The sequence below is a fragment of the Chionomys nivalis genome, chromosome 8 (assembly GCF_950005125.1).
Source record: "Chionomys nivalis chromosome 8, mChiNiv1.1, whole genome shotgun sequence".
NCBI lineage: Eukaryota > Metazoa > Chordata > Mammalia > Rodentia > Cricetidae > Chionomys > Chionomys nivalis.
The window spans coordinates 92379312-92523490 of NC_080093.1; the positions used below are offsets into that span (position 1 = coordinate 92379312).

The window sequence follows — 144179 nt, forward strand, 5'->3', positions numbered from 1 at the left end:
AAACTTTGAGATTTACATGCCTCTGTCTTGAGTGCTGGAATTAAAGGTTTATGCCAGCGCCACATGGCCTGCTGTCAAGTTTCTTATAATATTGCCTCATATATCACAAAATGATACTTCTCTTTTGCAAGAAATTAGTAATATCACTCAAAAGACAAAGGGAAAAATCAGGTACACATCTTGAAGCAATAACAAGTAATATCGCAGATAAGTGTTTGGGACACAAAATATTATTTTATCCATTCTTGGAAAATAAAACTAAATGAATTCATCTTCCAGTTGTAATTATACAAATATTCCCCTAAAAACATTTCCATTATGGTAGTAGTTAAGACCCATATTACATAAAAGTTGAGAGTAAAATAGTTCCAGAGACTGGAGAAGGGAAAGGGGGGATGGGAGAAGAGTTGGAAAAGGCTACATTACCATTGGATAAGAATCGGTGTAGACAGGTGGTGGTGGCACTTGCCTTTAATCCCAACAATCAGCAGACAGAGGCAGGTGGATCTCTATGAGTTCAAGGACAGCCTGGTCTACAGAATGAGTTCCTGTGCAGCCAAGGCTACACAGAGAAGTCTTACCTCAATAAATAAATAAAAATAAATAAATAAATAGAAGAGGAAGAGGTTTGAAGTTCTGTGGTTTATTGGGGTAGGGACAGTTAGCAATAATGAATCAAAACATTATACTTCTGTCTTCTTGATATGAAATGTCTGTTGCACATGTGAATTCACATAACTTGTAAAAGATAAAACCAGCTGAAACTTCCAGTTGGATGGATTGGGGACTATCGAGACCCTGCCCCTGATGATGGCTGCTAAGGGCAAGAGTCAGTTTTCTGTGAAGGAGTAGCCTCTGGGAGATTGCTATGCTCCAGTGGATGAACTCACACCCACGCCACATGGACAGCATTCATTTGGTTCAATAGATTAAACAAATAAAAATATAACAATACTTACCTAATACATAGTCAAATATGTCATTCTAATGATAAATGACCTATAAGTATATCTAAAAATATTTTTGAGCCCTCCCTCTGCTGTAGGGACCATTATGGGCTCAAAACTTTCTGTTCATTGAATAATGCCTATCTATGCTCCTTTAAGTAGTCACTTGGATAATGTTATGTTCATAAGCAATTCTAGAAACTCCCGTCTCGCTGGGTGTTTTAGGGTTGTCTCCACTTAAGAAATACTTTCTACATTGGGTAAAGAGTTATAATGTTACAAGGAAATGTCTCTTAAGAATCCTGGAAGTTTCTTTTCCAGATGAAAAGATGTATTAGATACATTCTTAGTAGCTCCCTGTTTTTTAACAAACAATATCCCCACAACCTTTGATAAAGATGATACTATCCCCTGCAGCCATGTAGAGTCTGTCATCATTTAAAACTGCTGGAAGGGAAGAAGTTTTATTTGAACCTAACCAACCATGACACCTTTGTACTTACTCTGCTGAAAACTAAACAATTTCATTTTTATCTTATCTCCTAATTTTATCACATGTGGTAAAATAATTCAGTACAATAATATGCTTTAGACAAGTGTATCAATGAATTGAGTACATATCTGTCTGCCATATCACTACTATAGCTATCTAGAGTCTCAGTTGAACTTATGTCCCAAGCTGAGTTACTAATGCAGATGGCAGCTGTTACTGGCTGACAATTAGAATCAAAATTGGGATTACTCACTAGAATGTTTAGAACTGGTTTCTCTTGTTCCTTGGGACGCATATGTCATTGTGGCTAGGGTCCAAAGGGGATCTAGTAAAACCAAGCTCATTAAGAGATCCAGATGGAAGCCTGCCCCTTTCTGAGCAAATACAGAGGAAGAGTGGATAGGGGGTGCAGATAGAGGTGGGGAGGGAGTAGGAAGAGAGGAAGGAGAGGAAACTGTGGCCGGGATGTAAAAATAAATAAATTAATTAATAAAAAAGAGAGACCTAGATGGAGCCAAGTGGTGATGGCACACATTTTAATCCTAGCACTCGGAGGCAGAGATAGGTGGTCTCTGTGAGTTCGAGGCCAGTCTGGTCTACAGAGTGAGTTTCCATACAGCCAAGACTAGGACTACACAGGAAAATTCTGTCTCAGAAAACAAAAAAACAAACAAACAAAAAAACCTCAAGCAAACAAACAGAGAGACCCAGATGAAAACTGAAAAGGTTTTTTTCATAATTTCATAATCCTTCAAAGGTCACTTTTACTAAAGTTCAGTCCACATTCAAGGTTTAAATATTGCCATGTAAATGACAAGAAATTCATGTAGTCAGTACAGACATTGTAAGATACTTTTGTGACTGTCTTCAGAAAATAAAATCTGCCACATTTAGTAATTAAAGAATCACCTATATAGATACTAAAATCTCCAGTAATCATGATAGTAGTATTTTTTTGCAGTTGTTCTTGTTTTGCTTTATTTTCTAAGAAATAGTACTGTACAATAGTAAAACATCTTCAAAGCAAAAGGTTCAAGCTTAGGAGAAAGCTACAATAAGTAGAGGTAATTAATAATATATTTAAATATGAGAGTTAAGGGTCAACAGTTTTAGGGCAAATGGTTAATGTTAGTCAAGTAGCACTTATTTGGAGCATAAAGAGCAATGATACCTTTACCCAGAAAAATCACAAGGACTAACTCTATGGAATTTATCAAAAAAAAAAAAAAAAAAGGCAGGAACTTTTTTGATCTAGAAGTGGCAAAAATTTGTTGGGTATCAGAATCACCTAAGGAATCATTACAGATTTCAGAGGTTCACTAGAATAAGAGTGAACCTGCAATTTAAATTTTATCAGGTCCTGATGTCCACTATAATTGTTATGGTTTAAAATAAAAATGGCATTATTCCCTGAGTGGCTGCAGTGGACAGCGAGTCCCGAGACCACAACGGGCCATGTGGCAGGTGAGAGACCAAGATGGAAAGGCACGTCATGCAGAGTGGGGTTGGATATTTATTTAGTAGGTTATAGAAGAGAAGGGAAGGGGGAGAAGGGGGTAAGCAGAAGCTGCCTCCGAGAGAGGGAGGGGGGAGAAGGAAGGAAGGAAGGAAGGAAGGAAGGAAGGAAGGAAGGAAGGAAGAAGGGGAAAGTGAAGAAGAAGAAGAAGAAGAAGAAGAAGAAGAAGAAGAAGAAGAAGAAGAAGAAGAAGAAGAAGAAGAAGAAGAAGAAGAAGAAGAAGAAGTAGGAAGGAGCTCACAGACTAGAAGCAGAAGGAAGATTCAGGAAGATCCACCTGCCTCAGTGGGGGGTAATGGGTGGGGTTTGTCTCTTAAAGGGATAGGATAGACCATTACAATAATTCAGAAGACCACTGCCTTGGAGAACTCATTTTCACAGAACATTGTTTTGAAAGAGTAATCATTTGCTGGTTCCAGCTCTTATCTGGAAAGTACCCTACAGAGATACATCATGTTGTGATGTTTTTATTAATCAGTTTTACATTGTTTATAGTTATAACCTATCTAGATTCTCCATATTCAGCATTCTGCTCCAAACATCTTGGAGTCCTATTTGATACTACACTTGATCTCAGCCCAAAGGTTAAAAAAATGATTAGAAATCTTATGTACAGATGAGAACTAAATCTACTCTTCTCTGTCTGGTCATACAAAGGTATCTTGTTCAATTCTTACTTGGCTTCTCTAATCATGGCTTCATCTCTTACTTTTTCTATTACCCAGTATAGACTTTCTACAACTTTATATAAATTTAAGCCAGGATTGTGGGCTTCCCAACTTTAAGAAACAAGAAGGACTCCCAGACCAATATCATTGCCTATTTTCTTTCCCAAGCACTCAGTGCCATGGCAATGGTTTGCTTTGGGGAAGAACAAAAGTTTGGCCTTTACCCCATAGACGATTGGGTTGATGGCAGGAGGGATGGCTACATAGAGGCTGGCAAGCTGTGTACGGAAAGAGTGGGGGATATTATGACCAAAATGATAAGCAAGTGCAGAGAACATGGCTGGTGTGTGGAATAAAAGAATGACTCAAACGTGGGAACCACATGTGCTAAGGGCTTTCTGGTGGGCATCCCGGGAGGGAAGGTTAAAGGCAGCATGAAGAATAACAGTGTAGGAAAGGTCAATCAGGACCACATCCAACATGACAGTCATTATAAGTACTGCAAAGTCATAGCAGATATTGATGGAGAAGTCACCACAGGCCAGATGAGCAATGCCTATGTGCTCCCAGTATGTGTGGGGAGAGATGAGCGCTCGGCAGAAAGGCAACCGCTTTAACTGATGGGAAGATAATACAAAACTCCTGCTCACAATTGCCACTACAATTTTAGTAATAATCTGATGAGTGATGATGGTGGTGTATCTTGGGGGGAAGCAGATAGCAACATAGTGATCAAATGCCATGACCAACAGGATAGCAGAATCCATAGAAAGACTGAAGTGGGGGGAAAACATCTGGGAAGACATCCAAAAAACGTGATCTGCTGAGGACCCAGACAAAAGATGCTGAAGGTTTGGGACCACATGTATTACATATATCTGTAGTGGCCAACATGGAGAGAAAAAAGAACATGGGCTCTTGCAGACTGTGCTCCAGAAAAATGAGGTAGAGAAGGATGCTGTTGCCTGCAAAGGCCACAAGGTAGATAATAAAGAAGGGAATCTCAATCCATATGAAAAACTGTTTTAGCCCTGGGATTCCCAGGAGGATAAAAAAAAGTCTGGGTTGAAGCTGCTGAGGTTGAATGTGGTCATTATGGGCACAGGTTAAATGAGTGTCATAAACTGAAAACAAAAATGGCCTTATAGTTACAATGATCCACACAAACTTCCCCAATACATTTACCTTTCAGAAATGCTCAATCTCTCACTCTTTTCTCTTTATTCATTAACCTTTGCCAAACTTTCAATCATCTAACATGCATCATTAAAATGTTTTCCCAGAAACTTAAGTTGTATGACTGAATCCAATACTGACTGCTGATAGGAACCCAAGAAAGTTTCCTTGGGAAATTTGTTCATGAAATAACACCACACAATGAATGAATGAATGGTGCAGGAGAATTGCCTGTATTTTGTCAATCATGTTTTAAATAAATGCTGATTGGCCAGGCAGGAATAATAGGCAGGTCAACCAGACAGGAAGTAGAGGCAGGGTGATGAGAAAAGGAGAATGCTAGGAAGGAGGAAACCTATTCCTCCTAGTCCTGTCCAGACCACCGAAGAAACAGCATGTAATCTGCCTGGCTGAAAAACGTACTGAGCCACATGGCTAACATAGATAAGAATAATGGGTTAATGTAAGCTGCAAGAGTTAACAGGAATCCCGAACTAATGGGACAATCAGTTTTATAACTTATGGAGATCTCTTTGTGATTTTCTTTGGGGCTTGCTGGCTGTGGGGTATCGGAGGGATAGGAACCCCAACAAGCAGGCCCCTCATTGTTACAAATGAGGTAGGCTGCTCAGTGGTAGAGCCCTTGCCTAGCATGTATGAGGTCCTATGTCTAATCACCACAAGTATAAAAAATTATAAAAGAAGGTTAAATGTTAGTCAGAGGTCTGTTTAATTATTCAGTTGCTAGTCGGGCTTCATGAAGACAGGCTCAAGGTCTGAAAGTTAAGCAGACCATACAGTCCCTGTTCTTCCCTGCTTCTCCACACTCAACTGTACCATATCCTCTGAGTCTGCCCTGTTCTCTTCACTGCTGTAGAGAATTCAGACCAAAAGCAGAGGCAGGCTGCAGGTTTCAGTGGTTTCTTCTGCCCTTCGGATATTCCTAGACTGGAGTCTATTCAAAAGAAGACAGTATGACAAGTGACTATGCCAGGTCTGTCTCAGGAAAGAAGACGGAGGCCACCCCTTAACCACAACCAAAGCAAATTCCAGCAAGAGACACTCAGGCTCCTGGCAACACAAGACAATGGCACTCTTGACCCTATCTAACCTTTTTAATGTCTCGTCCTCATGTGACTTCATTGAAACCGCAAGTTTTCCTTTTAAAACTGTTACATTTGTGATCCGATACACAACCCTTTTGCTCCCATCTCAGTACCATTCCTTTTTAATTATTTCTATTTTTTTCTCCTTTAGTATTAGAATTCTACAGTACTCTATCCTTAACTATTCTTTGTGCAAACTACACCAAAGTGATCTCTACTAAAGATGTGACATTAACTGGGCCCCTACTGTGAACATTCTGAAGTTTCTGATTTTAAATATAGCTGTCCCTCCTTGGTTTGGGGATTAGGTATTCCCTGCCTGCCCTCTTCATCCAAACTACCTTATTGGTCTTTCTATTGACGCAACCCATTCCTATGGTGATATTTTCCAAGTCAAAGACTGTTGAACATAATTAGATTTTCCATCCCTACACATTATCTTAATTATATCTCCCTCACACACACGAACCCTCCTCATCTCTAAATGGTTCTAACATTGCAAGTGCTCACTCCGAGCATCTACTTAATGGTACACCAATGGCTACATCCCACATACTATTCACTCTTGCCAAGACCTGTTTCCTAATATAAACACATCTAGGTTTTTTTTTTGAGGGGTGCAATGAACTTTATTGATGGTATTCAAGAGAGTAGGGCTCCCTAAGCCCCTCCTGCTATTCTGGAGGTCTGGGATGAAAACTGTGAGGGAGATGCTCAGTGTCAAGGGTTGAGTTAGGACAGGGACTGCTCAGCAGCCAAGGGCCTCTCTCTTGCTGTGTCCTTGCTGGGATGGGTGGTCCAGGGTGGGCTTCTTACTCCTTGGAGGCCATGTAGGCCATGAGGTCCACCACTCTGTTGTTGTAGCCAAATTCATTGTCGTACCAGGAAATGAGCTTTACAAAGTTGTCATTGAGAGCAATGCCAGCCCCAGCATCAAAGGTGAAAGAGTGGGAGTCACTGTTAAAGTCACAGGAGACAACCTGGTCCTCAGTGTAGCCCAGGATGCCCTTTAGTGGGCCCTCGGATGCCTGCTTCACCACCTTCTTGATGTCGTCATACTTGGCAGCTTTCTCCAGGCGGCATGTCAGATCGACGACGGACACATTGGGGGTAGGAACATGGAAGGCCATGCCCATGAGCTTCCCGTTCAGCTCTGGGATGACTTTGCCCACAGCCTTGGCAGCGCCAGTGGACGCAGGGATGATGTTCTGGGCAGCGCCACGGCCGTCTTGCCACAGCTTCCCAGAGGGGCCATCCACAGTCTTCTGGGTGGCCGTGATGGCATGGACTGTGGTCATGAGTCCTTCCACGATGCCAAAGTTGTCATGGATGACCTTGGCCAAGGGGGCTAAGCAGTTGGTGGTGCAGGAAGCGTTGCTGACAATCTTGAGGGAATTGTCATAATTGTCATGGTTCACACCCATCACAAACATGGGGGGAACCGGCAGAAGGGGCGGAGATGATGACCCTTTTGGCCCCACCCTTCAAGTGGGCCCCAGCCTTCTCCATGGTGGGGAAGACACCAGTCGACTCCACAACATACTCAGCGCCAGCATCCCACCATTTGATGTTGGCGGGATCTTGTTCCTGGAAGATAGTGATGGCCTTCCCGTTGATGACAAGCTTCCCATTCTCAGCCTTAACTGTGCCTTTGAACCTGCCATGGGTGGAGTCATACTGGAACATGTAGACCATGTAGTTGAGGTCGATGAATGGGTCATTGATGGCAACAACCTCCACTTTGCCAGAAGTGAAGGCAGCCCTGCTAACCAGGCGTCCAATACGGCCAAATCCGTTCACTTCGACCTTCACCATCGTGTCTCTGGAATGAGGCTGGCACTGCATGAAAAGAAGCGGCTGTCTCTAGAACAGGGAGGAGCAGAAAGCACATCTAGTTTTTTTAATTAAAATTTTGGAAAAGATGTAGAAATTACTTTCAGAAAATGCAAAACATATTTTAAAAATATCTCCCAGTTTACTCCCTCTAGTTTACCTGTCATCAAGGCTGACTGTGGAAGCAGGAGCTTACTGTTTCGGGAGAAAAGGTGTGATCTAGGGTTTATCTTTCCCAACCACCGCATAAAGAAGGTGGGAAGCCAATCACTTCCAAAAAGGACGATACAAGAGGTTGGTGTCAACAGTGGTTTTCACTTATGCTGAACTCTGGGCAACATCTCCATTATCAGAAGATCCAGATGCAGGAGATTCTGATCTACAAAGGTGTTTCAAAGGGTTCAGATGAAGGTGCGAGGATTCCTGTTGGATATGCCAATGCTGTGCATAAACTGCACTATCCGCGTGTCTCACATCTATCAAATGTACACCTACATAGTGTCTAGGAAAAGAGTAGAAAACTTGAAAAGCCTAGATGTGGTAGTACAGTCCTGTAATCCCAGCCCTTGGAAGACTGAGGCAAGAGGATCCCCAATTCAAAGACAGCCTGGCTACATGGAGAAAAAGGAAAAGAAATGGGATGGTTCAGCTGCTGTAAGGAAAATGAGACAACAGATTTCATGTCAAAAGTACAACAACCAATGCTGACTTCAAATGGAAGACATAAAACTCTACAGATATTCAAAATATTCTTAAAGACTATAAAAGTAAGGCCCATTGATCCAAAGGAAACTTAGATATAATGGATATGAATATGATAATGGGTAAAAGAAGAAAATTCGATCTCTTTATTAAACGTGTTCTCTAACAGATGAACAACACCAATTGTCAGTTTAACAAAGACCCTCAAAGGCTGATTGATACCCAGTTCTAGGAAGTGTCGGGTGTTATAAGGAGCTGTTATAGCCATTTTTTAAAGAATTTACCATAAATCATTCCTGAAGATTAATTTAGGGGTATGAATTCAAAAAATACACATTCCCCCAGTGACTTCAAATATAGAAATGTTCCTGAAGATGTGGTTATACATATCCAAAAATAAAAAATAAAAGACAAGGCTATACTGTGACAGTAATTACAATGTAAAATTCAAGTAAAATTATAATGTAGAAAACAAGCATTGCTCAGATGATACACATTTACACCTCAACTGAAAACCTATAGAAAGTAATTTTAATAGTTATTAAAAACATGTTCACTTCTTTGTTATCTGTCAAGGACAACAAGGTCACGCTAACTTAAGGCCACATTTCCTGAGTGTATGAATTCTACTCACACTCTTAGCTCTCTTGTGCATATCCCCTCTGCAGTACACAGTGAAAATTTTCTGTAAATCTCTTAGTCTCTCCTACCTTGCCGGATCCTAGGTGTGACTGATCTCATTGTAGATATGTGGTTCCTAGATAGCACTCTGAAGACTGCCAATAATAATTCCCTTTGCCAGATTAAGGGCTGCAACAGTCTAGGTGAGACTCTCAGTGAGAAAAGTTCATATGGCCCTTGTCCACACCACAAGTGAGATCATAGTTTACTATGTCCCTCTGTCTCTGTTTGATTTGCTCAAATGCCACTCTTTTGATGAAAACTTGTATTTATCCACTGTCCCAAACATTTTTCTCACCATATGAAAGCTAGAAAATATTTACAGGCATTTATGATTATCAAATCAGAGTGTTGATTACACCATCTTATTTTATTTCCTGAGGCTTTCTCATTTAAAAAGCTATAAATCTTAAAAAGGAAGAAATCATGGGTATTCTTAATTATATCCTTAGGCCAGTGTTTAATGATGCAGTCTCACTAAGTGTGTATAGTATAAAAGCATAAAGGGGGGCTCTTGACACACCACAGCAACTAATTTGACCAGACAATAACAATCAATTATGTTATGAGTAAGGTTATTCTTGTTCCCAACGATGAGAGTCACCCATCTTTCCACATCAATCTTGGATCACAGCATCTCATCATAATAAACAAGATGGGCATTTTACCTCTAGGAATTGCAAGATCTAGAAGGACATAAACATTACCTCCCCACATTTAAATACTCCTGGACGGGAGGAAGAGTACTACCAAGGAACCCACCAGAGCCACTACGCCTCACTAAAGGATAAGTTACAAAGTGACTCACCTCGATATGGGAAAGTATCACCTTCTCCAATCACCTTCAAAATCCTAAGGTACTAAGGCCTGTACCAGAAATCAACTGTCATTAAGTATGCATGCCACTCTATAATGTCCAGGGAAGACAGGTATCTTGGTGCTTGCCTCTATCACCACCAATTCAAATGCTGGGTTATTTTTGCTACACAGCAACATGAGGGAACAGAATACATGCCAGCATTTTCTCCTTTAACATCTATGCTTTTGGTAGTGCCATTTATAAAGGAAAACAGAGGAGACGCACATTTTATAAAGGCAAGGTCTGGAGCTCTGGTGGCTTAAAAAGGAGTACTTACATAGAGTCCAGTTCTCAATTTTGAAGAAATTAATTTTGAGGAATTAATAACCTGTGCGTGTGAAGTCACAAGATTATTTTATATATTGTTCAGAGTTCAGAATTACAGAAACCCCCTTTATGCATACTGTCTATTAATATATACTATAACCTATATAACACTTTATTCTCATCTGTATACTAAACTAACTGCCATTACTCTTTCAAATTATTTTAATTGAATATACTACTACTAAAAAACACAATAGGCCATAAAAATTGATTTTTCTTCAAACATGCAATTAATAAAATTTGTTGTAAGGAGCTGTCGGCCGTTTCCCACAGCCCTCTCATGGCTAGCTTTACCCGAAATAATTACACAGAAACTGTATTCTTTTAAACACTGCTTGGTGCATTAGCTCTAGCCTCTTACTGGCTAGCTTTCACATCTAGATTAACCCATTTCTAATAATCTGTGTACCACCACAAGGTGGTAGCTTACCAGTAAGATCTTAACCTGCATCCATCTTGGAGAGCAGAGCTATGGCCACTGCCTGACTCGGCTTCTTTCAACCAGTGTTCTGTTCTGTCTACTCCACCTACCTAATTTTCTGTCCTATCAAAGGCCAAGCAGTTTCTTTATTCATTAACCAATAAAAGCAACAGATAGATAAAGACCCACCTCCATCAAAAATTAGGAATAAAAGAGAAACAATTCAATTTAATTCAACAAGGGCAGAGAAAAAAAAATAAAAGTGAGATGTCTATCATTTTTATTCATTTTTTAAATAAGTAAAGGAAACATAAAGAACGATGCAAGCAAAAAATATAATATTTATAACAGAAAGGATTGGAATTGCTAAGTACTTGAAAAGGAAATGCACAGCATACTGCCCTCATGCAGAAGCTGTGGAACTCAAGGGTGATAGGAAATGCAAGTCCTTAAAATATCTATCAGTAAGAAATGCAAACGTCCGTTGTGGTGTTGCTCAATTAACTCATATTATCAACTTCATCCACCAAAGTGTATGAGATAAAGCAAAAGAGGCCTTAATTTTTCCACAGGGTTGGTAGGTCTCTTTCCTCTCCTCTTCACCTGTTCTTTGTACATTGATAGAATGATCAATCACATTTCAAATAAATAGGAGATAAAAGTTTCACCAGACCAATGTCGCCAACTTTAGTTTACAGAGCTCACTCATTGTGTCTTTCCCAAAGAGAAGAGAAGAAGGAATTTGTCCTTGATCTTCTTGGTCTTCACTCCATAAACAACTGGATTTAGAGCAGGAGGGATGGCCACATAGAGGTTGGCGAATAAGATGAGAACGTTACGAGGGACACTGTGCCCAAAACGGTGAGCAAGGATGGAGAAGAAGGCAGGTGTGTAGAACATGAGGATCACACAGACATGGGACCCACATGTGCTCAGGGCCTTTTGGCGGGCACCCTGGGAGGAGAGCAGGAAAACTGCCTTGAGGATGAAGATGTAGGATACAGCAATCAGGATGACATCGGAAATAACAATCATGAGGGGAACTGAAAACCCGTACCAGATGTTGATAGAGATGTCTGCAGAGGAAAGCCTGGCAACACCTATATGCTCACAATATGTGTGAGGGATAACACGTGTCTTGCAATATGGCAACCGCTTCAGCAGGAAAACAACTGGCAGAATGACCAAGAAGCTCCTCACAATGATGCTCACCATACTCTTGAGAATGACCTGTGGGGTCAGGATGGTGTTGTACCTCAAGGGCAAGCAGATAGCCACATAGCGATCAAATGCCATGGCTAACAGGATAGCAGAGTCTACTACAAAGCTGAAGTGTAGAAAAAACATCTGAGAGAGACAACCAGAGAAGGTAATCTCTTGGGAGCCAAACCAGAGGTTCCCCAGCAGTTTGGGTACTGTGGTAGTGGACAAGATGAGGTCTGTGCTGGCCAGCATGGACAGGAGTATAAACATGGGCTCATGGAGGCTCTGCTCCATGGCAATCAGGTAGAGGAGGATGCAGTTGCCTACAATGGCCACAACATAGATAACACAGAAGGGAATCCCGATCCAGATGTGGAACTTTTCCAACCCAGGTATCCCAACAAGGATGAAGGAGGTTGGGTTGTAACAGCTTAGGTTGTTCATGGCCTCTGTGGGACCTGCTGCCTGAAGAGAGAGATTCTTTCAGAATCATTTATGAAAGGGAACAGTCCAACTCCAGTGCCGAATGCTGGTGACAGATCAGCATTCCTCAGGGAAGCACTTCTTATTATCAAGATGAAGATGGAAATAGAAAATACGATCCTTAGTGAGGTAACCCAGACCCAAAAAGAAGAACATGGGATGTACTCACTCATAATTGGTTCCTAGCCATGGATAGGGGCCACTGAGTCTATAATTTGTGATCCTAAAGAAGCTAAACAAGAGGGTAAACCCAAGGGAAAACATATAGATATCCTCCCAGCTATGGGAAATAGTCATGACTGATGGGCAAAAAATTGGAATCTTGGGGGTGGGGTGGGATGGGGATGAGGGGTGATGGGGAGAGAAAAGTGTGAAGGAGAGGATGAGGGGAACTGGGGGAATCGGGGTGAATGGGGATAAAGAAAGGTTGGATAGGGGAGCAGGGAAACTCATACCTTAGGTAAGGGAGCCACCTAAGGGGTGACAAGAGACTTGAACTTGGAATGACTACCAGATGCCCAGGGCAATGTCCCCAGTTAGTTCATTGGGGCACCTGAGGATAGGGAACCTGAAATGAACCTATCCTATAATCTTACTGATGAATATCTTGCATATCGCCATAGAACCTTCATCTAGCGATGGATGGAGATAGAGCCAGAGACCCACACTGGAGCACCGGACTGAGCTCCCAAGGTTATAATGAGGAGCAGAAGGAGAGAGAACATGAACAAGGAAGTCAGGACCATGAGGGGTGCACCCAACCACTGAGACAGTGGGGCCGATCTATTGGGAGCTCACCAAGGTCAGCTGGACTGCTACTGAAAAAAACATGGGATAAAACCGGACTCTCGGAATGTGGCGGACAATGAGAGCTGACGAGAGGCCAAGGAGAATGGCACAGGAACTTTCATCTGGCGATGGATCGAGAGAGAGACAGAGACCCAATTTGGATCAACCGTCTGAGCTCTTAAGGTCCAAATGAAGAGCAGAAGGAGGGAGAACATGAGCAAGGAAATCAGGACCACGAGGCGTGCACCCACCCACAGTGACAGTGGAACTGATCTATTGGGAGCTCTCCAAGGCCAGCTGGACTGGGACTGAATAAGCATGGGTTGAAACTGGACTCTCTGAACATGGCGGACAATGAAGGCTGATGAGAAGCCAAGGACAATGGCACTAGGTTTCGATCCTAATACATGAACTGGCTTTGTGGGAGCTTAGCCTGTTTTGATGCTCACCTTCCTGGGCCTGGATGGAAGTGGGAGGACCTTGGTCTTCCTGTAGGGCAGGGAATTTGGACTGCTCTTCAGTAGCGAGAGGGAGGGGGAATGGACTGGGGGGAGGAGAAGAGGAGTGGGGATAGGGGAGGGGAGAGGGGGGAGGGGGCAATGTGTGGGAGGAGGGGAGGGAAATGGGAAACGGGGAGCAGTTGGAAATTTTAATTAAAAAAGAATAAAAAAAATATATAAAAAAATAAAAAAAAAAAAAGATGAAGAAATGCCTGTAGACTAAGTACTCATTGCCCATTCTATTTGCCAATAGCTTCACTTCATTCATTGTATTCATATCAATTAGTAAACATTATAAAAGGGTCACTATATGAGTCAGAAATTGCATGTGATTAAATTAAACTCTTTAAAATGGGCCTATTTAAAAGGGGGAATTGCACATCTAATGGGGAAAATGGAATGGAGTGAGGAAAGATGGGAAAAAAATAAAAATACATACATTAAAATGTGATACTGGGAATGGCGAAATGGCTCAGAGGTGACAATACAGTACCGCTTTCCAGAGTAGCACTGAGAATTCTGTGCTCACTCCCTCATAGCACAGAGCACAATCACCTGTAACTCCAGCTCCAGGCATCTGACTTCTGGCCTCCACAAGCACCTGCACTCATGTCTACATAACTCTTTCACACACACACATACACACACACACAGAGAGAGAGAGAGACAGACAGACAGACAGACAGACAGACAGACAGACAGAGGCAGAGAGAGAGAGAGAGAGAGAGAGAGAGAGAGTTAGTTTAAAATAAATCTTAAGTTTCTGTTTTAATGCTGTACTGGATGGAGATGATCTGTGAAGAAAGAAGACAACTTCCTTCTCCAGGGTAGATCCTGTGCTTCAGACAAGACATTTGTAAAATACACTGATGGGTTTGCGTGCTCAAAGAGGAAATTCATGAAAGAAGAATGAATGAATGTGCCTGAAGGAAGCAGATGCAAAGAAACATAGCAGAGCATTGGGCTGAGCTCCCAAAGTCTAGTCGAAGAGAGGGAGGAGTGAGAATACAAGCAAAGAGACCGAGACCATGGTAGGGACACCCACTGAAACTGTTTGCCTGGCCTGAGAGCGAGAGAACCAGCATAGGACCAAACTAGGTCCTCTGAGTCCAGATGACAGTTGTATGGCTGGCGCAAACTGTGGGGTCACTGGCGCTGAGAGGAGAATTTATTCCTACTGCTTGTTCTGGCTTGTTGGAACCCATTCTCTCTGGAGGAATACCTTGTTCGGCCTAGATATAGGGGAGAGACCCTTGGTCCTGCCTCAAAGTGATGTGCTAGAATTTGTTGACTCCCCATGGGGAGCCTTTCCCTCTCTCTGAGGAGTGGATGAGGTATAGGATGGGAGCTGATGGTGGAAGGTGGAGGGAGCAGGAGGAGGAAAGGGAGTGGGAAATGGATTTGTCATGTAAAATGAGAAAAGATAGTTTTTATTGATTTTTATTGAACTCTACATTTTCCTCTGCTCCCCTCCCTGCCTCTCTCCTCCCCGCTTCAACCCTCTCCCAGGTTTCCCATGCTCCCAATATACTCAAGAGATCTTGTCTTTTTCTACTTTCCATGTGGATTATATCTATGTAAGTCTCTCTTAGTGTTCTCATTGTTGTCTAAGTTCTCTGGGATTGTGGTTTGTAGGCTGGTTTTCTTTGGTTTGTGTTTAAAAACCACCTATGAGTGAGAACATGGGATAATTATCTTTCTGTGTTGGGATTACCTCACTCAAAATAATGTTTTGAATTTTGCAGGAAAATGGATGGAGCTTGAAAAGATAATTTTTAAATAAAATTTAAAAGGGAATGAATGAAAGAGCAGGTTTTCATGCTGGGTGCTGTGGGAGCTTCCACTTCAGTGACTGAAATGTGGATGGATTTAGTTTATGTGTTTTGAGGATGCAAATACAAAAGTGTACATCATTGAAGACACACAGGAAGAGGAAAGCACTATTAACCCACCTTTAGGAGAAAGTAATGAACCCAAAGTATGCTTTTGGGAAAGTCTTAAAATTTAGACACCAAGAACCTATTGCGAAGTATTAAGTGATCTCACCTCTCCATGTTTGCCAGTGTCGAGGAAACCTCCATAACCAAAAATCCGACAGAGGAGTTTGTCCAGGCAAAGTGTCTGCTGAGCTTCATCTCCTAGGGCAAAAGTAAAGAATCATAGAGAAGTTCTGCCTCACAGTTTTCCCTTCTTTCTTGTCTGCTGGTATCTACCCGTGAGAACTAGCTTGCACTAAACAGAGCCCACACTTAGGAAAATGCAGTTTCTGCCATCTGTTTCAGACAGTTTCTCTTTCAGGTAGAAGTGAATGATAATTGGGCCATCAATACCAGGAAGTCCCCTACTGTCGAGCATCTACAGCTTCTGAGTCATACAAAGGCAAGTGTCAGAGAGAGCTGGCACTTATCCAAGACCTAAGCAATTAGCTAGAGTAAAGTTTCAAAGCCATTCCAAGGGCAGGGAAGTGACTTGGCAGAAATTCATAACAGTTCTACACTAAGACCTGGTGAGGATCTGTAGTCTTCTGCCCAGGAAAAGGAAACCTGGGGTTTCCTAGGCTTTGTGACGTGTCTTCTAGGTCCCCAGTCAGTGCTTTCCGTAGTGAGCTACTCTTTCACAGTTTGTCATTGGCACTTGCCTTGAACAGCCAAGGTGTTCACATTGAGACCTCCTGAAGAAATGCAGGTGGCCATTGACAAACACAGGCCCTGTGAACGGGTTTTCTAAGTCCAGTTCATGGCCTAGTGCAGAATAAACTGCCAAGGTCACAGAACTTTTTTGAACAATGTGCAACAGCAGACACTCCAGAATGTTCTCCCTTAAATGATGGCCACGTGATCTCCTTTGACTGATAAACAAGTAAACTCTGGAAGTCCCACAAAGTCAAAACATCTCAGTAATTTAGGAAGTTTAAGTTCAGCCTATCAGAGCATAGATTTGCTGTTCCTTCCACCCCAGTCTCAAGGAAGAGGCATGGGGAATACATCAAAGAGGGAGAGAAACAACAACTCATCACTGAAACTGTGAAGGGTCAAAGCATCAGTACCAAGGGATCTTGGTTTAGTCACAACACACTGTAAACTCAATTCTCTTGCCAAAAGACCTCTACTGAGATATTGGGAGTTTTTCTGAGTACACTAGCTGTTCTAACTTGAAATCAGTAGCTTCCTATTAAGTGCCCACTGCCTTATCATAGAGTAAATTGGTGTGGGGCCAGGAAGACGGCTCAGCACGTAACGGCACTTGATGCCAAGCCTTTTGATCTGTGTTGGATCCCTAGAACCCACACAATGAAGGAAGAGACTTACTCTCACAAGTTGCCCTTTGACTTCCAAATATACACCATGGCACAAATCATGTATATGCATGTGTGTCTGTGTATGCCTGTGTGCACCTTTGCATGTGTGCTAACACATGCATACATACATGTATGCGTACATACACCACAAATAAGTAAATATGACTTTAAAATTTTTTAGAGAGAATCACTGGTTTCAGAGAGGTCCCTTCTCCTACAGACAGGTCTTCAGAGGGCAGTCTCCTCAGACACTGAGAGAACTAGAAGCCATGTGATATAGGATCCTTCCTCTCTAACCCACTGCAGTTGTCAACTCACCAGAGTGGAGTCTCTTTTCGGTTCACAGGAGTGATGGAAAGAACTCAGAAGAAAGTGAGCACACTTTCAGAAGGGAAAGACGCGAGGAAGAGGAAAACGAAAACATTTGTGCTCTCAAATTCCCAGGAGGTCACTGGCGTGGAGTAAACCCTCCATTCCCATTTTCACACAAGGGGCAGGGCTTGTGCCATTTCCCTTGGGGAGGAGCGTATCTTGTGTGTTTTAATAGCCTTTAGACATTGTGTCCCTGGGAGCTTCATCTAGAGTCAAATTATGCAGTCAGTTGAGGCAGAAATCTTTGATGTCTCAGAGTGTTCTTATAGCTTTAGTGTCCTTTGGTCAGTTTATATAAACTTGCACCAAGTCCATGTAAATAACATTAGCATGTTCTAGATTCTTGATATTGAAGAATAAACTCTACAATTCAGTCTCCAAATTTTCTTTGCCCTTTCTATCACGTTTCACTGACAGTTTCTTGATTTCCAAATACATACAAGTATGTATATTGATCACATAGAATCAATACACTAATATGGAAATATTTGGTTACTTTATGGTACATATTTTTTTATTATTAATATTAAAAATGTATTTCTTCATCAGTAGGATTCATTCATTTTTCCAATAATCAATTATAATCACCATACTTACTTAAAAATAAAAACACCCTTTACTATATAAAGATTATATGAATATTCTATAGCCACTACTTTTTAAAAAAATAAAAAGACCTCACTGTCCTCGATCAGTGACTCAGTGGTTAAGAGCATTGGATGCTCTTTCAGAGGACCTGAGTTCAATTCCCAGCACCCACATGGGCACTCACAAGCACCTAAACCCAGTTCAGGGGGTTCCGATGTCTTGTTTTGGTCTCTGTCAGCATTGAACATATGTGGTGCACACACATACTTTCAGGCTAAACATTTATATATAAAATAAAAATAAGTAAGTAAATTAGCCTATAATTAAAAATAATTATGTAAATAAGCCATACTATACTCCATGGTATAAAACAACAAATGCACTATATGCCTTTGCTATTCTAAAGTACAGACCTGCAGTACAAAGGGTAAAATGTCATAAAAGCTGGTCTTCTTTTGGGAAACTGTAAAACAAAATTCTCTTGTTTTTTCTTGTTTTTTCAAAGTCAGAAACATTACTTCTCTCCCTTCTTGACAGGATATTTTTAAATTTTGATCATAACTTCACAGGCATAATGACGTCTATATCACTCTTGTCCTTCCCTCTCCCCTTCGACTCCTCACATGTTCCCTCTCACTTCTAAGATCATGCTCTCTTCATTATTGTTGCATGTCCCTATCCACGTGGGTGTATCACCTGGTGTTGTCATTACACCAGTCTTGTTCTGAAAACAGTATTGTTAAAATTTCATGGATGTATTTTCTCTGTCATGTCTAAGGAACAGTATTTAGCGAATGCATACTGGAACTGGGGCTCTTTATAAGTTGCTTCTGACTTTATATCATGGTCAAATTGTCCTTTGGCTTTCTTCTTCTGCCTTGTGTTCCTTTAACAAATCTTGTGATTGCAAGAAATTTGGAAAAAATAAGAGAGTTGCCCTATTTGACATATATTTCATTCATTTTATATGAACTTTATTTTAAGTTCAGACCATTAAAAGTGATAGATGAAGGAAAAATAGAAATTTTTCTTTATATATGTGTATGATTAAGGATGTATATGCAAAATCTATAGTCTCATTTCAATAATATAAATTAACTAAAACATCCTACTGAAAAATGAGAAACATTTTGAACAACATTTCATGAAATAAATATATAGTCAGTTTATACATGTCAAAAGTCTTTATTATTACAAATTCAATCAGACATGAAAAAGCCACAATTAAAAATCCATACACCCCTCTAAGATGCAATACTGCAATGACTTAAAATTCTAGTCTTGCCGAGAATGTGATGACAGGAAACACGACAATGGGAAGTGGAAAGTATGTCAGACTGGAGGAAGAGGTGGATTGTGGAGCAATGTTGTCTTCAGAGCAACGACACTCATAAACTCTTTGTTCTGCTCTGTTCTGTTTTATGTTCCAGCCTTCATGAATTTTTAGCACACTGGGTGACTACCTACACCAGACCTGAGCCTGTCAACATTCAGCCACAGAGGTGGGAGGAGTTCCCAAGGCCCCACCCATCCTGAGGACTTATGGACAGTGACCTGTTGGTTGCTGGGGAAGTGAGAGCTTTCTCCAGTGCTGAAGCTCCTGGTGAGGCTCCTGTTGGAAGTCTAATAACCCCTAAACTGTGAGAATGGAAGCAGAATAGGTGGGAAGAGGAAGTGTTGGGTCCCTAGAGGACAGGCCTTCGCACCCCCACTTGATCTGTTTTGCACTCTTGAGGTTGGTTGAAAACAGGAACAAAAACAGGAACAATCTGTTGTTTTCAGTAATGTTTCTAAGGATGTTTATCCCTAAGCCATTGAGTTATGGTGATGAGCTTCCTGCTATTGCTGGTTTGGCCTCCCCTGCTGAGGGCTATATATACTTGTGAGAAAGTGGAATAAAAGGCTTGTCTGCAGAACCTGAAGTTGTGTTGCGTGTTAATCCTGGCGTCCCTCGCTCAGAAGAATGACAGTTGCCATGCTGGTGCAGCAAAGTGGAGGTTCCACCGAGATCTGAGAAAGAAGGGGTAGCAGACAGGGTCATCCTAGGCTGGTAAGGACGGATTGGGGTAAAATGGGATCCACAAGCAGTAAGAGAGACCTGATATGTCAGATAGCTAAATTGTTAGAGAAATGAGGATCCGCGGTCAAAGAGAGAACTATAGAAGATTTTCTTAAGAATATAGCTACAGCAAGCGCATGGTTTTTGACAGGTGGAGGTTTGAACATCTCCGATTGGAAACAGGTAAAAACAGATTTGCAGAAATGGCTGCAAAAGGAGGGTGCCGATAGAGTCCCTATATCTACCTTTTCTCTATGGCGCCTGGTTCGCAATGCCATACTTACTGATAAAGTGAAAGTGAGACCAGAGGTCATCGTGGCTAAAGAGATACTTGTAGAAATACAGGAGGAAAAGACTTGCCAGTCCATAGCATCGGCAGAGTCACATACGGAGCAAAAGGAAATGTCAGAGGTACCAGGGAGAACTTTGGAATCTGGTGCAGTACTAAGGCTAGCACCAAAGTCTCCCCGCTTTCGGGCGCAAACCAGATAGCAATAACCTCTGAGTCAGAAAATGGGGAAGGCAGCCTCAGCTCTAGTGAAGAGAATAGTTTATCTGATGAGGATGCACAGCTAATGCAGGAAATTAAGGTACTTCGGAAAAGGCTGAAGCGCTGTAAGTCAAAGAATTCCTTAAATGTGCTGTCAGCCCCACCTGCTTTTAATGAGGATTGGAGAAGGAGAGAGTCCTTTTGGGAACTGACAGATGACAAGGAGGCCGAAGAGGGCTCAGGAAGAAGAAGAGGTGTCTGTTTTTGGTCCAGGCACACAGTTGCTCCGGGTATAGAGGTACCTGATCCTAAAAATCCAGGACAGGTGCTGAGAAAACATGTGGCCTTGAGCTTTAAGAAGATGAAGCAATTGAAAGAGGCTGTGGCGGTATACAGCTCTCAGGCCCCGTTTACTCTTACCATGGTAGAGTCTTTTGTGGCATTGAATCTTACACCTAGCAATTGGCAGCAACTATGCCATGCAGTATTACCGGGAGGATATTACTTACTGTCGAGGGGAGAGTATCAAGAAAATTGCTTACAAATGGCTAGGTTAAATGCACAAGCGGGACAGGCACAGAGAATCAAGACATGCTAACTAGAGCAGGAGCTTATGCTGACTTGGTCAATCAAATTGTGCTCGATCCTGCCGTATATCTCCAGATGGCAACTGCAGCTACCAAAGCTTGGAAGGCCCTGCCAAAGAAGGCCGCAGGGGATCAGCTGTCAAAAGTTTCACAAGGGCCTTCAGAACCATTTCAGGACTATGTGGATAGGATATTGCAGTTGGCAGGAAGATTGTTTGGTGATGTGACCCATAGTTAAGCAGCTGGCATTTGAAAATTCCAATAAATATTGTAAGGAAGCCTTGCGGCCACATAAGGCCAAAAGCTTAAACAAATACATCCAGATCTGCTGGTATATTGACGGACACTTCATTCAGGGTCATGTGATTGCCACTGCCATTAGGCCTGGGCAAGGATCCCAAACAACTGGGGATAAAACCTGCTTTAACTGTGGTGTCCTTGGACATTTTAAAAAGGAATGTCCACAACTCACTCGGGGAACTACTGCCAGACCAGGAAAGTGCCCACGACGTAAAAGGGGAGCCCATTGGGCAAATGATTGCAGATCTAAGACAGATATAGATGGAAAGCTTCTGCCCGTCCAAACCCAACAGCAGGGAAACTGGTGGAGGGCCCCGCTCCAGGGCCCCAGAACCTCAGTGTATGGAGCAATGACACCAGGAGTCAGGGGGTCCCACCCCAGCAGTGGCCGTATCCAGTTTGTTCCACAGGGCAATCCTTGTGCGTTGCAGACCTTGCCCACGCCACCCCAGGAAGTGCGGGACTGGACCTCAGTACCTCTGCCCAAGCAGTCTTGACAGCCAAAAAAGGGCTCAAGCGTTACCAACTAATGTTTTTGGGCCACTCCCTAGAGGGACCTTGGGGCTTATCTTGGGAAGAAGCAGTACCATCTTGAGGGGAATTCAAATTCATCCTGGGGTTGTTGATGAAGATTATCAAGGAGAAATAAAAATTATGACATCAGTTTCTCAAGGAGTTACAGTAATTCCTCAAGGGGATCATATTGCCCAATTGGTCTTGGTACCCTTAGTTAACACCTCCAACCCCGCGGCCAGATACAGTCAGGGTGCTAAGGGTTTTGGATCATCTGGCACTGCAGCCTTTTGGGTAGCTCATATGAAAGAAAGGCCACGATTGGAGCTGACTATTGATGGGAAGTCATTTAATGGGATTTTAGAATCTGGAGCTTATGTCTCTGTCCTGTCCTTAGAATTCTGGCCTAAGAAGTGGCCATTAGAAAGAAGTACTGCCACCCTACAAGGAATAGGTCAAGCAAGTCCCAAGAAGAGTGCAAAAATATTAAAATGGCAGGATAATGAAAGCCATGAGGGTTACTTTCAGCCATATGTCCTCCCGGGACTACCTGTTAATCTCTGGGGAAGAGATGTCCTGAGTGAGATGGAGCTGTCTTGACCACTCAGCCCACACCACCAACACCAGCATCCCAAATTATGCAGCAACTGCGATGGAGACCAGGTCAGGGGCTGGGAAAAATCTGCAGGGCCAGTTGCAGCCAGTGACACCAGATAAACAAATTACCAGACTCCTGGGAAACCGAAGTGGTCTAGGCCATTTTAGTTAGGGTCACTGTTCCCAAGCCTGCCCCAATTCCTATAACTTGGAAATCTGATGATTCAGTTTGGGTGGAACAGTGGCCCTTGACTCAAGAGAAATTGCAGGCTGCTCATGACTTGGTCCAAGATCAGCTGCAGGCTGGACACATTGTCCCCTCTACTTCCCCTTGGAATACACCCATATTTATCATTAAAAATAAATCTGGAAAATGGAGACTATTACAGGACCTCAGGGCTGTCAATGAGGTGATGCAGCCTATGGGTCCTCTTCAGCAGGGATTGCCCTTCCCTTCAGATATACCCCGGGGCTGGCATATAGTTATGGTGGATTAAAAAGATTGCCTTTTTAACCATTCCTCTAGCCAAACAGGATTGCCCTCGTTTTGCTTTTAGCTTCCCTTCAGTTAATTTTAAGGAACCAGCTTTGCGATTCCATTGGATTATTCTCCCACAGGACATGAAAAATAGTCCTACAATATGTCAAACTTATGTTGCTGCTGCCTTAGAGCCTGTCCGCTATCAGTTTCCACAGTTATATATTGTTCATTATATGGATGATTTATTAATAGCAGGGCCTGATCAAGATCAACTGCTCAGGGCTTATACTCAAATGCAACAAGATTTAGAGAAGGTGGGGCTGATCATAGCTCCTGAGAAGATCCAAATGCAAGCCCCATATTGGCCATGGATGGAATTAAACCAAAAAAATTAACTGTTGACACCTCTCATCTTAAAACCTTACATGATTGACAGCAGTTACTGGGAGATGTACAGTGAATACACCCCTTTCTAGCAATCAAAACAGGTGACTTAAGACCATTGTATGATATGCTCTTGGGAGATCCTGACCCAACTTCTCCCCAAATATTGACGTCTGCAGCCAGGCAGGCCTTAAGGCTTCTTCTGGACAACATTAAAAGGGTCCATCTCAAGGAGATTAATTATGATCAATCATTAAATTTTGTAGTTCTTGCTTCCAATTTTGCCCCTGCAGGAGTCTTTTGGCAGGATGGACCTATTTTATGGGTACACATGCCTGCCGCTCCAGCAAGGGTAGTCACCCCATACTATGAAGCTATATTACAATTACTTTGGAAAGCTAAGAAGGTTGCTGCCCAGACATTTGGGAAGTACCCTGACAAGATTATAACACCTTATACTAAAGACCAGCTAGTACATTTACAACAGTACCATGATGAGTGGACCCTTTTTCTCACCTCCTTTTCTGGAAGTTTTGATTCTCATTATCCTCAGCATTCATTAATGGTCCTATTACAAAAATCATTCTGTTATATTCCCCTGAGTGATTAGAGGATCTCCCATACCCTCAGCTCATGCTGTCTTTACAGATGCTTCCCCTGAAGGTAATGCAGTAGTGGTTTCTGTAGGAAAAGTACGGAAACGTCCTGTAGGGGATGTATCAGCCCAAGCTGCAGAGGTAACAGCCTGCCTCATTGCACTCCAGCTCTTCCCTGGAGATCCTGTAAATTTGTATACTGATGGTGTGTATATGGCCCACATCTTTAAGTCATTGGAGACATCTGCATATATATCACCTACCTCTAAGGTCCATCACTTGCTCAGCTGTGTTCAGCATTTGATTTGGCAGCGAACTGAGCCTTTGTTTGTCGGACTTATCAGCAGTCATACCCAGCTGCCTGGGCCATTGTCAGTAGGTAATGATTTAGCTGATAAATATAAACATGTTTGCTTTACTTCTGACCTCGCCCAAGAAATACATGATAAATTTCACCTTAATGCACGTTCCCTTCGGCATCATACTCGATGCACATGAGAAGTAGCACGAGCCATTACATCATCTTGTCCTTGGTGTGCTCCTTTCCTAAGCAGCCCCAATTTAGGTGTTAACCCACGAGGATTACGACCAAATCAGTTATGGCAGATGGATGTTACACACCTGTTTGCCGCAGGGAAACTTAAGTTTGTCCATGTATCAATAGACACCTTTTCAGGAGTAATTTTCACATCCTTGCATTGAGGAGAACGAGCAAAAGATGCCATTGCACACTGACTTTCTGCTTTTGCCTATATGGGCAAACCTGAGGTCATTAAGACAGATAATGGCCCAGCATATATCAGTAAAAAATTTTCATCCTTTTGTTCATTCTATGAAATTTCCCATGAAACAGGCATCCCATATAACCCAATGGGTCAAGTAATCGTGGAAAGAGCCAATCAGACCTTCAAGCAATATTTTCAAAAATTTAAAAGGGGGGGAGTTCATATTCTCCCCAGCAGTTCAATTATCCACCATTCTCTTTATTTTAAATTTTTTTTTTTTGATTTTTCGAGACAGGGTTTCTCCGTAGTTTTTGGTTCCTGTCCTGGAACTAGCTCTTGTAGACCACACTGGCCTCGAACTCACAGAGATCCACCTGCCTCTGCCTCCCGAGTGCTGGGATTAAAGGCGTGTGCCACCACCGCCCAGTTATTTTAAATTTTTTGACTGTGGATGCTAAAGGGCGCTCACCTATGGAGCACCATACACAAGTTAGGGCTCAGAGCCTAGGATGGGTTTGTTGGAAAGATCTGCAAACAGGAATATGGATGGAACCAACCCCCTTGTTGGCAAAGGTGAGGGTGGGGCTGTATGTGTTTTTCCTCCAGGAGTTGATAAACCAATTTGGGTGCCAGAACGGTGTGTAAGGCCAGTGACCCGGATGAAGACCACGATGCTCCTTCTACTTCAGGTGATGACTCTGGTAACAACAACAGAATTATGAGTGATGGGGAGTCTGGTGAGAAACCCCCCACTTTTAATGCCAATTAGTATTGCATAATACCTATGGTCCCAAACCCGCTCCTTGATGTTGGGATGCTGATAGAAATTTTAATCTCCACTCTACAGTTATGTGGGGAGAATGTATCACTCAAGAGCCTGGTTTGTTATATTGCTGGACGCAATGACTGTTTGATCCTCTGCTTGCCTTCCTGCCCCATTTTTTCTTTGTATTGTGGAATGGCACTTGGGGGGGGGTGATATTCTTAGTTGTTCTTCCAGGATCTATAAGCTGAGTGATTGCTGGGACAATTCTGATGGAGCTTTGATCGTTTGAGTGCCTGCTGTGATTCCTCTGCCGGTGCTGGTATCTCAAGAACATCAGGAGATCATCCTTTATCGACAACGGGCAAACAGCTGCAATTGTTGCTGCTATTGCTGTAGCTGCCACTGTGGGTACTGTTGCTGGAGTTGCCATTTCACAGACAGCTGTGACTACAGAGACTGTGGAGCAGCTGTCTGGAAGGGTTAGCGAGTCCCTACAGACACGGAGTGCTCTGGACTCTCATATTGGACTTGGACTTTTAAATTTAAATCAACAAACTGTGCTTTTGCAAGAACAGGTAGTTTCCCTTTGACTCCTGCAAAAAGTGTCTTGTACGTTACACCTGCTAATGTTATAAAAGCTTCTGATGTGGTTAAAGTGTTAAATTCATGTTTGGATGGCCCCTGGAATTCCTCCTTTTTGAATTTCACTCTGTAGACAGCTTATCATATTGTTAGTATTAATAACACATGGGTCCCTGCTGTGTCTGGATCCAGTCAGTAGAATGCCATGGCCCAGCTTGGGGGCTGGGTCCAAAAATTGTCTGGAATGCTCTCACTTGTACTGATATTGCTATTGGGATTATCTGTTTTTTGGATTCTCTGCCGCTCTATGCGGCAATCCCACACAGCACACTGTCACTTGACAAGTGTTGCTCGGGTTATCTTCTGATAATCAGGAAGTGCCCCAGGTCTGGCTGCAGATGCTGCAGAAGTCATGAGGGATCCCTACGAAGGGCAATTGTCCTGGTAGAGAGAGCTCACCTAAGACAGGGATTAAGGCCTCCCATAGATGGGTAAGAGTCTCTATTTGGGGGAGTCCTAAGACAGGGGCTCTCATGCTTTTAAAATAAAAAGGGGGGAATTGTTGTGTCCCTAGAGGACAGGCCTTCGCACCCCCACTTGATCTGTTTTGCACTCTTGAGGTTGGATAAAAACAGGAACAATCTGTTGTCTTCAGCAATGTTTCTAAGGATGTTTATCCATAAGCCGTTGAGTTATAGTGATGAGCTTCCTGCTATTGTTGATTTGACCTCCCCTGCTGAGGGCTATATATACTTGTGAGAAAGTGGAATAAAAGGCTTGTCTGCTGAACCTGAAGTTGTGTTGTGTGTTAATCCTGGGGTCCTTCGCTCAGGAATGACAGCTGCCATGCTAACGCAGCAAAAGAAGAACAACTCTATTTAATCCAACAAGAATTAAACAGGGAAAAATGGAATTAAAGTGAGTAGCCTGTCTTTTTCATTCATATTTTAAATAAGTAAAGGAAACATAAAGAACAAAAATTTATTAATTATACGAAAAGGATTAGAATTGCTAAGTACTTAACAAGGAAAAGCACAGTATACTGCCATCGTTCTGAAGCTATGAAAATCAAGGGTGATAGGAAATGCAAGTCCTTAAAATATCTATCAGTAAGATATGCAAACTTCAGTTGTGGTGTTGCTCAATTAACTCATATCATCAACTTCATCCACCAAAGTGTATGAGCTAAAGCAAAAGAGGCCTTAATTTTTCCACAAGGCTGGTAGGTCTCTTTCCTCTCCTCTTCACCTGTTCTTTGTACATTATTAGAAGGATCAATCACATTTCAAATAAATAGGAGATAAAAGGTTCACAAGACCAATGTTGCCAACTTTAGTTTTCAGAACTCACTCATTGTGTCTTTCCCAAAGAGAAGAGAAGAAGGAATTTGTCCTTGATCTTCTTGGTCTTCATTCCATAAACAACTGGATTTAGAGCAGGAGGGATGGCCACATAGAGGTTGGCGAATAAGATGAGAACGTTACGAGGGACACTGTGCCCAAAACGGTGAGCAAGGATGGAGAAGAAAGCAGGTGTGTAGAACATGAGGATCACACAGACATGGGACCCGCATGTGCTCAGGGCCTTTTGGCGGGCACCCTGGGAGGAGAGCAGGAAAACTGCCTTGAGGATGAAGATGTAGGATACAGCAATCAGGATGACATCGGAGACGACAATCATGAGGAGAACTGAAAACCCGTACCAGATGTTGATAGAGATGTCTGCAGAGGAAAGCCTGGCAACACCTATATGCTCACAATACGTGTGAGAGATAACAAGTGTCTTGCAAAATGGCAACCGCTTCAGCAGGAAAACAGCTGGCAGGATGACCAAGAAGCTCCTCACAATGATGCTCACCATACTCTTGAGAATGACCTGTGGGGTCAGGATGGTGTTGTACCTCAAGGGCAAGCAGATAGCCACATAGCGATCAAATGCCATGGCTAACAGGATAGCAGAGTCTACTACAAAGCTGAAGTGTAGAAAAAACATCTGAGAGAGACAACCAGAGAAGGTAATCTCTTGGGAGCCAAACCAGAGGTTCCCCAGCAGTTTGGGTACTGTGGTAGTGGACAAGATGAGGTCTGTGCTGGCCAGCATGGACAGGAGTATAAACATGGGCTCATGGAGGCTCTGCTCCATGGCAATCAGGTAGAGGAGGATGCAGTTGCCTACAATGGCCACAACATAGATAACACAGAAGGGAATCCCGATCCAGATGTGGAACTTTTCCAACCCAGGTATCCCAACAAGGATGAAGGAGGTTGGGTTGTAACAGCTTAGGTTGTTCATGGCCTCTGTGGGACCTGCTGCCTGAAGAGAGAGATTCTTTCAGAATCATTTATGAAAGGGAACAGTCCAACTCCAGTGCCGAATGCTGGTGACAGATCAGCATTCCTCACAGAAGCACTTCCTATTATCAAGATGAAGAAATGCCTGTAGACTAAGTACTCATTGCCCCTTCTATTTGCCAATAGCTTCACTTCATTCATTGTATTCATATCAATTAGTAAACATTATAAAAGGGTCACTATATGAGTCAGAAATTGCATGTAATTAAATTAAACTCTTTAAAATGGGCCTATTTAAAAGGGGGAATTGCACATCTAATGGGGAAAATGGAATGGAGTGAGGAAAGATGGGAAAAAAATAAAAATACATACATTAAAATGTGATACTGGGAGTGGCGAAATGGCTCAGAGGTGACGATAGAGTACCGCTTTCCAGAGTAGCACTGAGAATTCAGTGATCACTCCCTCATAGCACAGAGCACAATCACACACACACAGAGAAAGAGAGAGAGAGAGAGAGAGAGAGAGAGAGAGAGAGAGAGTTTAAAATAAATCTTAAGTTTCTTTTTTAATGCTGTACTGGATGGAGATGATCTGTGAAGAAAGAAGACAACTGCCTTCTCCAGGGTAGATTCTGTGCTTCAGACAAGACATTTGTAAAATACACTGATGGGTTTGCGTGCTCAAAGAGGAAATTCATGAAAGAAGAATGGATGACTGTGACTGAAGGAAGCAGATGTAGAGAAACATAGCAGAGCATTGGGCTGAGCTCCCAAAGTCTAGTCGAAGAGAGAGAGGAGTGAGAATACAAGCAAAGAGACCGAGACCATGGTGGGGACACCCACTGACAACTGTTTGCCTGGCCTGAGAGCGAGAGAACCAGCATAGGACCAAACTAGGTCCTCTGAGTGCAGATGACAGTTGTATGGCTGGCGCAAACTGTGGGGTCACTGGCGGTGAGAGGAGAATTTATTCCTACTGCTTGTTCTGGCTTGTTGGAACCCATTCTCTCTGGAGGAATACCTTGTTCAGCCTAGATATAGGGGAGAGGCCCCTGGTCCTGCCTCAAAGTGATGTGCTAGAATTTGTTGACTCCCCATGGGGAGCCTTTCCCTCTCTCTGAGGAGTGGATGAGGTGTAGGATGGGAGCTGATGGTGGAAGGTGGAGGGAGCAGGAGGAGGAAAGGGAGTGGGAAATGGATTTGTCATGTAAAACGACAAAAGATAGTTTTTATTAATTTTTATTGAACTCTACATTTTTCTCTGCTCCCCTCCTGCCTCTCTCCTCCCCCTTCAACCCTCCTCCAAGGTCCCCGTGTTACCAATTTACTCAGGAGATCTTATCTTTTTCTACATCCCATGTAGATTATATCTATGTAAGTCTCTCTTAGTGTTCTCACTGTCATCTAAGTTCTCTAAGATTGTGGTTTGTAGGATGGTTTTCTTTGCTTTATGTTTAAAAACCACTTATGAGTGAGTACATGGGATAATTGTCTTTCTGTCTGGGTTACCTCACTCAAAATAATGTTTTGAATTTTGCAGGAAAATGGATGGAGCTAAAAAAGATAGTTTTTTTTTAAATAAATTTAAAAAAGAATAAATGAAAGAGCAGGTTATCATGCTGGGTGCTCTGGGAGCTTCCACTTCAGTGACTGAAATGTGGTTGGATTTAGTTTATGTGTTTTGAGGATGCAAATACAAGGGTGTGCACCTTTCAGAAGACACACGGGAAGAGGGGAGCACTATTAACCCATAAATAGGAGAAAGTCATGAACCCAAAGTATGCTTTTGGAAAAGTCTTAAAATTTAGGCCCTGGGGTCCTTATTGCAAAGTCTTAAGTGATCTCACCTCTTCGTGGTTAGCAGAAGAGACACTTCCACTGCCGGTGTGGAGGAAGCCTCCATAACCAGAAATCTAACAGAAGAGTTTATCCAGGCAAAGTGTCTGCTGAGCCTCATCTCCTAGGGCAAAAGTAAAGAATCATAGAGAAGTTCTGCCCCCACAGTTTTCCTTTCTGGTCTGCTGGTATCTACCTGTGAGAACTAGCTTTGCACTAAACAGAGCCCACACTTAGGAAAATGCCCTGTGAATCCTAACTCAGTTTCTGCCATCTGTTTCAGACAGTTTCTCTTTCAGGTAGAAGTGAATGATAATTGGGCCATTATACCAGGAAGTTCCCCACTGTCGAGCACCTACAGCTTCTGAGTCATACAAAGGCAAGTGTCAGAGAGAGCTGGCACTTATCCAAGACCTAAGCAATTAGTCAGAGTAAAGTTCCAAGGGCAGGGAAGTGACTTGGCAGAAATTCATAACAGTTCTACACTAAGACCTGGTGAGGATCTGTAGTCTTCTGCCCAGGAAAAGGAAACCTGGGGCTTTCTAGGCTTTGTGATGTGTCTTCTAGGTCCCCAGTCAGTGCTTTCCATAGTGAGCTACTCTTTCACAGTTTGTCATTGGCACTTGCCTTGAACAGCCAAGGTGTTCACATTGAGACCTCCTGAAGAAATGCAGGTGGCCATTGACAAACACAGGCCCTGTGAATGGGTTTTCTAAGTCCCAGTCCACGGCTTGGTGCAGAATAAACTGCCAAGAGCACTTTTTTGAACAATGTGCAACAGCAGACACTCCAGAATGTTCTCCCTTAAATGATGGCCACGTGATCTCCTTTGACTGATGAATAAGTATACTCTGGAAGCCTTAAAAAGTCAAAACAGCTCAGTGATTTAGGAAGTTTAAGTTCAGCCTATCAGAGCATAGATTTGCCTTCCAGTCTCAAGGAAGAGGCATGGGGAATACAACAAAGAGGAAGAGAAACAACAACTCATCACTGAAACTGTGTAGGGTCAAAGCATCAGTGCCAAGTGATCTTGTTTAGTCAGAACATACTGTAAACTCAATTCTCTTGCCAAAAGATCTCTGCTGAGATATTGGGAGTTTTTTTTTTTCTGAGTACACTAGCTGTTCTAACTTGAAATCAGCAGCTTCCGATTAAGTGCCCACTGCCTTATCATAGAGTAAATTGGTGTGGGGCCAGGGAGACGGCTCAGCAGGTAATGGGTCTTGCTGCCAAGTCTTTTATCTGCCTTAGATCCCTAGAACCCACACAGTGAAGGAAGAGACTTACTCTCACAAGTTGTCCTTTGACCTCCAAATGTACACCATGGCACAAATGCATGTGTGTATGTGTATGCACATGCGCACATTTGCATGTGTACAAACACAGGCATACATACTTGCATGCACACATCCATACATACACACAGAAAAATAAATGTGCCTTTAAAATTTTTTTGGAGAGAATCACTAGTCTCAGAAAGGTCCCTTCTCCCACAGACAGGTCTTCAGAGCGCAGTCCCTCAGACACTAAGAGAACTAGAAGCCACATGGTGTGGGATTCTTCCTCACTAAACCTCTGCAGTTGTCAACTCACCAGAGTGGAGTCTCTTTTCAGTTCACAGGAGTGATGGAAAGAACTCAGAAGAAAGTGAGCACACTTTCAGAAGGGAAAGACGCGAGGAAGAAGAAAATGAAAATATTTGTGCTCTCAAATTCCCAAGAGGTCACCGGCATGGAGTAAACCCTTCATTCCCATTTTCACACAAGGGGCAGGACTTGTGCCATTTCCCTTGGGGAGGAGCGCATCTTGTGTGTTTTAATAGCCTTTAGACATTGTGTCCCTGGGAGCTTCATCTAGAGTCAAATTATGCAGTCAGTTGAGGCAGAAATCTTTGATGTCTCAGAGTGTTCCTGTAGCTTTAGTGCCCTTTGGTCAGTTTATATAAACTTGCACCAAGTCCATGTAAATAACATTAGCATGTTCTAGATTCTCGATATAGAAGAATAAACTCTACAATTCAGTCTCCAAATTTTCTTTGCCCTTTCTATCATGTTTCACTGACAGTTTATTGATTTTCAAATACATACAAGTATATATATTGATCACATAGAATCAATACACTAATATGGAAATATTTGGTTACTTTATGGTACAGATTTTTTAGATTATAAATATTAAAAAGGTATTTCTTCATCAGTGTGATTCATTAATTTTCCCAATGATTGATTATAATCCCCATACTTACTGAAAAATAAAAACACCCTTTATTATATGAAGATTATATAAATATTCTATAGCCACTATTTTTTAAAAAATAAAAAGGTTTCACTGTCCTCAATTGGTGACTCAGTGGTTAAGAGCATTTGGATGTTCTTTCAGAGGACCTGAGTTCAATTCCCATCACCCACATGGGGACTCACAAGCACCAAAACTGCAGTCAGGGAGTTCCGATGTCTTGTTCTGGTCTCTGTCAGCACTGAACATATGTGGTGCACACACATACTATCAGGCTAAACATGCATATATAAAATAATAATAAATAAATAAGCCTATAAAATAAAAATAATTAAATAAATAAGCTATAGAACACTCCATGGTATAAAACAACAAATGCACTATATGCCTTTGCTATTCTAAAGTACAGACCTGCAGTACAAAGGGTAAAATGTCGTAAAAGCTGGGCTTCTTTGGGGAAACTGTAAAAGAGAACTCTCTTGCTTTTTCAAAGTCAGAAACATTACTTCTCTCTCTTCTTGACAGGATATTTTGAAATTTTGTTCATAACTTCACAGGCATAATGGCATCTATATCACTCTTGTCCCTCCCTCTCCCCTTTGACTCTTCACATGTCCCCTCTCATTCTAAGTCATGATCTCTTCACTATTGTTGCATGCCCCTATCCATGTGGGCATATCACCTGGTGTTGTCATTACCCCAATCTTGTTCTGAAAACAGTATTGTTGAAATTTCATAGGTATGTTTTCTCTGTCATGTCTAAGGAACAGTATTTAGCAAAGGCATACTGGTTCTGAAGCTCTTTATAAGTTGCTTCTGACTTTATATCACGGTCAAATTGTCCTTTGGCTGTCTTCTTCTGCCTTGTGTTCCTTTAACAAACCTTGTGATTGCAAGAAATTTGGAAAAAATAAGAGAGTTGCCCTATTTGGGGTATATTTCATTCATTTTATATGAACTTATTTGAAGTTCACATCATTAAAAGTGATAGATGAAGGAAAAACAGAAATTTTTCTTTATATATGTGTGTGATTAAGGATGTATGTGCAAAATCTATAAAGTCTCATTTCAATAATATAAATTAACTAAGACATCCTAGTGAAAAATGAGAAACATTTTGAACAACATTTCATGAAATAAATATATAGTCAGTTTATACATGTCAAAAGTTATTATTACAAATTTAATCAGACATGAAAAAGCCACAATTAAAAATCCATACACCCCTCTAAGATGCAATACTGCAATGACTTAAAATTCTAGTCTTGCCGAGAATGTGATGACAGGAAACACGACAATGGGAAGTGGAAAGTATGTCAGACTGGAGGAAGAGGTGGATTGTGGAGCAATGTTGTCTTCAGAGCAACGACACTCATAAACTCTTTGTTCTGCTCTGTTCTGTTTTATGTTCCAGCCTTCATGAATTTTTAGCACACTGGGTGACTACCTACACCAGACCTGAGCCTGTCAACATTCAGCCACAGAGGTGGGAGGAGTTCCCAAGGCCCCACCCATCCTGAGGACTTATGGATGGTGACCTGTTGGTTGCTGGGGAAGTGAGAGCTTTCTCCAGTGCTGAAGCTCCTGGTGAGGCTCCTGTAAGAAGTCTAATAACCCCTAAACTGTGAGAATGGAAGCAGACTAGGTGGGAAGAGGAAGGAAATCAACAGGAAGCTGGCAGGGATACGGAAGGGAAATGGGGAGAGTGGACACAATCAAAATACCTTATATACACATGTGGAAAGCATCATGATGTAATCTATAATTGTATACAATTAATACATCCCATAACAAAGGTGTAAATGGAGGTGGAACTTTCTGTTTTTTCTGACCTGACAATCTCCTTCCAAATTACAATACAGAGGCTTATGTTAACTATGAATGCTTTGCTGATGGCTCAGGCTTATTACTAACTAGTTCTTATGTCTAAAGTGACCCATTTCTATGAATTTATGTATCACCATGTGGCCCATGGTTTACCAAACTTTTACATTTTGCTTTTTGAACTGCTCAGAGCATTTGCCTGAACCCGTCACTTTTCTGAGTCCTCAGTTTGATTGAACTGGCTAATCTTATCTTGCCTTTCCATAGACCAAGACTGTTTTATTCTCAACAAATGAGAACAGACATTCACAGCAAACAGAAGGACTATCCCACAGCACAAAGGAATTCAACCTTCAGGCAAATTCACAAGAAAAGCAACAGTTACATCTACAGGAAGACTTGGACATCTATGTCCGTAACACATTTGATAACATCTAAAAAGCCAAGACATTAACTATCAATTGAACCATCAATAAGCTCATTGCATATTGTCATATGAAAGAATGCTACTCAGCAATTAAGGGGAACAATTGAGCAATACAGCACATATTACATAATATATGAATGAAGAACAAAAGTGCTAAGTTAGCCTTAAAAATGGAGTTTATATTATAGGACTCTTCTTTTTTATTGAAAACAGATTTTTATACAATATATTCAAATTATGATTTCCCCTCCAGGAACTCCTCTCTGTTGCTCTCCACCTCCCCTCCCATCCACCTCCTTACTGTCTCTTCTTAGAAAACAAACAAGCATCTAAGAAATAATAATAAAATCAGGTAAGATAAAGCTAAAAGAAACCATTTGGAATAGGACAAAGAAGACAAACCAAAGGAACAGTACCAAAGAAAAAGCACTAGAGGGTCCAAGGAAACACTGAAGGAAGACCACAGACTCAATTAGTGTGAGAGCGAAGAGTGCTTATTACTATTCCAGCATATGTGGTTGTTCATCTGTACGAGATGGCGATGACCCTGAGAGCATTGTGCAGGCTTCTTTTTAGAGAACTAAAACCTGAATTCAGTTCTGTGGGTGGGAGAGTTTAACCCCTTCAGAACAAGAAACACACACATACACAGAAACATACCTGTTCAAATCCATAAGAATCCTATAATGACAAAACTGAGAACCACGGTATATACACAAAGGACCTGTAAGGTTGAAAGAAATACCATGATACAACATGATAAGACAAAGAATCTCCAAATGTACCATTGAGTTCATTTTGTTGTCCATCTACTCTTGGGCAGGCACCTTACCCTTAAGAATAATTTGTTTCATCAATGAGACTCCTTTGGAGAAAAGAAATTTTTGTTTTTTAGTTTGCAAATAGTTATTAATTGAATATACCTTCTGGATTGTGGATGGGGCTGTGTCCACTTCTTTCAGTTCTTAGACCCCCATCTGGTGAGGACCTGTATTGGCCTGTACATGCTGCCACGGTCTCTGTGAGTTCATGTAGGCATCGGTCCTGCTGTATTTAGAGGGTCTTGTTTCCTAGGTGTCCTCCATCCCCTCTGACTCTCACTCTTCCTACCACCTCTTCTGCAGGGTTCGGAGAACTGCATGGAGGGATTGGAGGGAGACACCCATTTAGGGCTGAGCGTTGCAAGGTCTCTGACTCTGCCTATTGTCGACTGTGGATCTCTGCATTTGTTCTCATCTGCTGCAAGAAGAAGCTTCTCTGATGATGGCTGATAAGGTGCTGATGTAATATGTAGCGCAGTAATTTTCAATGTTCTTAATGCTGCAATCCTTTAAATTAGTTCCTCATGTTTTGGTGACATCTAACCCTAAAATAATTTTCATTGCTACTTCATGACTGTAGTTTTTGCTACTGTTATGAATTATAATGAAAATGTATGTGTTTTCTGATGGTCTTAGCTGAACCATGTGAAAGGATCACTTGTCCCCAAAAGGGTTGTGGCCCATGGTTTGAGAACCACTGATATAGCAGAATGTCTTTATTACTACATTACTTTAGTAGAACAGTAGTATTTGATTCTCGCCCAGGTCCCTAAACTATCTAGTCTGAGATTCTTTGTCACCCAAGCAGTATGAGATATGGGCTCCATTTCATGGAGTGGACCTTAAACCACATCAATCAGCCATTGCTTGGCTACGCCCACAAGCTTTGTGCCACCATAGCACTAGTGTGTCTTGCAGAAGGGACACCACTGTAGATTCAAGGCTTTGTAACTGGGTTAATATTTACCTTTGTCCTTTGGTAGCATGTAAAGTAAATTCTGAAACCAAGAACACTAACACCTAGGGGTGAAGTCTCTATGTAGGCACCAGTTCAACTGCTCCATGACTCAGGAATTGTGTAGCTATTGTCTACCGCAATGTGGCCTTGCTGTCAGTTTGTGGAGAGCAACATATAGTTTTGGCAACAGCCTGTGTACATTGGGATTTCACATGGGAATTCTTTGTTCCATAACTCAACTAGATATAACCCATTCCCTATACTGAGATCTTCGTTTGGTAATAAGAGATGTCTAAATAGGGCTCTGTCTACCCTGTTATTTGACAATTGCATTTAAATCACCTTCATATATATATTCAATACTACCACCAATGAATGACTATTCCCCTTACTCCACATCCTCATCAGCATGAGATGTCACTTGTTATATTGATCTTGGCCATTCTGATGGGTATATGATGCAATCTCAAAGCTTAGATTTGTGTTTCCTGATAATTAAGAATGTTAAACTTTTCAAGTGTTTCTCAACCATTTAACTTTCCTCCATTGAGTGCTATTGAGATCTGTAATCTAATTTTTAGTTAGGTTATTTTATTGATGTTCAGGGTTTTTTTTTAAGTTTTTATATATATATTTTGGATATTAGTCTTCTATCATATGTGTAGCTGATAAACATCTCCCATTATATAGGCTGCTGCTTTGTCCAAATGACAGTGTTGTAGAATTGTTTTCCACTGTAGGATCCAAATGTTAAAAATGTTGGTTGCGTTTCTGACACTAACCTTTCTAGAATGACTAAAACAATGTAGAAAGGGAGTGTGGAAATGAGTGGGATCAAATTTGTAAAGACGCTGGAGAACAATCAAAGAAGTTAGATCACAAAACAAATTAGGAGGGTCATGCTGTGTAGCCCTGTTGGTTTCATTCCAGAGGTACCTGGTGGGTTCAACAAACTCAAACCAACCAATTTTATGTAGTGTATGGAGGTTTATGATAGGGCTCAGCCCCACTAAGCCTCTGATGATTTGGAAGGATTGCTCTAGCAGGTGAAATCCTGACTAAGAAGGTTTGAGGATAAATGAAATAAATTAGCTCACATAGGTCTATCATCTCCCATTCATTCTTTCAATGCTGTCTTGATGGTTTCCCTTTTGATGTTCCTCTCTGTTCTGCCCATCCTACAAGGTTTCCAGGTTCTATACCCACACAGACATAGTTAACAATTTTCTGGTAAATAGCAATGATACCAAGTATGCATTTCTTAGAGCTAACAGGATAGATAAAAGATTGACATGGTAGGCCCCCTATATCTCAGAAGGGGCATAGCTGTGAAATTCCCCAGCAGGGCAGATATTGGGAGGATTAGGATAGAGCTTGCTCCCCACCCCAGAGGCTAAGTATCAGGGTGCTATATGCACTGGCACCCAAGTGAAAAGGAATTTCTTTCTCTAGAGCTGGTTTAACAACCTAAGCTTTTCCTCCCATATATTTTAGGAGTAAAGGTATAATCAGTTAATTTCCTAGACTCAGACCTTGCATCAAATGAAATGTAAACATAAGTACAGAATATTAATAGCTTGTTAGGGTGGCCCTGAATTCTCTAGCAGCAGACTCAGGGCCACCCAGACCTGTTTATGACTAAGGGCAGACCTGCTGTCTCTCTGCTCAGTGCCTCCTGCTCAGGGCTCCTTTCTTGTCAATGAGTTCTGTTAATAAGGACAATTGTGGGGTCTAACTTTGTGTAGACTTTACTATTTGAACAAAGGTTTGAGAGAGTGAATACTCTCACCCCAGGGTCCCATGGTGTCAGAGAAAGCATACAGTTCCCAGTACACAAAAAGTCAGGTTTAAAGAGTGATTTATACACTGCTGGGATATTCTGGGATGAATCCCATTATGGAAAGGAGAAATATCACGATTTCACAAGATTTCTGCAGAGAAATCCAAAAGACAAGAGAACCAAAACTATGTGAGCCTCCACTGATGTGGAAAAGGACCTTTGAAAAATTTATAACACCTTTTTTGAAGAAAATAAAGTGTTGAACAAACTAGGACAAGAAGGAACATGCCTCGGCGTCATGATGGCTGTATGATAGCAAACACTGTGTGCAATAGCCTACCATAGAAAGCACTTCCTCTACAACTAGGAAGTAGCTTCCCAGCTATTGGCGACCCCACCCAGGCACCACTGTTAGGGAGTCCCTGCGCCATCCCTGCAGAGTCTCCAGGTATCCCTGTGCGCATCAGTCTGTGTTACAGTTTATGTGATAGGAAAGAGTAGAGGTACCACAAATACTCAAAAAATTAAACCTGAAAGTATGATCCTCAGGGAAATTTTATTGTTTTATTTAGCTTACTAAAAAGAAATTGTGGGGCCGGAGAGATGGCTCAGCGGTTAAGAGCACTGGCAGCTCTTCTAGACCACACGGGTTCAATTCCCAGCCTCCACATGGCAGCTCACAACTGCCGTTAGCTCCAGTTCCAGAGATCTGACACCCCAAGATGTGACACACACAGGCCAAAAATTAAAATGAAAATAAATTTAAAGAAATTAAAACCCCACAAGAATTTTTAGTTTGGTAAATGGTGGCATTCTCATTATCCAAAATTTTGTCTTTTCTGTTTTTATGTGCACAACTGTTTTTGCCTGCATGTACAAGTAAGGTCCTTGATCATATTCATAACAGCAATGTGAAGCCCTTGTCTTGTGCTTCAGCTACACTGCTGCAATACGGTTACTGGGTTATGTGGAGATAGATTGTGTTTCTGTGATAGTGTCCAGTTATCTGGGTTTGGGATGGTTGCAATTCTAGGTGCTGATATATGGTCTTGTCTTTGTTGGGTGGGTGTTCTGTTCCTTGGTTTCTGTTGCCCTCTCATTATCTTAGGAGAATGTGGTGGGTGAGGGTTCCCTGATAGGGGGTGCTTCTTGGTCTCTCCCAGGAGTGGTGACCAGGGGTCCCGGGCACAGCTTATTTCTAGATACTTGGAGCTGGCAAGAAGGAATGGGGATAGGTTAGAGGTGGGGGTGGGGAATGAGGGTGAGGGTAAGGTGGAGGGACAGTTGGGAGGATCTACTGGAGGGAGGAAGGCTGGGTTTGCCACAAGGATCTTCTGAGTCCCCAGGGAGTGACGGCAGAGAGGGAAGACAAGCTGCATGCTTGTGATCTGCTATAAGGCAGGGATGAGACTGAGGAACAGGAAATGGGGAGCAGGAAGAAGAGGATCGTTTACCCGGTGCTCAATCTGCTTGGCCAGGCGGTTTCCAGATAGGGAGTATTTGGGTATTGGCAGCTGACACAAAGATAAAGGGGAGAAGGCTGGGCCTTGGATGGTAGTGATATTTTATTTGTATTTTAATAAGTAAAGCTTGTCTGAAGACAAAAACAGAATGCAAAACAGCCACATTGGCCAGCCATACAGGTCAGGCAGTGGCAGCACACACCTTTAATCCCAGCAGCCTCACTAGCCAGCCATAAAAGTTGGTCGGTGGTGGTGCACGCCTTTAATCCTAGCACTAGAGAGGAGTATAAGGTGGGGTGAGACAGGAACTCGCTCTCTTTCAGTCTGAAGATTTCAGAGGTAAGAGCCCTCTAGTGGCTTGGCTATTTTGCTTCTCTGATCTTCAGGTTGAACCCCAATATCTGTCTCTGGGTTTTTATTATTTATGCTATACTGGAGGGTATGGGGAGCCCTTGGGGAATGAGGACAGAGAGGAAGGACTGACCAGCAGGTGGTTAAGACTGAGGAATGGGGATTGGGGAACAGGAAGGGAAGTGAAGACGGCCTTCCTGATTCCCAGACTAGCATGTTCGGTGGTTTTCCAGGATAAGGGTGCCTCTGCTGTTGTTGGCTGAAATAAAGGGGTGGGGTGAGTGTCAGGTCCCAAGAAATTCCTGTTCTCAAAGTCTGTTATTTAGACAAAAGTCTGAAATCCCTCAGGGACTTGAAAACAGTCCCTGTGTCCTGAATTGAGTCATTCTCCTAACCTCTGACAAAGGACACGTGTCTCTTCCATTGACAGATGACTGCTGTGCCTATCAGCATGCCAAGCAAAGGTCATGCTAGCCTCTAGGCCCTCAGCAAGTACCTGCTACAGAGTCATCCTGACTGGCATTCCTCACCACACCCTCTACCACTCCAGTCCAGGGGCTTCCCTTCCCTTCTCCCAGCTCTCTTCCCTGTATAACCCTGACATTTCAGCCATGGGCTCTCTTGGCCCCTTACTCTCTCTTCTCTTCTCCCTGTCTTCTCTGCCTCTCCTGCCCTCCCAACGCCACCTCTGCTTTCTCCTCTCATGGCTCAGTTCAATGTGCTGGCCAGGCTCGGTCCACTATTTTCCCTCCCTGCTCTGGATTTTCCAGATATGGCTGTGAGTTCCCTCATAACTGCAATAAAATCCTCTCCTCAACCTTACCTTGGAGCAGTCACGTCCTGATTTTCATTCTGTGGGCACCATGTGTTGTTTTAAGAAGGAGAGTAAATAGATTAGAAAGTCACAGAATTTTTTTAACAAATTATAAGTCTAACTTTATGTTTAATAAAAAATAAGTAACTTCATAGGTCTCAAGTGTTCCTTTTGTTTAACATTTCTTCCATATTTGTTTCATGGGAAAGCCTTTCCTGTGTTGAAATAAATGTCATTGTGTATTGACACAGTTAGACTCACACACATTGTGGCACTGCTCAGTAGCGTGGCCAGTGGTGTGCTCACCTGGTCACCTTTAACCTTTTCACTGGGGTTGGAGGCTGATGGCAGTCCGGAAGGAACAAACGGGACTTGAACTTTGCAGAGAATTTCATTCTGGGCTAGATGGCTGTCCGTGTATTGTATTATTTTAAATTCCAGTCCTTCCCCAACATTTCTGAGCTACTGGGAAACTGAACATTTGATCAAATTCTCTCTCTGTCTCTGTCTGTCTCTGTCTCTCTCTGTCTCTCTGCCTCTGTCTCTGTCTCTCTCTCTCTCGGCCCTGACAGTGGAACCAGAACTTACCCCAGGTGCATGAACTGGCTTCTTGGAGCCCATTCCCTTTGGTGGGATACCTTGCTCAGCCTTGATACAGAGAGGAGTGGCTTGGTTCTATCTTAACTTGGAATATCACTTTGTTGACTCCCCAAGGGAGGCCTTGCCTCCTCTGAAGACCGAATAGGACATCGGATGGGAAAGAGTGGAAAGATGGGGAGAGGTGAGGAGAGAGGGGGAAATGGAGCTAGTATGTAAAATTAAAAAAAAAATTAGCTAAAAAAGAGTTCATGTGGTCATGGTCTCTCTTCACAGCAATAAAAACTGGTACTAAGACACAGAGCAATAAACGTAACTGAGCTGACTACATACATATGCCACCACAACTGGTGTTGTTCAGTGCTGAGAATCAACCACAGAGCTCCTAGGCATGGATGGTGCCAACTCAACCTCATTCCCACCCTATACATTTCAACTTCCAATTCAGGGGACACGGACCCAACAGCAGAGGTCTATAATAGAAATTCTAAATCAAATGATGCCTGTGGAGACATTGTGGGGAAGGATTCCTGGAAGGGATACAATGTATCAGATCAGCACTGGGAAGAGGTCCTGCTCTGGGCAGCAACAGAATACCTAATCTGCAGGACACCCCTGGGCAACTAGGGAGCCCCTGCAGCTTGCTAGTTTCACTGCTCTCCTGTGAGTGTGGGAATTGTCTTCAGCATGGGGCTCCTCCCATCCTGTTCCTGCTGGGTGGGAACCTTGATTGTGAGCAGCTGCTCTGAACTGCAGCTCCCTCCCTGTTCTCATTCTGTAAGTGCCCAAGTCCAGCCCCAGAGAACACTGCAGTTCTCTGTCCCTCATCTTGTCTTACCTGCCCTTAGGGCCACACCTGCCTTGCAAAACAAAACCCAGCCAGGAGCTCAGGTGCAGGAGGAGCCCATGGCGAAGGCTTTCTTTCCATCAGGGGCAGCTTTCCAGAGGGTCAGCATCTTTTAGAGTGATTGTGACATGAGCCTGAACAAGTGACATGACAAATTCTGTAGCACTGAGAAAATGTCCCAAGCTCCAGGGAGGCAGAGCTGACCTATGGCTACCTCTAGTTGTAGAAACTCAGATACTTACGTGGTAGCACGCCATTGGTTGATGGTTCTTTTTTTTCTCTTTCGCAGTTTCAGTCCTCAACACTTTAACTTTCATTTCTCTGCTGGCTCACCAGAGATCAGACATAGTGCCAGAATCCTCAGGTCATTTATTCTGGCCTCCATTGGCTCCTCTCCACAGATTCAGGAACTCATGATTGGTGTCTGAAGGTGTGAGACCAAATCTAGAGGGAAGAATTCGGAGGAACTTAAAAGAAAACACTCTTTGTTCTGGTGAGTACAATTTAAAACTGAGAAGGGGCTGGGAAAGTGGGACTCTTGTCTTCCTGCTGAGTGCTCAGGGGGATGAGGAACCAGATCAGGGAGTGTCCTTGTGAAAGACCGGTTTCAAGATCCAGATATCCAGTTATTTCTCCAGATGAGTTCACTCTCTTCTCTCCTAATCTTTGATTATGAGCTGCACCAAGAATCCCCTGTTGCCAGACAGACATGTTGTCCATGTGTGTTTTCCCCAACCCCAACTGTTGTAGGAAAGCCGCAGTGGCGTCCCAAAGTCTCTGTGTAATAGTGTATTTACCGATGGTTCTATGGGTTCATTTCCTTTGCTTCTGTCTCGCAATCTTTCTGTGGCCTCTTATACATTTACTTGTACTATGAAACAGCCTCGAGTCTGTAGAGAATTGCTAATGTTACTTAAAAGTCATTACATTTACCTGCCTTTCTCATGGTCCGTGTCTGGCGTGCCTAAATGAAACTCAATCCACACTAGTAATTCCAGCAACACAGAAAGCTGATTCAGTAAGGTCCAAAGTCTAAGATCTGCAGGGAACCTAATGAGTTCATGTCTGCAGAAAAAAGGGAAAACATCGAGAAGATGCAGCTTATTAGGCTGCACTTAGTGGGCTGGGCTGCAACTTTTAAGTTTGCTCTAGGCCCAGGATTCAACTCCAAGGAAGGAGACAGAGTAAGAAAGTGTGTGAGAGGGCTGGAGAGATGGCCCAGTGGTTAAGAGCACTGACTGCTCTTCCAGAGGTCCTGAGTTCGATTCCCAGCAACCACATGGTGGCTCACAGCCATCTGTAATGAGACCTGGTGCCCCCTTCTGGCTTGCGGGCACACATGGAAGGAATGCAGTACACATAATAAATAAATAAATATTTAAAAAAAAAAGAAAGTGTGTGAGAACACTGGGAGGGCACACTTTCTGGAAGTCTCAGCTTTTCTGTTTTTTTAGGACATGGTACGTTTATACAGCCCAGGCTAACCTCATGTAACTGCCCTGTGTCACCCTCCTCAGGCACTGGGGTTACAGGTGAACACTGCAGACCCAGGTTTTTTCTATCTTTCAAGGAACAGCACAAGCTCCTGACTTATTTTAATGCTATAAAGACTGAAAGATGTCTGCTGATAGGAAGCGTTTGAGAGCCGCGAAAGGACAGGGAGCAGGTAATCCCAGCTGCACCCAAGCTAATGTAGACACCAGAGGACACGGGCCAGGTCTCCTGTGTCCAGGTTGACTTGGAGGACTGTCATGAGCCCATCCTCTTTCCCTTTGCTCTCTCCTGCTCTTCATCAGCTGTGGAGCCCCTCTCTTCTGACCTTCGGCATCAACCCTCTCCACTGTCATATGCTATGAGATACGGCACTGCACTTATTTGGGTCTTCCAATTTTTAAATTTGCCGAAATCTAAGGAGTGCACATTAAGTAGTCCCAGATAATATTACTTAGTAAAGGAAGCCCTGGGACAATTATTTGCCCAGCCTATTTGAAAAAGGAGCGTTTCTCCTGTGACATCATTGTTAGGGTTTTTGTGCTGATCAGAGTGCTGCGATGCTGCAAAGCGTCACACCACCCAAGGGACCTTGTGCAAGAGATTTATTGGGTTTGGGGTGCAAATGGCTGCCTCTGAGATGGAAAAGAGGACAGCAAGCAAGGAAGGAGAGGGCTTTGTAAAGGGCATGTGACTGGTGGCAACAAGAGAAATGTGTCGCATTTGGCAACTGGCGATGGCGCTTTCACTGGCGATGGCACGTTCACTGGCGATGGCGCATTCACTGGCGATGGCACGTTCCCTGGCCCTGGTGCGTTCACTGGCGATGAGTCTCTGAAGGCTGCTGGGCAAGCACCTGGTTTATGAATGTGAGTGGTTCTTAGTTTTCTAACAATCAATACTTTGACATTTCATCTTTTTTCTTTTCTTTTTTTTTTTTTTTTTGTGAGACAGAATTTCTCTGTGTAATAGTCCTAGTTGTCCTGGCACTCGCTCTGTAAACCAGACTGGCCTCGAACTCAGAGATCCACCTGTCTCTGCCTCCCTAGTGCTGGGATTAAAGGCATGCACCACCACCATGCAGCAAAGTTTCATCATTCTTAAAGAAACAGTTTTACTCTGAACTCAAAAGAAACAAGTTCTCTCTTGTTGTTTGAATTGAACAAACCTAGCTATTATTCCTTAGTATAGCTTTTTAAAAAAGATTAAATTTGTTATGAACTGTATATTTGTGTGTCTGCTGAAGATGGAGTTACAGAGAGTTGTGAACTGCCTTACTGGTGGCAGGACCTGAACTTAGATCCTCAGTGTCTATCAGGTTTTTGTTGGGATTAAGCCCCACTAAACCTCTCAGGATTCAGAAGGATCACTATGGCAGGTGAAAACCAAAGACGGTCTAAGGGTAAATGAAATAAATTAGCTCAGATAAGTCTCTTTACCATGTCCCATTTATTCTTCCTATGCTCTCTTCAATGCTCTCTTGATGTTCCCCTTTCGATGTTCCTCACTGTTCTGCCCATCCTCCAAAGTTTCTATAGCCACAGAGACAGTTAATAATTTTATGGTAAATATCAATGATGTCAAGTATGCATTTCTTAGGACTAACAAGATGGATAAAAGACTGACGAGGTAGGTGCCCTGTGTCTCAGAAGGGGCATGACTGTGAAGCTTCCCACCAGAGCAAATATCAGGAGGATTAGGATGCAGGTTGGCCTCCTGGACTAAGCATCAGGTTGCTGTATCTGCTGGCACCCAGGTGAGAAGGAATTTCTTTCTCTGTGGCTATTTAGCAACCCAAGCTTTTTTCCTGTATTAGGAATAAAGGTACAAACAGTTAATTTCCTAGATTAAGACCTTAGTGTGAAATGAAAGGTGAACTTAAGTACATAATATTAATAACTTCTTAAAGTAAGAGCAAAGTCCAGGAGATTACACCTTCCTGAGTCTGCTGTTAAGAGTATTAAGGGCTACCCAGACCTGTTTATCAGTAAGAGCAGACATTGTCTCTCTGCTCAGTGCCTCCTGCTCAGGGCTCCTTTCTTGTAAGTCCTGTCTAGCTTTATGTAGATCTGACCATTAGAACAAAAGTTTGGCTGAGTGAATGTTTTCACCCCAGGGCCCCATAGTGTGGGAAAAGGCATACAGTTGCCAGGACACAAAAAGTCGGGTTTAAAGAGTGATTTATACTCTCCTGGGATATTCTGGGGTAAATCCCATTATGGAAGGGAGAAATGTCATGATTTCACAAGATTTCTGCAGAATCGACAGTGTCTGTCCAAAGGACAAGTATTCCCGAAGCTTTGCAAATCGGGTTCCCCATGCGTTGTACACTTGTGGGTTGTCTATGAATCTGTCAGCTGTGCATTCGCTGTATGACACGTGTGCCTCATATCATGTGTCCAGCTTTGTTTTCTGTCGTCTTGACACAAAGCATAGCCATCAGACAGGAAGGACCCTAACTGAGAAAATTCCTCCATAAAATCAGAAAGTACTCAAGTCTGTGAAGATTTTCTTAATTAGCAATTGATGGGAGAAGGCCCATCTTGTTGTAGGTGGTGGTCCTGGGTTCCATAAGAAAGCAGACTGAGCAGGCGATGAGAAGCAAATCAGTTTTCAACACCTCCCTATGGCTTCTGCATCAGCTCCAGCCTCTGGTTCATGCTCTGCTTAAGTTCCTGTCCTGAATTCCTTCCATGATGAACGATGACATGGGACACTTTCCTCCCCGAGTTGCTTTGGTCATGGTGTTTCCTCACAGTGACAGTCATACTAACTAAGACACTAAAAGCATGATAAGCACTCTTAACCACTGAGCCCTAGGAGTTGTGGGCACTTTATTAATGCATTTATTTATGTTGTTTTAATGCAGTTTTATGCTTATGGGTGACCTGGATATAGGTCTGTACACCACTTCAATGCTTGGTGCCCACAGTTACTAGAAGAGGGTGTCAGTTATGCTGGAATTGGAATTATAGACAGTGGTGAATCACCTTGCGGGTGCTGAGAACAGAAACAAAGTCTTCTGGAAGAGCAACCAGTTCTCTAAACCCATGAACCGTCTGGCTAGCCCCTAGTACTGACATTTTAATAGTATTCAAATCCATGAATACAGGTGTTCTTACATGTGTTAGGAAAAATCTTAAGACGGGCCTCTCCGCTGGTGCAAAGAACTCAAACCAGATTAGACCAAATTAAAAATGCCCACGTTTAATAAATGTAGCACTCTTGGGTGGGAGGGGAACACACACAAAACCCAAAACCACATGTTCTTTCTCTGGGCAGTTGAGGGGTCAGCACTTGTTGGGCTGGGAGTTGGAGTCCAGACCAACATAACTCCCAGGCCAGGTGCTGGGGTGATACTCCCAACTTAATATTACATTCCAGACTCTTTGGATATAGGGGTGTGACAAGGAGCTGAGGTGATATTTATGACCAATATTTTAGGCTCTCTTCAGATAAAGGGACATTGGCTCATGTCTGACTACTTCCTGTAGGCATGGGGCGAACATGAGAGAGGGGAGAGCTGAGAGTTGGCATGCTCATGCTCCATGAGAGGAGTAGCTAGAACAGCATCTGATTTGCTGTCATCCTGGAGTCCTCAGGCAGCTGCTTTTTGAGGGAGATGAGAAGGCAGGTAGCTAGGATAAAAAAAATATTGTTATTATTGGCCCTATGAAATAGGGCTAGCTATCAATGGGACACAATAGCAGTTAAAACCAGATTTTAGTTGGCAGGTGTCCTTGATCCAGAAGACATGGTACAAATGGTGAAGTCCCAGGAGCTGGTGCAGGTGTTGGCATTGTCTGGGAGCACTTTATGGGTTGGTCTTAGCGCAGGCAGCAGGAGTGACTTATAAAATATGCTTGAAACTGGTTGGGGTTTGTGTAGGCTCTGGAGACTGTTTGTTTTTCACTAGACTATAGTGAAGAGGTGAGCAGGCCTGCTTTTCATCCTGCCTGGCTCCCACATGGCTAGCATTACACCCGAAATAACAAGACACAAATTGTATTCATTTAAACACTGCCTGACCCATTAGCTCTAGCCTCTTACTGGCTAACTCTCACATCTTGATTAACCCATTTCTAATAATGTATATCGCTACTTGACTATGGCCTACCAGCATGAATCTAACCTCCATCTGTCTTGGGTAGGGGCAAAGCATGGCGTCTGCCTTTCTCTGCTTTCTTCCTCATACAATTCTGTTCTGTCTTCCCTGCCTACCTATGTTTTGACCTATCAGGCCAAGCAGTTTTCTTTATTAATTAACCAATGAAACAACAGATAGATAGAAGACCCTCCTACATCACTAGACCTGATTTTTGATACAGCAGTAGAACTTTTTCAGGAACCTGTGTATTGTCTATAATAGAACTGGAACAGATTTACATCTTGGTGTCATAGCAAAAGGCTATTGCTTTAGGTTAAAAGGTATGAACATTTTAGAAAACAAAGGAAATTGGGAACTCTGAACCTCTGAAGATACACGTGAAACCTATTAATCCTAGACTATGAAGCCTGTTAAAGAGGCATACCGGTCTGTATTTTAGCAGGAAACTTCATTAAATGTCATGGGTGAAGTAATAAGTTAACAGTACCTTAAATTATCAAATGCCATTAGACAGATCTGAGGGGGATAAATGAGCAAAAATGAGACAGCTTTTAAGCTATGCAGGTAATCCCAAATCCTCTCCTTAGTCAATGGAGAACACCTGTCTTAGAAGCAATGTTTTCCATTAGCTGCTGAGTACAAGAGGCCCAAAGATTTTTCCTGTGCTGGTTGCAGTGGGGGGGGGGGGGGATTTAGTCTACCTCTCTTGGCAGGAAGAGGAGATCAATTCCCCAGGTGAAGCATCCAGGAAGCTGAAGAGGGGAAAGGCCACTTTTTGCTGTGTGAGTGGCTTTGCCAAAGGCCAAGGGCAAGCTTGAACACAGAAGGTCCTTCTATAACCATGCATCTTCTGCATGTCTGTGTGAGAAACTCTTTTAATAAGTGCCATACTCTCAGATCTGTAAAGGAATCCAAGAACTAGGTACCTGTTATTTAAATTGGGCATATAAGCTAAATTTGGGTGTGTATTTTATCCAATTAATTACAGTTTATTAATGCTAGTAAATGTAAGAAGGTTAAAAGGAATATTTTAATAAGTCAAAGAATCTTAAAATGAGCACACATGTGCACAGAAACATCTATAAAGTTACACAGACATAATGTGGCCACATTATTTTAACACAGAGACAAATAATGTACTTTGTAAGCTGACCAACCCAAAATTTTGGCATAGGCAGGCAGCAAAAGCCAGAAAAGCACAGAGGTGATCCCATTAAGGATCAGGCTAGCAGACGCTGAAAGAGGGAACAGAAACATAAGGATGAAACATTCATACAGTTTTAAAGTGGAAGGACAGGGGAAAAAATAGATCCACTGTAGAGAGTCCCAGAGTGAAACCAACAGCAAACAGCTAGAGGGGGAGGGGCCCAGTGTGATCCCATGGTAGGCAGCAGAAGCCAGGGAGGCATAGGAAGCAGCGGATGGGGGAGCGCCATTCCAAAGGCCCATGGAAAGGGAGTCGGGTTTAGATCCCCGCGCCTCCAGGAACGGTGCCAGAGCCCCCAAGAGCTGTGGAGAGGCAGAAATGAGAGACAGGACAAGTTGCAGGCTGTGAATCAGCAGAAGAGAGGCAGAAGGGGGAGGGGCAGGAGTGAGCGTCTAGAAACCGCGGGTTATAGAGCTTTAGATAGCCTCACTTTAAAAGGGTTTTTGTAAACTGCCATCTAAGGGTGTTTTAGAAATCCATTTTAAAAGTCTATGCCTAATCGTGGAGCTCAAGTCTGTCACAGTGCATCTGCCAGGACAATCCTTGAGCTGAAAACAGGGCTGTGAAAATTGAATGGCAGACATCCCTGGCCAAGCAATATTCACCTCAGTGAAAGTCCCTGGTTTCCATCACATGGGTCAGGCTTTTGGCATGGGCCTGTGACTTCAGCAAAAGCCTGAAAAGCAAATGGGTCACCCCAGGAACCCTACTAGCCTAAGTAAAAAGGGGAACTCACAGAGTGAAGCCAGTCTTGCCTGGTGGAAGGTGGTTTTCACCGTGCGACCCTGGGCCCTGGGCCTGGAGAGCGGGGACAGACCCTGAGCCCTGGGCCTTGGGGGCAGGGACAGACCTTTCAGTGGAGGATCTCCATCTATTAGGAAAAATCTAAAGACGGGCCTCTGTGCTGACAAAGAACTCAAATCAAACCAGATTAGACCGAATTAAAAATGCCCACATTTAATAAATGTAGCACTCTCAGGTGGCTGGGAGCATGGCGGGGGACGGGGATGGTAGGCAGAGGGAGAGCACACGCAAAACCCCAAACCAAGAGTTCCTTCTCTATGCAGCTTCCTAAATACCCTGTGAGAGTGGTCCTGACTCTCCCCCCCACCCAGGGGTCAGTGCTTAGCAGGCTGGGAGTTATAGTCCAGACAATGCAACTCCTAGGCCAGGCACTGGGGTGACACTCCCAACTCAATATTACAACATGTAATTGTAACAACTTTGTTTCTTTGAATATTCTTATAATTTTCATGTGCAGATATTTTACCTTGCAATAATTAATTTTCCTAATCATTCATTCATTTTTTAATTTGATACTATCATGAATATAACTGATCTTATTCTTTCCTTTATTAAATTTATTGGCTTTTATTTTTATTTTATGGGTAAGGGTGATTGCCTGCATGTATATCTTGGCACCATAAGGATGCAGTGCCCTCAAAGGCCAGATGAGGGTGTCAAATCCAATGGAAATGGAGTTCCAGGCTCTTGTGAGCAGCCATATGGGGTGTGGGAATGGAGTCAGGGAGTGCTTTTATCCACTTAGCCCTCCTCTATCCCGTTCCTTATGTTTCAAATGTAACACTGTTTTCCTATAAAGTCACAATTACCTTGAACTTGCCATTCCCTGTCATCAGCCTCACAAAAAACTGGGTTGAGAGGCCTGTACCACCAGGCCCAGCTTCTTAATCTCCTTTTGGGCTCCTCACTATTTGTGACATTTCTATACTGGATATTACATCTTGCTTCTTTACTGATATGATTTTTACCTGTAAAGCAATTCCTTTTATATGCCTTTTATGACTTATCTGTTTGTTTGTTTGTTTCAGTCTTCTTGTATGGGTGGTACATCCCCAGCTGTGTTGAACAGATGTGGTAGCAATAAGCTTTCTTATTTTATACATGATTTTAAAGAAAAGTTGTTCCATTGCCCTAAATTTTTATGCGATTAGCAGGGAGCTTTTCATGTATGACTTTAAGAAAATTTATGTATATACACAAGCATTTTTAGGATTTTTATTCCTGAAGCAATGGTGTGTGCTAACAAATACTTTCATGCACAGGATGGGAAGAGTTCCTTATCGTTCATTTGTTGATGAAGGGTGGGTTATTTGTTGGCTTTGCCTGTTGAACTAATAATACATATTGTAGATCGAAATCTGTTGACTTGAAGTATAATTTTTATATGGTTTTAAGCTCAGTTTGCTAGCATCTTACTGAAATACATACCTGGAGTTTCCCATCAATGTCCTCACAAATTTCTGGAGTCAAAATCTCAGCATTTATAGACAGAAGATTCTTCAGAAGTGCTAGTGCTTGGAGACATAATTCCACACATCTGATTTTCTGGCTATCAATACTGTCCTGGCTATCATCACTACAGAGACCTCTGAAAGAAGACTCCAAAGGGATGGTTTTCATCCCCTTTCAGTGTACTGAAGACAAAATGAGCCTCATAACAGCAATCTGTAAACATAAAGTGCAGAGCTTAGCTTAACTATGTGTGCAAAAACACACGTCATTTATTAAATGGCAATAAGAGAAATTATTGCCTATGTGCATCAGGAGATGGACTGTGTACACTCCACGTCAGCACGAGGGTCTCTGGCAAGGGACTGGTAAGGAGAGGGTCAGAGGCTCACACTGACTGGTGCTGATGAAGGAGGAAGTACAACAGGGGAGACCTGAGTAGTTTGATGCTTCTAACACTGAAGATGTGATTTTGTCCTGGGAAAGAAAGGGAAGGACAGATGTAGGTTATACAAAGTCGTTGGAAGGAAACACGTTTTTCCTGCTCTTCAGTAAAAGGAAATAACAAACCTGCATCTGAAATTAGTCATTTGGGATGAAATATAGCAGAGGACTGGAAAGGATGACAACATGCTCCTTTGCCAAGTCTCTGAACTTCTTTCTGAATCTCTCTCCTTTGTTCTTTTCCTTTATCATCGAGGGCATTCATTGATCTCTTCACGGTTCAGTGCTGATTTTCCCTTTCTCACTTGTCCCCCTTATCATCCCAGTCACTCAGGTACCTGAGCAGAAGTGTCAGGAGTACGGAGAGACAGACTCAGCATCACATCAACAATGGCCTCATCAGTCCTGGGGATGGTCAAGGAGGAGGTGACCTGTCCTATCTGTCTGGACCTCATGGTGGAGCCTGTGAGTGCAGATTGTGGTCACAGCTTCTGCCGAGCCTGCATCACTCTGAACTATGAGTCCAGCAAAATCAAAGAAGGGGAGGGCATCTGCCCTATGTGCCAAGTTACTTACCTGTTTGGGAATCTGAGGCCTAATTGGCATGTGGCCAACATAGTGGAGAGGCTAACAGGGCTCAAGTTCAGCTCAGGGGAGAAGCAGAAGGTGAATGTCTGTGCACAACATGGAGAGAAACTCCAGCTCTTCTGTGAGAAGGACATGGTGGCCATCTGCTGGCTTTGTGAGAGATCTCAGGAGCACCGTGGGCACCAAACAGCTCTCATTGAAGAGGTGGCCAGTAAGTACAAGGTAGGAAGTGGGAGGGTGTGCGACATGGAGCAGGAGACAATAACAGATGGGAAATCTCTACTTGGTGTGACAGGTCAATTACCTGGACGTCATAGACTCTGGGGTTGTTACGTCATTCCATCCTTTCCTACCTTTAGAGTCCTAAAAGGACATGATGGTTTATTCCACTTAATCAATAAGAATCAACCTGGAGTACAAATATTAAGATGGAAAAAAAATGTTTTGGAACTTTCTCAAAAGTTGAGTTGATGATGAAAAAAAAAAAGGCCAAGAACAGAACAGCTACTAATTTATTTCATAATTATCTTCTTACATTGTTTATGTTACATTCATTCATACTACCTAAAATTGAGTCCCGTGACTACCAATCATGGGGCTAGTAAATGAATGACGTGCAGCAGTAAAGAGAATGTGTGTGTGGCAGTTGAAACATCTGGGAAAGAATTCCCTAGTGAGATGCACGGAGGCAAGTTCTGTGTTGGGACTTTGTTTTCTGCTGGTTGTTTGTGAGCACACATGTAAACTCATGGAGACTGTTGCAGCATGCACAGAGCCTGCAAGGCTCTGCATCAGATGGGATTCTAGAGCTGGAAGAAGTGGGCACATGACCCATCCCTAACCCGGAAGCAATCTCCAATTGATAGCTACTTGTAAGTGAAAACTTACTCTTCTCCAAGGGAGTCTCACTGGAGAAATAAACCAGTCACTTGTAAGGATAGGTCCTGTGTCCAGCAGTAGATAGATGACCAACACAGAATAACTGGAATCCATATTTGGAGGTTCTTTCTCTCATAATGTTAAGTCAGGGCTTTTTTTCCTACTTTACTTGCAATTTGCATTTATATTAAGACTTAGGGTTTTTATGGGATTCCCATTTGTTGGAAACCTGTGTGTCTCTGCATCTATATGCATTTCTTGTGCTGTTTATTTCACTCTTTTTCTGGTTTTTTTGTTTTGCCGCATTCCAGTGTACTTGATTTTTGACTTCTTTCATTGTATTTTCTTTTATTCTGATATTATTTCTTAGATGCCTGTTTGTTTTGTAACAAGAGACAGAAATGGTGTAGATCTGAATGGGAGGGGAAATGGAGAGGAACTGGGAGGAGTAGGGGCAGGGGAATCTGTAATCATAATATGTTGTCTGAAAAAAATCTATTTTCAGTGAGAGAAAATAATCTAAACTACAAAAATAAAAAAGAATTTAAAAAGAAAAGAAACGAAGACCCAGAGAGACGACTCAGCAATTAAGGGCACTGGCTGTATTTTCAGAGGACCTGAGTTCAATTCCCAGCATGGACATCTGTTTGTAACAGATCCAGAGGATCCTCCACCTTCACACAGATATACAGGCAAACACCAATGCACATGAAATAAAAGTCAAAAGGATGTGTATGTGGACAGTGTGGAGGGGCATGACTGGTCCCAGAACTCTGGGGGCTGAGGCAGGGGGCTCTCTGAGTTTGAGGGTATACTGGTCTACACAGGAAATCCAGACCAGCCAGGCTACATAGGAGGAACCAATTCAAAAAAAGAAATTCATGTGATGTTTGTATATGTTTCTATGAAAGATCAGGAAACTTAATACAATTATTCCAGTTCTCTAATGCCAGAAACAAAATAAAGGTTTAGACTTGGTGGGATGATTGACTAAGAGAGATATCTGTATCTCTGTATGGGACTTGTGTGTGTATAAATGCAAGAATGGAGTGAGCTGGACACTTAATTTACATACTTTATGTGCACAAATCATGGCACAAGATATTAAAACGAGAACAGTCTTAGACTTCCTGTCTTTCCAGAAGTGTTTCTTGGCCTTTGGCTAGGAGCAGCTGTCCTACTAAGCACACAGCTTGACCCTGCTACAATTCCTCTCCCACAGGGGATGCTCCAGGCTGCCCTGGAGATGCAGATGGCTAATAAGAAAAGATGCGATCAGTGGGAAGATGACCTTCAAAAGGAAAGAGTTTTTTGTGAGGCAAGTGGGGACCCTACCTCCTAAGGGAGTTAGCTTGATGCCTGGGAGGGACCTGGACAAGAAGCTCCCTGGCTCTTCATTCCCTGGAGGCTGATAGGGACAAGAGGCCTAATCCTCTCTGCCTGTTCCCTTGGAGCTAGGGCTGCACAGAGAGTGCATCACAGCTGAACCTGGCTGTGTGAGGACCTGACACCATGGCGGGGGTCTAGTGAAAATGGCACTGAGTCCTGGGACTCGATCCCGTGGTGTTTTCTGGAATTGTGACCGTTGGGAAGATGCGTGGGAACTGTTACAGTTCTATTCTTGGGGTTAGCTTCTCTCAGGGATTCTCAGGGGTAGAATGAGGAGTATTGCAAGTAGCTGTGTGAAAACTGAGACACACGCAGGTACCCACCTTGGCTCCGGTGGCCTTGGTAAAGGTGACCTAAGATCTTTGTTTTGGAATGTCATGAACAGACACTGATAGGAGACAGATGCCTTCCTAAGACTGCCTTCCCTTCCCAAGCTCAGTTCCTGTGAGAACTCCCCATCAGAACAGTGGATTTCTGTCTCTCAGTCCCATTAGGACAGTCTAAATTCATCTCCATTTTCTTATCTTTGAAGAACCAAATACAGAGGGATGTAGAAAATGTTCAGAAGGAGTTTAAAGGACTGCGGGTGTTCCTGGACTCCAAGGAGAAGAATGAGGTGGAGAAGCTGGTGCAAGAGAAGGAAGATACTATGAACAGCCTGGCAGTGTCTCAAAATGAGCTGGTGAAGCAGAGGGATTCAGTGAGAGACCTCATCTCAGATCTGGAGCAGCGGTTGGAGTGCTCAGCCATAGAGATGCTGCAGGTAAGACTGCAGGAGGTCTAGCATCTGAGAGTCAGGACACCTGGAAGCCATTTCTTTCCCTCTGTGCTGCTGTGATCTCCCTGGGGAGGACAGTAGGGCTCTCTGGACCCTCCCTGAACTCTTTCCTGAACCAGTTTCAAAGGCTGGGGAATCATTGCAAGCATGGATGACAAGAGGAAGTTGCATGTTTTAGTTTATCAAGTACAGTACAAAAGCTGAACCTTGAGGAGAAGATCTGTTGCATCATGGGTAGTTATGCCCCTGTTATAATGCTGAGCATGGGGGAAGCCTATCCAACCTTCAAGCTAGTCACTTCACCTATACTTAAATTTAGTAGGCCTTGTGACTCCCACAGATGATTGGGACTTTCACCCATATTCCCTCTGATTCCTGGGAGAGGAGGGTGGGGCTAAGTGGGGGTGGCTGTCGTTAGAACCAAAATTAACCTATAATCCCCACCTGCCCATGGACCAAGTAACCTTCTGGGATTCTGGAGTGGCAGTTCTTAGAAAATAACAACAAAGCCTTATGGGCAAGTATGGTGGCCTGTAAGTTTTGCCCTTTATAAGCTCTGCCAACAAGTGTCTCCATACACACACCTGGAAAGTCTTCCAGGTGATGGTTCTGGCCATATTTCGTCTTGGTCAGTATTTAATATTTTTAATAAAAGCTTGCTTAAATTCACCAAAATGGTGGAACTATTTTTTCTGGCGAATTTTAGGATTAACACTGTAAATTGTCCATGATCTCAGAGAGGTTTCTCTCCTCTGTCTTTGTGTTGCTGGGATAAAAGGTGTCTTCTTTATGCTTACAGGTATAAAGTTTGTAATGTATTTTATCTCCATCATATTTTTAAATAACTATGCTTACAGGTATAAAGTTTGAAATGTATTTTATCTCCCTCATATTTTTAAATAATTTAAACCAAAGCCATATTGTTTGTGATGAATATCTCTGTGGGAATTTGGTTCTTTCATCTGAATTATCAATCTTATAGACCTTGGTAGTTCTAGGAATTCTTTTTTTTTCTTTAGAATTCTTTTTTTATTTAATTAAAAATTTCCACTTTCTCCCCTCCACCCACTCTCCCTATCCCTACTTATCCAGTCCAAAGTGCAGTTAGGGTTCCCTGCCCTGTGGGAAGTCCAAGATCCACCCCCCTCCATCTAGTTCTAGGAAGGTGAGCATCCAAACAGACTAGGTTCCCACAAAGCCAGTACATGCAGTAGAATCAAAACCCAGTGCCATTGTCCTTGGCTTCTCAGTCAGCCCTCATTGTCAGCCACATTGAGAGAGTCGGGTTTGATCACATGCTCCATCAGTCCCAGGCCAGCTGGCCTCGGTGAGCTCCCATTAGATCAGCCCACCATTTCAGTGGGTGGGTGCACCCCTTGCGGTCCTGACTTTCTTGCTCATGTTCTCCCTCCTTCTGCTCCTCATTTGGACCCTGGGAGCTTAGTCCAGTGCTCCAATGTGGGTCTCTGTCTCTATCTCCATCCATCGCCAGATGAAGGTTCTATGGTGATATGCAAGATATTCATCAGTGTGGCTATAGGATAGGGCCAGTTCAGGCTCCTTCTCCTCAGCTGCCCAAGAAACAAGCTGGGGATATCTCCTTGGATACCTGGGAACCCCTATAGAGTCAAGTCTCTTGCCACCCCTAAAATGGCGCCCTTAATTAAGATATATACTTCCCTGCTCCCATATCCACTCTTCCTCCGTCCAAACCCTCCCATTCCCCCAAGCTCTCCCTGTCCTCCCCTTCTCACTTTTCTCTCTTCATCTACCCTTACCCCCATGCCACCCCAAACCCCAAGCTCCCAATTTTTGCCTGGCAATCTTGTCTACTTCCAATATCCAGGAGGATAACTGAATGTTTTTCTTTGAGTTCACCTTCTTCTTTAACTTCTCTAGGATCACAAATTAGAGGCTCAATGTCCTTTATTTATGGCTAGAATCCACTTATGAGTGAGTACATACATTTTCATCTTTTTGGGTCTGTGTTACCCCACTCAGGATGGTGTTTTCTATTTCCATCCATTTGCATGCAAAATTCAAGATGTCATTGTTTTTTACCGCTGAGTAGTACTCTAATATGTATATATTCCACACTTTCTTCATCCATTATTCCATTAAGGGGCATCTAGTTTGTTTCCAGGTTCTGACTATTACAAATAATGTTGCTATGAATATAGTTGGACAAATACTTTTGTAGTATGATAGGGAATCTCTTGGATATATTCCCAAGAGTGGTATTGCTGGATCCTGGGGTAGGTTGATCCCGAATTTCCTGAGAAACTGCCACACTGATTTCCAAACTGGTTGCACAAGTTTGCATTCCCACCAGTAATGGATGAATGTTCCCCTTACTCCACATCCTCTCCAGTAAAGGCTATCATTGGTGTTTTTGATGTTAGCCATTCTGACAGGTGTAAGATGGTATCTCAAAGTTGTTTTGATTTGCATTTCCCTGATTGCTAAGGAGGTTGAGCATGACCTTAAGTGTCTTTTGGCCATTTGAACTTCTTCTGTTGAGAATTCTCTGTTCAGTTCAGTGCCCCATTTTTTAATTGGGTTAATTAGCATTTTAAACTCTAGTTTCTTGAGTTCTTTATATATTTTGGAGATCAAACCTTTGTCTGTTGCAGGGTTGGTCAAGATCTTCTCCTAATCAGTAGGTTGCCTTTTGTCTTAATGACAGTGTCCATTGCTTTACAGAAGCTTCTCAGTTTTAGGAGGTCCCATTTATTCAATGTTGCCTTTATTGTCTGGGCTACTGGGGTTATCCGTAGGAAGTGGTCTCCTGTGCCCATGTGTTGTAGACTACTTCCAACTTTGTCTTCTATCAGGTTAGGTGTATTCAGAATGATATTGAGGTCTTTAATCCATTTGGACTTGAGTTTTGTGCATGGTGATAGATATTGATCTATTTTCATTCTTCTACAGGTTGACATTCAGTTATGCCAGCACCATTTGTTGATGATGCTTTCTTTTATCCATTGTATACTTTTAGCTCTTTGTCGAAAATCAGGTGTTCATAGGTTTGTGGGTTATAATCCAGGTCTTCTATCTGATTCCATTGGTTGACTTCTCTGTTTTTATGCCAATACCAAGCTGTTTTTATTACTGTAGCTCTGTAATAGAGTTTGAAGTCAGGGATGGTAATGCCTCCAAAAGTTCCTTTATTGTATAAGATTGTTTAGGCTATTGTTTAGGTTATTCCCTATAAAGTTGATTATTGTTCTCTTAAGGTCTGTGAAGAATTTTTTTGGGATTTTAATGGGGATTGTGTTGAATTTATAGATTGCCTTTGGTAGAATTGCCATTTTTACTATGTTGATCCTACTCATCCAAGAGCATGGGAGATCCTCCATTTTCTGGTGTCCTCTTAAATTTCTTTCCTCAATGCCTTAAAGTTCTTGTCAAATAGATCTTTCACTTCCTTGGTTAGAGTGACCCCAAGATACTTTTTGCTATTTGTGGCTGTCGTAAAAGGTGAAATTTCTCTTAATTCCCTCTCTGCTTCTCTATTTTTTGTGTATAGAAGGGCACTGATTTTTTTGAGTTGAACTTGTAACCTGCCACACCACTGAAGGTATTTATCAGCTGTAGGAGTTCTTTGGTAGAGTTTTTGCGGTCACAAATGTACACTATCATATCATCTGCAAATAACAAATGTTTGACTTTTTCCTTTCTGATACGAATTCCCTTGATCTCCTTATGTTGTCTTATTGCTATTGCTAGAACATCAAGCACTATATTGAAGAGATATGGTGAGAGTAGACAGCCTTGTCTTGTTCCTGATTTTAGTGGAATGGCTTTGAGTTTCTCTCCATTTAATTTGATATTAGCTGTTGGCTTGCTATATATTGCTTTTATTATATTTAGGTATGACCCTTGTATCCCTAACCTCTCCAAAACCTTTATCATAAAGGGGTGTTGAATTTTGTCAAATGCTTTTTCCACATCTAATGAAATGATCATATGGTTTTTTTTTCTTTCAGTTTATTCATATGATGGATTACATTGATAGATTTTCATTTGTTGAACCAGCCCTGCACCTCTGGGATAAAGCCTACTTGATCATAATGGATAATTTTTTAAATGTGTTCTTGGATTTTGTTTGCCAGAATTTTATTGAGAATTTTTGCGTCGATGTTCATGAGTGAGATTGGTCTGCAATTCTCTTTCTTGTTTGGGTCTTTGTGTGGTTTTGAAATCAGGGTGACTGTAGGTTCATAAAAAGAGTTTGGCAATGACTCTTCTGTTTCTATTATGTGAAACACATTAAGGAGTATAGGTATCAGCTCTTCTTGGAAGTTCTGATAAAATTCTGCATTAAAACCATCAGGTCTTGGGCTTTTTTTGGTTGGGAGGATTTTTATGACAGCTTTTATTTCCTCACGACTTATAGGTCTATTTAAATTATTCACCTGGTCTTGATTTAATTTTGGTAAATGGTACTTATCTGAAAACAAGTCCATTTCTTTACATTTTCCAACTTTGTGGCATATAAGCTTTTGTAGTAAGACCTAATGGTTCTCTGAATTTCCTCAGTGTCTGTTGTTATGTCCCATTTTTCATTTCTGATCTTGTTAATTTGCATGTTCTCTCTCTGCCTTTTCATTAGTTTGGATAAAGGTTTCTCAATCTTGTTTACTTTCTCAAAGAACCAGCTCTTTGTTTCATTGATTCCTTGGATTGTTTTCTGTGTTTCTATTTTGTTGATTTCAGCCCTCAGTTTGATTATTTCCAGTCTTATACTTCTCCTGGGTGAGTCTGCTTCTTTTTTTCTAGAGCTTTCAGCTGTGCTGTTAGGTCTCTTATGTTAGCTTTCTCCGTTTTTTTAATGTGTGCATGTAGAGCTATGAACTTTCCTCTTAGCACCACTTTCATAGTGTCCCATAAGTTTGGGTATGTTGTGTTTTTATTTTCATTGAATTCAAGGAAGAATTTAATTTCTTTCTTTATTTCTTCCCTGACCCAGGGATGGTTCAGTAGTTGACTGTTCAGCTTCCATGAGTTTGTAGGCTTTCTGGAGTTAGAATTATTTTTAAATTCTAACTTTATTCCGTGGTGATCTGATAAGACACAGGTGGTTACTAATATTTTTTTTGTACCTGTGGAAGTTTGCTTTGTTACCGAATATGTGGTCAGTTTTTGAGAAGGTTCCATGAGATGCTGAAGAAGGTATATTCTTTCCTATTTGGGTGGAATGTTCTATAGATGTCTGTTAAGTCCATTTGATTCATTACCTCCATTAATTCTATTTCTCTGTTAGGTTTCTATCTGATTGACCTGTCCATTGGTGAGAGAGGAATGTTGAATTCTCCTACTATCAGTGTGTGGGGTTTGATGTCTGACTTAAGTTCTAGTAATGTTTCTTTTACATAAGTGGGTGCTTTTATATTAGGGGCATAGATATTCAGGATTGAGATTTCATCCTGATGAATTGTTCCTGTTATGAGTATAAAAGACCATCTCCATCTCTTCTGATTGATTTTAGTTTGAAGTCAATTTTGTTAGAAATTAGTATAGCCACACCCGCTTGTTTCTTAGGTTTGTTTGATTGAAAAACCTTTTCCCAACCCTATACTCTGAGTAGATAGCTGTCTTTGTGGTTGAGATGTGTTTCTTGTAAGCAGCAGAATGTTGGATCGTGTTTTTGCATCCAGTCTCTTAGCCTGTGCCTTTTTATAGGTGAATTGAGTCCATTAATATTAAGTGATATTAATGACCAGCGGTTGTTAACTCCAGTTATTTTATTTTATTTTTTTTTGGTGGTAGAGTTTGTGTGTTTCCCTTCTTTGAGTTGTGCTGGTGAAGGGTTGCTAAATGTCTGCTTTATTGTGGGCATGCTGGGATTAATGGTTTGTGATTTTCCTTCTATTACTTTCTGTAAGGCTGGATTTGTGGCTATGTATTGTTTAAATTTGTTTTTATCCTGGAAAATTTTGTTTTCTCCATTTATAGTGAATGAAAGCTTGACTGGGTATAGTAGCCTGGACTTGCATCATGGTCTCTTAGTTTCTGCAGTACATCTATCCAGGACCTTCTGGCTTTCATGGTTTCCATAGAGAAGTCAGGTGTAATTCTGATAGGTTTACCTTAATACATTTCTTGACCTTTTTCCTTTGCAGCTTTTAATATTCTTTCTTTAGTATGTATGTTTTGTCTTTTGATTATTATATGGAGAGGGGATGTTTTTTTGTTTGATCCAGTCTATTCGGTGTTCTGTATGCTTCTTGACCCTTCATAGGAATATCCTTCTTTAGGTTGGGAAAGTTTCCTTCTATAATTTTGTTGAATATATTTTCTGGGCCTTTGAGCTGTAATTCTTCTCCTTCTCCTACCCCTATTATTCTTAGGTTTGGTCTTTTTATTGTATCCCAGATTTCCTGGATGTTTTGTGATGAGAATTTGTTGGATTTGCTGTTTTCTTTGATCAGTGCATTTATTTTCTCTATGGTGTCTTCAGCATCTGAGATTCTTTCTTCTATCTTTTGTATTTTGTTGGTATTCTTGTCTCTGTAGTCTCTGTTCATTTACCTAAATTTTCCATATCAAGCTGGCCCTTGGTTTTTGTTTTCTTCATTACCTCCATTTCAGTTTTCAAGTCTCAAACTGCTTCCATCATCTGTTTGATTGTTTTTTCTTGGTTTCCTAGGATATCTTTTATAGATTTATTAATTTCTTCAAACTTTTTGTTATTCTTCTCATCCATTTCTTTAAGGGAGTTTTTCACATCATGTTTAAGCACTATCATTTTCATAATATCTATTTTTTTCTACTTCTTTTGGATTAGGGTGTTCAAGTCTTCCTGTTGTATGTTTGCTGGGTTCTGGTGTTATCATGTTGTTTTTCAGATTGTTGGAGGAATTCTTGCATTGGCACCTGACCATCTCTTCCTTCAAATGTTCTCCAATGGATCTTCTGGTACAGGATCAGGGCCCCTTGCTCACCAGGGACCTCTCAGACAAAAGGACTAGTTTGCTGGCTGCAGGCTTAGTGAAACAAAGGAACTCCCGCCCGGTTGCACTCCCCACCCCATCCCAGCCCCAAAACAGGGTGAGCTGGGGGGTCTTATGACCCCTAAGAAGGGAAGGGGTGCCTGGGCAAAAGCTGGAATGGGATAGGAAGAGAGAGGCAGCAGCCGGGGAAAGAAGCCCCTGCAGAATGACCAGAAAGTTTGGGGTGTTGAGGAATGTCTGTGCTCCCTTTCCGGGGCTTCTGCCACCAGTCAGAAACATACTGACCTCTCTGATGGATCTTCTGGTACTGGATCAGGGCCCCTTGCTGGCCAGGGACCTCTCAGACTAAAGGACTGGCTTGCTACCTGCAGGCTTAGTGCTAGGAATTCTTCATACTCTTTTAATTTATTGGTCTCCATTTTATTGATTTAATTATTATTTAGAACACCTATATTAGATAGAATTATACATATTTGACTAAGCCAAGCTAGTTCACATAGGTACTAACTACAGCCACCAAACTCCCCAAGTCTGAAATTGTATCTCTTCACCAAAGAATCTACAAACCTTTCTCTGTCCCAGCCCCTGATGATCCAAATTATAATCTATACTTTGCGAAACCAAGTTTTGCACATGATACATATGAAATAATATCACTTAGTGTTGTTTTTTCTGTGCCCAGCAAATTTAGTAGAACATAAATTTTCTGAGTTCAGCCACATTACCACAAATGGCAATACTTGCTTTAAATGGTTCATAATTTAATATATATGCTTATCATATCATTTTTATCCATTAATTTGTTGATTAGTTCTCCAGTTGACTTTGTTTTGTTTACGATGCTAATGACTCAGTGGACATGAGCTTGTAGATGTGTTTATGAGAACAAGTTTGAATATAAAAATTTATCTATAATTAGCATTAGTTCTCTCCCAGAATTCTTTTTACTATGGGATCTACTTTTGTTGGTTTATGTTATATAAACTAAAGCCATGTGTAGCCAAGCATCTATTGACTGTGATCCCAGGACTTGGGAACTTCTTACACACAGAAAAAAATATGAGAAGCACACAATAATGAAAAGAAAGTATAAGCTTCCTAACCTACAGCCGTGTGTGCTGACTTACTACTTTAATCCCAGCAGGTGGAATACAGAAGCAATGAAGCTAAGTACCATCAAACACAGCCTAGTCTATATAGTGAGTTCCACACCAGCAGGGTTACATTGTGAAAGCCACAGTTGGTCAAGGTGGAGAGAGGAAGAGACTACAGAGTGTCCAGCTTTAAATGGAATATATATGCTCTACTTCTAATTTAAAGAGCTAGGGATCATTTCAGAAGAAGGGGCAGAAGGGGTATAGGAGAGCCAGAGGTGATGAAGCTCTACTGGGAAAGCAGTGTCTTCTGGACACAGCTTAGCAGCAGTACATATGAACTGGGATTGGTTGTGATACCAAGCCAAAGTCCTGTGCAAACCTAAACGACACCACATTCCACTGTGGAACGTGAACTTTCTTAGGAAGTTCAACCACACCTAAGGAGCTACTGGCAATTGTCACCTGCTGGGTTAAAGCAGATCACATTTCTCAAAGTGTGTAAATTTTGGTAAATATACCAATATCCAGTGGAACCCAAGCATGCAGCAATACTCAGATACTGTTAGGTGTCAAATCTAGAACAAATGACTGACGGGGTACATCCTTAACATAGTAAATTGGATCTGGTGGGTCAGGCTGTTATGCCCAAGTTTCTGGTTCCTAAATGAATTCAGAGCCGGGTTTCCAACGCAAATTACATGAAGGTTTTTAATAACATTCAAACTTAAGTTTGGACCAACACCTTTCTAACACCAGAGCATGGTGGGTGCAGAAAGTGTGGCAGGGAGCCCTGGAAGGGTAGAACTTTTAAAGGGGAAACATTGTAATCTGGGGAGTTCACGTCCTGTTGTCTTGGGATTGGGTAAGGAGGGCATAGGGTCAGGCTGTTTCTGAAACCATTGGTCAGTTTTTGGTTGAGAAACCCTAATAAAGAGCCATTAATAACTGACAAGGTATCTTCAAGGACAGGATGCCTCCCAAGAACATCTGGACCTTATTAAACCTTATGGCCCTGCTCCCTATCTTCTCAATTGGCCATTTTTAGGGCATCTGTTCAAATTTCTGCTATGGCAGCACATTTCTGGAACTGAGATCTCCCCGCCCCCCCCCCAGCTCATTATAGGACATAAGATGAAGCCCTTTAAAACGGAGTTTGTGAAGTCAGGTTCTCACAAGGTCTTGATATCTGACCTCAATAAACACATATAAAAGAGCCAAATTAATACTGGAAAGCAGGAAAAGAATATTTACTAATGTGGCTCCTTTTGGGAGATGGACAAGATAAAAAAAAAAAAAGACTCTGTCCATCTTCAGTTTCCCTAAGTGAGATCAAAGTTTAAATAAAGAGCCAAGGATGTGGGCATATGAGTAGCCCATGTCAAGGTGTGGTCCTGTCCAACATTCTCCCATCATTATGTAGGTTACAGTCTCATACTTTAAGGTGGCCTGATAAGTAATTAGGACTGCTGGAAGTCTTGTTAGGAGGACAGCTGTCCCTCAGGCTAGAGCTCCTTTCCCTCTCCCAGTGTGAGATTCCTGGGAAAATTCCCATTTCTTTGTTGTCATTATTACAACAGTTTGTCAGATTGAGAGATACACAGATTTAGATTACTGTCTTTTCCTTCCAAGACTGTTTCACAAAGGGAAGAAACAGAGGAGAAATGTGGCTAGTTGGTTTTACTACTCAATCTAAACATCTGGTTCTTGTGACTTCTCTGTTACCAGTATATTGAATTGTGGCTAGGTGACTCAAATAATTTAGGAATCAGCTTCTCATATTGTTAGTTGTAAACAAGGTGATGAAGAGCTGACATGGAGCACGGATAGAGTCACGTGTTTATGTGTTTGCTTCTATGCACGGCAAATCCTATGTAAGCTTTCAAACAACTCCTTATTCATCTTTGTTCTCCAAAACCTTGTAGTATGGGAAAGAAAATAGTCTCTTAGTTTACATGTATGTCAAATAATGAATCATGCATCATAATTACATTTTGTCATGGAGAATGGTGGGAGAAGGATTTGATTCTCTTTGACTTTGTCTCTGCACCCAGTGAGAGTGTGACCAGGATTTGCAAGAACACGCAGAACATGTTAGTGACTGTGTTTTCTCCCTTCTCTCTAGGGTGTGAATCATGTCCTAACAAGGTATGTGTGAACTGACATAGAAAAATAGCCCTGTTGTGTGATGAGAATGATTTAGTATCTGACTAGAATAAATCTCTCATGGGTTTGGGAAAATTTAGACTGTTACTCTGAAGTTCCAATAAGAAGGAGGAAGAGGTGGGGAAAGGCAGCTCTGACTGTTTTGTAACTATTGGGGACAGATTTGATTCTCTTCGACGGGTTTGGGTAAGGGGAGTCACAGAGTTAGGCTCAGCAGTGGAAAGACGCAAATGAAGCCACAGGAGCTTTCAGACTCCTTGTGGTTCCATCATTCTGTCCGTGCTCTGTGCTTGTGTCTGGCTCTGTTTGCAGCTCACAGGTACTTGATTCACAGATTCATCCTAAATAGGATATGTCTTCCTTGTCTGCAGTGTTCACAGAATTGTATACTGGGAAAAATTCCTGTGCATCTGTGTATTTCTCATGGAAATAGAAGAGTTCCTGAGTTCTTTTGTGGTTGAACTTAGATTTTTCAAAAACAGACTTGAGTCACTGGGCACAATATTTGGCCAGGGTAAAACACCTGTTCCATGTGACCCACATACTTTAGAAGAACTTGAAAAGCTGTACCCTTGTATGTAAAATAACACAAGGCTGTCATCATCAGGTCATTCTGAACATGTGGGACTCATCTTATTAATTTGGTGTTCCTATCACCTTTGCCAAATTTTGTCATTGTACCAAAAGAACTTGAATAATCAGAAGAATCAGATGCTGGCCAATAGGGTCCATATTGATAACAGGGTTTGAATTCTTGGCTTTTCCCACATTCTGTACCCAGGAGCAACTTCTGCACTCCAGACTTGAAAACCAACATCTCCTTTTTTTATTTTTTATTTTGAGTCAGGATTACTCTGTGTAACCCTGACTGTCTTGGAACGCATTCTGTAGACCAGGCTAGCCTCAAACTCAGAGATCCTCCTGAATCTGTCTCCTATGTGCAAGGATTAAAGACATGTGGCACCATGTCTGGCCATACTTTACCTTTTTTTAGTTACCTTAGTTTAGTTTGTTTTAAAGTAACTAATTCATCGTTTGTTTGTTTGTTTGTTTGTTTGTTTTAAAGAGTTTTGGGTTAGGGGGTAGTGCAGGAGCAAATTATTTAACTGTAGAAGTGAGGAGCTAAGGCTTTCCCAACATCACAAGCTACTAAGCGGGAGGGGTCATGAGTGTGTCTCATCTCTGCAGAGTTAGTGTCTACTCTCTCCCTGCTCAAAATTCTCAGAAGAGCTCCAGGACGTCTATGGTTAGAATGACAGGGAGTGATAAGGGAGTCCATGGTGGTGAGAGGTCACACTGTCTGAGATGTGGAAGTCAATCTTTTGTCCTTAGGAGTCAGAACTTAAGACTGAAACAGCCCAAAATGGTCCCGAGTAAACAGAGAAAGATCTTCCGAGCTCCGGATCTGAAGGGCATGCTGCAAGTGTTTCAAGGTGAGAGCAGCTACATTCTGTGGTTACCTGGGGGACTCTAGGGGTGGCTGGGGCTACACTCTCTGGATAGAGACTGATGTCTCTGATCATGGGTAGAGAAACTCAGTAGATCAGATAGTGTATCCCAGTGATGTCATCATATATAATGGACATCATCACTTATCCTGTCCTACATCACAGTTTCCAGATCTTCCCCCACTCTGCAGAAGACATTGACTTTAATGTTCTGGTTGATTCCCTTACTTGTATTTAATGCTGTGCATTTTCATCATTTCAGGGCTCTTGGATGCCCAGCGCCACTGGGGTAAGGAGAAATCACACCATCAGCCTCTCTCATCTTGGTATCTTTCAGAGTTTATTTTTCTACTAATACTTACATTTGATGTTACTGCTCTCAATATGCACAACAATCTGCCTCTCTTTGGCTTTAAAAATGGCTCTGCCAAATTCTCCCTCACTTTCTCAGGCCTCTGCTACTTAAATCACAAATAAGGCAGTACCTTGTTTCTCATATGACTCTTAATTTATGTCTCATTTTTCTGCAGTTCACGTGACCCTGCGTCAACCCAACAATAAAAACATTGTCATTAATGTGGACAAAAGACAAATACAACATAGAAGTGGTTATAGAAGAACTTTGCAAGTTTCTGAGTCCTATGATTTAGGTGTCCTGGGGTTTCCAGCTCTGCGCTCAGGGAAATATTACTGGGAAGTAGACGTGTCTAGATGTGATGCCTGGCTCCTGGGAATAAATGATGGAAGATGTGCTAAACCCCAGCTTAGTGCAGTGAATGAAAATTGCTTCAGAGTAAAATATAATTCTGATGTTAACCAAGATGTAAATTATCAGCCTGAATATACATTTGGTTATGAATACAAATATGACTTTGGTTATCCATATGCACCTATTCCTGTATTGAACTATGAACGTAATTCTGATGTTAAACAACAAGTAAATTATCCACAGGGATATCTGTTTGACCTTGGAAACAAACATGATTTTGGGGACAGACAATGTGTGAATTATCAACCTAAACATGAAGTTGAAGATGATACTTATGTTAACCAACATGTAAATTATCAGCCCAAATGTGGCTACTGGGTTATAGGGATGACGAACAGGTCTGTGTATAATGCCTTTGAAGAGTGTTCTGTCACCCACAATGCCAGTGTCTTGCTCCTCTCTCTGACTCGTCCTCCCACTCGTGTTGGAGTTTTCCTGGACCGAGAAGCTTGCACTCTCTCATTTTATGATGTTTCCAACCATGGAGCTCTCATCTATAGATTCTATGAACCGAACTTCCCTAATGCCATTTATCCATATTTTAATCCTATGATGTGTTCAAAGCCATTGACAGTCTGTGGACCACCCTCCTAAGCCCTCACCCATGTCTGCATAGTGCCCCTGTGTCTGATGTATCTATGTGTCTGACGTTTGTGGCATCTTTTTAACTTTTTCTATCTTTTGTCTTACTATTTCAGTGACCTTCACTTTTAAATACAAACCAGTGTTGGTTCTTTTCCTTGATCCAGTTGCTTGTCTGTTTACGAGGTTATAGTAATTTTATCTCTTCCCAGATTCCCACACACAATGTCTCTTACTCACACGGTGATGTAAGACCTCTGCTAACCCGCACTTCCTGTTTTGAGGTGCCACAGATGGCAGCCAGGGCCTTGTGCATGCTGAGGAGGTGCTCTGCCCCTGAGCCACTTGTCTCAGCTCTGCCACGTCTAAAACCCCAGTCCTCTGTCACTGACAGAAGATGACAGAAAGTTCTTCTCCAGCTTGTCTCTTTTTTTTGAAAATACATGTCAGAATGTCTAGCCTAGGAACGAGCCCTTAGTGGTACATCAGTTTAACCACAATGCTGTGCTTCATCAAAACCTAAAAAGGAAATATCTCCAAGGACACCCACTAAGACTTGGTGTGTTCTGAGCACTTTCCTCTGCTCCATTTCTGCCACTCCCCATAGCAGTATAGCCCTGAATGACATCCTCAGAGGCCTCTGCCTATGTCATTTTATTTTTGCATTTTTGATATTAATCATGTTCCTATACTCTGAGTTGGTGTAATAAAATAAATGTGTGGACTGTTCTAAGGCCCCGAGGTTAAAAGCGAGGCTACTGGCAGGGCTTAGTCATTCAATCCGTCCTGCAAAGGGGCAGCCAACACCTACAAATTACCCTCTGCCTCCCACACATGTGGTAGTATAAACAAATGCAAAATGGATTATGTAAGTATTTAAAAGGGAATAAATTCACTGAGAATAAAACATCTACTTCACAGTCACTAAATGGTTGTATGTTAGTTTGGGGGCAAAGATGCTGTACTGGGTTTCGATGCTGCAATGAGCAACTGGATGGGGCTGAGGGGGGCTAATATTTGACTTTCCTAATATTTGACTTTGCTAATTAGGTCCTGGGAAGGGTCATCAAGTCTACTCCAATATGTTGTAGGTATATATAAATATTTGGCTTTTGAGAAATTTCAGAATCAAACATGTGAGTTCGGTGTGACTGTAGCCCAAAATCTCTGAGAGATTTATCCTAGGAATAAGACCCTCAACCTGACTTGGGTTGGAAAACCTGGATCCACTTCACAGGGACAAAAGGTCACATCATTTTAAAGGCCAGCAATTCTTTTCCTCCCTGCCAGAAAGCTTGCAGCAACACACTTTGTTTTGCTAGCAGTCTGTTAGCTGATAAACTAAGGGACCTGCCACCTCTGCTGCTGCAACATTCCTGTTCCCTCCCTGCACTTCCACCTAGGCAGGCACTCTTTGGTATTGGAACTGATAACTTCTTCTTGCTCTCATTCCAACCTGTCTATGCAAAGTAATGTTTTTTGCGTACCCCTTTGTCTTCATGCTTACAGACCAGCCTGTACCCCAACAAACAACTGCCCCAATGCAGACTTCCTAGGCTTCCAATGCCCTAGACTCTGTTCCTCCCTGGATCCTAGACCACTGGTGCCCCCTGGAGTCTTGGGCCTGGGGAGCAGATAACAGCAATTTTCCACATCTGTTTCTTGAGAGAATGAGTGTTATTGTACTATTTAGTTCCTATCAAGTATGTAAATCAAAGGTGATAACAGTGATGCCAGTGAACTTAACCTTGTGCTGTGTTGTGAAACAAACGTAAACAATAGTTCTAGGAACTTACCTCATGTAAATTGTATCCAATATGATGTCTGTTTTGTCTCCTTGCTGTGACTGTAATAAAGAATTGCTGAGATTGAGTACCAGAGCCTGGCATGATGGTTTGGATGCAGTCCCAGAACTCAGGAGGCAGAGACACGTGGCTATGCATCTGAGCCAGGTTCAGTTAAGGAAGACCCTGCTCTTCTTTGTTTTGTTTTTAAAAAGGAATGTGCCAAATTTTGGATGAGGTAGTTGGTTCAAGGGGACCCTCTGAGGGATTACTGTGCACTAAGGAGTTTATTTGGAGTCAGATTGCCTTAAGTAGGCAGAGAGACAGAAAGGGCACACCATGCTGTTTCCAGGAGAGTTCAGGACCTGGCACCAGGAAAGACTGAATGGAGGGATATCTGGAGAGTATCAGGGTCCCTGTGGCAGAGACATTTTCTCTAATACTTTTTAGGGTGAAGGTGGCGTTAGATTCACAGCAGAAGCTTATAGCCAGATTCTCTGATTTCCAGGCCGGATGCAGGATAGACATGTGACAAAAGACTGGATCCTCTATCATGAAAACTCACTTAGGATAGGGTGGCACCAGCAAGGCAGCTCCTGGGGACTCATTTTGAGTGGAGTTCCATCGGGTGTCTGTCTGTGACAACAGAGAGGCAGTAACAGGGGAGCATGTAGATTAGAGATTCTAGCACTACATGCTGGCAGAGTATGCATCAGCCATTGAAAACATCTCCACGCTGGGTTCTACAGATTAAGATACCTGTACTTTAAAATCCCAGAACTTTTTACTTTTTCAAACTATGAAATCACTCAAGAAAAAAAAATTCTACTTTCAAAACTCTCCAATGTCCTTTTCGTGTGTTATTTCTTCCACAATTGTTTCATGGGAAAGCCTTTCCTGTGTTGAAATAAATGTCAGCGTGTATTGATACAGTTAGACTCACACACATTGCTGCACTGCTCAGTGCTGTGCTCTCCTGGCCTCCTTCATTCTTGTCACTGAGGTTCAAGGCTGGTGGCAGACCTGACCACAAAGTCAAATCTTTGCACAGAGTTGGAATGAAATTGTGGTCGCAGAGAAAGTTCATGAAGAGGTAAATGGCTGTCTGAGCATTTTTTTTATTTTGATTTTCAAGAAGGCCTTAGGAAGAAACAGAGGAGGCACTGGTTCAATTCTGTAAAAGACAAAGATGGTGGCTCATCCCTCTAACACCTGCACTTGCTAGATTGAGGGAGGAGTACTGCCAGCAACTGGAGACCACGCTGAACATGAGCGAGCTCCAGACATGTCTGGGATATCCAGCCTCCAAAACAAAACCAGAAAGTTGTAAAGAATTTTCGATAATTATTAACAATTCAGAAGAATCAGTACACCATTAAACAAAACTCAGACTACGGTGTCATATCTGCTGTCATTCTGTATATCATATTTTAGTAGATCTGAGACTATAAGAAACACATGAGATAGGCATGCATGCAGGAGTGGGGTTGAGACTGAAAATGGGGTTGGCTCATCGTTCCCTTATGCAGCTTTCTGATTTTAGATAATTCTCATGTATCTCAGGCTGTCTTGGCATCAAAGTCCCCTATTGCTGAGGACGGCCTTTGACCTCCTGATCCTCCTGCTGCCAGCTCCAAAGCAGTGTGTCCTCTGGTGATTTAATAAGAATGGTCTCCATAGGCTCCTATCTCTGAATACTTGGTACTCAGCTAGTGGAACTCTTTGAGACAGATTAGGACATGTGGAATCATTGGAGTATGTTTGGAATGGGTGTGAGCTCTGAGATTTCAATACATTTTGGGCATTCCCAGTGTCTCTCTGTCTCTGGCTCAGGTTTGTGTCTCAAGTGTGACCTGTGACCTCTCACCTCCTGCCCCAGCACCATACCTCCCTGCCTACTGCCATGCTCCCTACTGTGGTGGCCATGACCTCTAACCCTTTGAAACTGCAAGCCCAAAATCAAGCACTGTCCTTATAAGGTAGGTGCCTCAGTCGTGGCATTTGTCACAGAAACAGAAGAGTGACTAAGACACAGGCATACACGTTTCAGCACACCTGTGTGTGCACAGTGCTCAGGATCCACCCCAGGACTCCACCCTGCTAGGCACCCACTGTGCCAACTCAACTGAATGCCCATCTCTACATACATTCAGCTTCTAATTAAGAGGGGATGCTGAGGCAATAACAACTGTCTGTAATAGAAATCCTAACTCAAAGGGGACCTGCAGAGGCATTCTGGGGAGGGATTCCTGAAAGGGATACAATGTATGAGATCAGCACTGGGAAGAGGCCCTGCTGTGGGCAGCAACAGAACACCTAATCTGCAGGACACCCCTGGGCAGCTGGAGAGCCCCTGCAGCTTGCTAGTTTCACTGCTGGGAGTGTGGGAAGTATCTCTGCAGGGCTCTGCATGGGGCTCCTCCCACCCTGTCCCTGCTGGGTGGGAATCTTGATTGTGAGCAGCTGCCCTGGACTGCAGCTCCCTCCCTGTTCTCATCCTGTAAGTGCCCAAGTACAGCTCCAGAAGACACTGCAGTTCTCTGCCCCTCACCTTGTATTTTCTGCCCTTTGGGCTACACCTGCCACACAAAGCAAAACGCAGTCTAGAGCTCTGGTGCAAGAGGAGCCCAAGAAAAGGCTTTCCAGACGCGTCTGGATCTTGTTCGGTCAGTTTGACCTGACCCTGAACAACTAGCTTCAGAAATTAAAAAAAAAAAAAACAGTTAAGGGTGGGAGAGCCCATTGTACGCGCTCTCCAGACAGGCTGTACTGATCTGAGGGGAGTTCCTTCAGTAGGTGGAGCTGGGTATGCTTATGCGGAAGCATGCTATTGGTCTGTCCTTCTTCTGTAATTTCTTTCTCTTCCTGGGCTCATACTTTTATTTCTTCTCCTTGGAGTCGGAAATACTTTGAAGTTCTGGATTGGTGCGTTAATTCTCCGTATTTTACCTGTTATTCCCCAGACGGCCCCTGAGCGTAGCTCGCCTGGGGAACTACATTTCCCAGGAGGCGATAGCGTTCACGCAAAGTCTGCGCAGGCGCAGAACGTGGCATTTGAGGCACATGCGTGGGGGGCCCTTTAAAAGGCTGGAACACTGTCTGTTCCTCCTCTTTTCCCCTTCTCTCTTGCGAGCTGCAATAAACCTCGCCACCACGTGGGTTTTGTTGTGTCTTGCGTCGTCCTTTCGTGTCCAATAAGACCAAGAAGTCCAAGAAGAAAAGAAGAAGAACATTACCACTTTCGAGTTGGCTGCCGGTTGGCTGAGCAATATTGGGGCAGAGTTTGGAGGATTTTTTCAAGAAAAGCATTGCTTTTGCTTGGGTGAGTTTGTAGGCTAAAAAGAAGGATGAAGAGGGAGGGGCTGTCGGGCTCGGGCTGAAAATGCAGATGGAGGAGCCTGGGGAAGGGACTGCCAGTCGGGAGTCGGGGAGGCCTGGTTTAGAGATGGCTTTTAGCCAGGTCCAGTCGCCTCCTGCCATTTCATAATCTATAAATTTGAATTGTACCTTGACGAACACAGTTTCTTTCTCTACAGCTAAGCTAAGTCAGAGCCTCTTTTATTGAATATGTTTTTGTGTTATAATGTGGGGTTTCCGCAGTCGCTGGGACAGTGGTTCTCAACCTGTGGGTCGCGACCCCTTTAGGGTTCCTTGAGCCTTTCACAAATATAATTCTATGGTTGGGGTCACCCCAACATGAGGAACTGTATTAAAGGGTCACCGCATTAGGAAGATTGAGAATCTCTGCCCTAGGAACTCTTAGGGCCACTCTGGGTTTAGAGCTAGAGGCTGTGAGCCTGTTAGCTAGTCACTGACTCCCTGTCATAGCCCCAAGCAAGGACATGACTGCTGTTGTTTACTTCTCCTTCAGCCATTTCCTGAAAATTGAAGCAGTGCTCAGTCCAGGTTGAGATTACAGCTACACAAAAGGCCAGAGGATCAGAAATTGAAGGCCTTTATAGGCAACTCAGTGAGCCTCATTTATAAAATATTTTTTAAAAATGTTTGTGACTTAGCTCAGGGGTAGGCTCTTTTCAAGCCTTGGGTTCAGTTCCAAGGGAAGGGGGTCTTCGAAGATGGGCAGACAAAGGACGAGGAGACTAGCTAGAGTACCATATCTGAAGATTCTCCCAGAAGTGACCGCTTTCCTGTTGTCTCTTAGAGAGATGATACATTTTTCTTGCCCAGGCTGGTCTTCAACCTCTCAGTCAGCCCCCATCCCCACCTCCCCATCACTAAAGAGGCAGGTGCACATTACTGCTGCCACCCCCTTTTCTACCTCTAAATAATGGACATTAGATTCTTGATTGATTTGGAAAACGTCTAATTATAAAAGCTCATGAGAACCACGAGAGTAACCAGTTTGATCAGGGATTTCATGGTTTTCCAAAGCTAATCTGGGCACCCAGGAGACATCGACAAGCCTTCTTATGATCCTTTTGGTTTTGTTTATTTCATTGCATATTGTGCCGGCTGGGCAGATGGCACATGCCATTAATCCCAATACTAGGAAGGCAGAGGCAAGAAGAGCATTGTGAGTTCTAGTCCAGCCTGATCTACATAGATGTTCCAGGGCAGCCAGGACTGCATAATGAAAATCCTGTCCTCAGATGAATTGGAGAGAGGGGGGGTAAGGGGAGAGGGAGGGGGACAACTCAGATGATGATTCCTTACATTTTCCTAGGGTCTTTCTGTTCTTTTTGTTGTATTTCTGTTTTCTGCGTTCTCTTCCTATCGTATAAATTTTGGCTTAGTTTCTTCTTGTTTTTCTACTTCCCTGAGGTCAAGAATTAAGTTATTTACTTGAGTCTTTATTTGTTTTTTATTTATTTAATGTAATTTTGTCCCAGTGGGCTTCCTTCTTAGACTCTGCAGTACCTAATGGAATTCCTTGAGATGAATGCTTCTAAACCTCTTTTTGATTTTTTCCTTGCTCAGTAGTTTAGAGAATGTTGTATCATTTCCATGTGTCTGTGAGTTTTTCCCAAATCCCTCTTTTAGTGATTTCTAGTTTTATACCACTGAGGTTAAAGAAGATATTTCATTTCAGTCTTCTTACATCATGAGACCCAGTCTTGTAGCCCAGGGGTTCCTTCTAGAGCAGTGTTCATATGTGCATGTATGGCTGTCAGTGGGGGAAGTGTCCTGTGCATGGTGGGGTGTGTGCGATCCCTTGCTGAGTTCCTGTCTACCTTCTCCTTGTTTCATTTCCTTGTGGAGCATTTAGACTGAGTACACTCATTTTCTGAACAGTGCCCCTTTGTTCTCTCCGTGATCTCTGTGTTTTACATGATACTTTGAGATGGGTATATTTATTTACTTATCTTTTTATTCTAAAAACTATTTTTAAAAATGTGATCATATTCTTTCCCCTTCCACAGCTTCTTCCAGATTCTCCCCTTCTTCCCTCCCATCCAACTTCATGCCCCTCCCTCAAAATTTGAAAATCAGTTTTCTTCAGTGCTCACTGGACTCATCAGTAAAACTTCCAAGGCTAGCCTCGTGCTCACTGGGCACATCAGCAACACTCCAAGGCTAGCCCCATGCTCACTGGGCATATCAGTAACACTCCAAGGCTAGCCTTGTCCTCACTGGGCACATCAGCAACACTCCTAGGCTAGCCCCATGCTCACTGGGCATATCAGTAACACTCCAAGGCTAGCCCGTGCTCAGGAGTAGTTAGTTGCTCAACACTAATAGATTCCACATTTGTTTGTAGGATTTTTTTTTTTTTTTGTCTTACTGGTTTTTCTTTGTTGTTGTTTTGACATACTTTCAAGTGAGCTAACTCTGTTGATAGACTTTTTGCTTGATTGTGGGTGTCTGTGTTGAATCTATTTCAGGGTCAGTTTCATTCATTGAATTATTAAACTCTAGAATTTTAGTGCTTTTTTAATAGAATTGTCGATTTTCTGGTTTTCCACATTAACTGTTATTTTGAATTCTTATCTGGATTGTTCATTATTTCTATCCCTTGAAGTCAATTGCTAGAATATGATAATAGTCCTTTGATAAGGTGATGTTTTTCACTTTTTGATGTTTTTGGTTTTTGTTGTTGTTTGTTATTTGTGGTGTGTGTGTGTGTGTGTGTGTGTATGTTAATGCCTGCATGTTATGGAGCAACTAACTCTTGCAAACTTTTCTGTTTAGATTCTATGGGGGAAGGATTTACACATCCCATATAAGGATGGCCCTTGATTAGGTATGGTGACTCTGATCCTGAGTGGGTACAGTGGTAGAGTCTTCATATGGTTCTAACGGCAGGGCTCAGTGCTTGCCACGTCTAAAAATGTCTCTATGGCCTCAACTGCAGGCGTTTATGTCAGCAGCAATAGCCATGCAGCTTGTTAGCTTCCTTAGTAGGAAGGATTGTAGGGGACTTGATCGTTTCCCATTCCAAAGTATAAAGGCCAATGGTAGCCTCTCTTAGGTATGTGCCCAGAGTGTCTATGAGGTCACGGGTGTGTGAAATGAACCACTGTGGCATATGGAAGCTGCTTTATAAGTTTCTCACCACCAAACTACTGATAGATGGTGTCTTCATTAGGGTTTCTATTGCTGTGAAAAGACACCATGACCATGGCAACTCTTATAAAGGAGAATATTTAATTGGGCTTAGCTTACAATTTCAGAGGTTTAGTCCATTATTGTCATGGTGGGAAGCATGGTGGTGTGCAGGCAGACATGGTGCTGGAGGAGGAACTGATCCTCAGGCAACATCTTGATCCTCAGGCAATAGTAAGTAAACTGTCTACCACACTGAGCATAACTTGAAAAAAGGAAACCTCAAAATCCACTCCCACAGTGACATGCTTCCTCCAGGAAGGCCATGCACACTCCAACAAAGCCACACCTCCTTGTAGTACTGCTCCCTTTGGGGACCATTTTCTTTCAGACCACTACAGATGGAGGTTACTACAAAGCATGACCTGAGACCCTCAGGCCCATCATTGCTGCTTAGGTCCAAGGAGAGGGAATGTGGCTCTGACTCTGAGGTGGGGCGGGGCAGAGCTGGATGGGACAGGGCAGGGGGGGCAGGGCAGGAAAGATGGTGGGACAAGGGGGGGGCAGGGCAGGGAACCATCATAGATTCAGGAATGAAAAAGAACTCTGTACAAAATGGCAGGCGGACTGCAAAAGAAATCAAGGAAACAAAGAATATCCTTCACAATAGCTTCAAATAATATAAAATTTCTTGAGGTAATTCTACCAAGCAAGTGAAAGACTTGTATGATAAAAACTTCAAGTCTTTGAAAAAATAGAAGAAGGTATCAGAAGATAAAAGATCTCCCATGCTCATGGATCTGTAGGATTGACATAAAATGGCCATTCTACAAGAAGCAATCTATAGATTTAACTAATTCCCATAAAAAATCCAACACAATTCTTTACAGACTTTGAAAGGACATTCCTCAAACTCATATGGAAAAACAAATCCTAAACAATAAAAGAACTGCTGCAGGGACCACCATCCCTGATCTCAGGTTGTACTGCAGAGCTATGGTAATAAAAGGACATGGTATTGGCATAAAAATAGACACAGTGATCAATGGCATTGAATTGAAAACTCAGACATAAATCCGCACACCTATAGACACCTGATTCTTTTTTAACTTTTTTTTTTTTAAGACAGGGTTTCTCTGTAGCTTTGAATCCTTCGTAGAACTCACTCTGTAGACCGGGCTGGCCTCAAACACACAGAGATCAGCCTGCCTCTGCCTCCCCAGTGCTGGGATTAAAAGTGTCCACCACCACCACACTGTGGACACTTTTTAAAAAAAAAAGGCAGAAATAAAACAGTGGTGGTGCCGCATGCCTTTAATCCCAGCTCTTGAGAAACAGAGGCAGGAAGATCTTTGTGAGTTCAAGGCCAGTGTGGTGTACAGAGCAAGTTCAAGGACTGGCTCCATAGCTAATGGAAAACCCTGTCTCAGAAAACCAAAACAGAACAAAAGAGCCAGAAATATACGATGGAAAAAAGAAAGCATCTCCAACAAATGGTGCTGGTCTAACTGTATATCTGCATGTAGAAGAATGCAAATAGATCCATATCTATCACCATGCACAAAACTTAAATCTAAGTTGATCAATGACATAAAAATAAAAGCAGATACACTGAACCTGACAGAAGAGAAAGAGGGGAGTAGCCTTTGGTTCAAAGCCAAACCGTTTGGTCTAAAAAGAAAAAGGAAAAACAAAACAAGTAAACTAAGTTTCATTTTGTTTTGAGTTGTATATTTTTGGGCCTGCCTATGTGTATGCACATTTGAAAGCATGGTTGGGATGGTCACAGCTGGTAGATTCCTTGAAGCTGGAGTTATAAGTAGCTGTGACCTCCTTCACGTGTGTGCCAGGAAGTCAACTATGATCTTCTACAGAGTAATAAACACTCTTAAACAATAATAAAAATCATTGCCTCTGTGAATCAGGAGATGGGCTGTGTATACTCCACGTCAGCACCAAGCTCTCTGGTAAGAGACTGGTAAGCAGAGGATCGGAGGGTCACACTGACTGGTGCTGATGAAGGAGGAAGTACAGTGGGCGATAAGTGAGTAGTTTGATGCTTGTAACACTGAAGATGTGATTTCATCCTGGGAAGGAAAGGGAAGGAGAGAAGGTCGATTACACGAGACTGATGGAAGGAAACACGATCTTCCTGGTCTTCAGTGAAAGGAAATAACAATCCTGCATCTGAAATTAGTCATTTTGGATGAAATAAAGTATAGGACTTGAAAGTATGACAGCATTCTTCTTTGCCATGTCACTGAACTTCTTTCTGTATTTCTCTCCTTTCTTCTTTTCCCTTATCATCAAGGGCATACATTGATCTCTTCACGGTTCCATTTTCCCTTTCTTACTTGTACCCTTCTCATCCTCCCAGACACTCAGGTACCTGAGCAGAAATGTCAGGAGTACAGACAGACAGACTCAGCATCACAGCAACAATGGCCTCATCAGTCCTGGGGATGATCAAGGAGGAGGTGGCCTGTCCTATCTGCTTTGAACTTCTGAAAGACCCTGTGAGTGCCAATTGTAACCACATCTTCTGCCGAACCTGCATCACTCTGAACTATGAGTCCAGCAGAGGCAAAGAAGGGGAGGGCATCTGCCCTGTGTGCCGAGATAGTTACCTGTTTGGGGATCTGAGGCCTAATTGGCATGTGGCCAACATAGTGGAGAGGCTCAAGGAGTTCAAGTCCAGCCCAGAGGAGGAGCAGAAGGTGAATTTCTGTGTACAACATGGAGAGAAACTCCAGCTCTTCTGTGAGAAGGACATGGTGGCCATCTGCTGGCTTTGTGAGAGATCTCAGGAGCACCGTGGACACCAAACAGCTCTCATTGAAGAGGTGGCCAATAAGTACAAGGTAGGAAGTGGGAGGGTGTGGGACACAGAGCAGGAGACAGTAACAGATGGAAAATCTCGACTTGGTGTGACAGGTCAATTACCTGGACATCATAGACTCTGGGGTTGTTACATCATTCTATTTAGAGTCCTAAAAGGACATGATGGTTTATTGCACTTAATTGTATAAGAAACCACCTGGAGTAGAAATATTAAGATGGAAAAAATGTTTTATAACTGTCCCTATGAATTTGAGTCAATGATCAAGAAAAGCCAATTGTAGAACAGTTAATTTATTCCATCTTTATTGTCCTTCATTGTTTATGTCAGATTCATTCATTCTACCCAACATCCAGTCCAGTGACTTCCAACCATGTAACTAGTAAATGATTGACATACAGCAGTGAAGAGAATGTGTGTGTGGCAATTGAAAGATCTGGGAAAAGGGGAAAGAATTCTATAGTGAGATGCACAGAGGCAAGTTCTTTGTTGGATCTTTGTTTTCTGGTTTGGTTTTTTTTGTTTGTTTGTTTATTTTGAGCCCACATGTAAATTTATGGAGACTTGTTGACTGAGTTTTCTGTTCTACCTGGTTCCTGCAGTCGCTAAGTTCCAAAGAAATCACACAGGGGTCTAGATTAGTTGTAAACTGATTGGCCAATTAGTAAGGCTTTGTGTTAACTCTTATTACTTATATTAGCCCGTTATTCTTGTCTATGTTAGCCACATGGCTCAATACCTTTTTCAGCAAGGCACTCACATCTTGCTTCTTCTGGGGCTCGTCAGGACTCCCAGGAATGGATCCTTCCTCCCAAAATTCTCCTGTTCTCATTGACCCACCTCTACTTCCTGTCTGGTTGTCCTACCTATATTTCCTGTCTGGCTACTGGCCAACAAGCATTTATTTGAAATATAATTGACAGAACATAATTGACCAATTGACATTTGTCCCACACCATTTCCCCCTTAAAAAAAAAACACTCTGATTCTAATAATCTTTATTTAACTTTTCTCCTGACCATAGTCCATTTGGGGGAATGTGGGTGTAGTTTTTCAGGCTGTTTCCTACTGGCTGGAGGTGCTGATAATCTTATAGGGACCTGAAGAAAATTTAGAATTATGATCAAGTCCTGACTGGAGTATCCTGTGTGATTTGATCATCTAGAGTAGCATCTTGAATCTGTTCTGGATGTAGAACTCTGACATCTGGGCCATCAGTTCATACCAGAGATTTCTCAGGTGGTCTTCCTTGATCAAACCTGATTCTTCTTAACTGAGAATGAATCCATAGCCTCTTATAGCCTTTGGAAACAAAAGTAAATTCCCTACTCCAAAGTAACATGCATTTTCACGTCAAGGTATTTTCAAAATACCTATCTAGGATTATCTCAGCAACATTTATAAATAAATATCTTTTAGCAGCTGTTGCTCTTTCCTCAGCATTCAAACAATTCAAAGAGAACACAATAACATACAGTATCCAGACTCTCTGTGTATTTTTATCTTTAGGTGGCTTGATTTTAACCTCTATTTCTTTTCTTTTAATTTTTGGCTTTTTGAGACAGGTTCTTTGTGTATCTTTGTTTTGGTATTTACTCTGTAGACCATACTGTCCTTGAACTCACAGAGATCTGCCTGCCTCTGCCTCCAAAAAGCTGGGATTAAAGGTGTGTTGATGTAGGAGGTTCTTCTGTTCATGTCTTGCTTTCATTGGTTAATGAATGAAGAAACTGCTTTGTGCCTGATAGGGCAGAACTTAGGTAAGTAGAGAAGACAGAACTGAATGCTGGGAAGAAGGGCAGAGTGAGGGACGCCATGGATCTACTGCCTGAGACAGATGCTGGTTAGACTCTTGCCCATAAGCCACAGTCATGTAGTGATACACAGATGAATAGAAATGGGTTAAATTAAGATGTAAGAATTAGCCAATAAGAAACTAGAGCTAATGGACCAAGCAGTGTTTTACTGAATACAGTTTCTTTGTGATTATTTCAGGGACTAAGCTAGTCGGGCAGCAAAGATAAACAAGGGGCCCTGCTCCTTGTAACAGTGTGTGCCACCACACCTTAAATTCACAGAGATCCATCTGCCTCTGCCTCCCAAGTTTTGGTATTAAAGGCGTGTGCCACAACACCTTGAACTCATAGAGGTCTGCCTGCCTCTGTCTCCCAAGTGTTGGGATTAAAGGTGTGTGCCACCAACCCAACTACTCTCTTTTTTTCTTTTTTCTCTCAAGCCTACACATATTTTTAAACACAGTAAAACATTTATACATTTAGAGAGTTTTTTTGTCTTTTAATCTATCTTTATTGTATATCTCTCTTTTTCTGAGCACATGAGTCTTTAATATGGGTAAAATTAAAGCCTTGGCTTTGACGGCTGGATCCAGCGCACATCTTAGCTTTATGAGATTCCAGCCTCTTGGAAGAAGTACCAGCTGTAGCCACGTTTATTGCCGCAACTCTATGGCATTTCAAGGTCCCTGCCAGCAAGCAAGCTTCAGCAGTATGCTCCACAGTCAGACCACCTGCCTGAAAGAGACAGAGTTTGTCCTGGCAGGACAGCCCAGAAAGATGGCATTTTAAAATAGTGTGGCTTTTTTTTCCTGCTACGGATGGAAGCCAAAAAGCATGCAGTCAGCTTTTCATCAACACTGTTTAAGTGTTTTGTGGCAGGATCTCTTAAGGAGCTGCAGGGTTAAGGCTGAGTCGGGAAGCCTTTCTTAAATGATTGCCTCTAGCAAGCAGAGCCCACCTGAGAAAATGCTGCTATCAATAACCCATGCTTAACTCTATTGTTTTCTGCCTAGAATTACTTCTCTATGTCTGTCAAGCTTTATGTGTTTGTTTTTTAGCAAGAGACATACAGAATATGGATCTGAGTGGGAGAGCAGGTAGAAAGAAACTGTGAGGTGTACAGGCCAGGCAATCTGTAAACAACAAGGCATATGATGTATGTATACATTTATAGGAAAGACAAGAAAACGTAACAAAATTATTCCAGTTTATTGATAACAGAATCAAAGTAACCAGTTTGTACTTGGTGGAATGACTGACTGGAACACATTTCTGTGTCTTTGTCTGTCTGGGACTTGTGTGTGTAAATGCAAAAATTGATTGAGCTGAAGATGAAGATTTGCCTACTTTATGTGCACAAATCATGGCACAAGATATTAAAACGAGAACAGTCTTAGACTTCCTGTCTTTCCAGAAGGATTTCTTGGCCTTTGCCTAGGAGCAGCTATCATACTAAGCACCCAGCTTGACTCTGCTACCATTCCTCTCCCACAGGGGATGCTCCAAGCTGCCCTGGAGATGCAGATGGCTAACGAGAAAAGATGTGACCAGTGGGAAGATGACCTTCAAAAGGAGAGAACTACCTGGGAGGCAAGTGGGGACCCTACCTCCTAAGGGAGTTAGCCTGATGCCTGGGAGGGACCTGGGCAAGAAGCACTCTGGCTCTTCATTCCCTGGAGGCTGATGGGGACAAGAGGCCTTGATTAGTCCTCTCTGCCTGTTCCCTTAGAGCTGAGGCTGCACAGAGAGTGCATCACAGCTGAACCTGACTGTGTGAGGAGCTGACACCATGGCAGGGGCCTGGTGAGAATGGCACTGAGTCCTGGGACTCGATCCTGTGGTGCTTTCTGGAACTCTGATTGTTGGGAGGATGCTTGGGAACAGTCACAGTTTTATCCTTGGGGCTACTTTTTCTCAGGGGTTCAGAGGAAGAATGAGGAGTATACAAACAGGAATAGGGATCAGGGACATCTGTGTGAAATCTGAGCCACAGCCTTGCATCCCAATTTGGCTCAAAAGACCATGGCAAATATGACCTAAGATCTGTATTTTGGAATATCATGAACAGATACTGAAAAGAGACACATGTTTCCCTAAGATTCCCTTCCCAACCCAAACTCATTTCCCATGAGAACTCCCAATCAGAACAATTTTTTTCTGTCTCTCTGTCCCATTAGGACAGTCTGAATAAATCTCCCTTTTTGTAATCCCTGAAGACCCAAATACAGAGTGAGGTAGAAAACGTTGAGATGGAGTTGAAAGGACTGCGGGAATTCCTGGACTCCAAGGAGAAGAATGAGGTTGAGAAGCTGATGAAAGAGAAGGAAGACATTCTAGACATCCTGGAAGATTCTCAAAATAAGCTGGTGAAGCAGAGGGATTCAGTGAGAGACCTAATCTCAGATCTGGAGCATAGCTTGCAGTGCTCAACCATGGAGATGCTGCAGGTAAGACTGCAGGAGGTCTAGCATCTGAGAGTCAGGACACCTGGAAGCCATTTCTTTCCCTCTGTGCTGCTGTGTTCTCCCTGGTGAGGACAGTAGGGCTCTCTGGACCCTCCTTGAACTCTTTCCTGAACCGGTTTCAGAGGCTGGGGAATCACTGCAAGCATGGATGGCAGGAGGAAGTTGCATGTTTTAGTTTATCAAGTACAGTACAGTAGGAGAACCATGTAGAGAAGATCTGTTGCATCATGGGTAGTTACTCCCCTGCTGTAATGTGAGCATGCAAGAAGCATACCCGACAGTCATTAGTCACTTTATCTGAATTTGAAATTACTGGAAATGGTTTTTCCCCTTGCATGTTTGAAGCCTTTCACCCCACTGCCCTGACTCAGTGGTCTGGTCAGTGGGAGGGGAGTTACCATCCAAGATCTCAGAGATTTTCTTTCCTCTGTCTTTGAGTTTCTGAGATGAAAGGTGTCTTCTTTATTCTAACAGGTATAAAGTTTGTATTGTATTTTATCTCTATCACACTTTTAAATCATTTAAACCAAAGGTATATTCTGGTGATGAAAATCTCTGTGATAATTTGTTTCTTTTGTCTGAATTGTCAATCTCTTGGTAGTTCTAGGAAATTTTCATGCTCCTTTAATTTCTTGGTTTCAATTGTGTTGACTTAATTATTATCGAGGACACTCATTTATCACCTGTATTAGATTGAATTAGACATGTTTTCGCTAAGCTAAGCTAGTTCACATAGGTAGTAACTACAGCCACCATACTCTACAAGCCTGAAATTGTATCTCTTGATCAAAGAATCTGCCTACCATTCTGTGCCTCCAGCCCCTGATGACCCAAATAGTAATCCTTACTCTTGTGAGATCAGTTTTTGGATATAACACTTACTTAAATATCATCACTTAGTGTTTTGTTTTCTTTTGTTTTTTACCCAGATGGTTTAGTATAACATAAATGCTCTGAGTGCAGCTAGCTAAGTTACCACAAATGGCAATACTTGCTTTGAATGTCTAGTATTTTAACCTCCATGTTTATCATATCATATTTTTTCCATTCCTCTGGCTGTAGTTCTCCAGTGGACTCTATTTTATCTGCTATGATAATGACTCAGTGAACGTGAGCATATAGATGTCTCAGTGAGGACAAGTTTAAACATCAGTTTTCTAGTTCTCTCAGAATTCTTTTTATTATGGATCCACATTTATTGGGTTATGTTATATAAACTATATGCGTCTACTGCCTGTGATCCCAGGACCTGAGAGCTTCTCATACACAGAAACTTTGGAAATAAGATATAAGCTTCCCAACCTGCAGCCAGGTATCCTGGTTCGCTCCTTTAATCCCAGCAGTTAGAACGCAGAAGCAAATAAAGGTAGATGGGTTCAAGACTAGCCTGGTCTACATAGTGAGTTCCAGGCCAGCAGGGTTCCATAGTGAAAAACAAACGTGGTCAAGGTGGACAGAGGAAGAGACTACAGAATGTACAGCTGTAAATGGAAAATACATAGTCCACTGCTAATCTAAAGGCCCAGGGATCATTGCAGAAGGAGGGCAGAAAACATGCAAGAGCGCGAGGTGGTGGAGGATACAAGAGAAACAGCGTCTTCTGGACACAGCTTAGCCGTAGCACATATGACCTGGGATTGGCTGTGACACCAAACCCAAGACCTGTGGAAGCCTAAATCAGACCAAAATCCACTATTTAATGTGGACTTCTGTAGGAACTTTAACCAGACCCAAATAGCACCTAGTAATAGTTATCTGTAAGGAGAAGATCACATATCTCGAAGAATTTAACTTTAGTTAAATCTACTAATATCCAGTGGAATCCGCACATGTGAGAACACTTGTATAGTGTTAGGTCTCAATCTGGGGACGAAGGACTCACAGAGCTGCATACTAAACATAGCAAAGTGGACCTGGTGGGTCAGGCATTGATATCTGTCCAATATAAAAGAGCCAAGTTAATATTGGAAGGCAGAAAAGGATTATTTATTAATGTAGCCACATTTGGAAGATGGACAAAAAGATTTTTAAAAAGCCCACTGTCCATCTTCATTTTCTCTAAGTGAGATCAAAGTTTAAACAGAGAACCAAATATATGCACACATGAGTAATCCTTGTCAAGGTGTGCTCCTGTCCATCATTCTCCCATCATTTTCTGGTACAGACTCAGACCTTATGTGGTCTGGCAAGTAACAAAAACAGCGTGAAATGTTTTAGGAGGTCAGTTCTCCATCTGGCTGGCGGTGCTTTCCTTCTCCAAGTGTGAGATTCCTGGAAAAATTCCACTTTTAGAGGGAGTCGTTGATTCAATGGTTTGTCAAATTGAGAGGCACACATGTCTCTTTAGATTGACTTCTTTTCTTGCCAGGAAAACTACAGAGAAAGAAGAAAAAGGGAAAGGGGGATATGGTTAGCTGGACTTAAGTATCAAACAATCTAAGCTTCTGGCCCTTGTGGCTTCTTCATTATTAACATATTGAATTGTGTCTAAATGAATGAAATAATTTGGAAAAAAGCTTCTAAGACATGTTAGTTGTAAGGATGGTGATAGATAGCTGACATGAAACTTGGAAAAGAGACATGTGTTTATATGTTTAGTTGTATGCACAGCAAAACCTATGTAAGTTATCAAACCATCATTGGTTTATCTTTGGTCTCCAAATTCTTATACTATGAGACAGAAAATATTGTACTAGTATACATACAAAACAATTAATGAGTCTAGCATCGTATTTATTTCATGTCTTGGAGAACTTTTGGTGACAGATTTGATTCTCTTTGACTTTGTCTCTGCACCCAGTGAGAGTGAGACCAGGATTTGCAAGAACATGCAGAACATGTTAGTGACTGTGTTTTCTCCCTTTTCTCTAGGGTGTGAATCATGTCCTAACAAGGTATGTGTGGGCTGACATGAAAGAATACCCTCTTGTGTGATGAGAATGATTTAGTATCTGACTAGAATAAACCTCTCATGGGTTTGGGGGAATTTAGACAAAGTGTTATTCTGAAGTTGCAGTAAGAAGGAGGAGGATGTAGGGAAAGACAGGCTCTGGCTGTTTTGTAACTACTGGGGACAGATTTGATTCTCCTTTAGGGGTCTGGGTAAGGGGAGTGAGTCACAGAGTCAGGCTCAGCAGTGGGAAGAGGCAACTGGAGCCACAGGAGCTTTCAGACTCCTTGTGGTTCCATCATTCTGTCCGTGCTCTGTGCTTGTGTCTGGCTCTGTTTGCAGCTCACAGGTACTTGATTCACAGATTCATTCTAGATAGGGTATGTCTTCCTTGTCCGCAGCATTCACAGAATTGTATACTGGGAAAAATTCTTGTGGATTTGTGTATTTTGCGTGGGGATAGAAAAGTGGGCACAACTGCTCCATGTGAACCACACACTTCAGAAGACTGGAAAGCGTGCCCTTGTGTAAAGACTCACACCCAGGCTGTCGGCAGCAGGCTCCTTCTGAACCTATGAAGTTCATGTCAGCATGTGTCTGATGTTCCTGTCTTCTTTTCCAAAATTGTCATCTTAAGAAAAGATCTTAAAGATTCAGACCTGACCAAGAGTGTCTGTATTAACAAAAGTGTTTGATGTCTTGGCTTTCTCCAGATAGTTTTCATGTGACTCTCTTACCCCGGAGCAGCTTCTGCACCCTGACTTTAGCATGTTCTGGAATACCACATTTATTTATTTGCCTCTTTGTTTATTTCTATCTCTATCTGTCTCTCTGACTCTGTTTCTCTCTCTCTCTCTCTCTCTCTCTGTCTGCCTATCGCTTTAGTTTTTCAGACAGGTCTTCTCTCTGTAGCCTTGGTTGGCCTGGAATTCATTCTATTGACCAAGCTGACATTGACCTCAGAAATTTACCTGCCTCTCCCTCCAGAATGCTGGGATGAAAGGCTTGTGACTCTATGCCCAGCCCACACATTAATTTTTTTTACCTACATTAGTTTGATTTGTTTTCAGATTTACTAATTCATCATTTCTTAAGAGTTCTGGAGGAAAAATGGGAGAGTGGGAACAAGTTGTTTGACTGTACAAGTGAGTATCTAAGACCTTACTAACAAAACACAGCAAGTAAGTGTAAGGGGTCATGAGTGTGTCTCTCACTTCTGCAGAGTTAGTATCTACCCTCTCTTTCCCTGCTCAGAATTCTCAGGAGAGCGCCAGGACCTCTATGGTTAGAATAATAGAGAGTAATAGGAAGTCCATGGTGGTCAAAGGTCACACTGTCTGAGATGTGGATGTCAATCTTTTGTCCCTAGGAGTAAGAACTTAAGACTAAAACAGCCCAAAATGGTCCCGAGTAAACAGAGAAAGATCTTCCAAGCTCCGGATCTGAAGGGCATGCTGCAAGTGTTTCAAGGTGAGAGCAGCTACATTCTGTGGTTACCTGGGGGACTCTAGGCATTCTGGGGCTGCACTCTCTGGATAGAGACTGATGTCTCTGATCATGGGTAGAGAAACTGAGAAGAACAGAAAGCGTGTCCCAGTGATGTTATCATATTTAATGGACATCATCATTCATCCCGTCCCATGTCACAGTTTCCAGACCATCCCCCACTCTGCAGAGCACATTGACTTTAACGTTCTAATTCCTTTCTTGCAATTAATGCTGTGCATTTTCATCTTTTCAGGGCTCTTGGATGCCCAGCGCCACTGGGGTAAGGAGAAATCCCACCATCAGCCTCTCTCGTCTTAATGTCTTTCAGAGTTTATTTCTCTACTAATACTTACGTTTTATGTTACTGCTCCCAATATGCACAGCATCTGCCTCTCTTTGACTTTAAACTCAGCTCCTCCATGTTCGTCCTCATTTTCTCCTTAGGCTTCTGCTCCTTATTTCACCAATAAGGCAGTACCTTGCCTCCCATGTGACTCTTATATGTCTCATTTTTCTGCAGTTCACGTGACCCTGAATCAAACACAAGATAAAAACATTGTCATTAATGAAGACAAAAGACAAATACAACATCGAAATGGTGATAGAAGAAATTCTCAGATTTCTAAGACCTACAAATTGGGTGTCCTAGGGTATCCAGCTATTCACTCAGGGAAACATTACTGGGAAGTAGACGTGTCTAGATGTGACGCCTGGCTCCTGGGAATAAATAATGGAAAATGTGCTCAACCCCAGCTTCCTGCAGCAAATGAAAAAGGCTTGAAAGTCAAATATGATTCATTTTATGACTTTGATGACGCCTTTTTCAAAGGTTTAAAACATAATTCTAGAAACAGACAATATGTGAATTATCAACCTAAACATGAAATTAAAGATGATTCTGATGATAAACAACATGTAAATTATCAGCCCAAATGTGGCTACTGGGTTATAGGAATGACAAACAGGTCTGTATATAATGCGTTTGAAGAGTGTTCTGTCACCCACAATGCCAGTGTCTTGCTCCTCTCTCCGACTCGTCCTCCCACTCGTGTTGGAGTTTTCCTGGACCGAGAAGCTTGCACTCTCTCATTTTATGATGTTTCCAACCATGGAGCTCTCATCTATAGATTCTATGAACCGAACTTCCCTAATGCTGTTTATCCATATTTTAATCCTATGACATGTTCAGAGCCATTGACAGTCTGTGGACCACCCTCCTAAGCCCTCACCCGTGTCTGCACAGTGCCCCTGTGTGTGATGTATCTATGTATCTGACGTTTGTGGCATCTTTTTAACTTTTTCTATCTTTTGACTTACTATTTCAGTGACCTTCACTTTTATATACAAACCAGTATTGATTCTTTTCCTTGATCCAGTTGCTTGTCTGTTTACGAGGTTATAGTAATTTTATCTCTTCCCAGATTCCCACACACAATGTCTCTTACTCACAAGGTGAGGTAAGACCTCTGCTAACCCGCACTTCCTGTTTTGAGGTGCCACAGATGGCAGCCAGGGCCTTTTGCGTGCTGAGGAGGTGCTCGGCCCCTGAGCCACTTGTCTCAGCTCTGCCACGTCTAAAACCCCAGTCCTCTGTCGCTGACAGAAGATGACAGAAAGTTCTTCTCCAGCTTGTCTCTTACTTTTGAAAATATATGTCGGAGAGTCTAGACTAGGAATAAGCCCTTAGTGGTACATCAGTTTAACCACAATGCTGTGCTTCATCAAAACCTAAGAAGGAAATATCTCCAAGGACATCCACTAAGACTTGGTGTGTTCTGAGCACTTTCCTCTGCTCCATTTCTGCCACTCCCCATAGCAGTGTAGCCCTGAATGACATCCTCAAAGGCCTCTGCCTATGTCATTTTATTTTTGCATATTTGATATTAATCGTGTTCCTATACTCTAGGTTGGTGTAGAAAAATAAATGTGTGGACTGTTCTAAGGCCCCGAGGTTAAAAGCGAGGCTGCTGGCAGGGCTTAGTCACTCAAACCGTCCTGCAAAGGGGCAGCCAACACCTACAAATTACCCTCTGCCTCCCACACATGTGGTAGTATACACAAATGCAAAATAGATTATGTAAGTATAAAATGGAAATAAATTCACTGAGAATAAAACATCTACTTCACAGTCAGTAAATGGTTGTATGTTAGTTTGGGGGCAAAGATGCTGTACTGGGTTTCGATGCTGCAATGAGCAACTGGATAGGGTTGAGGGGGGCTAATATTTGACTTTCCTAATATTTGACTTTGCTAATTAGGTCCTGGGACGTGTCATCAAGTCTACTCCAATATGTTGTAGGTATATATAAATATTTGGCTTTTGAGAAATTTCAGAATCAAACATGTGAGTTCGGTGTGACTGTAGCCCAAAATCTCTGAGAGATTTATCCTAGGAATAAGACCCTCAACCTGACTTGGGTTGGAAAACCTGGATCCACTTCACAGGGACAAAAGGTCACATCATTTTAAAGGCCAGCAATTCTTTTCCTCCCTGCCAGAAAGCTTGCAGCAACACACTTTGTTTTGCTAGCAGTCTGTTAGCTGATAAACTAAGGGACCTGCCACCTCTGCTGCTGCAACATTCCTGTTCCCTCCCTGCACTTCCACCTAGGCAGGCACTCTTTGGTATTGGAACTGATAACTTCTTCTTGCTCTCATTCCAACCTGTCTATGCAAAGTAATGTTTTTTGCGTACCCCTTTGTCTTCATGCTTACAGACCAGCCTGTACCCCAACAAACAACTGCCCCAATGCAGACTTCCTAGGCTTCCAATGCCCTAGACTCTGTTCCTCCCTGGATCCTAGACCACTGGTGCCCCCTGGAGTCTTGGGCCTGGGGAGCAGATAACAGCAATTTTCCACATCTGTTTCTTGAGAGAATGAGTGTTATTGTACTATTTAGTTCCTATCAAGTATGTAAATCAAAGGTGATAACAGTGATGCCAGTGAACTTAACCTTGTGCTATGTTGTGTAACAAACATAAACAATAGTTCTAGGAACTTACCTCATGTAAATTGTATCCAATATGATGTCTGTTTTGTCTCCTTGCTGTGACTGTAATAAAGAATTGCTGTGATTGAGTACCAGAGCCTGGCATGATGGTTTGGATGCAGTCCCAGCACTCAGGAGGCAGAGACAGGTGGCTGTGCATCTGAGCCAGGCTCAGTTACAGAGGAAGATCCTGCTCTTATTTGTTTTGCTTTTAAAGAGGAATGTGCCAAATTTTGGATGAGATAGTTGGTTCAAGGGGACCCTCTGAGGGATTACTGTACACTAAGGAGTTTATTTGGAGTCAGATTGCCTTAAGTAGGAAGAGAGACAGAAAGGGCACACCATGTTTCCAGGAAAGTTCAGGACCTGGCACCAGGAAAGCCTGAATGGAGGGATATCTGGAGAGTATCAGGGTCCCTGTGGCATAGACATTTTCTCTAATACTTTTTAGGGTGAAGGTGGCATTAGGTTCCCAGCAGAAGCCTTTAGCCAGATTCTCTGATTTCCAGGCAGGAGGCAGGACAGACCGGTGATGAAAGACTGGATCCTCTATCATGAAAACTCACTTAGGTTAGTGTGGCACCAGCAAGGCAGCTCCTGGGGACTCATTTTGAGTGGAGCTCCATCAGGTCTATGTGCGACAGCAGAGAGGCAGTACATGGCGGCATGTAGATTAGAGATTCTAGCACTACATCTTGGCAGAGAATGCATCAGTCACTCAAAACATCGCTATGCAGGGTTCTGTTTTTTTTTTTTTTTTTTTTTTTAAGATGTGGATTGATTTATTTTTCTTTGTTTTTTTTTTTTTTTGTTTTTTTTTTTTGTTTGTTTTTTTTTTTTTTTGGTTTTTCGAGACAGGGTTTCTCTGTGGTTTTGGAGCCTGTCCTGGAACTAGCTCTTGTAGACCAGGCTGGTCTCGAACTCACAGAGATCCGCCTGCCTCTGCCACCCAAGTGCTGGGATTAAAGGCGTGCGCCACCACCGCCCGGCTATATTTTTTTTATTAAAAATTTCAGCCTCCCATTTCCCTCCCCCTTCCCCCCACTCCCCTCCCTCTCTTTCTCCTGTCCAAAGAGCAGTCAGGGTTCCCTGCCCTGTGGGAAGTCCAAGGGCCTCCTGCTCCATCCAGGTCTAGGAAGATGAGCATCCAAACAGACTAGGCTCCCACAAAGCCAGTACATGCAGTAGGATCAAAACCCAGTGCCATTGTCTTTGGCTTCTCAGCAGCCCTCATTGTCCACCATATTGAGAGAGTCCGGGTTTATTCCATGCTTTTTCAGTCCCAGTCCAGCTGGCCTTGTTGGGCTCCCATTACATCAACCCCACCTTCTCAGTGGATGGGTGTACCCCTCGGTCCTGACTTCCTTGCTCATGTTCTCCCTCCTGCTCTTCATTTGGACCTTGGGAGCTCAGTCTGGTGCTTCAATGAGCGTCTGTCTCTATCTCCATCGCCAGATGAAGGTTCTACGGTGATATGCAAGATATTCATCAGTATGGCTATAAGATTGGGCCATTTCAGGCTCCTCAGCTGCCCAAGGAACTAGCTGGGGACATCTCCCTGGATCCCTGGGAACCCCTACAGAGTCAAGTCTCTTGCCAACCCTAAAATGGCTCCTTTAATTAAGATATATACTTCCCTGCTCCAATATCCACCCTTCCTTTATCCCAACCATCCCATTCCCCCAAGCTCCCCCATCCTCCCCTTCTCACTTTTCTCTCCCCATCTCCCCTTACCCCATCCCACCCCACCCCCAAGTTCCCAATTTTTGCCCAGCAATCTTGTCTACTTTCAGTATCCAGGTGGATAACTATATGTTTTTTGGGGGGTTCACATTCTTATCTTCCCTAGGATCACGAATTAAAGGCTCAATGTCCTTTATTTATGGCTAGAAAAAGCCCAGATAATTTTACTTTTATCAAACTATGAATTCATTCAAGAAAAAATATTCTACTTTCAAAGCTCCAATGTTCTTTTTGCATATTATTTCCTCCCTAATTGTTTCATGAGAAAGCCTTTCCTGTGTTGAAATCAATGTCAGTGTGTATTGACACAGTTAGACTCACACACATTGCTGCACTGCTCAACAGCTTGGTCGGTGCTGTGCTCTGCTGCCTGCCTTCATTCTTGTCACTGAGGTTCGAGGCTGGTTGGCAGACCTGACCACAAAGTCAAATCTGCACAGAAATTGTGGTTGCAGAGAAAGTTCACTAAGAGGTAGATGGCTGTCTGAGCATTTCATTATTTTAATTTCCAAGAAGGCCTTAGAAAAAAAAAAAAAACCAGGAGGCACTGGTTCAATTCTGTAAAAGACAAAGATGGTGGCTCATCCCTCTAACACCTGCACTTGCTAGATTGAGGGAGGAGCACTGCCACAGCTGGAGACCACGCTGAACACGAGCGAGCTCCAGCCCAGTCTGGGATGTCCAGCCTCCAAAACCCAGAAAATTTTTAAATATTTTACATAATTATTAACAATTCAGAAGAATCAGATGACAATATTGATTGACAGCCTTTGTGTCCACAGCAAGAACAATAGTTCAGTCTCTTGACCTCATCAAGATGTGGAGTTTGGGCTAGGGGGTTAGCTCAGGGATGGAACTCTGGCTCCGCATTCACAAGGTCCTGGGTTCAATCCCTGAAGTGCAAAGACCAAATTAAAACAACTGCAAAAGACCATGGGCTCAGCACTGAGGAGGGTGAGGGAGTTAAATCTCAGCTAGAGGTCAGGCTGGGGTGCACTGTAAGAGCCCATCTCTAAAAATAAGAATAGAAAGAGGAGGAGGTGACAGGTATGTTAAACAAAACTCAGACTACGCTGTCATATCTGCTGTCACTCTGTATGTCATAATTTAGTAGATCTGAGAATATAGGAACACATGAGATACTCGTGCAGGAGTGGGGGTGAGACTGAAAATGGGTACTGCTCATTTCCCTCACACAGCGTTTCTGTTTTGAGATAATTCTCATGTATCTCAGGCTGTCTTGGCATCAAAGTCCCATATTGCTGAGGACGCCCTTTGACCTCCTGATCCTCCTGCTGCCAGCTCCAAAACAGTGTGTCCTCTGGTGATTTAATAAGAATGGTCTCCATAGGCTCCAATCTCTGAATACTTGGTACTCAGCTAATGGGATTCTTTGAGACAGATTCGGAAAAGGAGAATTATTGGAGTATGTTTGGAATGGGTGTGAGCTCTGAGATTTCAATACATTCTGGGCATTCCCAGTGTCTCTCTATCTCTGGCTCAGGTTTGTGTCTCAAGTGTGACATCTCACCTCCTGCCCCAGCACCATGCCTTCCTTCCTACTGCCATGCTCCCCACTGTGGTGGCCATGACCTCTAATCCTTTGAAACTACAAGTCCCAAATCAAGCACTGTCCTTATAAGGTCTTGGCTAGTTTCACTGCTGGGAGTGTGGGAAGTGTCTCTGCAGGGCTCTACATGGGGCTCCTCCCACCCTGTCCCTGCTGGGTGGGAATCCTGATTGTGAGCAGCTGCCCTGAACTGCAGCTCCCTCCCTGTTCTCATCCTGTAAGTGCCCAAGTATAGCCCCAGAGGACACTGCAGTTTCCTGTCCCTCACCTTCTCTTTCCTGCCTTTTGAGCCACACCTACCACACAAAGCAAAATCCATTCTGGAGCTCAGGTGCAAGTGGAGCCCATGGGGAGGGCTTTCTTTCCATCAGGGGCAGCTTTCGCAAAGTTCAGCATCTTTAGGGTGATTGAGAATGAGCCTGAACAAGTTCTATAGTTCTGAGAGATGTCCCAAGTTCCTGGAAAGCAGAACAAACCCAAAGAGACTGGCTCCCTCTGGTGGTCAAACCTCACATACCGCTATGGTGATTCCCCAATAGTATGTTAGGTTAGATTCTTTCTCAGTTTCAGCCCTGTAAGTCTTTTGATTTCTCTGCAGGTTCACCAGAGATCAGGCTTAGTGACCAACCCGGTCCTTGGGACATTTACTCTGGCTCCTCTCGCTGCTCTCCACACATTCAGGCTCTCTTACTTTTTTCTGAAGGTGTGAGAGCAGTTTTAAAGGGCAGAGTTGGAGAAATTTAGTAGAATACTCTCTTTTTTCTGGTTAGTTTGATTTCCAACTGAGAAGGTGCTAGGGAAGATGGACTGCTGGCTTCCTGCTGGGGGCACTAGGAATGAGGGTTCAGGTGGAGGCCTGGCCTGAAGAAAGACGGGTGTCAATATCCAGAGAGCTCAAGGCTTTTCTACAGATGGAGTTCCTTCTATTTTCTCCTAATGTTAATTTTGGGCTGCAACAAGAATCTCCTGTTGAAAGACTAACACTATTGTCTGTCCATGTCCTCCACCCCTACCTCATTAAAGAAGTAAAGTCAGAATGATGTTTGAAAAGAGTTTAAGGTTTCTTTATAACAATGTATTTACCCATGATTCTATGAGTTCAACCCCTTTACTTCTGTCTCTGTGATTAGAAGTCCCAATCTTTCTGTAGCTCTTTTACATTTACTGGTACTGTGAAACAGCCATAGGTCTGTAGAGAGTTGATAATGTTACTTGAAAGTGATTAATCATATCTTCCTGGCTTCCCCTTGGTCCATGTCTGGCATGAATGAAAAAAACTTAAATAAAATATGTACCCGGATTGCTGAAGCACACATGGGGAGCCCATATATGGTGGTCCTGTTGAACTTGTCCATATTGGGTTTCATGTCTAAGTTGATGAGGACGACTGACCATGTCTCCTCTTCAAGAAGGGACCATATCTCATTAAGATGGTTGTGAGCCACCATGTAGTACCTGGGAATCGAACTCAGGGCATTTGGAAGAGCAGGCAGTGTTCTTAACCTCTGAGCTGTCCTAAATGAAATTCAGTCTGGACTAGTAATGCCAGCTACAAAGAAAGATGATGGAGAAAGGTCCAAAGACCAGGGCCTGCCTGGGGACACAATAAGATCAGATCTAAAGGAAAGAAAAAAAAACACTCAGAGGCTCTAGCATATTGGGCAGTTTTGGGGTGAGGGTGGGGCCTGGGGGACACATTTGAATTCACTTCTGACCCAAATTCTTAGGTAAGAAACAGGAAATTGGATGAAGAGGCAAAAGAGAGAGAGAGATGTGAACACGGTAAGAGAGCCCTTTCATAAGTGACAGCTTTTCCATTTCTTTGGGACGTGGTACCCTTATACAACCCAGGCAAATCTCATGTAACTGCCCTGTTCCACCCTCCCCAGACACTGGGGTTACAGGTGAACATTGCCACCCCAAGACTTCTCTACCTTTCAAGGAACAGCACAAGCTCCTGATTAATTTTGATGCTATAAAGACTGAAAGATGTCTGCTGTTAGGAAGACCTTGAGAGCCACAAAAGGACAGGGAATGGGCAATCCCAACTCCACCCAAGCTAATTTAGACACCAGAGGACTCAGGACAGGCCTTCTGTGTCCAGGCTGACTTGGAGGATTGTCATGAGCCCATCCTCTTTCCCTTTGCTCTCCTGCTATTAATAAGCTCTGGACCCCAATACCTGTACTGTAGTGTGTTTATCTCATGAATACATACATGTCACTGGGCATTAATATCTGTGGATTGAAAAAAGGATGAGACTTCCTTAAGCTGTATAATTTTTTATTTTTATTGAGATCCACATTTTTCTCTGCTCCTCCACTACCTCTCCGCTCCCGTTCAACTATCTCCCAAGGTCCCCATTCTCCCTATTTATTCAGGGCATCTGGTCTTTTTCTACTTTCCACGTAGATTAGAGCTATGGATATCTCTCTTAGGGTCCTCATTGTTGTCTAGGTTCACTGGGATTGTGATTTGTGGGCTGGTCTTCTTGTCTTTATATTTAAAAACCACTTATGAGTGAGTACATGTGATAATTGTCTTTCTGTATCTGGGTTACCTCACTCATAATGATGTTTTCTAGCTCCATCTATTATCCTGCAAAATTCAAGATGTCTTTATTTTTTTCTGCTGTGTAGTACTCCTTTGTGTAAATGTACCACACTTTCTTTGTCCATTCTTTGGTTGAAGGGCATTTAGGTTGCTTCCAGTTTCTGGTTCATAGGCTGCTATGAACATAGTTGAGCATATATCTTTGTGGCATGATTGAGAATCCTTTGGATATATACCTACAAGTGGTATTACTGTTTCTTGAGGAAGGTTGTTTCCTAGATTGCTGAGAAATCACCACACTGACATCCAAAGGTGTTGTACAAGCTTGCATTCCCACCAGCAATGCAGAAGTGTTCCCTTTTCCCCACAACCTCTTCAGCATAAGGTGTCATCAGTGTTTTTGATCTTGGCCATTCTTACAGGTGTAAGATGGAATTTCAGAGTTCTTTTGATCTGCATTTTTCTGATGACTCAGGATGTTGAGCATTTCCTTACATGTCTTTCAGCCATGTTAGATTCCTCTGTTGAGAGTTCTCTGTTTAGGTCTCTGCTCCATTTTTATTGGATTATTTGTTTTTGGTCACCAATTTCTTGAGTTCTTTGTATATTTTGAAGATCAGACCTCTGTGTGATGTAGGGTTAGTGAAGATCTTTTCTTATTCTGATGGCTGTCATTTTGTCTTGTCCTTTGCTCTACAGAAGGTTTTTAGTTTCAAGAGGTCCCATTTATTAATTGTTTCTCTCCATGTCTGTGCTGCTTGGTTTATATTTAGGAAGTGTTTTCCTGTGCTGATGTGTTCAAGTGCACTTCCCACTTTCTCTTCTATAAGATTCAGTGTGGCTGGCTTTATGTTGAGGTCTTTGATCCATTTGGAGTTGAGTTTTGTCCATGGGTCTATTTTCATTCTTTTACATGTTGATATCCAGTTATGCCAGCATCATTTGTTAAATGTGCTTTATTTTTTCCATTTGATATTTGCTTCTTTGTCAAAAATGAGGTGTTCGAAGGTGTGTGGATTAATTTAGTTTCCCTTGTTGGTGATGTTAATTTGTTTGTTTTACCCTTCTTTGGGGTTTGCTGCTAGGAGATCATCAATTGTCTGTTTTTCTTGGTGTAGCCAGGTTCCTTGGGTTAGCGTTTTCCTTGTAGTATTCTGTATAGGGTTGAATTTACGGCTAGGTATTGGTTAAATCTGGTTCTGTCATGGAATATCTTATTTTGTCCTTCTATGGTGAATGAAAGTTTTGCTGGTTATAGTAGTCTGGGCTGGCATCCTTGGTCTCTCAATGTCTGCATAACGCTTGACTAGGACCTTCTGTTTTTCATTGTCTCCAATGAGAAGTCAGGTGTAATTCTGATATCTCTACCTTTCATATTACTTGGCCTTTTTCCTTTGCATCTCTCAATATTCATCTTTACTTTGTATGTTTAATGTTTTGATTATTATGTGGTGAGAGGATTTTTTTTTGGATCCTGTCTATATGGTGTTCTACAAGGTTCTTGTATCTGCTTCATAGGCATATGTTTTTTTAGGTTAGGAAAGTTTCCTCCTATGATTTTGTTAAATATATTTTCTGTGCTTTTAAATTGAACTTCTCCTTCTTCTATAACTATTATTCTTAGATTAGCCTTTTCATGGTGTCCCATATTTCCTGGATATTTTAGGTTAAACTTTCTTAGTGTTTTCTTTAACTGATGAGTCTATTTCCTCTATGTATCTTCAGCACTTGAGATTCTCTTCTGTCTCTTGTATTCTGCTGTTCATGCTGGCTTTTGTGGTTCCTGATAGTTTTCTGCTTCTATAATTCTCTCGGCTTTTGTTTTCTTTATTATCTGTATTTCAGTTTTCAAATCTTTAATAGTTTCTTTCATATTTTTGATTTTTTTTTTTTGGTTTTTTTTTTTTTAAGGAATTTGCGGATGTCTTCCAAGTTTTGTTTGTCTTTTCCTCCATTTCTTTGAGGGAATTTTTCATTTCCTCTTTAAGAGTTTCAAACATCTCCTGAAGTTATTTTTTAGGTCATTTTCTTATACTTCATCTATATTTGGTTGTTCAAGTCTTTCTATTGTAGGGTCTTTAGTTTTTACTATTGTTATGTTGCTTTTTGTGGTGTTGCATTTGTTCTTACCTTTTCTACTTTTCTTTTCCTCTAATAGGTGTGGTTGGGGCTGTCTGAAATTCTGTTGAATAATCTTCTAGGTGCCAGTGAATCCGAAGCTCAGATGTTTGTTCCTCGTGGTACGGTCAGTGCCAGAGTTCTAGTTACCCCATTGGTCACTCCATGTTCATTGAGATTGCTCAGCGCTCCTGGGCTTTGTTTCTTGGAGTTTGCTGTCTCAGGCCTACTTTGGCCTAGGTTACTGGCTTTGCTCTGTTTTTTGTAAATCCTGGTCTGGATCCACTCCTGAAGAGGTCCCTGGCTTTGATTTGTTCCTGCAAAGGTCTCTGGCTCTGGTCTACACCATCAGAGTTCCCAGGCTTGGGTGTACCCAGACCCACAGAGGATCTGGCACAGGCTTACTCCCTCAGAGGTCCCAGACTCACGCTCGGACCCACAGAGGTTTCTGGTTCATGACTATTCCCTTTGATATACCAGACCAACACCCGGACTCACAGAGGTCCTGGCTCAAACCTACTTGCTCTGAGGTCCCAGACTCACACCCAGACCCACAGGCGACCTGGCTTAGACCTAGTTCCTCAAAAGTCCTAGGTTCTTGCCCAGACCCACAGGGGTCCTGGCTTAGGTCTACTCCCTTGAAGATCTCAGATTCACATCTAGGCTCACAGTGGTCTCTGGCTCTTGCTTACTCACCAAGTGGCTGTTCCCCTGTACCTGTTCCTGTGGAGTTCCCTGTCTCAGGTCTATGCTGGCCCAGATCACTGGCTCAGTCCTGGTCCGCTAATCAAGCTGTATAATTTTGATGAATAAAAATAATGTTTTCTAGCTAGGCCTATTGTTCCACACAAGATCAATAAGTCACACTTAGATCACAGCTAAGATGTGAGATTTAGGATCCAGGATGTATTAAAATCCTTTAACTAGAGCAGGTGCCTTGCTAATGACCTTGAGAAAAACTACTACCAGGAAAAGCAGTCTGGGTGACAAGGATATAGTGAGCTATCTAGCTAGGTTGCAAATACAATAAAACCCAATTATTGCTAGCTGGAAAATGCTTAAGTCCTTGTACCTATTCATGACCTCAATTAGTGGAAATATATTCTGAATAGTAAAATGATACAGTAATAACTTGAATCTGTAGCCCCTGATGAGGGCTGCAGATGTTTGTAGGTAATTACAGGTAACACACAGTACAAAATGGTCATTTGAAGATTTTAGTGCTATAGTGCATCAGTATCTTGGAGAATACAGACTGGAGCTAATAGTAAAACAATTTGAGGAGTATAGGGATTAGCTCTTCTTTGAAGTTCTGGTAGAATTCTGTGCTAAAATCATCAGACCCTGGACTTTTTTTGGTTGGGATGTTTTTGATGACTGCTTCTATTTCTTTGTAGGTTATAGTTATGTTTTAGTTGTTCACCTGGTCTTAATTTAATTTTGGTATGTGGTACCTACCCAGAAAATTGTTCATTTCTTTTCTATTTTCCAATTTTGTGGAGTACAGCTTTTTGTAGTATGACCTAAAGATTCTCTGGATTGCCTCAATCCCTGTTGTTATGTCTCCCATTTCACTTCTGATTATGTTAATTTGGATGTTCTTTCTCTGCCTTTTGATTAGTTTGGATAAGGGTTTATCTATCTTGTTGATTTTCTCAAAAAAAACTAGCTCTTTATTTCATTGATTTTTGTACTGTTTTGTTTCTGTTTTATTGATTTCTGCCCTTACTTTGATTATTTCATGTCATCTACTCCTCTTGGGTGAATTTGTTTCTATTTGTTCTAGAGTTTTAGGGTGTCCTATTAAGTCACTAGTGTGAGCTTTCTCCACCTCCTTTTAGTAGGCACTCAGTGCTATGAATTCTCCTCTTAGCACTGTTTTCATAGTGTCCCATAGGTTTGGGTATGTTGTACCTTCATTTTCACTGAATTTTAGGAACACTTTAAGTTCTGTCTTTATTTCTTCTTTGACCAAGGGGTGATTTAATTCAACACTGTTCAGTTTCCATGAGTTTGTAGATTTTCTGCAAATAGTGTTGTTGAATTATAACTTCAATGCATGGTGATACAATAAGATACAGTGAGTTACTTCAATTCAATTTTTTTTGTATCTATTGAGGTTGCTTTGTTACCAAGAGTGGGGTCAGCTTTATAGAAGGTTCTATGAGGTGCTGAGAAGAAGGTATATTCTTTCGTGTTTGTTGGAAAATTCTATAGAAGTCTGTTAAGTCTATTTGAGTAATGATATATGTTTTCTTACTTTTCTGTTAAGTTCCTGTCTGTTTAACCTGTCCATTGAAGAGAGTGGGGTGTTGAAGCCTTGCACTATCAGTGTGTGGGGTTTAATGTGTCAGCTTCCTTCCAGAGATGCGGGGATGGTTCACAATACAAAAATCTATCTATGTAATCCACTATGTAAATAAATTGAAAGAAAAAAATATGTGATCATCTCATTAGATGTTGAAAAAGAATTCAACAAAATCCAACAACCCTTCATGATAAAAGTCTTGGAGAGAGCAGGGATACAAAGAATGTATGTAAACATAATAAAAGCTAAATACAGCAAGCTGACAAACAACATCAAATTAAATGGAGAGAAACTCCCAGCGATCCCACTGAAATCAGGAACAAGACAAGGCTGTCCTCGCTCTCCATATCTATTCAACATAGCTCTTGAAGTTCAGGCTAGAGCAATAAGACAACAACAACAAAAAAAAATCAAGGGGATACAAATTGGAAAATAAGAAGTCAAACTTTGTTATTTGCAGATGATACAATAGTATACCTAAGTGAGCCCAAGAATTCTACCACACACTAATAGTGCAAGGCTTCAACACCCCACTCTCTTCAATGGACAGGTCAAACAGACAGGAACTTAACAGAGAAATAAGAAAACTAACAGATATGATAGTATAGCTAAGTGAGCCCAAGAATTCTACCAGAAAACTTCTACAGCTAATAAACACCTTCAGTAATTTGGCAGAATACAAAATCAACTCAAAAAAATCAGTAGCCCCCCTATATACAAATGATAAAGAAGCTGAAAAAGAAATCAGAAAAAAAATCACCATTCACAATAGCCACAAATAACATAAAATATCTTGGGGTAACACTAACCAAACAAGTGAAAGACCTGTTCGATAAGAAATTTAAGTCTCTGAAGAAAGAAATTGAAGAAGATATCAGAGAATGGAAAAATCTCCCAAGCTCATGGATAGGTAGAATCAGCATAATAAATATGACAATTCTACCAAAAGCAATCTACAGATTGAATGCAATCCCCATCAAATCACAGCACAATTCTTCACAGACCTCAAAAGAACAATACTCTCCATCATATGGAGAAACAAAAAAACCCAGGATAGCCAAAACAATTCTGTATAATAAAGGAACTTCCGGAGGCATTACCATCCCTGACATCAAGCTCTATAAAGAACTACAGTACTGAAAACACCTTGGTATTGGCATAAAATCAGGAAGGTTGACCAATGGAATCAAATTGAAGACCCAGATATTAATTCATACACCTATGAACACCTGATTTTAACAAAGAAGCTAAAATTATACAATGGAAAAAAGAAAGCATCTTCAACAAATGGTGTTTGCATCAGTGGATGTCAGCACATAAAAGAATGCAAATACCTATCCCTATGCACAAAATTCAGGTCTGAATGGATTAAAGATCTCAATATAAATCCGACCACAGTGAACCTGATAAAAGAGAAAGAGGGAAGTAGCCTTCAATGCATGGGCACAGGAGACCACTTCCCAAGTATAACTGCAGAAGCACAGACACAGCCACAGAATAAAACAATATATAAATGGGACATCCTAAAACTGAAAAGATACTATTTTGTCAACAAGACAAAAAGCCAGCATACTGAAAGGGAAAAGATCTTCACCAATCCCACATTGGACAAAGGGCTAATCTCCAAAATAAAGAACTCAAGAAATTAGACATCAATATGTCAAATAATTGATTTTTTAAAAATGGGGTACAAATCTAAACAGAGAACTCTCAACATAAAATTGCAAATAGCTGAAAGACACTTAAGGAAATGTTCAACATCCTTAGCCATCAGCGAAACAAATCAAAACAGCTCTGAGTTACCCTGTTACATCTCTCAGAATGGCTATGATAAAAAAAAAATAATAATAGCTTATGGTGGAGAGGATACAGAGTAAGGGGAAGCACTCCTTCCTTGCTTGATGGAGTTCAGCCAATCACATTTTGTTTAGGGTGTGTCACCCTGAGTCCAAGAAAAAAAGATAAAAACATCCAGGTGTGCTTGCCCCCCTCTCTTTGTTCTCTGTGCTCCTGGTGTTCGCTTGACCTCTGGCTGTGTGAGTTTCCCTTTTTTCCATTTATTAAAACTAAATCTATTGTATTGAGCTGTTCTGGTTAATTCTAAATACCGATCGACCACGCCCCTTCAGTTTTTGGTGGGAATGCAAACTTGTACAACCACTCTGGAAATCAGTATGGAGTTTTCTCAGAAAATTGGGAATCAACCTACTTCAGGACTCAGCAATACCACTCTTGGGCATATACCCAAACAATGCTGAACCATACTACAAGAACATTTGTTCAACTATGTTCATAGCACCATTTTTTGTAATAGCCAGAACCTGGAAACAGCCTAAATGCCCCTCAACTGAAGAATGGATAAAGAAAATGTGGTACGTTTACACAATGGAGTACTATTCAGCAGTAAAAAACAATGACATCTTAAAATTTACATGCAAATGGATGGAACTAGAATAAAACATCCTGAGGGAAGTAACCCAGACAAAGAAAGATGAGTATGGTATGTACCCACTCATAGGTGAATACTAGCTGTAAAACAAAGGATATGAAGCCTATAGTCTCTGATCCCAGAGAAGCTAAGTAACAAGGAGAACCCTAAGAAAAGCATACATAGATCCATTGTGCCCTTTGTGCCTCAGTCTTCTGATATATACCTGTTCTCCTCATGGGCTCCCTTTTTTCATTCTACCATACCATTCTGATTCCTTCAATGTGTGCTCTTGAATATGGCCCAGGCGAGCAAGCCAGTCTAACTTATTAACAGAATCTGCTCCCCACTGGGCAGACCATACCTTGCTTTTCATTCATCATAGGCACTATACTCTACTGAATAACTGAACTCTGGGCCTGAAGGGCTTCAGACTCTGGGTCTGGGCCCCTTGTTTCTCTCAAATTTGTGTGCTTTTTTTGTTGTTGTTATTGTTGTTGTTTTGTTTGCTTTCTTATGTGTATTTGTTTTGCTTTTTATCCCTAGGACAAGATATGCCCAGTTAGCAAATCTTAACATCTCTATTCTCTGTCTAATCAGGGTTAGAAGACAAAATAAGGAGCCCTAATTGGCCAGAAGGCAGAAATAACATGCTATATAGTTCTATGATTCTACCTGGTTCTAGGGAAATTCCCAGGAATCTACAAGGATGACTCCACCCAAGACTCCTGACAAGAGTGGAGAGGATGCCTGAACTGGCCTTCCCCTGAAAACAGATAGGTGAATACCCGAACTATCATCATAGAGCCTTCATCCAGTAACTGATGGAACCAGATGCAGAGATTCACAACCGAACACCAGGCCGAGCTCTGAGAATCTAATCAGAGAGGGGGAGGAGGGATTATATGAGGAAGGGTGGTCCAAATCATGATGGAGAAATCTACAGAGACAGCTCCTGGAAGCTCATGAACTCTACACTGACATCTGTGGCACCTCCATGGGACAGAACTAGGCCCTCCATACGTGGGAGACAGTGGTAAAGCTTGGGCTATCTGAGGGGTCCCTGGAAGTAGGACCTGAATCTATCCCTGACACAGAAGTTAGCTTGTTTTAGCCCATTCCTTTTGGTGAAATGCCATGTTTAGTCTTTATGGGGGGGTGGGAGATTTCAGGGGGGTTAGTCCTCCTCCAATTTAATGTGACAGACTTTGTTGACTGCCCATGGGAGCCCTCACCCCTTGGGAGGAAAAGATGGGGGGGTTGGAGGGGAAGTGTTGTGGGACAATGGTCTGTATCCTGTCAATTGTATTTTAATAAAACACTGATTGGACAGTAGCCAGGCTGGAATTGGGTGGGATAACCAGGCAGGAAGTATAGGCAGGGTGATGAGAACAGAAGAATTCTGGGAAGAGGAAAGATTTAATCTGCAGCCATCACCCAGATGCAGAGGAAGCAAGATGTGGCTGCCTCGCCAAAAAGGTATCAAGCCATGTGGCTAACTCAGATAAGAATTATGGGCTAATATAAGTTATAAGAGTTAATAAGAAGCCTGAGCTAATAAGCCAATCAGTTTATAATTAATGTAGGTGTCTGTGTGTTTCTTGGGAATGAACGAGAATGGGACTGAGCAAGACAGAAACCCCAGTCAACAAGAAAGAGGACTTGGAGGAGAGGTAGAGAGAACTGTGGTTGGAATGTAAAATAAAGAAAAAAATTACATTAAAAAGGGAAGAAAAGAAACTTCCACAACACCAAGAGAATCATTAAAAATGAAAGCAAAAAGATGGGAAAGAGCTGGGATCTGCAATGTCAGAATGCTGGAATGTTGCCAAACAACCGTGGTCAACGCATGGTTCATGCCTCTTATCTCAACAGTTCTGAGCTACTGGCAAACTGGACAAGTGATCAGAAACTTCCACTGTTTCTGCGATGGTTAATCATGGGTTTTCATGACTTCCTCTTTAATATGCTACTAATGTCTGCTGGGGCTACAATAAAAATGTAGTAGCAAAATACTGCAAAACAAGTTTTTGGTTTTGGTTTTGTATACATGGTTTTTCTGTGTAGCTCTGGCTGTCCTAGAACTCACTCTGTAGACTACGCTGGCCTCAAACTCAAAAATCTGCTGGAATCTGCCTCCTGAGTGATGGGATTAAAGTCCTCAGTCACCACTACCCAACACAAACCAGATCATTTAAACAACAGAAATTTATGTTTTTCTGATACCCAAACCAGAGAATCCAAAATCAACTTTCAGTCAATTATTTTCCAGCTACATCTTCCATTACTTTTGTAAGTGATTCATAAAGAATGATCTCTCCACATTTTGAGACCCTCACCTTCTCATAAACCCAAAACATGGGCAACCAGGTCTTTTTACTGTTTTTTTTTTTTTCTCTGTAGTTTTTGGTTCCTTCCTGGAACTAGCTCTTGTAGACCAGGCTGGCCTCAAACTCACAGAGATCCGCCTGCCTCTGCCTCCCGAGTGCTGAGATTAGGCAACCAGGTCTTGAATGAGTCTCTGAAACTCCTGGCCTGGATTTCCAGAGCACCACCGACTGCCACCTTTGCCTCTACTTGATGATCCAGGGAAGGGTAGCTTGAGACTGAAGGGTTTTCAGTGAAGAGTAAGTTCAGGACATGGAAATATTGCTAATAGATCCCACTCATCAGACAAAGATTTGACATTTTCATATGGTCGTATGTTACTGTTGGGAACCAAGTCCACCCTCAGGCCACCTTCAGGAACTCCGCCAGGAGCCATGTCATCTCCATCCACCAAACTGGACACTTCAGCTGTTGCCACAGGTCACATACCCTTTATGTAAGCCCAGGCTATCACTGCCTCCTCCCGACCCATCTCTTTCCCCATCCATGCTCACAGGTGGCTTTTGCCACCCCCCACCCCCGCCACCGTAAAATTCTTGTTGCATGGTGTGATCTCTGCCTATTCCTCACCCAAGAGCTGCCAAGGTACTCCTTGGCCATGAAACTCTATAGTTATGTCATCTATCAGGGAAGGGGTTGTGATTGCTGAATGAGTACCCGAGGCTTCTAAGAATATTTTGTTCAGCCAAAGAGGTCATTTTAGCCAAGGGCTCACTGTGCTGGAGCATCACTTGGACACACTGAACAACAGAAGTATCTTATGTCCCACATTCAATAAAACTCTCAAATTGCATTAACTTCTTAAAAAATCGTAACTAGGGATAGGCATGGTGGTACTTGCCTGTAATCACAGCACTTATGAGTTGGAGGCAGAGTGACCAGGAGTTTAAGGCTACCGGAGATCCTGTCTGACAGCAACTATATCAAAACACACACACACAAACACAAATTAATAAATAACCATGTGGCATTCCACACTGTATGCTTTAAAATGAAGTATCAATATGTATTCATCTATAATAGGTGGATTTTCTCCATAACATACAGATTATATGATCTTTGCAATTTAACAGTTCAATATTCTCAGTCAGAACTGAAAATACTAAATATCAATAATGGCTTATTCATCTGTTGTATGTAGAACTTCCCAGGCCATGGTATCCTGGTATTTGGCTAGCTACCCTTTCAGTTCGGCTATAAAGACAGTTTAAACTGAAGTTAACATTTCAACCATTAAATTTCAGAAAATCTAGCTTTCATGAGGTAGCTGCACCCACCCACTTCTTCTCTGGATCAGTGACTGGGATCAGATGCCTGCGGTCTCGGCTGTTTGATCCAGAAGGCTGGAGACCAGCCTGGAAGCCATAGGGAGTCTCCAGCTCTGATAAGGAGAGAGGAGAAAATGGATAGGGAAAAGAAGAGGGAGTGGGGAGGCAAAGAAAGAACAGGGCAAGTGAAACAAAGTTCAGAGAGTGGGAGAACAGTTTTTTACTTCAAGGCAGAGCAGCTGCATCAACATTTCTGAAGATTTGGCTCCTGCTCCATGCTTGGCACCTTCCCAGACATTTTAGGATTTTCCTAGACTTTCTTAAAAATTTTTAACTTTTATTGATTCTTTGTGAATTTCACATGATACACCCCATCTCATTCACCTCTCCATTCCTCCATATTTGCCCTTTGCCCTTGCAACCTCCTACCACCAAAAGAAAACAGAAAAAAATAACAACAACAACAAAAATCTCATCAGGGAAGGTGCAGTGTGTCTTGGTGTATCACACAGTATGCCCCTTTGCCCCAGAAAGCTGTACTTGCAAATGTTCATTGCAATGAGTCATTGGTCTGTTTCAAAGCCTCTGACTTCTGCTGTACTATCAATACTGGATCTTCCACAGGACTCCTCTCAGGTATCCTATTGTTTCCCTGTGTCCTGGAGATCCTGAAGCTGTTCTACAGGATCAGTTCTTTGTACACTCCAACAGTTCATGGTCAGAATAGATGTTGGGGTGCGCCAACTCAAAGCCCTAGACCTTAGCCTGGTAATAGCTCAGTAGTCAGCCCACCCCACTCTACTGCTCCTGGACCACCAGGGCTACCTCTCCCAGGCAAGGGTAAGGTCAGCTCTCTTGCCATTGGCAGCTGACAAGTTGCGGGAATGGCTCTCCTAAGCTAATGCTATGGAGGGCAGCTTTCCCTCATCCACACTTCAAGGGCCAGCTCTCCAGCACTGCCTCAGCAAGGGGAAGGTCCGGCTCTCCTGTGACCCGACCACCACGACCAGCTTCTACTGATCTGCCCACAAGGTACAGAGCCTGCCCTCTCAAAGGCTGCAACCACCAAGGGGTGAAACCAGCTCTCGCCCACACATGCCACCATGACCAGCTCTGTTGTGCTACCCAGGGGAGATTCAGGGCCACTCTCCCAAGTGCTGCAGCTGGTGAGGAACAGGTCAGAGCCAGCTCTGTGCAACCCTCAGGCATCAACATGGCTTCCGGCAACAACAAGACCAGGGAAGTCTTCATGGCCTTTTGGGGTAACATGAGTCATAAACAATGTCCCAGGCCCCTGCTGCTAGAGTCATGGACCCTAACATGGTCCCTGGTGGCAGCACATGCCTGGACATCACTATGGCCTCAGGTGTCAGCACAGGCTACTCAGATCAGGCTGTTTGTTCCCCATGATCCTCATGTCATCAGTTCTGCCTCTGTTCAAAATATATAAACTGTTCTGCTTCTGCATCTTTCTTTCCCATTTCTCCACCTAATATGTCCTCATCATAGTGGGTCTGGCCCTGCCCATGTGGCAATGTGTTGTAAAGGGGATTCTCCAGTGTTTACCGCCCCATCAGCACCACATCAATGTCACTAGCCATTTTCATTTATTTATTTGTTCATTTTTGGTTTCTCTCTTTTGGAAAGGTCTCAGTGAATGACTGTATACAGACTGGCTAGGAACTCAGTCTGCAGACCAGGATGACTTTGAGATGTTCCTGCATAACCCTCCAGTGTTTTATATATTTAAGAGCTGAACCTCTACACCCAACATTAAGGTTGTTTTAGCCTTTGAAAAATTGACTGCTGTAGAAATTTTCTGTGACAGGATCTCATTTTATACCCCATGCCAGTTTCGAAGGTTTTATCTTGGTATATCATCCCAAGTCACAGGGCTCACCCTGTCTGAGTCTTGAGCTTCACAGGCATCTTGGCAGTCTTTGTAATTACTTGCATCCAGTAGCTTTGGACCTTTCTTTCTTTCTTTCTTTCTTTCTTTCTTTCTTTCTTTCTTTCTTTGTTTTTTTTTTAAGACAGGATTTCTCTGTAGCTTTAGAGCCTGTCCTGGAACTAGCTCTTGTAGACCAGGCTGGCCTCAAACTCACAGAGATCCCCCTGCCTCTGTCTCCCGAATTCTTGGATTAGAGGCATGTGTCACCACAGCCTGGCACTTTGGATATTTCTTGAAAACATGTCTTGTTATGCTGCCTTCAGTATTCTGCAGCTCGCATTCCTCTTGTCTCAACCTGCAGATCAATGACCACCACACCTGACTACCAGCATCCTATAGAAAATGGAATGAGTCTTGGATTCGCTTCCCAGAATGCACATGGAGACTCACAACTCATTTGTAACTCAAATTCCAAAGAATTTGCATATCCTCTTCTGACCTACACAGGGGGAAAAAGCAACAGCAACAACAAAAATGTATATACAATAAAAGAGAAAGAAAAAAGAAAATTTATAAAAGAGATAATTCTTTTCATCTGTTTTTCTGTATCTATTTCAAGCTAATTAATGTTATAAGTGTGAGGGGTCTGATGAAAACAGCGATTATTGGGAGTGTAAACTTCTGCTCAGACTATATAATGTGCTCGGAAGTGAAAGGCTCAGTCAGTGAGTATGTCCATGTGGAGGGCCCAGCTTAAGAACCAAATGTCAACCATGATGCTGGGAGTGGATGAACCTCTTCTCTAAGGCTTCCTGTTGTCAGACTGACACTTGTTGAATTGCTTACTGGGCTGCATAAAGGCCAAAGGCCATTTCTCTTTGCTAAAAGTTTTATTTCTAAACTCCTGTGACATTCATGGCCTCAACTGGATTCAAAGAATTTAAATTTGTCCAAAAGATATAAAACAGTTTCTGGAATAGAGTATCTTTCTCAAACTATCACCATTAACCAATCAAGGGGTCAGACAGTAAAAGAAAAGAAAAGAAAAGAAATTCAGGAAAATGATTATCTTATTACTGTCAGAGTTCATCAGAAACAGAAACAACACCTTCTAATAGCCTCATAAATACTCTCCCACCTTCAGCTACTAGAAATGCTGGATCATTTCCCATGAAGGTTTATCAGGCGGGTCGGGCCTTGAGGTGGACTGAGGCGAAGCCAAGATGAGTGATTCCTGGAGGCAGTGAAGGGCACGGCCTGGCACTCTTGATTCCTCAAGGATCGGCCTAGCAGCGGGGTAAGAGAACGAATTGATCAGTAATTGCCTCCGCCCCCCCAATTCCTCTTGACACTTCGCAACAGCATTGTAAAGCGGGAGAAAGCATTCATTGTGTTCGAGGAGAATTCAGAAAAAGGATCCAGTAGTAGGAAAAAAATGAAGCCAACAGGCACAGACCCAAGGATCTTGTCTTTAGCTGCTGAAGTAGCGAAAAGTCCTGAACAAAATGTTCCTGTTATATTGTTGAAGTTAAAAGAAATAATAAACAACACCCCTTTGGGAAGCTCAGAGTTGAAGAAAGTGAAACAAGATATATATTGTTATGACCTCATTCAGTATTGTCTATTGGTTCTCAGTCAAGATTGTTCTCGAATCCAGGGTGGTTGGACTACAATTTCCCAGCTTACACAGATACTAAGCCATTGCTGTGTGGGCTTAGAACCAGGAGAAGATGGAGAAGAATTTTACAAGGAATTACTTCCATCAGCTGTCGAAAATTTTCTTATCTTGGGGAGACGATTACAAACATGTTTCATCAATGCAGCTAAGGGTGAAGAAAAAGATAAATTACTACATTTTTTCCAAATTGTGACAGATTCTCTCTTCTGGTTATTGGGAGGTCATACTCAACTCATACAGAATGTACTGCAGAGTGATCATTTCTTACACTTACTGCAAACTGACAATGTTCAAATAGGAGCTACAGTCATGACTCTGCTACAGAATATACTACAGATCAACAGTGGTGATTTACTGAAAATAGAAGGAAAAATCCTGCATTCTATTTTAGATGAAATTCTTTTCAAGCTTTTATCAACTCCTAGTCCAGTCTTAAGAAGTATTACTACAAAGCTCCTCCTAGTGCTAGCTGAATCTCATCAGGAGATTTTGATTTTACTGAGACTAAGTGCTTGCTACAAAGGACTCACAAGTCTACTAAATAAACAGGAAAATATGACAGAATTTAGTCGAGAACTTAGACAGCTGGTTGGTCTTTTAACCCCTAAAGTCCATCAGGAAGTAGAAGAACAGAAACTACATAAAGCAGCTTGCTTGATTCAAGCCTATTGGAAAGGTTTCCAGACCAGAAAGAGATTAAAGAAGCTTCCGTCTGCTGTGATTGCTTTGCAGAGGAGTTTCAGATCTAAACGAACAAAGGCATTGTTGGAGCTAAATAGGCAAAAAGAAGAAAAAGACCTCAGATTAAGATTGCAGCTTCAAAGACAGAGAGCCATGAGACTTTCCCGAGAGTCACGCTTGAGTATGCTTGAAATCGTTCATCCAGGTCAACTGGAGAAATACAATAGGGAAATGGAAGAGAAGTCAGCATTGACTATCCAGAAACATTGGAGAGGATACAGGGAAAGGAAGAACTTCCGCCAACAGAGGCCAGCTCTCACAGAGTATAAAGCAGCTGTTACACTTCAAAGAGCAGTTCTTAAATTCCTAGCAAAGTGTCGTAAGAAAAATAAACTATTTGCCCCTTGGCATGGACTCCAAGAACTCACCGATGAACGCAGAGCTGAACTGAAGCAACAAGTGGATGACTATATTAGAAGACATCCATGAAGGTTTATCAGAAATATGATCTACTTTGAAAATATTACTATTGATCACATTTCATAAATCTGCTGAATACACAGCTCTTAGCATTTTATTAAGCCATGTGTATAGCCTGCCACATTTTTGTGGTGCTTGTCCTGTGTGGAAGACTGTAAATCCTGGACCTCTTGCAAATTTGCAAGGGCTTTCTAAAGCAATGTGACTAACGGTCATGGCCTGCTGCTTTTGGCTTACATGCATTGTTAGCTAGATGTTTGGAGGACAAGGATTCTGTCTGGGATATGTCCAGAATCTTTCCTCTTCCCATTACCCTGTGAGTAAAAACAAATGGGACCACAGAGAAGGATACCCTGCCCTAAAGTGATCACCTCACCAGCCCAGTGTTATGGCTTTGTAGCATGGCCTATAGCTACCATATTCTAGAACACTGCAATACTACTAGATTGGCCAAGAAAAGATATAAATATTAAAATCACTTACTGCATTTGGTGCACCATCATGCATTCTTGATGTATATTTATAGTGGCAGTAGACTTCAAAATACAGCAAAATCCTGTGTCTTGGATTGGTGTAGAAGATCCTTCGGTTTATGTGTTGCTTTCATTGGTTGAATAAAGAAACTGCTTTGGCCTGATAGGTAGGTGGAGAAGACAGAACTGAATATTGGGAGGAAGGGAAGAATGGCAGAGGCCATGAATCTTTGGCCTGAGACAAACACTGGTTAGAATCATGCTGGTAAGCCAGAGTCATGTGGAGATTACACAAAGTAATAGAAATGGGTTAAATTAAGATGTAAGAATTAGCCAATAAGATGCTAGAGCTAATGAGCCAGGCAGTGATTTAATTAATACAATTTCTGTGTGGTTATTTTGGGTGTAAGCTAGCCAGGTGGTTGGGACAGAACAAAGGGCTACCCACCTGGTACAATGATTTGGCGCCAACGTGATGGACTAAATCCACTTAAAAACCTGAGAGAGCTTAATTTTAGACATACAGAAAAACAGAGGGTCGGGAGGAAAGTAGCTGAGACCATGTCCATGGCTCGACTCCACCTGCCTGTACAGGTGGCAAGATAGGGTATACTAGGCTTGGGCAGGCGGAGACCATGGCAGATTCCCGCCACCATACAGCGAGATGTTTCCAGGCTGTGCAGTGCTCTGCATGGCACATTTGGCTGTAACTTAGATAAAAAGGATTTATGTGCTGCACGCTCATTCTCTGGTTGGACTGCTGAGTGCAGCTCCTGCCTGTTGGCCCAAGAGTTAGCACTGGTGGTACATCCACCATTTTAAAATTGAAGAGAGGTGGAGTCAACATCCAGAGCAGCTGGAACCAAGCTGGTTGGTATTTTAACAGCTCTTCTAGACAGTAAAGAATTACATTTTCACAGTAGAACAGATTCAGACATAAACGATCTCTAAATGGGTCACAGTGTTGAATAAATGTACATAGGCATGGGAAAGAGAAGAGTATAGAGAGTCATAAAATAAGTTAATGCTTTTTAAATTAGGTAAAGTCTTTAAAGAGACAGAGTACAGATAATCATAGATTAAAGGAAGTTAAAAAATAAGCCACGTAAAAATGGAAAATTTACAAAGAGTCTGGATTCTGTATTTCATTGTATATGTTTTCTTTAAATTTTTTGACTGTAAAGGAGCCAAGTACAGAGACACATATCATTGTGTAGGCTGCTAAGCTAAATCAACATGTATATTATAAAGGTATTATGACTTCAAAATTTGGGTCTAAGGATATGATGCTTTGGAAAAGAGGTTTTTCTTTTGTTTTCACAGAAGATGAGAACCTGTGTATTGTCTCCATACAGTTTCATGGACCTAGACTTCCTTAAAGGTCACTGTGAACACCCGCACAAAGAAAATGCTTTGCCCAACTGCTAACTGAGATGAACCTAGCACAACAGCACCCCCATACAGCACAAAGCAGTTTGGAGAGAAAAAACTGCACCCATATTCCCAAATATTGTTTATAAATGTTCTTTTACATTTAAAGGGAGAGATGATATAGATATGAATAATTTGCATTGGTATGGATCTTGCTTTATTAATATAAACTTAAGGTCAATCTTGTTATATATATATATATACTTGATTAAGGTATTGTGATTGTGTAGTTCATTTAAAAATGTATAATTAGGAAACATAGGTTGTTAATGGATAATCATTGATAATAGTCAAGCATGTAGTCATTTGATTTTCTAGATATATAGAGATATATTTCAGTTAGATAGGCGTTCTTAATATCTTTCAAAGACTACAGAATATGGAATTTAAAATGTTTTAATATTAGGGCTTTTCATGACAATGAAAAAAAATCTGCTTCTGGCAGCACCAGCTACTTTAAGAGGAAGATGGGCATCGAAGAGGCTCCTTATAGACTTTGCTAGCCATTTGGGCAAGAAACTGTTCTTGCCTGGACTGCTTCACTGGACATGCAAAACCCACAAACAAATGACTGCTCAAATTGCCTAAAGGTGAGATGATCCTCCAGGGTTCCTGCTTCATAAATGAGTCTGTGAGACATTCTGCAGGACACAGAAAAAAGTGACTGAACTGTCTTTGAAATTTCCTGCTTCATGGAAAAGTCTGCTGGATACTATGGGCCTGTATGCCGAAAATGGATGCCCCAATGGGACAGAAGAACTTTGGGTGACTGTCCAGGCAGTGATATGTCTCTGTCATTTCTAGAGTTTTGGAAGTTGCTTACAATGCACTTCCAGTTTACTTAGGTAATATTATATGCTTCTGAAGTCTTTGATGGAGTTGAAGAATAGATAGATAGTAATAGTTATAATTTTCCATTGTTAGGACAGAAGATAGAATAAATCTAAATATTGTAACTGTAATTCTTGCTTGATAACTGTTATATGTAATTTTACTATGTTAAAGCCTTCCTTTTTGTTTAAACAGAAAAGGGGAAATGGTATAGGAAGTCCTTCTGTTTATGTGTTGCTTTCATTGGTTGAATAAAGAAACTGCCTTGGCCTGATAGGGCAGAACTTAGGTAGGCAGAGAACACAGAACTGAATGCTGAGTAGAAGGACAGAGTGGCAGACACTATGAATCTTTGGTCTGACTGACATTGGTTAGAATCTTGCTGGTAAGCCAGAGTCATGTGGAGATACACAGATTATTAGAAATGGGTTAAATTAAGATGTAAGAATTGGCCAATAATAGGCTAGAGCTAATGGGCAAGGCAGGGATATAATTAATACAATTTCTGTGTGGTTATTTTGGTTGTAAGATAGCCAGGTGGCCGGGACAGAAAAAAAGGCCATTCTACTTGTACAACATTGGATATGAGGCCATTTATTCCTCAGACTTATAGAAGTACATTTCCTGGTCTTGAGACTAGTATTTTTTTTAGTTATTTATGCAACTGTCTTTTATACACACCTGCTTATCAAAATTCAGTTCTCAGGGGTGGCAGAAAAATCTACCTCTTTCAGGCTGCAGATGAAATAACTGAAAAATTGATCCAGATATCCTATAGTTTGTGCTAAACACACTGTTTTATTTCTACAACCCACGTCTCTCGTGAGGATATGAATTGTTAAAAGGCAGTCTTATTTTGCTTTTCAAATATATTTTGTAGAGATTTTTCACTACCATGAATCTGATTTTATCTACTCGATTCTGTATAGATTAAGTAAATATGTGTGATGAATTAAAAAGAAGATTTACTGTTGAGTGTATCTTGCTAACTTTACTAGAACTCACTTCCACCAATTGCATGTCTATGCCTTCATTCTTCTCAACTTTATCTCTTTGGATTCATCTCAAAATTTGAAAGACACCTCAAATAAAATGCATTCTTAAAATTCTAGTGAGATAAACTAGTCAATATCAAAGACAAAAGAACAACAGGAAACTGAATACCCCATGCTCTTCCTACCATGTACAAATTATCATCGGCTAAGCATGTACGCAAGGCTCACATTCTAAGTATTCTGCAGAATCATTGGAAAACAATTTCCATGAAAGTTTTGTGATTCTTTATGGCCCTTACACAGTTTGCTTAAAAATCAGTGCAGTGACATTCCTGCACTTCGAGAAAACTATTGAGCAAAGCAGTTAATGTAGGTAGAGCATAGTAGTAGGGACAGACTCATGACTAACACAAGAAAGCTTTAGGAAGAAAGCAGAGAACAAATTGGTTAATTTGGTAGGGATGAAGACCTAGTTCCTCAAGCCTGTAATCCCTGTATTCAGGAGTTTAAGATAGGGATATTGGAAGGGGTTGGAGAGAACATCCTAAGCACATAGTGAGTTCCATCCCAGGCTTGAATACAGAGCATAATTCTGCCTCAATAACAAAACAAAACAAAAATGGTAAAAGGTTTCATTATTCACAATACAGAGGACAGGCGCACATTACAATTGTGTAACATCAATTGTGTCCATAGTAAGAACAGCAGTAGAGGTTCATGACCTCATCAAGATATGAAGCTTCAGCAAGGGATTAGCTCAGCAATGGAGCACAAGTCCAGCATTCACAAGGCCCTGGGTTCAATCACTAGAAGGGCAAAGATCAAACTAAAACAGGAACAGAAGAAGCTCATGATTTCAGCACTGGGGAGGCTGAGAGAGCAGGAGCTCAGAGGTCAAACTAGGGTCTACTATGAGACCATATTTCAAAAGAAGAGGAGAAGAGGGAGGAAAAACAAGTATGTTAAGTAAAATTCAAATTGTGGTGGCATGTCTGCTTATCTGCCACACCTTCTGTCACATATCAGTAGGTCAGATAGGATAAGGAACAAATGAGTTGCTTTATTGAAGGAGGTGTGTCATTGGGAGCAGGCTTTGAAGTTTCAATACGTGTGGCCATTACCAAAGTTCTCCACCCTCTGCTTCATGTTCGTGTCACAAGTTGTGATCTCTCACCCCCTGATTCAGCACTGTATTAATCAGGATTCTCTAGAGCAGTGATTGTGAGCAGCTGCCCTGAACTGCAGCTTCCTCCATGGTGAAGGCTTTCTTTCCATAGGGGCAGCTTTCCAGAAGATGAAGACATTTTTAGATGATTGTAACATGAGCCTGAACAAGTAACCTGACAACTTCCTGTAGCACTGTGTCCTAAGTTTAGAAGATCAGGAAGGCAGAGCTGACATAGGGGAACTGAATTCCTCTGATGGTGGAACCCAAGATACCAATGTGCTAGCATCCCATTGGCTGGTAGTTATTTAGTTTCTCTTTCTCAGTTTCAGCCCTTAGTGTCTTAACTTTTATTTCTCTTCTGGCTCAGCAGACATCAGACTTAGGACTGAGTCCTAGGACTCTGTGGCTCCATTCGCTCCTCTCCACAGATTCAGGATCTCTTGGTTGGTGTCTGAAGACCTCAGAGCAAATCTAGAGGGCAGAATTTGAAAGAAAACACTCTTTGTTCTGGTGAGTTTAATTCGAAACAGATAAGGGCCAGGAAAGAATTGCTGGCTCCTTGCTGAGTGTAGGGTAGTGGGCAAAGGGAGGTGTGGCCTTGACAAAAAAAAATTTTCAAATTACACAGTGGGAGTAAAGCCAGAGTGGTGTCTGAATGTGGAGTTGAAGTTCTCTTTGTGTAATAGTGTATTTACTGATGATTCTATATTGGTCTCTTTGCTTCTGTCTCTGTAATTGGAAGTCCCAATCTTTCTGGAGCCTATCATACATTTACTTGTACTGTTTAAAGCCTCAAGTCTGTAGAGAACTACTAATGTTACTTAAAGGTCATTACCCTTGCCTGCCTTTCCTTGGTCCATGTCTGCATGCCTAAATGAAATTCAGACTAGTGATTCCTGCTACAAAGAAAGATGATGCAGAAAAATCAAAACTCCAAGGCATCCCTTGGGATCCAAAGGTAACATCTTTAATAAAAAAAAGAATAAGAAGAAAAGAAGGAAAGAAGAGAAAAAGAAAGAAAGAAAGAAAGAGAGAGAGAGAGAGAGAGAGAGAGAGAGAGAGAGAGAAGGAGAGAGAGAGAGAGAAGAAAAGAAAGAAGGAAAGAAAGAAAGAAGCTAAGGAAGAAATACCCATGATTATCATGGTGCAGTTAGTGGGTTGGTGGGTACTTTCAAGTTTGCCCTGGGCGCAGGATTTGATTCCAACTAAATAGACAGAGAGGAGGTGACTGGGGAAGAGAGAGACTGTGTGTGAGAACACTGGAATCCCACACTTACTGAAGTCACAGCCTTTCTTTTCATTTGGGACACCGTACAACAGACCTGTGCCATACTCCCTAGACACCGAGGTTACAGGTGACCACTGAAGCCCCAGGACATTTCTGCCTTTCAGGAACAGCACAAGTTCCTGACTGATTTTAATGCTATAAAGACTGAAAGATGTCTGCTGATAGCGAAAGGACGAGGAGCAGGGAATCCCAGCTCCACCCAAGATAATGTAGACACCAGAGGGCAAAGGGCAGGTCTCCTGTGTCCAGGTTTACTTGGAAGATTGCCATGAGCCCATTCTCTTTCCCTTTGCTCTCCCCTGCTCTTCATCAGTTGTGGACCTGTCCTGCCTGATCTTAGGCATCGACTCTCTTTACTGCTATATGATATGAGATATTACAATGCACACATTAGAGTTTTCCAGGTTTTAAACTAGCCAGCATATAGTGAATAAACATTAGTTTGTTCCAGGAAATGCTACTTTGTAAATGAGTTCTGGAACAATTTATTTGCCCAGTCGATATAAAAAAAAGAACCATTTTTCATATGACTTCAGTACTTTCAAGTTTCATCATAAAAAAAAATGCTTTTACCTGCAACTTGATAGGCCATGGCTCCTTGGCATTCATGGGAGGCCTGCCTTTGATGAACTTAATGGGAGGAGGAGTTGATGGGAGGGTGGAAGGGAAGAGTTTGGGAGTAGGACTAGGAGGAGAGGAGGGAGGGGAAACTGTGGTCAGGATGTAAACATAATAAAAAAAATGATTAAATAAAAAATGTGTTTTACGTGTTTCTGTAGGGGTCAGCCATGATAAGCTAAGAATGGACAGGTCACCCAAAAGAAGTTCTTTACTTCCAACCATTATCACCTACCAGAGTAGAACTCTCGTCATCCATTAATTGAAATAAGAGGCCTGAGTCTCAGTAGTTTACCCTAAAGCAATGCCTGTATGCAGGAGGAAACACAAGCTTAGATTACCCAACCACCGCCCAAGAACAGACCATTCAAAGCTGTAAATAGAATCACCTGCCAGGACACATTCACCAGGACAACCCTAGACAAATGTCATCCAATCAGAGGTCCTGAACCTCAGAGACCCCTCACCCCCACCTTACTACTATAAAAATCTAATTCTAATTGAGCTCGGGGCTCTCCATTTATGCCAATACATTAGACATGTAGAGAGAACAAGTTTGCAAACTTTATTAAAATAAAGGCTCCTTCCTTTTACTTATGGGACTCTTGGTTTCCTTGTTGGCTTTTGTGGGAACTTTGAGAATTTTGGTGTTGAATTAGCAGCAGCGGGCTGTGTCCCGGGCACCCGGCCGCCCTCATGGCTAGCTTATGCCCCCAAATAATTACAAGGAACCTGTATTCTTTTGAACACTGCCTGGCCCATTAGTTCCAGCCTCTTATTGGCTAGCTCTTACATATTGATCTAACCCATTTCTAATATTCTGTGTAGCACCACGAGCTGGCTTACCAGGAAAGATCTAGACCTGCATCTGTCTGGAGTGGGAGAATCATGGTGACTCACTGACTCACCTTCTTTCTCCCAGCATTCTGTTTTGTTTACTCCGCCTATCTAAATTCTACCCTATCAGAGGCCAAGCAGTTTCTTTATTAATTAACCAATGAAAGCAACTGATAGAAAGATGACCCTCCTCCATCATTTGGGCATTATATTACAGAGCTCAAATTCACCAGGAAAAGACCACAGACTCAACTTAAATTATATTTACCTGGATTTATTAATTACTCCTAGTAGGCCAACAACAGCCTAAAGTACAAATCAAAGGTGTGTCACACATGAGACTGGAGAAGGGGTGTTTTAAGGTGGACAGCCAATGTGTGGAATGTGTAGCCCATTGAGAAACTGCTTGTACTGCCTCAGCTGTGATGAGCTCTCTCACACAGCAGTAAGTGGGATCCAAAAGCCAGACTAAGTAGTTAATTATCTCATAGCACTTTTACAATTTGGGGGAGAGTAGCAAGAAGTGAGAGTAGCCAGGAGCTTCTCTTTTAGGAATATAGAATGGATGTCTACACAGAATAAGGTTTTTTTTATCCATCACATACCCCATCCACAAAACAAACACTCTGTCTGTAGGCATATTGTTTGAACTGAACGAACCTAGTTGTTTTTTTTTTTTAACTTAGTATCTTTTTTTAAAAAAAAGATAAATTTTGCTGGAATGGGGAAGCATTTAGAGAATGATACAGCAACGTAGTGCAATGGAAACATCCTAAAATATATTAATAAATCCTAATGAGGTCCCCTACTAATGGAGGATATGAAGTCCCAACAGGCAATCGCTTGTCACCAAACTAGGCTTTTTCAATGGTTGGACTTTATTACATTCAATAGAGTTGTTGGACATAGTGTCATTTAATTTGTATTTTAATAAGTAAAGTTTGCCTGAAGTTTAGAAAGCAAAAGAGTCCCACCAACGGTTAGCCTCACTTACCAGGCAACAGTGACATACATCTTTAATCCCAGTAGCCACACTAGTTTGCAGTAGAAACCAGGCAGTAGTTGTGCTTGCCTGTAAACCCAGAATTAAAGAGGATTATAAAACAGGAGGTGATAGCTCAGGTTCAAACTCATCCTGAGATCCCTGGAGGCAGGATCACCATTTTAGACTGAGATAGAGATAAGAGCCAGTCACTGGCTGTTTTGCTTTTCTGATCTTCAGGTTGAACCTCAGTATATATCTCTGAGTTTTTAATAATCATGCTTAATAAGACAAAGGGTTGCCCTCTAGAAAAGAACTGTGGAATCTCCTTGCCTAGGAGCACACCGACAGACTTCACTGAACATGAAGAAGTTGAGCTGGTGCCAACATGGAGCCTTCACCTCTACATTCTACTCTCTCTGGTGAAGGAAGGTCCTCTGCAGGCTACCAAAAGAAATGCAAAACACCAACCAAGTCACAAAGCCTTCACCTACAGTCTGTCCTGCCTGTGAGATATGCTAGCACAGTGGTGGCACAGAACTGGTAGCAGTAGCCAACCACGGTCAGATTTGACTTAAAGCCTGTATCAAGGGAATGAACCCATATCAGCTATTACATGGGCAACCAAGAACCAGAGGCTAGTTTTCCAAGAGACCTACGGTAAAAAAACAAACACTTTGGTCTCTAAAGAAAAAAGGGAAAACAAAACAAGTAAACTAAGTTTCATTTTGTTTTGAGTTTTATAATTGTGGGTCTGCCTGTGTGTATACACATTTGAAAGGATGGTTGGGATGGTCACAGATGGTGGATTCCTTGAAGCTGGAGTTACAAGTAGCTGTGACCTGCTTCATGTGGGTGCCAGGAAGTCAACTAGGATCTTCTACAGAGTAATAAACACTCTTAAACAATAAGAAAAATCGTTGCCTATGTGAATCAGGAGATGGGCTGTGTACACTCCACTTCAGCCCGGGCTCTCTGGTAAGAGACTGGTAAGGAGAAGATCAGAGGCTCACACTTATTGGTGCTGATGAAGGAGAAAGTACAGTGGGGGAGACATGAATAGTTTGATGCTTGTAACACTGAAGGTGTGATTTTGTCCTGGGAAAGGGAAGGACAGAAGGATAGTTACAAGGTTGATGGAAGGAAACACGATCTTCCTGGTCTTCAGTGGAAGGAAATAACAATACTGCATCTGAAATTAGTCATTTTGGATGAAATATGGCAGAGAACTTGCAAGGATGACATGCTCCTTTGCCATGTCACTGAACTTCTCTCCATATTTCTCTCCTTTGTTCTTTTCCCTTATCATCGTGGGAATTTATTGATCTCTTAACAGTTGAGTGCTGATTTTCCCTTTCTCACTTGTTCCCCTTCTCATCGTACCAGTCATTCAGGTACCTGAGCAGAAGTGTCAGGAGTACAGACAAACAGAATCAGCATCACAGCAACAACAATGACCTCATCAGTCCTGGGGATGATCAAGGAGGAGTTGACCTGTCCTATCTGCCTGGAGCTTCTGAAAGAACCTGTGAGTGCCGGTTGTGACCACAGCTTCTGCCGAGCCTGCATTACTCTGAACTACGAGTCCAGCAAAGGCGAAGAAGGGGAAGGCATCTGCCCTGTGTGCCGAGTTCGTTATGTGTTTGAAAATCTGAGGCCTAATCGGCATGTTACCAACATAGTGGAGAGGCTCAAGGAGTTCAAGTCCAGCCCAGAAGAGAAGCAGAAGGAGAATGTCTGTGCAAAGCATGGAGAGAAACTTCAGCTCTTCTGTGAGAAGGACATGGTGGCCATCTGCTGGCTTTGTGAGAGATCTCAGGAGCACCGTGGTCACCAAACAGCTCTCATTGAAGAGGTGGCCAACGAGTACGAGGTAAGAAATGGGAGGGTGTGGGACACAGAGCAGGACACAGTAAAAGATGGGAAGTCTCCACTTTGTGTAGACTTTTTTCAATGATCATGTCAGGGTTATTCATACAATTTAATTCAGTCTCGTAACTCTCAATAGTGCGTCTAGTAAATGAATGGCATATGGTAGTGAGGAGAGTGTCTGTGTGGCCTGTGTAGTGTCACATGACTCACTTCCAGAAACTGACTGCTGATGAATTTGAGGGTATAGAGGTCTCCAGAGGAGTTCCAAGACAGCCAGGGACACATAATAAGATTCAGGTTCAAAAAAAAATTGCAGTGCCAGTTGTGGGACTTGTGATGCGTGTATATATTTATAGGAAAGACCAGGGGAGCTAACAAAGTTTCCTCAGTTTTCTGATGCCAGAATCAAAGTGACAGGTGTGTACTTGGTGGGATGACTGACTGAGAGAGATTTCTTTGTCGGTATGGGGTAGTTTGTATAAATACAAGAATGGATTGAGCTGAAGATGAAGATTTACCTACTTTATGTGCATAAATCATGGCACAAGATGTTAAAAAGAGAACAGTCTTAGACCTCCTGTCATTCCAGAAGGATTTCTTGGCCTTTGGCTAAAAGCAGCTGTCCTACTAATCACGCAGCTTGACTCTGCTACAATTCCTCACCCACAGGGGAAGGTCCTGGTGGCTCTGCAAAAACTGATGTCAGACAGGAAAGAATTAGAGAACTGGAAAGATGACCTTCAAAAGGAGAGAACTACCTGGGAGGCAAGTGGGTACCCTACATCCTAAGGGAGTAAGCCTGATGCATGGGAGGGACCTGGGCAAGAAGCTCCCTGGCTCTTCATTCCCTGGAGGCTGATGGGGACAAGAGGCCTTGATTTGTACTCTCTGCCTGTTCCCTTGGAGCTGGGGCTGCACAGAGAGTGCATCACAGCTGAGCCTGGCTGTGTGAGGAGCTGACACCATGGCGGGGGCCTGGTAAGAATGGCACTGAGTCCTGGGACTAGCTACTGTGGTGCTTTCTAGAACTGTGATCACTGGGAAGATGCTTTGGAACTGTGAAACTGTTACAGTTCTGTTCCTGGAGTTAGCTGCTCTCAGGGGTTCAGAGGCAGGATCAGGAGTAAACAGGCAGGAATACGAGTCGGGGACAGCTGTGTGAAAACTGAGCCACAGACTTGCATCCCAATTTGCCTTGAATGACCTTGGTAAAGGTGACCTAAGATCTGTGTTTGAGGATGACATGGACAGACACTGAGAAGAGACACATGCTTCTCTAAGACTCCCTTACCTACTCAAGCTCATTTTCCATGAGAACTCCCTATCAGAACAGTGGATTTCTGTCTCTCAGTCCCATTAGGACAGTCTGAATAACTCTCCGTTTTCATATCCCTGAAGAACCAAATACAGAGTGAGGTAGAAAACGTTCAGAAGGAGTTTAAAGGACTGCGGGAATTCCTGGACTCCGAAGAGAAGAATGAGGTGGAGAAGCTGATGAAAGAGAAGGAAGACATTTTAGACATCCTGGAAGGTTCTCATACTGAGCTAGAGAAGCAGTGGGAGTCAGTGAGAGACCTCATCTCAGATCTGGAGCATCAGTTTGTGTGCTCAACCATAGAGATGCTGCAGGTAAGACCTCAGGTCCAGCATCTGAGAGTCAGGACACCTGGAAGCCATTCCCCTCCCACTGTGCTGCTGTGATCTCCCTGGGGAGGACAGTAGGTTTCATAGGCTCTCCCAGAACTCTTTCCAGCATCAGTCTCAGAGACTGGGAAGTTATTGCTCATATTAAATGAAAAAGGAAATTGCATGTTTTAGTTTTTAAATACAGTACAGTAGCAGAACCTTGAGAGATCTATTGCATCGTGGATAGTTACTATCCTACTGCAATGTGAGCATGTGTGAAAGATATTCAACAGTAATTTGTCATTTCATCTGAATTTGGTGTTTGAAGAGTTTCACCCCCACTGCCTCTGATTCAGTGATGTGGCCAGAGGGAAGGGGAGTTGACACCCAAGATCTCAGTGAGTGTTTCCTCCTTAGTTTTCAATTGCAGAATTGAAAGGTGTCTTCTCTATCCTTACAAGTATAATTTTTGTATTGTATTTTATCACTATTGCATTTTTAAATACTTTAAACCAAAGGCATATTCTGGTAATAAATATCTCTGTAGGAATTTGTTTCTTTCTTCTCAGTTGTGAATTTTATAGACCTTAGTAGTTCTGTTAACTTATCATACACATTTAATTTATTGGTTTCCATTGTATTGATTTAATTTTTATTGCTATCACACATTTATAACCTGTATTAAATAGAATTAGACACATCTGGCTAAACTAAGCTAGTTAAGGTAGATAGACAGTGCAGCCAACGTACTCTACAAGTCTGAAATAATCACACAGAAACTGTATTAATTACAGCACCGCTTGGTCAGCAGCTTAAGCTTCTTATTAACTAACTCTTACATGTTAAATTAACCAATTCTTATTGTGTTCTATTTTACCACAAGGCTCGTGGCTTACCAGTATGGTTCTGGGGCAGTTGTTCTTTTGGCAGCTACATAGCATCTCCCTGACTCCACATACCTTTCTCCTCTATCTCTGCTTAGAATTCCTGCCTTACCCTATTCTGCACTGCCATAGGCCCAAAGCAGTTTCTTTTTTACCAATGGTAATAAAACATATTCATAGCATACAGAGTGGAATCCCACATCAGAAAGAGAAAAAGAGACCAAGAGGTATGGTTAATTGTATTTAAGGATCAGACAATCTTCTTCATTCCGAACACATTAAATTGTATCTAAATGATTAAAATAATGTAGAAATCAGCTTCTCAGACATGTTAGTTTTAAGTTAGTGATGGAGGGCTAACATGGAGCATGAATATGTCATTATCCATGTGTTTAGTTGTATATACAGTAAATCCTATGTAAGCTTTCAAATGATCATTTATTCATCTTTGTTCTCCAAAGTCTTGTAGTACAGAAAATAGTCTATTAGTTTATACATAAGTCAAGTAAAGAGCCATGCAACATGTGCATATCATGTCTTAGAGAACTGTGGGTGACGGGCCTTAATTCTCTTTTGACTTTGTCTATGTACCCAGTGAGCCTGTGACCAGGATTTATAAGAACATTCAGTACATGCTATAAACAATGTTTCTTCTTTCTTTTTCCCTAGGGTGTGAATTGTGTTTTAACAAGGTATGTTTGGGCTGACAGGGATGACCAGTCCTATTGTCTGTTGAGAATTATTTAGTATTCTGCTGGAATATATGTCTCATAGGGTTGGAAAATTTAGAGAAATGTTATTCTGAAGTTCCAATAAGGAGGAGGAGGTGAGGAATGGCAGACTCTTACTGGCTTGTAACTACTGGGGACAGATTTGATTCTCTTTTAGAGGTCTAGGTAAGGGGAGTCACAGAGTTAGGCTCAGCAGTAGGAAGAGGCAAATGGAGCCACAGGAGCTTTCAGACTCCTTGTGGTTCCATCATTCTGTCTGTGCTCTGTGCTTGTGTCTGGCTCTGTCTGCAGCTCACAGGTACTTGATTCACAGATTCATCCTAGATAGGGTATGTCTTCCTTGTCTGCAGTGCTCACAGAATTGTATACTGGTAGAAATTCCTGTGGATCTGTGTATTTCACATGGGGATAGAAATGAAGTACAACTGCTCCATGTGAACCACACACTTCAGAAGACTGGAAAGCTGTGCCCTTGTGTGTAAAGATCACACCCAGGCTGTCAGCAGCACACTCATGTTCTTGTGTCCAAAGTCCGAATCTCCAAAATACCCCCAAGAGACAAAATTTGATGCAAAAGAAAGAGGGGAGGGGGTATTTTGACCAGGCAAAAAGAGGAGGGCTTGGATAATTCCAAACCTGCACTGCATAGCTACAGATCCAAGCCCTCCAAAATGAAATACTTACATAATTGAGGTTGACTCAAGCCTTAAGAAGTTGCAGTATTGATTCTGAGCATGAGGACATTTGGTTTTGTTTGTCGCTTTCTGTTGGCCTTGCCTTGTGGGGTCAGATGTTGCTGGCCTCTGATTGGCTTCTCCCTATGGCTGGGACTGAGGTCAGGCTCTAAGGTCGGCTACAACTAAGGACAGGTAAGGGGCAGACACATTTTACTGAGTGACTGAGACTGCCTCATGCTGAGGTCTGGAACTTCAGTGTCAGCATTAGTTTGATATTTCAGTCTTCTTTTCAAAAACTGTCATCTCTTAAAAAGGAACCTGGAGAATCAGAAGCTGGCCAACAGTGTCCAGATTAACAAAAGTGTTTAAAGTTTGTCCTGGAAAACAGAGATTTACTTATTTATCTATTCTTCTATTTTTTTCTTTGTTTCTTTGTGTCTCTCTGTCTGTTTGGTGGTTGGTCTGTTTTGCTGTTGTTGTTGTTTTTCTTGCAGGGTTTCTCTGTGTAGCCTTAACGGACATGGAACTCACTCTATATACCAGGCTAGTCTTGATGTCAGAGATCTACCTGCCTCTTCATCCAGAGTAAAGGGATTAAAGGCTTCTGACTCCATTCCGAGCCCACATAAGATTTTTTTAGACACCTAAGTTTGATTTGTTTTGAAATTCACTCATTTCTTAAGAGTCTAAGAGGGAAGAATACAAACTCAGGGAGCAAGTTTTTGGTGGTACAAGTAAGGAACTCAGCTCCAGAGAAGTAAGATTTCCCCAACATCACATAGGAATTAAGCAGGATGGGTCATGAGTGTGTCTCTCATGTCTGCAGAGGTAGTATCTACCCGCTCTCCCCCTGTTCAGAATTCTCAGGAGAGCTCCAGGACCTCTATGGTTAGAATGATAGGGAGTGATAGGGAGTCCATGGTGGTCAGAGGTCACACTGTCTAAGATGTGGAGTCAATCTTTTGTCCTTAGGAGTCAGAATTTAAGACTGAAAGAGCCCCAAATGATCCCGAGAAAAGAGAGAAAGATTTTCCGAGCTCCGGATCTGAAGAGCATGCTGAAAGTGTTTCAAGGTGAGAGCAGGTACATTCTGTGGTTACCTGGGGGACCCTAAGGATTCTGGGGCTGCACTCTCTGGATAGAGACTGATGTCTCTGATTAAGGGTAGAGAAACTGAGAAGAGCAGAAAGTGTGTCCCAGTGATGTCATCATATTTAATGGACATCATCATTCATCCCGTCCTATATAACAGTTTTCAGACCTTCCCCCACTCTGCAGAGCACATTGACTTTAATGTTCTGATTCCCTTGTTTTCATTTAATGTTGTGCATTTTCATCATTTCAGGGCTTCGGGAAGCCCAGCGCCACTGGGGTAAGGAGAAATCACACCATCAGCCTCTCTCGTCTTAATGTCTCTCAGAGTTTATTTCTCTTCTAATACTTACATTTTATGTGATTGCTCTCAATATGCACAACAATCTGCCTCTCTTTGACTTTAAAAATGGCTCTACCAAATTCCCTCTCGCTTTCTTCTCAGGCCTCTGCTACTTAAATCACAAATAAGGCAGTACCTTGTTTCTCATTGTGACTCTTAATTTATTTTTCTGCAGTTCACGTGACCCTGCGTCAACTCAACATTAAAAACATTGTCATTAACGTGGACAAAAGACAAATACAACATAGAAGTGGTTATAGAAAAAATTTGCAAGTTTCTGAGTCCTATGATTTAGGCGTCCTGGGGTTTCCAGCTCTGCGCTCAGGGAAATATTACTGGGAAGTAGACGTGTCTAGATGTGATGCCTGGCTCCTGGGAATAAATGATGGAATATGTGCTAAACCCCAGCTTCCTTCAATGAATCAACAGGGCATCAAAGCCAAATATAAGTCTTATGTTAACCAACATGTAAATTATCAGCCCAAATATGGCTACTGGGTTATAGGGATGATGGACAGGTCTGTATATAATGCCTTTGATGAGTGCTCTGTCACCCACAATGCCAGTGTCTTGCTCCTCTCTCTGACTCATCCTCCCACTCGTGTTGGAGTTTTCCTGGACCGAGAAGCTTGCACTCTCTCATTTTATGATGTTTCCAATCATGGAGCTCTCATCTATAGATTCTGTGAATCCTCCTTTCCTAATGCGGTTTATCCATATTTTAATCCTATGGAATGTTCAGAGCCAATGATCCTCTGTGGGCCACCTTCCTAAGCCCTCCCCCATATCTGCACAGTGTCTCAAGTTTGATATATCTCATACGTATAAGCTCTGTGGGATCATTTTAACTTTTTTTTCTGTCTTTGCTTGCAGGGAACCATCACACTGCCTTGGCCTAGCTTCCTTGAGAGGCATGAGTCATAAGTTTTTCATGTTATAATCCATGGCTCCTGGGGTACACTGTGCCTTCCAGTACCCAAGAGATGAATGCACTCACTCAGGCATAAAACATTCAGGCTATATTGCATTCTCTGTTTGTTCCCCCTAATAGTCAGGGAAGCATGGAAATTTGACAGGACAATAGGTATTAGACATTAATCTTGGGTACCCTGTATAACCTATAAACCTAAAAAGCAAATTGCATTTATCCTGGCAATTGCCACTATGATCTGTTTCTGATAAAGGTATAAAAGTCTGATTGCTCTCAATAAAATTGTCACAGCCTTTATCTTGCTGTGGTCCCTTAACCTGAGACTGTTTTCGTTCTTTGCAGCCGTATCAGGTGACCTAGCCCTAGTAATTGAGCACTGGCACTCCCATTTGGTCTTTCTATTTTAATAAACTTCCCTTCTCAATGCAAACTGGTATGGATTCTTTTCCTTAATCCGATTGCTTGTCTGTTTACAAGAAAATAATAATTCATCATTTCCCAAATTCCCAAAGACAATGTCTGTTCCTCACAAGGTGAGGTAAGTCCTCTGCTAAACCGTACTTTCTGTTTTGTGGTGCCACAGATGGAAGCCAGGGCCTTGTGTATGCTGAGGAGGTGCTCTGGCCCTGAGCCACTTGCCTCAACTCTGCCAGCTCTCCACAACCCCATTACTCTGTCACTGACAGAAGATGACAGAAAGTCCTGATATGTGATGTACTTCTGTATATGTCTTGATTTTATTGCTAATGAATAGAGATGATTTGGCTTATGGAAGGGCAGAACATGGCCAGGATATATATATATATATATATATATATATATATATATATATAGAGAGAGAGAGAGAGAGAGAGAGAGAGAGAGAGAGAGTAGGTGAAGTCAGAGAGATGCCATGGAGCTGCCAAAGGAAAGAGATGCCCTGAACCTTACCCGGTAAGCCACAGGCTCATGGTGATACATAGATTAATAGAAATGGATTAATTTAAGATGTAAGAGTTAGTTAATATGAAGTCTGAGCTAATAGACCAAGCAATGTTATAATTACTATAGCTTCAGTGTGATTATTCTGGTCAGGGGACAGGAACAATCAGTCAGCTTCCAAGTACAAAGTTCCTCTCCAGCTCTTCTATTAGTTTTGAAAATTGCATGTAAGTGTCTCTTTAGCCTAGGAATGAGCCCTTAGTTGTAGTCACTTTAACCACATTGCTGTGCTTCATCAAAACTTAAGAAGGAAATATCTCTAATAGTAAGCACTAATGCTGTGGGACAATGGTTTTACCCTGTAAAGATTTGTTTCTTGTACTTGTTTAATAAATGCTGATTGGCCAGTAGCCAGGAAGGAAGTAGAGGCAGGGCAACAAGAAAGCTGGGAAGAGGGAAGTGCAGTCTGCAGTCGTAACCCAGCCTCAGAGAAAGCAAAATGTGACTGCCTTGCCAAAAAAGGTACCAAGCCACGTGGCTAACTCAGATAAGAATTATGGGCTAATGTAAGTTATAAGAATTAGCTAATAAGAAGCCTGAGCTAATGGGCCAATCAGTTTATAACGAATAGACCTCTGTGTGATTCTTTGGGACTAAATGGCTGCAGGACTAAGTGGGACAAAAAAACTTCAGTCAAGACACTAAGACTGTGTTCAGAGTACCTGGGTTCTAATCCTACCACCCCCAAGAGAAGTGTAGCCGTGAAACCGGGAGGTGGTGGCGCATGCCTTAAATCCCAGCACTTGGGAGGCAGAGGCAGGCTGATCTCTGTGAGTTCGAGGCCAGCCTGGTCTACAAGAGCTGGTTCTAGGACAGACTTCAAAACCACAGAGAAACCCTGTCTCGAAAAACCAAAAAAAAAAAAAAAAAAAAAAGAAGAAGAAGTGTAACCCTGAATAGTAAACTCAAAAGCCTATGCTTTATGTGATTTTTGTTTTTGTTTGTTTTTTGTTATTATTTGTTGTTTTTTAAATTTTTTCTATAAAGAGTATGCACATGCTATAAGTCAGTGTGAGAAAATAAATCTGGATGTGTTAGAAGGCTCTGAGGGTAAAAGCATCGTCCTCCAAGCCCAGTGACCTGAGTTCCATCACTTAACCCACATGGTAGAAGGAGGCAGCCAACTCCGACCTAGAGATTATTCTCTGTGTTGACACATATGCGGTACACGTAGGCCTAGAGACATTCCCAAATCTAAAATGAGCTATGTAACTGTTTTAAAAGGAAGTTCAATGCATACAAAGCATCCAGTGAACACTCCATAGATGGTTGTTCTGATAATTACTGAGTTTATGTTCTGATTCCATGCAAAAGTCGGGAGAGGGACACATGAAGATTTCTCATTCCTGATGTCAAATTTACTCTAATATGCTGCTGATATCTATGATTATATTTTGGTTTTCACATTTATTTTTTGACAGTATAATTGTAGTGGTGCTGCATTTGTTTCTTAGCAAATATGTAAATCCTATGATTTCCATTTTACAGTGAATGATGGAGATGCCAGTGATGCTGTAAACTTCCCTTGTGCTGTTGTGAAATGTGAACAATAGAATGCTTCTAGGATCTTACGGCATGTCATGGTATTCAACATGGCGTCTGTTTGTCTCCTTCTCACTGTGACTGTAATAAAGGATTGTTGAGGCTGAGTACCAGAGTCAGGCATAATGATTTTGATGCAGTCCCAACACTCAGGAGGCAGAGACAGGAGGTTGCTGTGCATCTGAGCCAGGCTTGTTACAGAGTCAGACCCTGCTGTATTTTGTCTCGCCTTTAAAGAGGAATGTTCCAGGTTCTGGATGAGGTAGTTGGTTCAAGGGGACACAATGGAGAATTGGTGGGCAAAAGGAGTTTATTTGGAGTCAGATTGCCATAAATAGAGAGAGGTGTGGAAGAGGGGAGAGAAAGAGAGAAAGAAAGAGAAGACCCACCATGGTGAGTGCTCCCAGGAAAGCTCAGGGTCCACTCTCAGAAAAGAACTGAACAGAGAGATCTCTGGAGAGCATCAGGGTCGCTGTGACTGAAGAACAAGGCTCAGACTTTGTAGGATGGTGGGGTAGGTTCACAGCAAGCGCCTGCAGCCAGGCTCTCTAATTTCCAGGCAGGAGGCAGGACAGACATGTGACACAACATAGTATGCCCTGCCATGAGAACTCACTTAGGTTAGTGTGGCTCCAGCAAGGCTGCTCCTGGGGACTCATTTTGAGTGGAGCTCCATCAGGTCTCTATGTGTGACAGCAGACAGGCAGTCACAGGGTTGCATGTAGATTGGAGATTCTAGCACTACATGCTGGCAGAGTATGCATCAGCCACTCAAACATCACCACGCTTTGTGTGAAGAATTACAATACCTGTATTGTAATTCAGCAGTGGTGGCGTACGATTTAATCCCAGCACTAAAGAGACAGAGTTCAGTGGATCTCGGTGAGTTCAAGGCCAGCCTGGCTACAAGTGCTAGTTCCAGAACAGGCTCCACAGCTACAGAGAAACTCTGTCTTGAAAAAACAAAACAAACAAAAAATAACAGATGATTTTATTTAAATTTTAAATTATAAATTCATTCAAGAAAAAATATTCTATCTTCGTATCTCTCCAACGTTCTTTTTGGTTAATATTTCTTCCATAATTGTGTTTCATGGGAAAGCCCTTCCTGTGTTGAAATAAGTGTCAGCGTGTATTGCCACAGTTAGACTCACACACATTGCCGCACTGCTCAGCAGTATGGTCAGTGCTGTGCTCTCCTGGCCACCTTCATTCTTGTCACTGAGGTTCGAGGCTGGTGGCAGACCCGACCACAAAGTCTAATCTTTGCACAAAGACAGGAGTGGAATTGTGTCTAAGAAAGTTCATGAAGAGCTAGATAACTGTCTGAGGATTTTATGGGTTTTTTTTTATTACCAAGAAGGCCTTAGGAAAAAACAGAAAAGGTACTACTTCAACTCTCTAAAAGACAAAGATGGTGGCTCATCCCTCTAACACCAGTACTTGCTAGATTGAGGGAGGAGTACTGCCAGCAGCTGGGATGTGAAATAAAACTTTTCTTCCAAAACAAGACCAAACAAAAAGTTGTAAAGAATTTTATATACTCATTAACAATTCAGAAGAATCAGATTATAATGTTGATTGACAGCCATTGTGTCCACAGCAAGAACAGCAGTTCAGTCCCTATCCTCATCAAGATGTGGAGTTTGGGCTAGGGGTTTAACTCAGGGATGGAACACTGGCCCAGCATTCACAAGGCCCTGGGTTCAATCCCTGAAGTGCAAAGACCAAACTAAAACAACAGCAAAAGCTCATGGGCTCAGCACTGGGGAGGGTGAGAGAGTTAAATAGAATAGAAAGAGGGGGAGGCGACAGGTATGTTAAACATAACTCAGACTACGCTGTCATATCTGCTGTCACTCTGTATGTCATAATTTAGTAGATCTGAGAACATTAGGAACACAGGAGATAGGTGTGCAAAAGTGGGGGTGAGACTGACAATGGGGATGGCTCATTTCCCTGATACAGCATTTCTATTTTTAAATAATTCTCATGTATCTCAGGCTGTCTTGGCATCAACTCCCCTATTATTGAGAATGGTCTCTAAGCTCCTGATCTTCCTGCTGCCAGCTCCAAACATGAAGGGGCCTGTAACATGAGGGGTACCGGATATCTGTCCCACCATGTACCCCACAGCCAGCAATCCCCAAGGAAAACCACACAGTTCTGCATTAGGTTATAAACAGATTGGCCCATTAGCTCAGGCTAATTATTAGCTCTTGTAGCTTATATTAACCCTTTGTTCTTATCTACGGTATCAACATGGCTCAGTACCTTTCTCAGCCAGGTAGATTACATCTTGCTTCTCGGAGGTCTGGACAGGAATCGAAGCAATGGGCTTCCTCCTTCCCAGAATGCTCCTGTTCTCATCGCCCTGCCTCTACTACATGTCTGGTTGCCCCGCCTATACTTCCTGTCTGGCCAATCAGCGTTTATTTAAAAGATGATTGACAGAATACAGACAATTCTCCCACACCAGAATCCTATGGTGGTGTGAATAAGAATGGCCTCCATAGGCTCATATCTTTGAATACTCAATTTCCAGTTATTGGGTCTGTTTGGGGTAAAATGGAAGGTGTGGCAGTATTGGAGTATATGTGACATGGGTGTGAGCTCTGAGATTTCAATACATTCTGGGCATTTCAGTGTCTCTCTGTCTCTGGCTCAGGTTTGTGTCTCAAGTGTGACCTCTCTCCTCCTGCCCCAGCACCATGCCTTCCTGCCTGTTGCCATGATCTACACTGTGGTGGCCATAACCTCTAATCCTTTGAAACTCTAAGCCCCAAATCAAGCACTGTCCTTATAAAGTACCTCAGTTGTGGCATTTGTCACAGAAACGGAAGAGTGACTAAGACAGACACATGCACGTGTCAGCACAACTGGGTGTGTACAGTGCTCAGGATCCACCCCAGGACTACACACTGCTAGGCGTGCACTGTGCCAACACAACCACATCCCCAGCTCTACACAAGTTCAGCTTCTAATTCATGGAATGCTGAGGCAATAGCAACTGTCTCTAATAGAAACCCTAACTCAAATGGGGACCTGCAGAGACATTCTAGAAGGGATGTAATGAATGCATCAGAAAAGCACTGGGAAGAGGCCCTGCTCTGGGCAGCAACAGAATACCTAATCTGCAGGACAACCCTGGGCAGCTGGACAGACCCTGCAGCTCCCTAGTTTCACTGCTGAGTGTGGGAAATGTCTCTGCACGGTTCTGCATGAGGTTCCTCCCACCCTGTCCCTGCTGGGTGGGAATCTTGATTGTGAGCAGCTGCCTTTAACTGCAGCCTTTTCCCTGTTCTCATCCTGTATATGCCAAGTCCAGCTACAGAGAACACTGCAGTTCCCTGTCCCTCCCCTTGCATTTCCTGCCCTTTGGGCCACACCTGCCACACAAAGCAAAACCCAGCCAGGAGCTCAGGTGCAAAAGGAGTCCATGGGGAGGGCTTTCTTTCCATCAGGAGCAGCTTTCACAAAGGTCAGCATCTTTTAGGGTGATTGTAGTTTTGTAGCTCTGAGAGATGTCCCAAGTTCCTGGAAAGCAGAGCTGACCCAGGGAGACTGGCTCCCTCTAGTGGTCAAACCTCAGATACCGATGTGGTGCCTCCCCATTGGTTGGTTGGTCCTTTGATTCTCTCTCAGTTTCAGCACTCTAAGTCTTAACTTTGATCAGACTTAGTGATCAAACAGGTTTTTGGGCCATTTACTCTGGCTCCCCTTGCTCCTCTCCACACATTCAGGCTCTCTTACTTTTTTCTGAAGGTGTGAGAGCAGTTTTAAAGGGCAGAGTTGGAGAAATTTAGAAGAAAACTGTCTTTTCTCTGGTGAGTTGAATTTCCAACTGAGAAGGTGCTGGGAAAGATGGACTGCTGGCTTCCTGCTAGGAGCACTAGGAATGAGGGTTCATGTGGAGGCCTAGCAGAAAAGACGGGTGTCAAGATCCAGAGAGCTCAAGGCTTTTCTACAGATGGGGTTCCTTCAATTCTCTCCTAATGTTAATTTTGGGCTACAACAAGAATCTCCTGTTGAAAGACTAACACTATTGTCTGTCCATGTCCTCCACCCCTACCTCATTAAAGAAGTAAAATCAGAATGATGTTTGAAAAGAGTTTAAGGTTTCTTTATAACAATGTATTTACCCATGATTCTATGAGTTCAATTCCTTTGCTTCTGTCTCTGTGATTAGAAGTCACAATCTTTCTGTAGCTCTTTTACATTTACTGGTACTGTGAAACAGCCATAGGTCTGTAGAGAGTTGATAATGTTACTTGAAAGTGATTAATCATATATTCCTGCCTTTCCCTTGATCCATGTATGCCATGAATGAAGAAAACTTAAATAACATTTGTACCCGGCAATGCTGAAGCACGCATGGGGAGCCCATATATGGTGGTCCGGTTGAACTTGTCCATATTGGGTTTCATGTCTAAGTTGATGAGGACTGACGATGTCTCCTCTTCAAGAAGGGACCATATCTCATTACAGATGGCTTTGAGCCACCATGTGGTACCTGGGATTGAACTCAGGGCATTTGGAAGAGCAGGTAGTGTTTTTAACCTCTAAGCTGTCCTAAATGAAATTCATTCTGGACTAGTAATGCCAGCTACAAAGAAAGATGATGGAGAAAGGTCCAAAGACTAGGGCCTGCCTGGGGACACAATAAGATCAGATCTAAAGGGAAAAAAAAAAAAACACTCAGAGGCTCTAGCTTTTTGGGCAGTTTTGGGGTGACGGTGGATTCTGGGGGAAACATTCAAATGCACTTCAGACCCCAATTCTTAGGTAAGAAACAGGAAATTGGATAAAGAGGCAAAAGAGAGAGAGAGCTGTGAACATGGTTAGAGAGCCCTTTCTAGAAGTGACAACTTTTCTATTTCTTTGTGACATGCTACCCTCATAAAGACAAGGTAAATCTCATGTAACTGCCCTGTTCCACCCTCCCCAGACACTTTGATTACAGGTGAACATTGCAGCCACAGACCTTTTCTACATTTCAAGGAACAGCACAAGTTCCTGATTAATTTTTATGTTATAAAAACTGAAAGATAACTCCTGTTAGGAAGACCTTGAGAGCCACAGAAGAACAGGGAATGGGCAATCCAAGCTTCACCCGAGCTAATGTACACATCAGAGGACTCAGGACAGGCCTTCTATGTTCAGGCTGACTTGGACGATTTCATGAGCCCATCCTCTTTCCCTTTGCTCTCCCCTCCTATTAATAAGCTCTAGACCCCACTACCTGTACTGTAGTGTGTTTATCTCATGAATAAATACATGTCACTGGGCATTAATATCTGTGGATTGAAAAAAAGATGAGACTTCCTTAAGCTGTATAATTTTTTATTTTTATTGAGCTCTATATTTTTCTCTGCTCCCTCAGTACCTTTCCCCTCCCATTCAACTTTCTCCCAAAGTCCCCATGCTCACTATTTATTCAGGGTATCTTGTCTTTTTCTACTTTCCACGTAGATTGGATCTATGTTTGTCTCTCTTAGGGTCCTCATTGTTGTCTAGGTTCTCTGGGATTTGTGGGCTAGTTTTCTTGTCTTTATATTTAAAAAAAATTATGAGTGAGTACATGTGATAATTGTCTTTCTGTATCTGGGTTACCTCACTCAAAATGATGGTTTTTAGCTCCATCTATTTGCCTTCAAAATTCAATATGTCTTTATTTTTTTTCTGCTGTGTAGTACTCCTTTGTGTAAATGTACCACACTTTCCTTGTCCATTCTTTTATCGAAGGACATTTAGGTTGCTTCCAGTTTCTGGTTTTAACAAACAATGCTGCTATGAACATAGTTGAGTATATGTCTTTGTGGCACAATTGAGAATCCTTTGGATATATACCTACAAGTGGTATTAATGGGTGTTGAGGAAGGTTATTTCCTAAATTGCTGAGAAATCGCCACACTGACATCAAAAGGGGCTGTACCAGCTTGCATTCCCACCAGCAATGCAGAAGTGTTCCCTTTTCTCCACAACCTCTTCAGCATAAGGTGTCATCAGTGTTTTTGATCTTGGCCATTCTTCCAGGTGTAAGATGGAATCTCAGAGTTCTTTTGATCTGCATTGCTGTGATGACTAAGGATGTTGAGCATTTCCTTAAGTGTCTTTCAGCCATTTTAGATTCCTCTATTGAGAGTTCTCTGTTTAAGTCTCTGCTCCATTTTTATTGGATTATTTGGTTTTGGTGAGCAATTTCTTGAGTTCTTTGTATATTTTGGAGATCTGACTTCTGTTTGATGTGGGTTTAGTGAAGATCTTTTCCCATTCTGTTGGCTGTCATTTTGTCTTGTTGACCATGTCCTTTGCTTTACAGAAGCTTTTTAGTTTCAAGAGGTCCCATTTATTAGTTGTTTATCTCAGTGTCTGTGCTGATGGGGTTATATTTATGTAGTATTCTCCTGTTCCAATGCATTCAAGTGTAATTCCTACTTTCTCTTCTATAAGGTTCAGTGTGGCTGGCTTTATGTTGAGGTCTTTGATCCATTTGGACTTGAGGTTTGTGCATGGGTCTATTTCCATTCTTCTACATGTTGATATCCAGTTATGCCAGCATCATTTGTTAAATATGCTTTATTTTTTCCATTTGATATTTTTTGCTTCTTTGCCATAATCAGGTGTTCAAAGGTGCGTCGATCAATTTAGTTTCCATTGTTGGTGGTGTTAATTTGTGTGTTTTTCCCTTCTTTGGGATTTGTTGCTATGAGACCATCAATTGTCTGTTTTTCTTGGTGTAGCCAGGTTCCTTGTGTTAGAGTTTTCCTTCTAGTATTCTGTATAGGGCTGAGTTTGTGACTAGGTATTTGTTAAATCTGCTTTTGTCATGGAATATCTTATTTTGTCTTTCTTTGGTGACTGAAAGTTTTGTTGGGTATAGTAGTCTGAGCTGGCATCCTTGATCTCTTAATGTCTGCATAACGCTTGACCAGGACCTTCTGTCTTTCATTGCCTCCAATGAGAAGTCAGGTGTAATTCTGATATCTCTACCTTTATATGTTACTTGGCCTTTTTTCCTTTGCAGCTCTCAATATTCATTCTTTACTTTGTATGTTTAGTGTTTTGATTATTATGTAGTGAGGTTTTTTTTTTTTTTTTTTTTTTTTTTTTTTTTTTTTTATCCAGTCTATCTGGTGTTCTATAAGCTTCTTGTATTGTGATAGCCATTGTTTCTTTAGGTTGGGAAAGTTTTCTTCTATGATTTCGTTAAATATATTTTCTGTGCTTTTAAGTTGAACTTCTCCTTCTTCCATACCTATTATTTTTAGATTAGCCTTTTCATGATGTCCCATATTTCCTGGATATTTTGGGTTAAGTTTTTTTTAGTGTTTTCTTTAACTGATGAGTCTATTTCCTCTATTATTTTCAACACTATAGATTCTCTATTCTGTGTCTTGTATTCTGCTGTTCATGCTGGCTTTTGTGGTTCCTGATAGTTTTCTTATGATTTCTGTTTCTATAATTCTCTCAGCCTTTGTTTTCTTTATTGTCTCTATTTCAGTTTTCAAGTCTTTAACAGTTTCTTTCTTATGTTCGATTGCTTTTCTTGGTTTTCTTTTCTTTTTTTTTTTTGGTTTTTTGAGACAGGGTTTCTCTGTGGTTTTGGAGCCTGTCCTGGAACTAGCTCTTGTAGACCAGGCTGGTCTCGAACTCACAAAGATCCGCCTGCCTCTGCCTCCCAAGAGCTGGGATTAAAGGCGTGCGCCACCACCGCCCGGCTTTTCTTGGTTTTCTTAAGGGATTAGCTGATGTCTTCCAATTTTTTGTCTTTTCCTCCATTTTTTTTAAGGGAATTTCTCATTTCCTCTTTAAGAGTTTACAACATCTCCTGAAGTTATTTTTAGGTCATTGTCTCCTGCTTCATCTATATTTGGTTGTTCAAGTCTTACTGTTATTGGTTCTTTAGTTTTTACTGATGTCGTGTTGCTCTTTGTGGTGTTGCATGTGTCCTTTCCTTTTCTACTAATCTTTTCCTCTAATAGGTGTGGTTGAGGCTATCTGAGATTCTGTTGAATAATCTTCTGGGTGCCAGTGAATCCAAAGCTCAGATGTTTGTTCCTCATGGTACAGTCAGCGCCACAGTTCTAGTTACCCCATTGGTCACTCCATGTTCATGGAGATTGCTCAGCGCTCCTGGGCTTTGTTCCTTGGAGTTTGCTGTCTCAGGCCTGCTTTAGCCTAGGTTACTGGCTTTGACCTGTTTCTGTATATCCTGGTCTGAATCCACTCCTGCAGAGATCCCTGGATTGAAGTTAGTCCTGGAAAGGTCTCTGGCTTTGGTCTACTCCCTTGGAGTTCCCAGGCTTGTGTGTACCCAGACTCACAGAGGATGTGGCTCAGGCATACTTCCTCATAGGTCCCAGACTCACACCCAGACCCACAGGGGACCTGGCTCAGGCCTAGTTCCTCAGAAGTCCTAGGTTCTTGCCCAAACCCACAGTGGTCCTGGCTTAGGTCCCTTGAAGGTCCCAGATTCACATCTGGACCCACAGTGGTCTCTGGCTCTGGCTCACGCACTCAGTGGTTGCTCCCCTGTACCTGTTCCTGCGGAGTTCCTGTCTCCAGTATACTCTGGCCCAGATCACTGGCTCAGTCCTGGTCTGCCAATCAAGCTGTATAATTTTGATGAATAAAAATAATGTTTTCTAGCTAGGCCTGTTGTTCCACACAAGATCAATAAGTCACACTTGGATCACAGCTCAGATGTGTGATTTAGGAGCCAGGCTGGCTTAAAATCCCTTAACTAGAGCAGGTGCCTTGCTAATAACCTTGAGAAAAACTATTCCCAGGAAAAGCAGTCTAGCTGACAAGGACATAGTGAGGTACCTAGCTAGGTTACAAATACAATAAAGCCCAATTATTGCTAGCTGGCAAATGCTTAAGTTCTTGTACCTATTCATGACCTCAATTAGTGAAAATATATTCTGAATAGTAAAATGATACAGAAAATAACTTGAATCTGTAGCCCCTGATGAGTGCTGCAGATGTTCTTAGGTAAAAAGTACATTTGAAGATTTCAGTCCTATGCTGCTGCAATATCTTGGAGAATACAGACCGGAGGTCATACTAAAACAATTTGAGGAGTATAGGGATTAGCTCTTCTTTGAAGTTCTGGTAGAATTCTGTGCTAAAATCATCAGACTCTGGATGTTTTTGGTTGGGAGGCTTTGATAACTGCTTCTATTTCTTTGTAGGTTATAGGTCTGTTTAAGTTGTTCACCTGGTCTTGATTTAATTTTGGTATGTGGTACCTTCCCAGAAAGTTGTTCATACGTGGGAGACAGTGGTGAAGCTTGGGCTATCTGAGGAGTCCCTGAAAGCAGGACCAGAATCTATCCCTGATACAGGAGTTAGGTTGTTTTAGCCCATTCCCTATGGTGAAATGCCATGTTCAGCCTTTATGCGGGGTGGGAGGTTGCAGGGAGCTTGGTCCTCCTCCAATTTAATGTGGCAGACTTTGTTGACTCACCATGGGAGCCCTCACCCCTTGGGAGGAGTAGATGTTGGGTGGGTTGGAGGGGAAGAAGTGTTGTGGGACAATGGTCTGTACCCTGTCAATTGTATTTTAATAAAGCACTGATTGGACAGTAGCCAGGCCGGAATTAAAGGTGGGTTAGCCAGGCAGGAAGTACAGGCATGGTGATGAGAACAGAAGAAATCTGGGTAAAGGAAAGACTCAATCTGCAGCCATTACCCAGATGCAGAGGAAGCAAGATGTGACTGCCTCACCAAAAAAGGTACCAAGCCATATAGTTAACTCAGATAAGAATTATGGACTAATATAAGTTATAAGAATTAATAAGAAGCCTGAGCTAATAGGCCAATCAGTTTATAATTAATGTAGGTGTCTGTGTATTTATTGGGACTGAACAACTGTGGGACTGAGCGAGAGAGAAACCCCAGTCAACAAGAAAGAGGGCTTGGAGGAAAGGTAAAGATAACTCTGGTTGGAATGTAAAATAGAGAAAAAGTAAATGACATTAAAAAAGGAAAAAAGAAACTTGCACAACACCGTGAGCGTCATTAAAAATGAAAGCAAAAAGATGGTGAAGAGCTGGGATCTGCAATGTTGGAGTACTGGAATGTTGCCAAGCAACCATGGTCAACACACATTCCATGCCCCTTATCTCAGCAGTTCTGAGCTACTGGCAAACTGGACAGGTGATCAGATACTCCCACTGTTTGTGCAATGCTTAGTCATGGGTTTTCATGAGTTCCTCTTTAATCTGCTACTAATGTCTGCTGGGGCTAAAATAAAAATGTAGTAGCAAAGTACTGCAAAACAAGTTTTTGGTTTTTGTTTTGTATACAGGGTTTCTCTGTGTAGTTCTGGCTGTCCTAGAACTCACTCTGTAGACTAGACTTTCCTCAAACTCAGAGATCTGCTCCCATCTACCTTCCGAGTGATGGGATTAAAGTCCTCATTTATCACTATCCAACACAAACCAGATCATTTAAACAACAGAAATTTATGTTTTTCTGATACCACAACCAGAGAATGCAAAATCAACTTTCAGTCAATTATTTTTCCAGCTACCTCTTCCTTTACTTTTATAAGTGATTCATGAAAAATGTTCACTCCACATTTTGAGACCCTCACCTTTTCATAAGCCCAAACCATAGGTCTTGGATGAGTCCCTGAAACTCCTGGCCTGGCTTTTCAAAGCACCACTTACTGCCACCTTTGCCTCTACTTGATGGTCCAGGAAAGGGCAGCTTGAGACTGAAGTGTTTTCAATGAAGAGTGAGTTCAGGACACGGCGAAACTGATAATAGATCCAACACATCAGACATAGATTTGACATTTTCACATGGCCGTGTGTTACTGTTAGGAACCAAGTCCACCCTCAGCCCACCTTCAGGAACTCTGCTAGGAGCCATGTCATCTCCAGCCACCAAACTGGACACTTCAGCTGTTGCCACAGGTCCCATACCCTTTATGTAAGCCCAGGCTATCACTGCCTCCTCCCGACCCATCTCTTTCCCCTATCCATGCTCACAGGTGCCCCCCCTGCCATGGTAAAATTTTTATTGCATGGTGTGATCTCTGCCTATTCCTCACCCAAGAGCTGCCAAGGTACTCCTTGGCCATGAAACTCTACAGTTATGTCATCTATCAGGGAAGGGGTTGTGATTGCTGAATGAGTACCCGAGGCTTCTAAGAATACTTTGTTCAGCCATAGAGGTCACTTTATCCAAGTGCTCACTGTACTGGAGCATCACTAGGCCACACTGAACAACAGAAGTATCTTATGTCCCACATTCAATAAAACTCTCAAATTGCATTAACTTCTTAAGAAAATCGTAACTAGGGATAGGCATGGTGGTACTTGCCTGTAATCAAAGCACTTGTGAGTTAGAGGCAGAGTGACCAGGAGTTCAAGGCTACAGGAGATCCTGTCTGACAGCAACTATATCAAAATACACACACACACACACACAAATAAATAAATAAATAACCATGGGCATTCCACACTGTATGCTTTAAAATGAAGTATCAATATGTATTCATCTATAATAGGGGGATTTTCTCCATAACATACAGATTATATGATCTTTGCAATTTAACCGTCCAATATTCTCAGTCAGAACTGAAAATACTAAATATCAATAATGGCTGATTCATCTGTTGTATGTAGAACTTCCCAGGCCATGGTATCCTATTATTTGGCTAGCTACCCTTTCAGTTCGGCTATAAAGACAATTTAAACTGAAATTAACATTTCAACCAGTAAATTTCGGAAAATCTAGCTTTCATGAGGTAGCTGCACCCACCCTAGTCTTCTCTGGATCAGTGACTGGGATCAGATGCCTGCAGTCTCAGCTGTTTGATCCGGAAGGCTGGAGACCAGCCTGGAAGCCATAGGGAGTCTCCAGCTCTGATAAGGAGAGAGGAGAAAATGGACAGGGAAAGGGAGAGGGAGTGGGTAGGCAAAGAAAACACAGGGCAAGGGAAACGAAGTTCAGAGAGTGGGAGAACAGTTTTACTTCACCTTCCCTTCAAGGCAGAGCAGCTGCATCAACATTTCTGAAGATTTAGCTCCTGCTCCATCCTTGGCACCTTGCCAGACATTTTAGGATTTTCCTAACCTTTCTTAAAACTTTTTAACTTTTATTGATTCTTTGTGAATTTCACATCATACACCCCATCTTATTCACCTCCCCATCCCTCCATATTTGCCCTTGCAACCTTCCACGACAAAAAGAAAACAGAAAAAACAAAAAGAAAAACAAAGTAAGAACAAAAAAATCTCACCGGGGAAGGTGCAGTGTGTCTTGGTGTATCACACAGTATGCCCCTTTGCCCCAGAAAGCTGTACTTGCAAATGTTCATTGCAATGAGTCATTGGTCTGTTCAAAGCCTCTGACTTCTGCTGTACTATCAATACTAGATCTTCCAAAGGACTCCTCTCAGATATCCTATTGTTTCCCTGTGTCTTGGAGATCCTGAAGCTGTTCTACAGGATCGGTTCTTTGTACACTCCAACAGTTCATGGACAGAATAGATGTTGGGGTCCGCCAGCTCAAAGCCCTAGACCTTGGCCTGGTAACAGTTCAGTACTCAGCCCTC

General features: G+C 42.2%; 5 protein-coding genes and 1 pseudogene across 7 annotated transcripts; 3 read left to right on the top strand and 3 right to left on the bottom strand.

Moving 5' to 3' along the window:
• Positions 1-3737: 3737 nt before the first annotated feature.
• LOC130879963 (olfactory receptor 52H1-like) lies at positions 3738-4721 on the bottom strand (annotated as a pseudogene).
• Positions 4722-11434: 6713 nt separating this feature from the next.
• LOC130880320 (olfactory receptor 52H1-like) lies at positions 11435-12376 on the bottom strand. Its single transcript, XM_057779298.1, has one exon. The coding sequence runs from the start codon at positions 12374-12376 to the stop codon at positions 11435-11437; it is 942 nt and encodes a 313-aa protein (XP_057635281.1).
• A 15016-nt stretch (positions 12377-27392) lies between these two features.
• Positions 27393-28334, bottom strand: LOC130880388 (olfactory receptor 52H1-like). The gene has a single exon (XM_057779385.1). The coding sequence runs from the start codon at positions 28332-28334 to the stop codon at positions 27393-27395; it is 942 nt and encodes a 313-aa protein (XP_057635368.1).
• Positions 28335-52175: 23841 nt separating this feature from the next.
• Positions 52176-91268, top strand: LOC130879420 (tripartite motif-containing protein 30A-like). Of its 2 annotated transcripts, none has more exons than XM_057777953.1 (8): positions 52176-52601; positions 54481-54576; positions 55180-55410; positions 65601-65623; positions 66974-67074; positions 67352-67378; positions 67620-67910; positions 68145-70312. In XM_057777953.1, exons 1-8 carry the CDS (start codon positions 52182-52184, stop codon positions 68450-68452), a joined length of 1497 nt encoding a protein of 498 aa, XP_057633936.1. In that variant the 5' UTR covers positions 52176-52181; the 3' UTR covers positions 68453-70312. The 2 variants fall into 2 exon arrangements, with proteins under 2 accessions (XP_057633936.1, XP_057633935.1); XM_057777952.1 differs by lacking the exons at positions 52176-52601; positions 54481-54576; positions 55180-55410; ... (3 more) ...; positions 67620-67910; positions 68145-70312 and adding exons at positions 73325-73546; positions 79106-79589; positions 82858-82953; ... (3 more) ...; positions 88460-88486; positions 88727-91268.
• A 19623-nt stretch (positions 91269-110891) lies between these two features.
• LOC130880104 (IQ calmodulin-binding motif-containing protein 1-like) lies at positions 110892-112312 on the top strand. Its single transcript, XM_057778970.1, has one exon. The coding sequence runs from the start codon at positions 110900-110902 to the stop codon at positions 112310-112312; it is 1413 nt and encodes a 470-aa protein (XP_057634953.1). The 5' UTR covers positions 110892-110899.
• A 10067-nt stretch (positions 112313-122379) lies between these two features.
• On the top strand, positions 122380-129027 carry LOC130880204 (tripartite motif-containing protein 30A-like). Of its 2 annotated transcripts, none has more exons than XM_057779143.1 (7): positions 122380-122799; positions 123468-123563; positions 124197-124427; positions 125978-126000; positions 127689-127789; positions 128062-128088; positions 128327-129027. In XM_057779143.1, exons 1-7 carry the CDS (start codon positions 122380-122382, stop codon positions 128923-128925), a joined length of 1497 nt encoding a protein of 498 aa, XP_057635126.1. In that variant the 3' UTR covers positions 128926-129027. The 2 variants fall into 2 exon arrangements, with proteins under 2 accessions (XP_057635126.1, XP_057635127.1); XM_057779144.1 differs by lacking the exon at positions 125978-126000 and adding an exon at positions 126368-126372 and having other exon boundaries at positions 127671-127789.
• Positions 129028-144179: the final 15152 nt, after the last annotated feature.

Excerpts from the sequence above, each read along its gene's own strand:
- LOC130880320 (XM_057779298.1), bottom strand. The coding sequence starts at position 12,376 with ATGAACAACCTAAGCTGTTACAACCCAACCTCCTTCATCCTTGTTGGG.
- LOC130880388 (XM_057779385.1), bottom strand. The coding sequence starts at position 28,334 with ATGAACAACCTAAGCTGTTACAACCCAACCTCCTTCATCCTTGTTGGG.
- LOC130879420 (XM_057777952.1), top strand. The coding sequence starts at position 79,128 with ATGTCAGGAGTACAGACAGACAGACTCAGCATCACAGCAACAATGGCC. Across the intron at positions 88,189-88,459 it reads CATGCTGCAAGTGTTTCAAG|GGCTCTTGGATGCCCAGCGC; the intron begins GTGAGAGCAGCT and ends TCATCTTTTCAG. Across the intron at positions 88,487-88,726 it reads GGATGCCCAGCGCCACTGGG|TTCACGTGACCCTGAATCAA; the intron begins GTAAGGAGAAAT and ends ATTTTTCTGCAG.
- LOC130880104 (XM_057778970.1), top strand. The coding sequence starts at position 110,900 with ATGAAGCCAACAGGCACAGACCCAAGGATCTTGTCTTTAGCTGCTGAA.
- LOC130880204 (XM_057779143.1), top strand. The coding sequence starts at position 122,380 with ATGACCTCATCAGTCCTGGGGATGATCAAGGAGGAGTTGACCTGTCCT. Across the intron at positions 124,428-125,977 it reads CAACCATAGAGATGCTGCAG|GGTGTGAATTGTGTTTTAAC; the intron begins GTAAGACCTCAG and ends CTTTTTCCCTAG. Across the intron at positions 128,089-128,326 it reads GGAAGCCCAGCGCCACTGGG|TTCACGTGACCCTGCGTCAA; the intron begins GTAAGGAGAAAT and ends ATTTTTCTGCAG.